The sequence below is a fragment of the Haliotis rufescens genome, unplaced genomic scaffold, assembly GCF_023055435.1.
Source record: "Haliotis rufescens isolate VD_foot unplaced genomic scaffold, xgHalRufe1.0.p SCAF_15, whole genome shotgun sequence".
Lineage (NCBI taxonomy): Eukaryota > Metazoa > Mollusca > Gastropoda > Lepetellida > Haliotidae > Haliotis > Haliotis rufescens.
Genome location: NW_025963835.1, coordinates 13,906,634 through 14,037,489, shown reverse-complemented (window position 1 = coordinate 14,037,489; position 130,856 = coordinate 13,906,634). Strand labels below are relative to the sequence as shown.

General features: G+C 43.3%; 5 protein-coding genes across 7 annotated transcripts; 4 read left to right on the top strand and 1 right to left on the bottom strand.

The window, feature by feature from the left end:
* Positions 1 to 1,749: 1,749 nt before the first annotated feature.
* LOC124118076 (zinc finger protein 728-like) lies at positions 1,750 to 12,013 on the top strand. Of its 3 annotated transcripts, none has more exons than XM_046480130.2 (2): positions 1,750 to 1,965; positions 4,397 to 12,013. In XM_046480130.2, the coding sequence occupies exon 2, from the start codon at positions 4,504 to 4,506 to the stop codon at positions 7,858 to 7,860; it is 3,357 nt and encodes a 1,118-aa protein (XP_046336086.2). In that variant the 5' UTR covers positions 1,750 to 1,965; positions 4,397 to 4,503; the 3' UTR covers positions 7,861 to 12,013. The 3 variants fall into 3 exon arrangements, with proteins under 3 accessions (XP_046336086.2, XP_046336087.2, XP_046336088.2); XM_046480131.2 differs by lacking the exon at positions 1,750 to 1,965 and adding an exon at positions 2,284 to 2,394; XM_046480132.2 differs by lacking the exon at positions 1,750 to 1,965 and adding an exon at positions 3,024 to 3,895.
* A 2,206-nt stretch (positions 12,014 to 14,219) lies between these two features.
* On the top strand, positions 14,220 to 31,635 carry LOC124118071 (sphingomyelin phosphodiesterase-like). The gene is made up of 13 exons (XM_046480124.2): positions 14,220 to 14,367; positions 18,359 to 18,610; positions 20,053 to 20,217; positions 21,379 to 21,502; positions 23,120 to 23,226; positions 24,077 to 24,246; positions 25,068 to 25,178; positions 26,953 to 27,121; positions 27,704 to 27,786; positions 28,587 to 28,779; positions 29,748 to 29,840; positions 30,622 to 30,716; positions 31,475 to 31,635. The coding sequence occupies exons 1-13, from the start codon at positions 14,281 to 14,283 to the stop codon at positions 31,587 to 31,589; spliced, it is 1,764 nt and encodes a 587-aa protein (XP_046336080.2). The 5' UTR covers positions 14,220 to 14,280; the 3' UTR covers positions 31,590 to 31,635.
* Positions 31,636 to 33,777: 2,142 nt separating this feature from the next.
* On the top strand, positions 33,778 to 54,741 carry LOC124118068 (sphingomyelin phosphodiesterase-like). Its single transcript, XM_046480120.2, has 12 exons — positions 33,778 to 34,276; positions 36,400 to 36,564; positions 43,677 to 43,800; positions 43,977 to 44,083; positions 45,542 to 45,711; positions 48,468 to 48,578; positions 49,682 to 49,850; positions 51,522 to 51,595; positions 52,197 to 52,389; positions 53,105 to 53,197; positions 53,694 to 53,788; positions 54,352 to 54,741. Exons 1-12 carry the CDS (start codon positions 33,950 to 33,952, stop codon positions 54,464 to 54,466), a joined length of 1,743 nt encoding a protein of 580 aa, XP_046336076.2. The 5' UTR covers positions 33,778 to 33,949; the 3' UTR covers positions 54,467 to 54,741.
* A 1,322-nt stretch (positions 54,742 to 56,063) lies between these two features.
* LOC124118067 (sphingomyelin phosphodiesterase-like) lies at positions 56,064 to 70,440 on the top strand. Its single transcript, XM_046480119.2, has 12 exons — positions 56,064 to 56,495; positions 59,897 to 60,061; positions 61,193 to 61,316; positions 61,628 to 61,734; positions 64,144 to 64,313; positions 64,792 to 64,902; positions 65,579 to 65,747; positions 66,348 to 66,421; positions 67,155 to 67,347; positions 68,452 to 68,541; positions 68,986 to 69,080; positions 69,942 to 70,440. Exons 1-12 carry the CDS (start codon positions 56,151 to 56,153, stop codon positions 70,066 to 70,068), a joined length of 1,770 nt encoding a protein of 589 aa, XP_046336075.2. The 5' UTR covers positions 56,064 to 56,150; the 3' UTR covers positions 70,069 to 70,440.
* An 8,187-nt stretch (positions 70,441 to 78,627) lies between these two features.
* Positions 78,628 to 103,042, bottom strand: LOC124118059 (ion channel TACAN-like). The gene is made up of 12 exons (XM_046480110.2): positions 102,905 to 103,042; positions 100,437 to 100,555; positions 97,674 to 97,790; positions 96,936 to 96,995; positions 95,990 to 96,085; positions 92,861 to 92,950; positions 92,278 to 92,343; positions 91,618 to 91,679; positions 89,556 to 89,648; positions 88,556 to 88,620; positions 86,135 to 86,203; positions 78,628 to 78,998 (listed from the first exon to the last, which is right to left on the bottom strand). The coding sequence occupies exons 1-12, from the start codon at positions 102,974 to 102,976 to the stop codon at positions 78,846 to 78,848; spliced, it is 1,062 nt and encodes a 353-aa protein (XP_046336066.2). The 5' UTR covers positions 102,977 to 103,042; the 3' UTR covers positions 78,628 to 78,845.
* Between the last annotated feature and the right edge of the window lie 27,814 nt (positions 103,043 to 130,856).

Sequence of the window (130,856 nt, the reverse complement as noted above, 5' to 3'; positions counted from 1 at the left end):
TATCTGTCTCAGCCATGTATCACTTCGGGCTTTCACATCAAATTGACACGCCGTGATGTTGCTGAAATACTGTTCAAGCCGGCGTTAAGCTCACTCAAGGGACTGTACTCTAAATCCCGGGAGTCGCTGCTTCCATTGTTTTTTCCCTCAAACAAAAGACGTTGTCCTCGTAGTCCAGAATGGCCTATAAAATCACAGAACAGTCGCTGAAAGTTGTTTAAATCCACAGTCAGCAATATTCCAGCGGCCAGGAGATAATCAGGTCTGGGCCGGGCAAACCAAGGAATGGAAATATGAGTAACAATCCATGCTGTGGTGTACGAAGATAATCAAACAGGCCCGGAGCCTGGGCACCTCATCCAGGTTATTCGCCTCGTGCTACAGGCAATAGAGTGGTTGGTGACCTATTCTAACCTGAGTCTCTGTTTATTTCACTGTTATTTTTATTTTATTTTATGTTAACAGTGTCTGTGGTCTATTGAATAGAGCGGAAGTTCGGTGGTTCGATCTCCAGCAGAGTCATACCAAACTCCGTCAAGAGATAGTATTTCTTGTAACCCTGACTGGTGCACGGCATTAAGCGAATACATAAGAGATGGACGTCGTCTCGGAGTCCGTACAATGCGTCTCAGAGGAGTATGTTAAACTGCAGCATGATATCTTGCTTATTGCACTTGTACGGTAATCAAACATGTGATCACAAAATCCACTTCTCCTTTTCTAAAAGGTTTTATACGCGCTTGATTGTATATATCCCGAACTGAGTGAATACCGTTGTATCAGTCGACATGTACACGTCATTGGATGACGTCACTAGAGGGTTATTCAGTAGTTGAAGGCACGCTTGTAGCGACGCAGTCACGTGACATTGTAGCTGTGCGCATGATCCTCCAGTATCAACCCGCTTCGTGTATTTTTTTTTAACAAGTAAACAGTAGCTATTAGACAACCCAGGTATAGTCAGGCATGAGTGAATTTGCTTGTTAGACGAAGTAGGCATGTGGATCGACCCATTTTACCGTGAACAGGCATGGGCGGATACAGCTTTTTTTAAAAGGAGGGGTGCACATGATGTCAATCACTGGATTGTCTGGTCCAGACTCGATTATTTACAGTTGAAATTGAAATTGCAATATTCAGCAATATTCAGTGATTGATACCATGAGCATCGATCCACGCAATTGGGATCGATGACATGCATCAACCAAGTCAGCAAGCCTTGACCACCCGATCCCGTTAGTCGCCTTTTACGACAAGCATAGTCACCTTTTACGGCAAGCATACGATTATTTACAGATTATTACCGTGTCCTCTTTTATCAAACTAAATATTTCAGTATACGGGGAGAAACCACCGAAACGTCGCCTTTACAGTAATTAAAGAAGTTGTTATCCATACATTGTGTCTACTTTGTTATCCGTCAACTTCTAAGTAATGCCTATCAAACAATTTAACTTGTTTATTGTTTCTGTGCCCCGTTTCCATGGCTATAAAACATGCAAATTAATTTTCATACAGAAAAAAACAAAAACATCCATTCATAAATATGTTCTTTATTAAACATCTTCGGTATAATACATTCTCCCGGGTATCATAAATTAATGCTGTATCATTGTTCATTGTATCTAACCGTACATCAGTAGAGCGCACGGTCATTGTCAAAGGGAGACAACAAATCACGAACGGCAATCGGAACAGCTCGGTTATTTGGAAGTTGGTTGCTCCGTGTTGCTGAAGTTACTCATCGTGATGTTCCGATTGCGCTTTGCTCCACACACATGCGAATAGTAGCGCGGAAAGGCTGATCGCCCCTGTGAACCAGTCAGCTTGCCGCACGCAAACAATGCCCCGAGCTCAGAGCGAGGGCGGAATCTGTCACGCATGCGTTGCTGAGAGCTTAGAAACAAATCGTACAGTTTACGTAGAAATATTCAAATTTAGCTTGAAATAATTACAAAAGCAGTGGTAAGTAGCAATATATTTGTTCAATCGTTCCTTATCAATGTCTAGGGCTGTAGCATGTTTCATGTGCCTCAGAAAATTATGTCGAAATATATCGGAAAGGACACTTTGCAAATGGCGGCCATCGCGTCGCGCGCCCGCCACCCTATTTTCTGATCTTAAAAGCTGCCTGTTTGACAATGTCGATGTAATATTCCAGTATTGTCAGTATGAGTTGGTCCGAGTAGTTTTCTGACTGCTCGCCACGCAACGTCTTGACGCGCGCTTATCCCAGAGAGGAGCTTTGAAAACTCCATCCACGGCTGAACTGGGAGCTCCCCACACGGCTCCCATGTCTTCCTCTTCTTGTGATAATGACTCGTAGGCAATGTTCAGACGAAGATGTAGTTTCTGCCAAATAATTCTAGATCCGAATATGACAGTAGTGGCACGGTGATAACAATGCCTCGTTCGAAGCGGGTTACTGGTTTCATCGAAAACGTTTTGACATCATTTATTGATAACTCAGAGATTCATTATTGATTTTGTATAGGTCTAGATGTGTTTTGTACTAGGCCTAGAATCTATATAGATCTACGTCGATTTAAAAATCAAAATTGTCTTTATTGATAGTACTACCTGAATTTCTATTTCTTTTTTATATGCGTTCTATACAAACAGGAGACTTACTAAGACTAAATTAGAATATAGTCATGGAATCCCAACTGACCCGAGCAATTTCCATCTGCTATAATGGTCCTTCCTACAGGCTCCCTGTACTGAGATAGGAACTGTAAACTGAAAGTGCTGATCAAAGTGTAGTTCGTTGAATTGATACACAATTTGATGAAATATTTTGAATACATGGTTTCCAATGATAAAAACTCACATTTTTACTTTAACAGTACTGTTCCTTGAAATGATAAAGACACGTGAAGATCCGGGTAGAGCATAGTCCTCGGCAACCTATGCTTGCCGTCAAAGGTGACTAGGTTTGTAGAAAGAGGCGACTAACGGGATCGGGTGGTCAGGTGCACTGACTTGGTTGATGCTTGTCATATCCCAATTGCGAAGATCAATGGTCATGATGTCAATCACTGGATTGTCTGGTCTAGACGCGATTATTTACAGACAAGTGTTATATGGCTGGAATATTTAGCATTTCTAATTACTGCATCCGTGAGCTTCCATTGTTCTTGTTGTCTGTTTGTTTAGGTTACAGAAATTAATTAGCAAGCAGATGCACCCTTTGTGATGTAAATTTTCGTAGATCACGGGTAACCAATCAGTGTTCAGAAATGTGTGTAGATATGGCCACAAAGTTTTTTCAGCGTTAGAAATTGGCGCTAGTCCTTGCCAAACTGCCCATAAAAAATGGTCCATTATTAAGGGTTTTGCTATATCTTATCATTATAAGGACTAGTGGACTAAAAATGTTTCTACCGCTTGTATATACAGTAGCCCAGTCTCGTGTCACGCTCAGTATCATTAGCGTGCAAATCAATTCCCGGCAGCTAGTGAGCCCTAGTTTGCAGAGTTACACAGCCGGGAAGAAGCCAGAGATTAGTGCCCCTTTAATATTGCTGACTGAGAACTGCATTGAACAGCAAACAAAATATTTTAATGGAGGTTTACCAAGTCTATGATATCAAATTTAATGAGAGACCCACTGAGATTAACTGACTTTCTGGTATGACTTGATCCAGGCTGCTAGTAATAGCAATAATAACCAACAAAGTGTTATATTTAAATGTTGGTGATCATATCAAAAGTCCTATAAAAAATATACATTAGACCTGTGAAGATCCAGGTTAGAATTTGTTTTCACAACCCATGCTTGTGGTAAGAAGTGACTATGTTCATCGTAAGAAGCGACTAAAGGTACCGGGTGGTCAGTCTGTGTCAAACGCTTTTGAGTGTACAGCCCAAAACATGGCTCTGAAAATCATTTTCAGTAAATTTTAGTGTTATTTCATATGGACTAATACTAGCTCAGCTTACTGGACCGAAGAAACTTTTACGAGACTCTGGTTTCGGTCAAAGTCACAGTCTGGATTATGCATACTATTTTCACAAATCTGCTGTCAAATATTGCTGTTTTTCAATCAATTGCGACCCGTGAAGATTCCGGGGTAGAATAGGTCTTCAGCAACCCATGCTTGCTGTAAAAGGTGACTATGCTTGTCATAAAAGGCGACTAACGGGATTGGGTGGTCAGGCTCGCTGACTTGGTTGATGCATGTCATCAATCCCAATTGCGTGGATCAATGCTCATGATGTCAATCACTGGATTGTCTGGTCCAGACTCGATTATTTACAGACCGCCGTCATATAGCTGGAATATTGCTGAGTGCGGCGTTAAACAACAAATCAATCAATTGCATGTATCACCATGATAATCTCAGGAGGAATGGGTGCCTTGAAATCGCTGATTAACTTTATTTTCTCTTCACAGATAGTGTCCTGGTGTGCTCATCCAAACAGGCAAGACTCCCATCTATAGGCTGCGCAGGACGGTTGATAATGATACACCTTTGAGGGTATAAACAGTGAACTGCAACGATGTCGACCGGACAAGTCTCCCTGGTGCAGATTGAGACCGGGGACCAGACAATCATCTACCAACTGGATGGAGGTATTCTCACAGTCTCCGAAAATGACATTGTTATCCAAAACGGCGGTAATGAGAACAAATGTGAAAAGTGTGATGCCACCTTTGAAAATGCGACTCAGCTGCAAGAACATATGGCTGAACATGAGGATGGTCATGTCTTTATGTGTGAACTCTGCAACAAGCTGTTTGAAGATCATGCCTCGTTTGAAGGTCACTTGAAACAGCATGAAGGTCAGACGCTGTACAAGTGTGAAGTGTGCAAGAAGGTTTTCTCACAACTAGAGCCGATGCATGCACATATGACCGAGCATGCAGGGGAAGTGCATTATGCATGTGAAACATGTGGGATTCTCTTTCCAAATATGGAGGTCTTGAACCTGCATAAAGTGTCCCACATGGACAATCCGGATGAGGACGGTAAACAGTTCCGGTGTGAAGTCTGTTTCCACAAGTTTAACCTCCAGACAGAGCTGGAGTCTCACTGTCGGAGCCACTCGCAACAGAAGAGCTTCACCTGTGTTGTCTGCAGGAAGAAATATTACAGGCTGATGGACCTGCAGAAGCATGCTCGTCTTCATGTTGGAAGCAATCCCTTCCAGTGTACGATTTGCGGAAAGTCCTTTATTGATAGCGGACGCCTTCAGTGGCATCAGAGGCTTCACACAGAAAGCAAGAACTACAAGTGTGGACAGTGTGGGAAGACGTTTGAAAGCGAACAAGCTCTAACCATACATCTCAAACTGCATTCTGACGACAAAGATTACCGTTGTGATAGTTGCGGAAAGAGTTTTGTGAAACTTGCCAACTTAAAACGTCATATCAAGATCCATACCGGTGAGAGACCTTTTGAATGTGAAATATGCGGGAAGGGATTTTCTGCTAAAGATACCCTTCAAAACCACATGCGCCTCCATAACAAGGAAGACTTGTTCAAGTGTGATAAGTGTGATAAAGGGTTCACAGTGGCGGGTAATCTGGAACGTCACATGCGCATCCACACTGGAGAAAAGCCGTACAAGTGTCGTGTTTGCAAACGGACATTTCTGTTGCCGTTCTATCTCCAAAGACACATGCGTACCCATACTGGGGAGAAGCCGTTTCAGTGTCACGTATGTGGGAAGCGGTTTTCTGAGTCGGGCCAGGTCCGTAAGCACATCAAAGTTCATAATGGGGAGAAGCCCTATAAATGTGAAGTGTGTGACATGAGGTTCACCGAGATGAGCAAGCTGAAGGGGCACAAGTCCACTCACAATCAAGATGAATGGGACAGGATTGCTGAGAGCGCCTCACAGGCCACAGAAGACTTCGATTTGGGAGATATTTATGATGAGGTGGATCCTAAGAATATCAAGACGGAGGTGTTTAAAAATGTGGAGTGTTTGGAGGAACTGTGTGACCTCTTGAACACTCGGGCTACTCCAGCTGAGAAGACCGAGCGGTGTGAGATCTGCAGCCAGATGTTTGCTGGGGTCGGTAGTCTGTTGGTGCATTTGAAGACCCACAAGAACCAAGCAAGGGAGAAGTCGCTCAAGTGTAGCGTTTGTGGCAAGCCTTTCTACCGACTTGGGGATCTCCGAAAGCATCTGGCCACTCATGAAGGAGAGAAGCCGTTACAATGTGAGCACTGCGGGAAGAGGTTCTTGGATGTTGGTCGTCTGTACCGTCACACCAAACTCCACACGGACAAGAAACATCACAAGTGTGACATCTGTAACAAAGCTTTTGAAAGTCCTGAAGAAGTTGTACTGCACATGAAAATACACATCGGAAAAGGATTCAAGTGTGATGTGTGCGAGAAGGAGTTTTCCAAACTAGCAAATCTGAAGCGTCACATGATTTCGCATAGTGAGCTGAAGCCCTTCAAATGTGAGGTGTGTGATAAAGACTACGCCTCCCTAGACAGTGTGCAGCGTCATGCCAGAAGCCACTGTACCAAGCCAACATATGCATGTGACGTCTGCTCCAAGAGTTTCAACGATCCTGGATCCCTTCTACGACATATGAAGATTCATACAGGCGAGAAACCGTATCAGTGTAAAATATGCAAGAAAACTTTCTTACTTTCCTTTTATCTAAAACGCCACATGCGAACGCATACTGGAGAACGTCCTTATAAGTGCCCGCATTGTGACAAGCTTTTCACAGAGGCGGGACACAGACAGCGACATATTCGTACACACACAGGCGAAAAGCCATACAAATGTGACTCATGTGATAAGTGTTTTGCAGATTCCGGTCAACTCCGTTTCCACAAAGTTACTCATATGAAAGAAAAACCTTTTTTCAAGTGTCGTAGATGCAGCAAGTGCTTCAAGGACATCCGGTTGTTCCGTCGCCATAAGAAGTTGCACGTTGATGGCTCGGGAAAGGCGACCAAACTGAAAGGTATTGGTGACTTGAAGCAAGTGACAGAGAGGAGAGAGATCCCGGAGAAGGAGAAGAAGTTTGCATGTGAGCGGTGCGACAAGCGGTTCACCGCTGCAGGGAGTCTGCAGGTGCACATGCGTACGCACACCGGTGAAAAACCTTTCAGATGTGATTTTTGTGCCAAGACATTCATTCGCTCAAATGATCGCCTAAAACACATGGCCACTCATACTAACAGTAGACCCTTTGGTTGCGAAATGTGCGGCAAGCGGTTCCGTGATTCTGGGGCTTTGACTCGCCATGTCAGGACACATTCCGGCGTCAAGCCCTTCTCCTGTGATAAGTGTGACCGGTCGTTTGGACGCAAGGATTATCTGCAGAAGCACATGAAAGTACACACGACGGAAGATGGAGACGGTAGTATTACATCGGTGCATCTGGACGAGGCTCTGCAAACAGTTGTTGACACTCCTGATGGTCCATGCATTATTAAAACTGAGCCAATATCCAGCACAACCTTCTTGGAGAATATTGAAGTTGTAGAGGCTTTGCCGATGCTGGAGCAAGCACCGAAGATAGAAGCCGAGATTGTTGAGACGGAGCACGAAGGGGAGACGGTGACGTACACCAACCTGCCAGCAGCTCAGCCACGGATGCAGTACCAGGACAGCCAGCCCACCCAGCAGTACGCACACAAGTACACCGTGGTCACTCCGCAGACCACCTACACGGTCATTCCAGAGTCCACCTCCTACACCACCTCCACTCAGACCACCACCTCCTCCTCGACAGGATCGGTGCAGCATACACTGGACTTTGCTGCCGATTCTGCCTACCCCGAAGCCATCGAGACACTCATGTCGCTAGCTGGCATCCCAACCATCAGCACCCCTGTGGAGGAACAACCAGAGGCGACTGTAGCCTTGGTGCCTTTGTAACTATGTGGGATAGGTAACCAAGGTAACCTGTATTAGGCGGTTTTGATCAGTATTGAGCAATAAGTGGTTAAGAATTGACAGTTGGTTTAACAACTGGTTGTTGGTAGTGTCTACAACATTGAGGAAGTTCCATGAATATTGATAATGAGGATGGTTATTGTTATGCAAGTAGACATGTCAGTGATTGCTACAATGTCTGCAGCAAACAGTCCAATTTTGAACCTTACGATATTTTCCTAATTTGCCAGCTAAGGGCATTTAGTTTAGAATTCTAGATAAATGCCTGGATGTTTGGTGGGCAGGCAGCAAGTGTTCATTATTCAGTCATACAGAGCAGTCATACATTGATACATGTCAATGCTAGTGCAGTGTGTGCACTGATTCCTGTAGTATGTATGTATGTCATGTAGTTTCAGAAAAAAGACCGAGATTAAAGTAGTTCAGTGGGCTATATTCGGCCCCAAGTCAGTAAAAATTCCAAAATTGGAACCTAAAGTTCCCCAATTCATCATGAGTTTCATATGTATATAGTTACAGACTGAGCTTATTATCTCTAAGTATCAGACATTGTCACACAGCATACAGCTTGTACAGTAAAGCAAAACTCTTAAAATAACTCCAAAATTTGGTTATCCATTGAACATGTTTAAGACGATACATATGCATCTTTTTATTTATCCATGTGTTCGTATTAGCTGTGAAAACATAACTTGACGGTTCAAAAGTTCTTTGAGCTGCTTTGTATGTTTTGCCAGGTAACCATGGTAATGCACAATTAACATTCCTTAAAAATAATGTGTGAGCCGATAAAGCTGACATTATGCAGGTGTTATCTATATTAAAATACAGGATCAAAGTAACAAAATACTGCGTAAACATATTTAAAATAAAGTGTGAAAATTAAATTAAATAATAAATATTTGATTATTAATACAACACAAAAAATGTTACATGGAAATTCCTTGCGGTACATTGTTCTTAATACATGAGAATCTTTAACTTCCTGCTTTACTATCTGTGCTGCATTTGAACTACCGGTAGCCTTCAATTTGTTCAGCACATGCCTTGTTTTCCTGTTTGATCATTTTAGCCAGTGCATTTGTAATGCACATGCATATAATAATGCATGAGCTTAAAATTTGCATTGCAGAAAATAAATCAGTAAACTGTCATTTTGGTATAGAGCTACAGACGAAACAATAGAGCGATGTCATAGGTGTATTTTTATTAGGAAGAAAAGTTACGATGCATCATGTAATCAAAACATGAAGCCTTGCAGGACTCTATGTATGTTTCAACTAACAAGCATCATGGAAAATGAAATAACTTCTGTTAAAATAGATTTGAAAATGCATGAAAAATATTCTTTATCATATGTTAATATTTTACATTCAAAATAATTATTTTGATTTCAACAATTACACGTTTTCCCTGTCTCAACTGTTCAAACAAAGCATAACGTCTTGACTATAAATATGTTACAGAGTGCTGTTAATCTAGTTTGTTGTGTGAACAGGAAAATTATTGCGGAAACAGAGTTATTGGCACCTCAACACATTATTTTCATCATGTCTTCATTTCATTAAAATGCTCAGAGAATGAATAACCACTTATATCCAGCGAAAATTAATCTGTTTACTGTCGTTGAGACAAGTTGTAAATCACTCGAGTGATGATTAATCTCTCTCCCCCCCCCCCCCCTGATGATGTGGGATGTTGTTCACCATTGTTCACAGCCCACTACAATATGGCTGGAGTATTGCTGACCCAGGCAATGATGGCTCTGTACAAAACCCACAGTCACTGACAGACCTGTGCAGGTTCTCATCATCATCTGAGCAGTAGTGATCACAGCCTAATGTAACAGAATACCGTAAGCGCCCACGACAATATTTGCTAATATATTGGTTAGTGAACGATCCCAATTACCACCCCTTTTGATTGATCAATGTACACAAGACTTATTTATTCGTGTATAATACGCACTCATGTGTTATATGCACCCTTAATTATTTGCAATCAAATTCTGGAAAATTATATCTGTCGTATAAAATCATTTCAGGCTGTCAGCATAAACCACAAAATTTACGATCTTTCAACCAAAATAATATTCTATTAAGAGCCCCCCGTTTCTAATTTTGAGAGTGCCCTGGGCGCTTATTACGTCGAATACGGTAGATTGAATGACTCTGGTGAATCATCTTCGTTTAGTGTCATGGTGACACAGTTATGTCCAGATCCTGTTTAGACTCTTATCACATCAACCAGACTTAAACTTGTTGTAATCAGACTACTGGTATTTCTAAGATCAATCTTCTAAAGAATACAGTATGTCAAGTTGTAGGGACACGGATAAAGGAAATTGTGTAAATTTATAAACCTTTAAGTTATGGATGTTTGTTTAAAGGAGTAGGACGATTGGGTAGCCTAGTGGTTAAAGCGTTCACTCGTCACACCAGGTTTGATTACCCACATGGGTACACTGGCTGAAGCCCATTTCTGGTGTACCCCATCATGATATTGCTGGAATATCGCTGGATTATCGCTAAAAGTGGTGTATAACCATATTCACGTGCTAACACACGTGAAAAGGGTCAGGGTTGGGGGGTCAAGCCTTTCTTTTATTTTTCTGAATAAGACTTCTGGAATAAAAACATATTTACATCTATCCACATGAACATACTGAAGTGGCTAAATGTATAAGCTTCTAATAAACCCCAGAGTGAGTTGATCAGGAGATATAATTTGGTGCAGCTGAGGAATATTTGTTTATTTGCCATGACATTTAACTTGTTTAGGTGTTGGTCAGATTTAGTGGGGAATTTGAATGTACTAATCTGCTAATTATGTTTGAGATGCAGCATGTTTGGTATTTTATCTCTCATGTTTATGTATTCCTGTTGGAAGGCTTTGTCCTGTGTTATGGTCAGAGATAACATACAATGCATTTGATCAGTTTTTATTTCTAAAATTAACTGTTACTTTGGTTTTCGTTTGGTATTTGTAGTTTTATCTTTTTTCTAATCAGTCTACCCATGAAGATTCGGGTTAGAATAGGTCTTCAGCAACCCATGCTTGCAGTAAAATGCGACTATGCTTGTCGTATGAGGCGACTAACGGGATTAGGTGGTCAGGCTTGCTGACTCGGTTGATGCATGTCAACATATCCAAATTGTGTAGATCGATGCTCAGTCACTTGATTATTTACATACAGACTGCCGTCATATAGCTGGAATATTTCTGAGTGAGGCGTTATACAACAAAACAAAGAATCAAAATCTAATCAGAGATGGATTAGCAATGATTAGTGGGGCAAATAATAAATGCAAATGCTCTTTTTTTCTGATCGCTGATTTAGCATGCTTTAGGCTCCATTTGGTCAAATCCCTGAACACCCCAAACAGACAACAATGTTGGCTGCATCCATGACTGGGGAATTCTTGTTACAGTCCTGGTTATACAGGGCTCGATTTAAGGAACTTGAATAACTTGTACCAGGTTGCACCCTGGACTCATGAATGTATCAAAATTGAAACCGGCCGGTCTGCTGTCAGTGTCATAAATTAGTGATGCATTACAGTTCAACGTCATAGGAACATGTGCACATTAATCTTGAAGCATCCACAGGTTGATGTCATGCCTAAGAAAGCATTACAAATTATACACATACAACACAGGGATTAGTGATGTAGTATGGTAAATTTAGAGATACTGAGTGTGTTCAAAGATCAATTTTGTGTGTGGACATGTAAGGGTTAGTCAGACACCGATTTGAATTTTCTTGACATACATTTGGTGCATGTAGAAAAATATTAGGTTACATTTTTCATTACAGGTTGCACTGGTGCATGTTTATGTAGCCAAATCAAGCCCTGTTATGTATGTAGTCCTATATAATATATGCTTATATTCCATATGTAAGATGATTGTGGCAATACAGATAACAACTGTTGGTACATAACTACCTGTAACACTGTTATGAGACTGCCTCCGTGGTGGTGTGGAGAGCTTCCAACCGGAGAGCCCCGGACGTGTCATACCAAAAGACAATAACTTGTTACCCTGCCTGGCGCTCGGCATTAAGGGTTTAAAACAAGGACTGGTCGGGTCGGGGTCAGTTTACTGTGTCTGAGGGGGGTATTTATGTTAAACTGTGACATGCTATTACAGTGGGCTAACACTATCAAATCAGCATTAGTCTGGACAAGTACAAGCAGCCACACACACATGCATGCACGTCACTATATAAGTGCAAAAGTCTCGAATGCGACATTAAACCCCATTTCACCTCACATGACTGTGATGAACTATTACAAGTGTATCACAGGTGTGAACTATTAAGAGTAACAACCTGGAACACTTGTGTGCAAGGTCTATTATCGCAGATGTTCACATTGCGGATTCACATGACCTGAGTGTCATGTACTGGGATGTATATAGTAAGGCTCTATGCTTGTATATATTCTTTTCACATTTATCAAGTTTCATGAATTAAGTATTGATGATTTGAACTTTGATGAACCTTGGGTTGTTATACAACTTAAACTTTATTCCATTACTTCTTTGAGATTGTATGCGGTTTAATTGAATATGGTTTCAAATCTCTACATCTTTTGATTTTTGTTGGATGATAGAATAAATAATTGCCATTTCAGACAGAGTTTGTTATCTTTACTCTTCGTACAGAGTGGCTGGGGAAACACAAGCCTGGTCCATCTGTGGATGTCCTTGGGTGAACAGTCAAAACCATACAGGACTTTGCGTAAAACTGTGTTTGTTGTTGACAAAACTCTTTAATTTTGATGTTCCCATTTATGCCAGCTCAACCTGTGGAATCTAGGTCAGGTTTGGTCCCCAGCACCTCATGCAAGCTGTAACTTGCCGAATTGGGGATTGGGTGGTCCGACTGAGTTACTTGCCTGCCATCATGACCAGACTGTAGGGCGTTTAATAATCCTGGATATGGCTTGAATAGTGAGACTTCTTTGTGAAAGAAAGGAGCTGTACAAACCAGCTAATACAGCTGACAACTTAGTTTGATTCCTGTGGTTTTGTGACCGCCTCCGTGCTCTAATGGTAGAGCGTCCGCCCGGAGAGCGGAAGGTCTGGGGTTCGATCCCCGTCCGCGTCATACCAAAAGACGTTAAAAGATGGTACTTGTTGTTACCCTGTCTGGCGCTCGGCATTAAGGGGCTAAAACAAGGACTGGTCGGCTCGGAGTCAGTATACTGTGTCTGAGTGGGGTATTCATGTTAAACTGCAGCATGGTATCTCAGTGAGCTAGCACTATAAATCAGTCCGGACTAGTACAAGCAGAAACACAAACACGTACATGCACGTCGCTATATAAGTGCAATAATCTTGGACGCGACATTAAACCCCATTTCACCTCACCTCCTGTAGTTTTGTAAGATGGCCTCCACTGCTGTGATCTAGTGGATGGAGTGTCTGCCCAGAGAGCAGAAGGTTGGTGGTGTGATCCCCCAACTGTGTCATATCAAAAGATGGTACTTGTTGTTATCCTGCCTGGTGCTCAGCATTAAGGGGATAAAGCAAGTATTAGTAAACTCGGAGTCAACATACTTTTTCTGAGTGGGGTATCCATGTTTAAAATGTGGCATGGTATCTTGGTAGGTTGGCACTATATAATTGCAAGTCGCAATATAAGTGCAGTAATTTTGAAAGCAATTTTAAACTCCATTTCACACCTAGATATTGTAAGGTCTCTGGCTGTGACTGGCTGAATGTGTTCTGGTTTGTTTGTTTGTTTGTTTTTGTTTAATGCAGCACTCAGGAATATTTCAGCTATATTAAGTAAGTCTGTAAATGATCAAGTCGACCAGACAATCCAGTGATTGATATCATGAGTATCGACCCACGAAACTGGGATACGATGACATGCATCAACCAAGTCGGCAGCCTGACCACCAAATCCTGTTGGGTCGTCTCTTACGACAAGCATGGGTTGCAGAAGACCATTCTAACCCAGATCTTCTTAGGTTAAATGTGTCATGGTACTTGCTTGGGGATCATGCTTCGTTTGCTGGCCAAACTCCATGATGATAACTGAAATATGCTGAAATTTCACTCACTATATATTTGTCAATGTTCAGACTTTCATTGCCGTTCAAAAGTTCAGGGCTCAGATGGTAACAATAGATCCCAAAGGTTTCTTACCTGTGTAGACAATTTTTATCTTAATATTTACAGTTTGGGATTTCACAAAACAATACTTTCAAGTGAATAACATAACCGCCCCTAACGTATATATAAGCCTCATTATTGATATGTATGTAGATACCGTGATGGAACGCTCACTGATCTGCTCCTAGAGGTCAGACAGATATGGTAGTATGTATCACTGCTGGTCTAGATAATCAGGGCCAGGTGTATCTGCCGAATTTCGGACAGTTCATCAGGATGACGTGGTCGTATCTGTTGAGTGTCGGGGTCGCTGTCTGTGTATGCTTGTGTTGGGGAGAGTCCTTGCATGGGGACAGTAGTCAGGTAAGGTCTGAGGCCAGGTCATATCACAACTTTCATGCATGGTTGTACTACATCATGTAGCTGTGAGTTGGGTTTAACGCTGCTGTGAAGTGTTTTAGTTAATTCACCGGGTGTCAGCTTGGGGGAGGAGATAGGTCTGTGGTCAAGTGGTTGAGCGTCTGTTCGGAGAGTGGAAGGTCTGGGTTTGATTCCCGGCCACGTCATACCAAAAGACATTAAAAGATGGTACTTGTTGTTACCCAGTTCCCTGTTACTCGGCATTAAGGGGCTAAAACAAGGACTTGTTAGCTCGGAGTCAGTATACTGTGTCTGAGTGGGGTATTCATGTTAAACAGTGGCATGGTATCTCAGTTGACTTGCACTATAAAATTGTCTTTAGTCCGGACTAGCGCGCGCACACCCACACACACACACACACACACACACACACACACACACACACACAGACAAATGGTTTGCCCCATCTTCCCGAGCTAAGGGTGGCCTATATGAAAGGAGAAACTAGGTTTTGATATAACCTAGTGGACACTCTTGCAATCGGAAGATGTAGTCACATGTGCCCCACAAGACCTTACCATTTTGCGATATCAGTACGTTCCCGATCTTGGACTGCGATAACAGCTCTATGTATGGTTGGAGTATGTTTGGGAAGTTAAAGCTTTACTGAACAAAACGGTCGTAATTGTATCAGAAATGAATTGTGGGGCATGATGCAATGACTAGCGAACGCATTAACCTCACCGCCCTAGGTGTATAAAACTGTATGTTTAGTCCATGTGCAGTCAATATTTCAAGTTAACACTAAGTTATATCCCTTGGTTCTTTGAACTAAAAAGTATTCCTCGTGACCTGTGCGTAGGTCGCGCTAAGGTGATCATTACCTTCATACTTTAACATGCACTTATACGACAGCGGTAGAGCTAAGGCTGTTTCGTACAACGGCACCCTGGTCAATAATGACTGCAGTGCAGCACCTTGATCAAGTTTAAACGAAATCAGCCTTGATTCGCATGGTGTCAAATACATTGTTTTATTACTTTTCGTTCGTCAAAAGAGCTACCATGTATGAAAGAAATTAGGAAAAACTGGAAAAATTATCGCCCTTTTTGTTACCTTTTTTATGTTCAAAAATATTTGAGAAAATAACGTATTTATTTCCAAAAAAACATAATCGAGGATGATGAAGAACCGTCCGTCATTATACGGTTATTTCTACTGACAACAACCGGGTTAGAATAGGTCTTCGGCAACCCACGCTTGCCGTCATCTTCCCGAGGCAAGAGAGTTAACTGACTATAAAAGTCCAGTATCCACCTTTGCCGAACTAGGCTGGAATTCCTGGGCTCGATCGTAGCGCCGCCAGTGGCTATGATGAGTAATGTCCCTTCTGAGCTTCTCCCATGGACCAATCAGATTCCATCACTTGCATCTGTTTTAAACAAAATGGCGCCGCCCAGAGAAGACGATCTGATCGATAATCAAGATCTATGTTGTTATAAAACGGGTCTTACTACGCGAAGTGCATCAAATCACGCGAGCACCTTGATTAGAAACATGAAAAGGTTTGAAAAATATCTGTTGACAATGAGTAGGCGGTGCACATGCTTTGCAAATCCTGCAATATGACCGAAATCTGCACGACAGTTTACGAACCGGATTTCGATTTTGTTGCGAGATTTTGATTGGACTATGCATAGACTCGATAGCCCAGACAAAATGTAACTCCATAATACCAGCCTAGCTCGGCAAGGGTGGAACTGGACTTTAAAGTCAGTTAACTCTCTTGCCTCGGGAAGATGGCGACTATGCTTGCCCATTCGTGACCAACTCGTGTTATTCCGGGACAAGTCGAATAGCGACTCGTGCCCCTCTCGTGGCCATTTTTGCGACCGGGTTCCGTCTTAGCGCAAACGGGCATAACTAAAACAATTGTCAATTCGTTGCGTAATGGTTCACATATATTTCCCCATATATTATATATATTTCAGATGCCTTTTAAAGCACATCGGGACGTGCGGAATTATACAATATGATTGAACACATTTAACTGTGTCTTTGGTATATTTTTAGATGCAAGACATATGTAAAATCAAAAATTATTTCTGAGGGATTCTTTGACGAAGTACTTGAAATCATACGCGCACTCTGATTGGTTTGTCGTATTTTCGCACATAACATTCATCGAGAGGGGGACGAGTCTTCTTGCAGGTTACGGAAAGGGGCGAGTGCTGACGAATGTATGCTTGCCGTACGAGGCGACTAACGGGATCGGGTGGTCAGGCTCGCTGATGTGGTTGATGCATGTCAACGTATCCAAATTGTGTAGATCGATGCTCAGTCAGTGGATTGTCTGGCCCAGACTCGATAATTTACAGACAGCTGGAATATTGCTAAGTGCGTCGTTAAAGAACAAACAAACAAATCTACTGACAACAACAACACAATATTGCAGCATGTCCACATGCTATGCCACACCCATGGCGCCGGGTTATTGCCGTGGCTAAAGGATCAGTGTGTGTTCCAATATCTTTGTCAGCTTTCGGAGGGGCACACACCTCAAGCTGCCTGCCAAGCGGCAGTGGATGCCTGGAACTGGATAAACGCTGAATTAGCCGTGGCATCCAAATCGGGCGTTATGTCGGTGCTCACATTATCGATCACAAGTTTACCTGCTCAATACTATTATGTGCCCTATAATTCGTCCGTGTATAGATGTCAGTGAGCAATATTACCGCTAAAATGATGAATCTAGTGGTATTGTTGGCGTGGTGTTGTCGGGGCGCTGTTGTTGGGGTGGCGTGGCATTGTTGGCGTGGTGTTGTCGGGGCGCTGTTGTTGGGGTGGCGTGGTATTGTTGGGGTGGTGTTGTCGGGGTGCTGTTGTTGTGGTGGCGTGTTATTGTTGGGGTGCTGTTGTTGGGGTGGCGTGCTATTGTTGGGGTGTTGTTGTCGGGGCGCTGTTGTAGGGGTGGCGTGGTATTGTTGGGGTGGTGATGTCGGGGCGCTGTTGTTGGGATGGCGTGGTATTGTTGGGGTGGTGTTGTTGGGGCGCTGTTGTGGTGGCGTGGTATTGTTGGGGTGGTGTTGCTTGGGCGCTGTTGTTGTGGTGGCGTGGTATTGTTGGGGTGTTGTTGTCGGGGCGCTGTTGTAGGGGTGGCGTGGTATTGTTGGGGTGGTGATGTCGGGGCGCTGTTGTTGGGATGGCGTGGTATTGTTGGGGTGGTGTTGTTGGGGCGCTGTTGTGGTGGCGTGGTATTGTTGGGGTGGTGTTGCTGGGGCGCTGTTGTTGTGGTGGCGTGGTATTGTTGGGGTGGTGTTGTCGGGGTGTTGTTGTTGTGGTGGCGTGTTATTGTCGGGGCGCTGTTGTAGGGTTGGCGTGGTATTGTTGGGGTGTTGTTATCGGGGTGCTGTTGTTGGGGTGGCGTGTTATTGTCGGGGCGCTGTTGTAGGTGTGGCGTGGTATTGTTGGGGTGGTGTTGTCTGGGTGCTGTTGTCGGGTTGGCGTGGTATTGTTGTGGTGGTGTTGTCGGGGCGCTGTTATTGGGATGGCGTGGTATTGTTGGGGTGGTGTTGTCGGGGCGCTGTTATTTGGATGGCGTGGTATTGTTGGGGTGGTGTTGTCGGGGTGGTGTTGTTGGGATGGCTTGGCATTGTTGGGGTGTTGTGTGCGTGGTATTGTTGGGGTGGTGTCGCCGGGGTACTGTTGTAGGGGTGGCGTGGTATTGTTGGGGTGTTGTGTGCGTGGTATTGTTGGGGTGGTGTCGTCGGGGCGCTGTTGTCGGGGTGGCGTGGTATTGTTGTGGTGGTGTCGTCGGGGTGCTGTTGTAGGGGTGGCGTGGTATTGTTGGGGTGGTGTTGTCAGGGTGTTGTTGTTGGGGAGGCGTGGTAGTGTTGGGTATTATTGCTGGGGTGTTATTGTTGGAGTGGTGGACTCACTCACTCACTATGATACGCCCACACTACGTTATCTCTACCCATCTGTTTCCACCCAGTACCCACCCCGGGAGCTTCTCGACAGGCTAGCGTCAAAGGTGACACCAGGTGTTCATCCGTTTGATGAAGACAACGATGGCGTCAACAGGAACATCGTGTGCGACATGTGCGAGGTCTACGTCACCTTCATACAGCTCTGGTTCCAGAAGGGCAAGACCCAGGACGAAATCGTGACCCTCGCCACCCATCTCTGCATCGACCTGAAGTCTGCGTCAGACAGAATCTGCAGACTCGCCACTCGGGAGTTCAAGGTAATGTGTTGTACCTTGGTATATATGAGATGTCACCTGACAGGTGCCGGTATCCACTCGAGGTCCGGTGTAGGGCACTGGACCAAACACTGTCACTGCTGATTACTTTAACAAACGTGTGCCTGAACTGCAATGTAACAACAGCAGATAATGACTACGTCTACAAAACTAGTACTGCTACTACTACCACTACATCTACAGTACTTTAACTACTACTACTACCACTACTACTACTACCACTACTACTACTACTACTACTACTACTACTACTACTACTACCACAACCGCTACTTCTACTACTACCACTATATCTACAGTACTTTAACTACTACTACTACCACTACCACTACTACTACTACTACTACTACTACTACTACTACTACTACCACAACCGCTACTTCTACAAATACCACTTTATCTACACTACTACTGCTACTTGTCCTGCTACTACTACTACTACTGCTACTGCTACTACTACAACTATATCTACAGTACTTCTACTACTACTACTACTACTACCACCGCAACTACTACTACTACTACTACTACTACTGCTACTGCTACTATTACTACTACTTCTGCTACTACAACTACTGCTACTACTATTACTACTACTACTACTACTACTACTACTACTACTACTACTATACTACTACCACGACTACTACTACTACTACAACTTTTACCACTACTACCACTGCTATTACTACTACCACTACTTCTACAACTACTACCACTATATCTACACTACTACACTTCTACTACTACTACTACTACTACTACTACCACTACTACTACTACTACTACAACCACTACTACTACTACTTCCACTACTTCTATATCTACACTACTACTGCTACTGCTACTTGTCCTGCTACTACTACTACTACTATTACTGCTACTGCTACTGCTACTACTACAACTATATCTACAGTACTTCTACTACTACTACTACTACTACTACCACCGCAACTACTACTACTACTACTACTACTGCTACTATTACTACTTCTGCTACTACCACTACTGCTACTACTACCACGACTACTACTACTACTACTACTATTACTACTACTACTATACTACTACCACGACTACTACTACTACAACTACTATTACTACTACTACTACTACTACTACTACTATACTACTGCCACGACTACTACTACTACCACTACATCTACACTACTACACTTCTACTACTACTACTACGACCACTACTACTACTACAACCACTACTACTACTACTACTTCCACTACTACTATTACTACATTCTGTTACTACCACTACTGCTACTACTACGACTACTACTACTTTTACAACTGCTACAACAACTACTACCAAATGGAAGATACATATATAACGCCCTAGTCAATATTAATCATAGATCGGTAAACGCTGATGTTTGCTCAGTGACGATGCAAGTGATGTATCTATGCAGGATGAGGTGCTGGGTGTGGTGGGCCAGCTTGCACTGTCGCCGACAGAGGTGTGCGGCATCATCATGGGACCCTCCTGCGACATCCCCTACAACCCCGACCAGTGGTGGAACGTCTCCCTGCCCTCAACACCTAAACCCCCAGTAGTACCTCCACGACCACCCGCTGTAAGTTATAGCACGCTCAATACAATCAGATCGTCCCCCAGTACAATACTTTCTATAAATCGTTTGTCAGATCTGTACGCAGAGACCTTTCGTTTCTGATATCTGGTTTTAATAAAAATGTAATTAATATGGGACTCTTGGGTCTACAATCCCATAATACCAACCTGACCGCCATCTCTCAGCGGGGATAAGATATACAGATAAAGCAACTTGTTATCTGATGATTAAGAGATGATTATGAGTGAGTGAGTGAGTTTGGTTTAACGCCGCTTTTAACAGTATTCCAGTTATATCACGGCGTGTCAGCTTAATGTGGGAGGAAAGCCCAAAGTGATGCAGGTCTCAGACGTTTACCACTTCGGTGAAACCCACGGGCACGGGTATGGTGCTGACAAACCTAGAAACATATTCGGGGAGAACCGGGATTCGAACCCACAATCATAGGTTTCTAGCGTGCCCAAGGGTCGCAACTCTGCACAGCGATTCGCGGCGCCTTAGACGACTGGGCCACCCGTGGCCCCAAAAGAGGATTATGAAGCACTCGTTACACTAAATCACAATTTAATTTTCTTGCATGTCTGGTTAACTGAAGTTTACTATGTCAAACAATAAGACACACGACATATATTCCTGACATATGTGTAATATCAGGGTGTTTCTCCAGCCATCTCCCCCACGTGTAATATCAGGATGTTTCTTCATCCATCCCCCCCACGTGTAATATCAGGGTGTTTCTTCATCCATCTCCCCCACGTGTAATATCAGGATGTTTCTTCATCCATCCCCCCCACGCGTAATATCAGGGTGTTTCTTCATCCATCCCCCCCACGTGTAATATCAGGGTGTTTCTTCATCCATCTCCCCCACGTGTAATATCAGGGTGTTTCTTCATCCATCTCCCCCACGTGAAATATAAGGGTGTTTCTTCATCCATCTCCCCCACGTGTCATATCAGGGTGTTTCTTCATCCATCTCCCCCACGTGTAATATCAGGGTGTTTCTCCAGCCGTCTCCTCCACGTGTAATATCAGGGTGTTTCTTCATCCATCTCCCCCACGTGTCATATCAGGGTGTTTCTTCATCCATCTCCCCCACGTGTAATACCAGGGTGTTTCTCCAGCCGTCTCCTCCACGTGTCATACCAGTGTGTTTCCTCCGCAGCCATCTTCTCCCAAGTTGAGGATGCTCCACCTGACCGACATCCACATCGACCTCATGTACGAGGTGGGCTCCAACACCGACTGCGGGGAGCCCGTCTGCTGCCGCTCCAACGACGGCAAGCCAGGTACATACAGCCCATCCTCGACATCTTCCCGAGGCAAGCGTGTCCACTAGGCTATATCAAAGTCTAGTTTCTACCCTTGCCACATCAAGGCTACTTTCTTGGCTCGACCCTCGTGTAGATCATGAGTTGTGCCCCTTGTAATGAAAACGCAATATCCAATCAGATTGGTGTTATCTCGTATAGCTTTACAAAGATGACGACTACGTTGGTCGACGACCTTGTTGATCAGATGTCGAAAACATTCGCGATTTCACCACTGTCACGAAAAAACATAGGCAATCGTTTGGGGGTTTAAAAGATGAAAAAGACACCGATCGATCTACGCATTTACGATACGCTGACATGCATCAACCAAGTCAGCGAGCCTGACCACCCGATCCCGTTAGTCTTATGACAAGCATGTCAGGCTCGCTGACTTGGTTGATGCATGTCAGCGTATCGTAAATGCGTAGATCGATGCTCATGATGTCAGTCACTGGACAGTCTGGTCCAGACTTGATTATTTACAGACCGCCGTCATATAGCCGACGAGCACTGGTTGCTGAAGACCTATTCTCTACCCTGATCATCTGTGTAAATGAGATACTTGTGTGATCAGAGTCACGTGTGGCCCGTACCGCTATTCTCTGTGTGAGGGCAGTTTATCATGGGTAGAAATCCTTGAAGTAAGACAAGTTCTATGGAGGAACAACTTCTTTACTACACTTGCTTGATAAAGGTGTTAGGATCTACACCGAAACATCGTTGTAATTGCAATAAAGAAGTTGTTCATCCATAGAACTTGTCTTACTTCATCACAACTTCTAAATGCCACTTAAAGAAGTTAGAAACCCTTGATCAGTCCTGATAATGACCTTGTGTCTGTCAACACCATATCCGTGAGGACCACCTCTGTGGTCAATTGGGGACAGGCGTGGCATCTAAGGGACACGCCAGAAACCTATGGTGGTGGGTTCGAGTCCCGGTTCGCCCCCAGTATGTTTTTAGGTTTGTCCGCACCATACCCGTGGTCGTGCGTCAAGGAGGTCCCAGACTCGTGGGTTTCACCGAAGTGGTAAGCGTCTGAGACCTGCACCACTTCGGGCTTTCCTCCCACATTAAGCTGACACGCTGTGATATAACTGTAATACTGTTAAAAGGCGTTAAATCTAACTCACTTACTCACTCACTCGCTCACTCACTGTGGTCTAGTGGATAGAGACCCGGAGAGCGGAAGGTCGGTCGTTCAATCCCCGGCCGCGTTTTAAGTCGTTAAAAGATGGTAATTGTTATCCTGCAAGGCGCTCGGTATCGAGGGGATGAAACAAGGTTGTTTCGGAGTCAGCATACCTGAGTGGGCTAGAACTGTAAATGCAGCATTAGTCCGGACTAGTAAAACTGCATGCATGCACACACGTGCATTCACACGCACACACACGCGTACAAACACACACTCTTCGCTATATATGTGCAATAATCTTGAACGTGAGGTTTCACCTAATCTCAAATATCAGTGCGCGTGTAAAACATTATTACGACACTACGTCACTTCGAACTTTCCCCTACTACAAGCTGACACAACTGAAGTAGTGTTCAAAGCAGCGTCACTCCCTCCCTCACTCACTTGTGTATTTACAGCCCCGGGGGTGTCGGGCGCCGGCAGGTGGGGAGACTACAGAGAGTGTGACGTCTCCATGAGCCTCGTCAACACCCTCTTCCAACATCTCGCCACCATAAATGACCAGGTATATGCAGTCGTTATACTCGATCAGGGTAATAATGTGTATCGCATGAGCCCTGAACATGATTATACCTCATATCCATAACATGCCAGGTACATTCACTTGCGGGGCGGAGGCGTAGTCTAGAGGAGAAGCGTTTTCTTGTCACGCCACGCTCGGTTCTATTCCGAGCCTCAATATTGGTGTCCTCTGCCTTGATATTGCTAAAATATTGATAAAGGTGATATTAAACTGAAATAATTCCAGTTAACAGATGATATAATTGCGGTTACCATATCCCTTATCCGTTCCTCGTTTCATATCATTTTTTTTTTATTCCTGTTGGTCTATATTGTCATTCCAGTTGGTCTGTACTATCATTCCAGTTGGTCTATACTATCATTCCAGTTCGTCTGTACTACCATTCCAGTTGGTCTGTACTATCATTCCAGTTCATCTATACTATCATTCCAGTTTGTCTATACTATCATTCCAGTTTGTCTTATGGACTATTGCAGTTTGATTTTATGTCTATTCCATTTGAGATATATGACGTTACATTTTACCACATTTACAGCTCGACTATGCAATCATTCTATTTTGCTTATTCGGGTGCACTTTGTTACCATTCTAGTTCGACTGATCTAATTCCATTTCAACTTTATGACAATTCCAGTTCCATTTTGTTCTCATTCCAGTTTGAGTTTATCACCATACCAGTTTTACTGCTCTGGGACAAGTTCAACTTTATGACAATTCCAGTTCGACTATATGCCCTCATTCCAGTTTGAATTCATGACAATTCCAGTTGGACTATGCTCTCATTCCAGTTTGAGTTCATGACAATTCCAGTTCGACAATGTTCACATTCCAGTTTGACTTTGTTATCTTCACTGGAGATATCCCGGCGCATGATGTTTGGAACCAGACGCGCAGCCAACAGATCGCCGCCACACGGAGACTGACGAAGTTGTTCCTCCAGCACCTGCCGGGCAAACAGGTGTACTTCTGTGTCGGCAACCATGAGAGCGCACCTGTCAACAGGTACAGTAGCACCAGCATGCATGTACTCAATATTAGACCCGATGGCACTAGACCGATAATTACCACGCTACCAGAACTATATATCACTAATATCCATACTTACGTAAAACATAAGGTAGAACATAGCTTTAGTGTCTTTGGACCACCGGGCGAATGCTGATGTGTTCGGTGTAACCCGGTTTGAAAAATTACTCATTTTCATATAATTTTTTGACTGCGTGTTTATTTAAGGAGAACGAAAACGCAAAGCGATGTAGGTATTGTTTTCTTATCCATATTTGGAGCACGTGTGGCCCAGTGTTTCTTTGTTTGTTGTTTAACGCCGCAGTATTCCAGTTAAATGACGGCGGTCTGTAAATAATCAAGGGACAATCAGGTGATTGATATCATGAGCATCGGTCCACGCATTGGGATACGATGACATGCATCAACCAAGTCAGCGAGCCTGACCACCCGATCCCGTTAGTCGCCTCTTACGACAATGATGGGTTTGCTGAATACCTATTCTACCCCGGATCTTCGCGGATCGGGGTGGCCCAGTCGTCTTATTCTGTGTGCATCATATGATCGTGGTTTCGAATCCACGATTCGCTTTGATTATGATCTTCGTTTTGTCAGCACCTTACCCGTGCTCAAGGGTTTCACCTAAGTAGTGAATATCTAAGATTTTCCAGCATCACTCCGGGTCCCCCCACCCCCCACCCCCAATGAAACAGACACGCCATCATATATCTGAATCACCATTCAAAGCGGCGTTAAACCCAAGTCACTCACTCACCCATATCGATTCCCCGGCCCTTCATCAAGCAGATATGTTTCAGTTTCCCTCCACCGGAAGTGACGGGCAACAACTCCATCTCCTGGCTGTACACAGTGTTGGCGGAGTCGTGGGGTACGTGGCTCCCAGAAGATGCCAGACAGACAATTCTCAAGTGAGTCTCAAACACCCGAACCAGATTCAACAAACTGGCCCACTTGGCTCATTCTGTTAGCAACATATAAGTCGGGCCTTGGTATTGCATGATTTCTCTAAAAAAGACATTGAAACACTTATATAAGGGCCACGATTGCCGCCAGATTGTAAAATGTAACATGATAGTCACATGAATTAGTGAAACTAGTAAATCTTGGTATCTGATAACGAGGGTCAGTTGCTGAGGTATTTTGTATCCTTACTTGCTTCCAGTGACAGTTCAGGTTTTAAATCAACGGACAATGCGTGAAGGCAACTGCTCTTAATTTATTCATCCTTATGAATTTTAGGTCATCGGTTATATTTCTGGCTCATTCGTCTAAAGCGCTGCAATACACTGTATATATAGTAATCTCTGTATATTGCAACAAAAATCAACCATCAGGATGAATTACGATTTTCACGTATTTATGATATATCAGTGGATACAACATTTGTTTACTAGTTCATATTTCGGGAGGGCACCGCAATCGCTACGCAGAGTTGCATCGCTTATATGACCCCGGTTCCTACTATCATTGGATCCAATCCCATATTCACCTTGTGAATTCACAAAAGTGCTAAACGTGTAAGACCTGAAACGTTAACGTTCTCACGTTAAACACGGCGTAGTCTAACTGGAATATTGTTCAGGCGAGTAACTGTAATCAAGAGACACATTCATCCGGTGTAGGAATTAGATTGTAAATTCCTAAACCTGACCGACATTGTCGATGGCCGATGTAACCTCCGCCTTGTGTTGTGGGAAGTCTGGGGGTATACTCACAATGATTGTCTATTACCGATACCAATCTAATTGAAATCTGATCTAAGTTCTCGCTACCGCTAAACAAAGATCCGACCTTTGACGGACTAACGAAAAGACTAACCGGATGTCGATATTAGCCAATCAGAAAGCAGCTTTCTCGAACTGTTTCAAACTGGCGACTTCAATTCCTTACTACGCTTTGAAAACTATCGATTCAAAATTTGAAAACGTGCTATATGAATTCTGTTCCGTTTCAAACTATTATCCCATTGAAGCGAGAGATAGACGAACAGTCCGTAACTGTCGTTCGGAATACCCCGTATTAACCTTTTCAAGGTTGCATGATTGGAAATCACATTCTGACTGTCACTTTCTGGATCTGTCAAGGGACGCTCTGATTGGTCAGACGAAAGGTCGTTCTGACGTGACCCGAAATAGGATGTCCTCAGATGTTTGTTAAGCGGTAGCGGGAACTAAGATCTGATTATAATGAGATTGTTACCGATATATGCGCATGGCTCCGTAGGGATTCCGGGTTACAATAGGTCGACGCTGCCAACATGTATGCTGATCGTAAGAGGCGACCAACTGAATCGGGTGGTCATGCTCGTGTCCTCGTCCCTCACGGCGTAGATCGTTACACACAATATCGATCACTGGATTGTCTGATCCAGACACGATTATTCATAGGTCTCCGTCATATAGCTGGAATATTGCTAAATGTTGCATTAAAGAGCAAACAAACAAGCTAACATAATACACCATTTGTTTCATAATACATCGTGGCAATCTAGTGAGTGAGTGAGTATGGTTTAACGCCGCTTTTAGCAATATTCCAGCAATATCACGGCGGGGGACACCCGAAATGGGCTTCACACATTGTACCCATGTGGGGAATCGAACCCGGGTCTTCGGCGTGACGAGCTTACGCTTTAACCACCAGGCTACCCGACCGTTTTGTTTAAATTCAACTTCTGTTTTCTAGAGGCGCCTACTACAGCGTCTCCCCCTACCCCGGGTTCCGCATCGTCTCCATCAACACCAACTACTGCAACCAGGGCAACTGGTGGCTCCTTCTCAACAGGACGGACCCAGCAGATCAGCTGACATGGCTCACCCACGTGCTGCAGGAGGCGGAGGACGCCGGGGAAAAGGTTGTTCACGTGACATAACTTGACAATGCACTGGCTCTTGGAACCACACTCATTTATTCTTATAGAGTTTCTTGACCAGATAATTATCTTCGTGTAGTTATTTGCATTCATTTTGGATATTTATCAAGTCACTTAAAAATGAATTATTACCGTTAATTTTAAACATAAATATTATCAACAAATTGTCATTCTCCTAAACTGCAACAGCTTTTTTTATCGACAATATTTCCATGTTATAAGGTATAAGTATTTGATATGTGCTAAAGAGACAATGATATACTGATGCACAGTTGAATCACCTTAGCTTCACATTCGCGAGATTCTTATTTGAAGAAGAATAAGAATGTGTTAGATGTTGCATTCAGTATTTAGACTTCACATGATATCAAGTTTTGCAAACACCTTTGACGTATCTGCCTATGTTACAGTAGTTCAGATGCTTGCACAAAGTGATTTTTTGTCAAAGATTATTGTAGTTCCAATACCAAGAATGGCTTATTTGTGGATATAGATTTTAATTGCGATTTTAAATGTTTGGTCCCACGTTTTAGACGACGTTTTGATATAAATCTCCTCTTTCAGGTCTTCATTCTCACCCACATTCCCCCCGGTAAGGACAACTGTCTGAAGCCCTGGAGCTGGAACTACTACCGAATAGTCAACAGGTTACTGGTTCACCAATCAGAGCTTAGTGCTCGTTACCGCTAGACAGAAATCGGAGGACATCCCATTACAGTACTAGTTATTCGATCAACAAGAGCGCTTACGAGATCGCGAAAGTGAAAGTCCGAATGTGTTTTCTAAATGTATACACCCTCGAAAAGGTAAACACGATTCATTCCGAGCGACAGTTACTAGCTATACAACTGATCCCGTCAAAATCGTCGTCCATTTGTCGCTTCAATGGGATAAACAAAGCGAATTCGCCATTTTGAAACTTATGCTGTAAACCTCGAGAAAGCTGCATTTTGATTGGCTAATGCCGACTTCCTGTAAGCCATTTCATTAGTCAGTCAAAGTTTGCAAAAGGTCTTTCCGACGCAACCCGTAATGGGATGTCCCCAGGTCTTTGAGATGCGGTAACTATCTGATTTTAATGAAATTTGTGATTCACAACCTCGATTACGGGGACAAATAAGTCTTAGTACCCAGTGGACACTAGGAATTAAAGCGAGGACTGCTTGGTAACTATGTGTGACCTGGCTGACTGCATGTCATCGTACCGATATCAACCATGCAAACTAATCCATTTTTGAAGGCAAATAATCAATTTCTTAGAGAAAGAAACCAAATACAATATACGACACGTTTGTGTTACTATGACTAATTTCCGTTTGGGCTAGCATGTCACGTCGGAGACGTGGCTTCAGTTCAGATATGGGTACAGTATGTTCAACCACTCCGTGGTGTCCCGCCATGATGAAAGCGTTGTGAAGCCAGTCAGTGACCCATTGTGTCCATACAGGTACGAGAGCACCATCATGGCTCAGTTCTACGGACACACACACAAGGACCAGTTTGAGGTGTTCTATGATGACGTCAACTTCACTCGACCAACCAGCATCGGCTACGTCATGGGAGGCGTGACCACCCGCGGTGACATGAACCCTAGTTACAGGATTTATACCATGGACGGAAACTATAAGACAAGTTCCTGGGTGAGGTGCACGTTAATGATGACATAATTAACACAAAGCCCAGTATCTGGTTGTTTTGCAGAAGCAGGCAGGACGAACATTGATAGAATGATACCCTGTGGTACTTATTTCGCCCTGTGATAATCGGGCAAACTCCCTAAAGTATTGGTGTCGAAGCAACTGTTACAATAAGAGACTGTTTGGGACATTTTGTCACGGTATTGCTGATGTGACGTAAAATAGTAACTCACTCACTAGCTCCAATGGTATTTATCATTAAAGGAGCGAGATAATTTTTGAACATAACGAAATGTGCTTTGCCAGAGAACATTAATATGGTCTCTGGTTTTGCATATTCTAATATATGTGTGATAAAGACAATTTATTTTAACATCTTATGTCTATTAGACGTGCCAGAAACCTATGAACGTGGGTTCGAATCCGGTTGTGTAGACATATTCGTGGTTGGTGGGTTTGTTTGTTTTTTAACGCTGCACTCAGCAATATTCCAGCTGTATGGCGGCGGTCTTTAAATAATCGAGTCTGGACAGACAATCCATGAGCATTAATGTCATGAGCATCGATATACGCAATTGGGATACGATGAAGTGCATCAACCAAGTCAGCGAGCCTGATCATCTGACGTTAGTCGCCTCTTACACCAAGCATAGCCATCTCTTACGGCAAGTATAGTTGTCTGAAGACCTATTCTAACCCGGATCTTCAAGGGAACATATTTGTGGTAGTTTGTACAGTGAGCACTCTTGCCTCACACTCAGATGCATACTGCCGATATCTTCCATATGTTCACACGAGACGTAACTCATGTTTTGCGATTTGTTTTCTGATAATAAATTAAAATTCCTCGACAATGCAAAAACGGAACTTATGAATCTGGCATCACTGCAATCTAATACATATCACAAATTATGTTCTAAATAATGTAATGGCATATTTTGTAAAACTAACCATTGTTTATTTGAACAAAGGCGGTACTGGACTTTGAAACTTACTACACTGACATCGCGACTGCCAACAAAGGCGTGGCGGCACCTGTATGGCAGCTCGAGTATACAGCTAAGGTGAGCTGATATCTTCTTCCATTTGCTGGACATTTCCAGGAACTAACAATTCGTTTGTATATGGTAGTGATACAGTGATACCTCCATGATTCGACCATCTCACACATATCGAATACATTGAAATCCCATTGATCCGGACCGTATCTTTCTCTGAAATGTACGTATTAACGAGTTCTGGTTATGAGTTAATGTCACTATGTATACTGTAAGTGTTCCCAGCTGTGATCGTCCCGACAGTTTGGATTAACGGGGTCCGGATTAGCGAGGTGTCACTGTAACCTGTATTTCGAGACAATCAGTCCATAGTGGATAAGCTAATTCCGACTGGACCATGAAGATTATGGATAGTATTTGAGTTCCCGTCGGCATCGTCCGGATACACAGGGTCTGGACTAAAACAGTTTGGCTGTGTGTCATCATCCCAATGCTCCAACCATCGAACATCAATATATTGACAGTTTTCTAAACGAAATGATACACCTACTGCAAACCAGCATCCTCCTCCTCATCCTCTTCCTCCCCTCCTTCTTCTCCAACATTTTCTAGAACTACCACCCTTCTTCTTCTCCAACTACATCTACTACCACCATCACCACGACTACTACTACTACTACTACTACCACCACACACACCATCACTACTCCTGCTAATCCTACTCCTCCTACTCCATCTACTGCCGTATACCACTCTCTCTCCTCCTGTCACTTACATCTACTTACATCTTCCACTCCATCTCCTCCTTCTACTACATCTACTCCTCTTTTTCCTCCATCTCCTCCAGAGCGACTACAACATGACGGGGCTGTACCCCCGAGACTGGAGCGACCTCATCTACAGGATGAGGGATGACGACACGGTGTTCCAGAAGTTTTACAAGTACGGACCTCATACAAGTTTCGTTTAAAATTACTGCTAGACACAAGAGTGCTTCACATGTTAATCACCCCATTCTTTATCCGAGCTTCGTCCCTTATGTTCACCAGGGCTACCTCTCACAAAACGGTCAGGTAGCCTAGTGGTTAAAGCGTTAGCTCGTCACGCCGAAGACCCGGGTTCGATTCCCGACATAGGTACAATGTATGAAGCCCATTTCGGGTGTCCCCCGCCGTGATATTGCTGGAATATTGCTAAAAGCGGCTTAGCCATACTCACTCACTCACAAAGCGTACGTAGAGGGCTACTGCAACAGGTATGATTTACAGCCTCACAATAATCACAGTGCTAAGATCTCGGGCCAAGGTGATATTGTAGCGTCTAAAGAGGACCAAACGTGCATGTTCTTCGACTGTGTCGTCTGCTCATGAGATTAGGCTGGGGATACGGGATCGTTAAGCCCAGGGCGGAGTTCGAATCCGGACATTAGCATAATGTTTCAAGGCCATTCCCATCCTTATGTAGCTCTTTATTAGCCTTACTAATTTTATGGCTATTCTGAAGTAGCAGTATTATCAATGAAGATAGAACTGACGTGAATTTCAGCCTCTTTTATTCTTTCAACTATTTCGGCAAACATGCACAATACTCGTCATTTAACGTAGTCAAGTTGTCACCATAGAGTTGTTTTATCTTCCGCGTGAAGCATGTAACAGTCTTCCTTGCAGGAACGACATTAACAAGTTGTGTTTGTGTTGTAGGCTGTTTTACAAACTACGAGACAATGGCCCTTGTACTGGTGACTGCAAAACCAAGATGTTGTGCGAGCTGAAGACCGGGAGGTCACGCGACCCATCCCTCTGCAGTGACCTTTAATACCGGAAGCAGATAGTATGATACAACGAATAAATATTTTTTCGACGTTGTGCTTGTTGTTCTATTGTTTGCCCGGGACCGTCTCATGTTAAGGGAAATATGAATAAACAATAACATGATATGTATTGGAGCATCAAAGAAGATGACTATACCACTATTCAGACTATTCCATTATAAAATATATATAAAAAACGTTTTCAAACATTTTGTTCAGTTAAGACGTTATTGACCGCATCAATGGTCTAGTGGATAGAGCGTCTGCCCAGAGAGCGGAAGGTCGATGATTGATTCCCCGGCCGCGTCTTACCAAAAGACGTTAAAAGTCAGTACTTGTTGTTACCTTGCCTAGCGCTCGATATTAAGTGATAAAACAGGGACTGATCGGCACGGGGTCAGTATTATGTAGGGAGAGTGGGGTATTCATGGTAAACTGTGGTATCTCAGAGGTCTGGCGCTAGCACACGTGCATGCACGTCGCTATATAGGTGAAAAAATCTTCGACGTGACGTTACACTTGCCTTCCCAGACCTAAGAAATTATGTATGGAGTCCTTTAGTCTGCATCGCGTCATGGCGCAAGATTGGATGTCCAGTGTGGCTGCGTAAGTTGGATATAATATATAACACTTCCTGGCGGTTACAACCTGTGGTGGAGTGAGTGAATTGGGTTTGTCGAAACTATCGATTTTGTAGTTCGGTACAAGCTCATTAAAATCAGATCTAAGTTCTCGCTGCCGCTAAACAAAGATCTGAGGACGTCCAATTACGGGTCACGTCAGAACGGCCTTTCGCGAACTTTTACCGACCACTGAAACGGCTAACAAGTCGACATCAGCCAATTAGAAAGCAATTAGAAAGCAGCTTTCTCGAGCTTTACGGCACTCGTTTTATCTGGTGACTTCCATTTCAGACTACGCTTGAAAAATATGTTGACACAGTTCTCGATTAAAATTTTGAAAACTGAACAAACGATCATTCAGGAACGTCTAATATATGGTTGCGATTTATGGCAGTTCGTCCCACGTACTGTGCAACGCCTCCTCCGTTCAAATGTTTGTCCCATGGAAGCGCGAGGTAGACGATAATCAGTCGTACGGGCTGTTACTGTCGTTCGGAATACCCCGTGTTAATGTTTTCGAGGTTGCATGATTAGAAAACACATTCCGACTGTCACTTTCATGATCTGGTAAGCGACGTTTTGATTGGTCGGATGAAAGGTCGTTCTGACGTGACCCGTAATGGGATGTCCTCAGATGTTTGTTAAGCGGTAGCGGGAACTAAGATCTGATTATAATGAGATTGTAGTTGGGTACAGATGTACACTCAGGGTGTTGTTAACCTGTCCTCGATGTGTTCCACTTGGACCAGACAGTATTCCCCCTGTCGGGAATCCAGAGTGCATAGTTCCCCAGCAACCTATGTTTGTCGGGGGGGGGGGGGGGGGGGGGGGGGGGCACGGGTGGCCCAGTCGTCTAAGGCGCCGCGATTTGCTGTGCAGAGTTGCGTCCCTTGGGCACGCCAGAAACCTATGATTGATGGTTCGAATCCCGGTTCGCCCCGATAATGTTTCTAGGTTTGTCAGCACCATACCCGTGCTCGTGGGTTTCACCGAAGTGGCAAACGTCTGTGACCTGCACCACTTCGGGCTTTCCTCCCACATTAAGCTGACACGCCGTGATATAACTGGAATACTGTTAAAAGTGGCGTTAAACCCAACTCACTCACTCACTCAATATGTTTGTCGATAGAAGCGAGTCTATGGATCACGTGGTCATCCTCGTGTATAATGAAATCAATCACACGTTTGTCTTGTCTTGTCTTGACTCGATTATTTACACAGTATGTGACGTTAGCCACTTGTCCGTAACCCGAGTCAAGTAAAAAAAATCGGTTAAATTTTCGGATGAAGGTCTACACATTAGCACTAAGATCTACTGAGATATGATATCAAGGGACAAGTTCCAAGTAGACTCCGAAGCATTTGGTACAGACTGTTTCCAAGCTACTGTCATACTGCTAGAAGATGCTGACTGCGTAAACAACAAACAAACATGAAAAGGTCACTGCAGCTAAAAACGTGATCAACACTTGGTGTAAGTGGATGTGTACTGTCTGCTCGTGGAGATAAGATACACAGATATCCTACGTACAGATGTACCAAGCAGAGCCTGAGGCTAACCCTTTGTACGCTGGCGTCACATGCGCGATAACGACTGTCAGGACGACATATCCGTGTGTGACACATCTTCATATACACCGCTGTCTTCATGTACCCGATAATATAAATATCGGGACGTTGATCACAATAGGAGGGACAAATTATCTTCAAATTCATTGTAGATATATGTGTCTGTAATTACAATGTCGTTGAGGGCAGTGTTGTGTTTAACGGTACTGTGTACTGTTACCATGGTAACTGATTCTACCAGAACGAAGACAAAGAAGGTTGGTGAACACTTGCAATGGATAACGAGGAACGCGGCAAAGGACACGTTTCCTAAAGAACATGGAACAAACATCAGTGAAAGTGACCTGTGCATTGCGTGCAAGGTGCTTGCAGGCACTCTACAGAAAATGGTGGTGAAAATGCGACCCGAAGACGAAATTGTGAAAACGATGATCTCAACATGCAAATATTTCCACATTGAAACGGACAGAGTGTGCTCCTACGTCATACCTGAGTATAAGGTGAGTTCAGAGTGTGACCCTCGTCATACATGAGTATAAGGTGAGTTCAGAGTGTGACCTACGTCATACCTGAGTATAAGGTGAGTCCAGAGTGTGACCCTCGTCATACCTGAGTATAAGGTGAGTTCAGAGTGTGACCTACGTCATACCTGGGTATAAGGTGAGTTCAGAGTGTGACCTACGTCATACCTGAGTATAAGGTGAGTTCAGAGCGTGACCTACGTCATACCTGAGTATAAGGTGAGTCCAGAGTGTGACCCTCGTCATACCTGAGTATAAGGTGAGTTCAGAGTGTGACCTACGTCATACCTGGGTATAAGGTGAGTTCAGAGTGTGACCTACGTCATACCTGAGTATAAGGTGAGTTCAGAGCGTGACCTACGTCATACCTGGGTATAAGGTGAGTTCAGAGTGTGACCTACGTCATACCCGAGTATAAGGTGACTTGAGAGTGTGACCTACGTCATACCTGAGTATAAGGTGACCTCAGAGTGTGACGTACGTCATACCTGAGTATAAGGTGACTTCAGAGTGTGACGTACGTCATACCTGAGTATAAGGTGAGTTCAGAGCGTGCCTTAGTCATACCTGAGTATAAGGTGAGTTCAGAGCGTGACCTACGTCATACCTGAGTATAAGGTGACTTCAGAGTGTGACGTACGTCATACCTGAGTATAAGGTGACTTCAGAGAGTGACCTACGTCATACCTGAGTATAAGGTGAGTTCAGAGTGTGACGTACTTTATACCTTAGTATAAGGTGACCTCAGAGTGTGACGTACGTCATACCTGAGTATAAGGTGACTTCAGAGTGTGACGTACGTCATACCTGAGTATAAGGTGAGTTCAGAGCGTGACCTAAGTCATACCCGAGTATAAGGTGACTTCAGAGAGTGACCTACGTCATACCTGAGTATAAGGTGAGTTCAGAGTGTGGCCTACGTCATACCTGAGTATAAGGTGACTTCAGAGCGTTACCTACGTCATACCTGAGTATAATGTGACTTCAGAGTGTGACGCACGTCATACCTGAGCATAAGGTGACTTCAGAGAGCGATCTACGTCATACCTGAGTATAAGGTGACTTCAGAGTGTGACCTACGTCATACCTGAGTATAAGGTGAGTTCAAAGTGAGACGTACGTCATACCTGAGAATAAGGTGACTTCAGAGTGTGACGTACGTCATACCTGAGTATAACGTGGCTTCAGAGTGCGACCTACGTCATACCAGAGTATAATACGTCATACCCCACATACCTAGGTGGTCCTTTAATAATGACGCTGAGTATATAACGACTTCAATAACACTGTTTACTCACATCCACTTTGAGACACAACGACAACAACAACAACAACAACAACAACGACAACAACAACACTCACCTCCATGTCGAAGTAACAGAGGTAACGCCTTCTCTATTATAACGTCTATGTACGGGGAGTCACAATAATCCTTCAAGCCCGTAAAGATCCGGGTTAGAATATGTCTTCAGCAACCAATGCTTGCAGTATAAGGCGACTATGTTTGTCGTAAGAGGCTACGGGATCGAGGGGTCAGGCTCACTGACTTGGTTTATGCATGTCATCGTATCCCAATGGCGTAGATCGATGCTCGTGATGTCAATCACTGGATTGTCTGGTCCAGACTCGATTATTTACAGACCGCTGTCATAGAGCTGGAATATTGTTGCGGCGTAAACAACAAACAAACAAAACATACATTACTCCTTCCTCGTTATAACGCCCTGATTGCAGTTGAAATTCGTCTTGGCTTAGCCCCAGTCAATGGATCACACAGATACTGCAATTTTTGTATTGACGGGTATATCGGCCATACTGTGGCCCCGTAAAGATCCGGGTTACAATAAGTCTTCAGCAACTTATGCTTGTCAATCGAAGTGACTAACGGGATTCGTAGTCAGGCTCGCTGACTTCGTTGATGGCTGTCAATTGCGATGCTCATGATGACAATCACTGGATTGTCTTGCCCAGGCTCGATTATTTCAGGGCCGCTGTCATATAGCTGGAATATTGCTGAGTGCGACATTGAACAAAACCAAAACCAGAAGAAACCAATTTCGCCGAGGTTAAACAACAATCAAATAAAGGAAACTTTTCTTCAGGACATGGCTATGGCGGTAATTCAGCAGACTGCCCTCAGCCCGAATGACATCTGCGGGTTGCTCCTGGGGCCGGACTGTGCCACGCCCTATTTCCCCACAGAGATGTGGAACATCTCCCTCCCTGACACACCCAAACCACCGGTCAAACCTCCCCGACACCCTGCGGTGAGTTGACGATTCCTTGTGTCTCCAATGCCTTCTATTTAACAAGAAAACGTTGTCATATTTCGTCTTTGTATTGTCCGTTTAATTATCTATTATCATACAGCCAAGGCCAGACCACTCACTCATACTTAACTCAATTCTCTAACCATTCTTCTCAACCGAGTCCACTAAGGTCAGACCACTCGCTCACACATTACTCAGTTATCCGTACAGCCCGAGTCCCGAAGGTCAGACCACTCACTCACACATTACTCAATTCTCCATACAGCCTGGGTCTCCAAGACCAGATCACACACTCACACATAATTCAATTCTCCAACCAGCCCGGGTACTCCAAGGCCAGACAACTCGATCTTCATATAGCCCGGGTCCCCAAGATCAGACCACTCACTCACACATTACTCAATTCTCCATACAGCCTGGGTCTCCAAGACCAGATCACACACTCAATCTCCACACAGCCCGAGTCCCCCCAAGGTCAGACCACTCACCCACACATTACTCAATTCTCAATACAGTCGGGTTCCCTACGGTCAGACCACTCACTCGAACATTACTCAATTCTCCATACAGCCCGAGTCCCCCAAGGTCAGGCCACTCACTCACACATTACTCAATTCTCCATACAGTCGGGTTCCCTACGGTCAGACCACTCACCCACACATTACACAATTCTCCATACAGTGTCCAAGCTCAGACCACTCACTCACACATTACTCAATTCTCCATACAGCCCGAGTCCCCCAAGGTCAGACCAATCACTCACACATTACTCAATTGTCCATACCCCCGGGTCCCTCGAGGTCAGACCACTCACTCACACATTACTCAATTCCCCAAACAGTCGGGTTCCCTACGGTCAGACCACTCACTCACACATTACTCAATTCTCCATACAGCCCGAGTCCCCCAAGGTCAGACCAATCACTCACACATTACTCAATTGTCCATACCCCCGGGTCCCTCGAGGTCAGACCACTCACTCACACATTACTCAATTCCCCAAACAGTCGGGTTCCCTACGGTCAGACCACTCACTCACACATTACTCAATTGTCCATACAGCCCGAGTCCCCTAAGGTCAGACCACTCACTCACACATTACTCAATTCTCCATACAGCCCGGATCTCCTAATGTCAGACCACTCACTCACACATTACTCAATTCTCCATACAGCCCGAGTCCCCTAAGCTCAGACCACTCACTCACCGTTACTCAATTCTCCATACAGCCCGGGTCTCCTAAGGTCAGACCACTCACTCACACATTACTCAATTCTCAATACAGCCCGGGTCCCCCAAGGTCGGACCACTCACTCACACATTACTCAATTCTCCATACAGCCCGAGTCCCCTAGGTCAGATCACTCACTCACACATTACTCAATTCTCCATACAGCCCGGATCTCCTAATGTCAGACCACTCACTCACACATTACTCAATTCTCCATACAGCCCGAGTCCCCTAAGCTCAGACCACTCACTCACCGTTACTCAATTCTCCATACAGCCCGGGTCTCCTAAGGTCAGACCACTCACTCACACATTACTCAATTCTCCATACAGCCCGGGTATCCTAAGGTCAGACCACTCACTCACACATTACTCAATTCTCCATACAGCCCGAGTCTGCTAATGTCCGACCACTCCCCTAAGGTCAGACCACTCACTCACACATTACTCGATTCTCCATACAGCCCGGGTCTCCGAATGTCAGACCACTCACTCATACATTACTCAATTCTCCATACAGCCCGGGTCTCCTAAGGTCAGACCACTCACTCACACGTTACTCAATTCTCCATACAGCCCGGGTCTCCTAATGTCAGACCACTCACTCATACATTACTCAATTCTCCATACAGCCCGGGTCTCCTAATGTCAATACACTCCCCTAAGGTCAGACCACTCACTCACACATTACTCAATTCTCCATACAGCCCGGATCTCCTAATGTCAGACCACTCACTCACACATTACTCAATTCTCCATACAGCCCGAGTCCCCTAAGCTCAGACCACTCACTCACATATTTACTCAATTCTCCATACAGCCCGGGTCTCCTAATGTCAGACCACACCCCTAAGGTCAGACCACTCACTCACACATTACTCAATTCTCCATACAGCCTGGGTCTCCAAGACCAGATCACACACTCACACATAATTCAATTCTCCAACCAGCCCGGGTACTCCAAGGCCAGACAACTCGATCTTCATATAGCCCGGGTCCCCAAGATCAGACCACTCACTCACACATTACTCAATTCTCCATACAGCCTGGGTCTCCAAGACCAGATCACACACTCAATCTCCACACAGCCCGAGTCCCCCCAAGGTCAGACCACTCACCCACACATTACTCAATTCTCCATACAGTCGGGTTCCCTACGGTCAGACCACTCACTCGAACATTACTCAATTCTCCATACAGCCCGAGTCCCCCAAGGTCAGGCCACTCACTCACACATTACTCAATTCTCCATACAGTCGGGTTCCCTACGGTCAGACCACTCACCCACACATTACACAATTCTCCATACAGTGTCCAAGCTCAGACCACTCACTCACACATTACTCAATTCTCCATACAGCCCGAGTCCCCCAAGGTCAGACCAATCACTCACACATTACTCAATTGTCCATACCCCCGGGTCCCTCGAGGTCAGACCACTCACTCACACATTACTCAATTCCCCAAACAGTCGGGTTCCCTACGGTCAGACCACTCACTCACACATTACTCAATTCTCCATACAGCCCGAGTCCCCCAAGGTCAGACCAATCACTCACACATTACTCAATTGTCCATACCCCCGGGTCCCTCGAGGTCAGACCACTCACTCACACATTACTCAATTCCCCAAACAGTCGGGTTCCCTACGGTCAGACCACTCACTCACACATTACTCAATTGTCCATACAGCCCGAGTCCCCTAAGGTCAGACCACTCACTCACACATTACTCAATTCTCCATACAGCCCGGATCTCCTAATGTCAGACCACTCACTCACACATTACTCAATTCTCCATACAGCCCGAGTCCCCTAAGCTCAGACCACTCACTCACCGTTACTCAATTCTCCATACAGCCCGGGTCTCCTAAGGTCAGACCACTCACTCACACATTACTCAATTCTCAATACAGCCCGGGTCCCCCAAGGTCGGACCACTCACTCACACATTACTCAATTCTCCATACAGCCCGAGTCCCCTAGGTCAGATCACTCACTCACACATTACTCAATTCTCCATACAGCCCGGATCTCCTAATGTCAGACCACTCACTCACACATTACTCAATTCTCCATACAGCCCGAGTCCCCTAAGCTCAGACCACTCACTCACCGTTACTCAATTCTCCATACAGCCCGGGTCTCCTAAGGTCAGACCACTCACTCACACATTACTCAATTCTCCATACAGCCCGGGTATCCTAAGGTCAGACCACTCACTCACACATTACTCAATTCTCCATACAGCCCGAGTCTGCTAATGTCCGACCACTCCCCTAAGGTCAGACCACTCACTCACACATTACTCGATTCTCCATACAGCCCGGGTCTCCGAATGTCAGACCACTCACTCATACATTACTCAATTCTCCATACAGCCCGGGTCTCCTAAGGTCAGACCACTCACTCACACGTTACTCAATTCTCCATACAGCCCGGGTCTCCTAATGTCAGACCACTCACTCATACATTACTCAATTCTCCATACAGCCCGGGTCTCCTAATGTCAATACACTCCCCTAAGGTCAGACCACTCACTCACACATTACTCAATTCTCCATACAGCCCGGATCTCCTAATGTCAGACCACTCACTCACACATTACTCAATTCTCCATACAGCCCGAGTCCCCTAAGCTCAGACCACTCACTCACATATTTACTCAATTCTCCATACAGCCCGGGTCTCCTAATGTCAGACCACACCCCTAAGGTCAGACCAATTCACTCACACATTACTCAATTCTCCATAAAGCCTATGGTCTCCTAAGCTCAGACCACTCACTCACACATTACTCAATTCTCCATACAGCCCGGGTCCCCTAAGGTCAGACCACTCACTCACACATTACCCAATTCTCCATACAGCCCTGGTGTCCAAGGTCAGACCGCTCACTCACACATTACTCAATTCTCCATACAGCCCTTGTGTCCAAGCTCAGACCACTCACTAACACATTACTCAATTCTCCTTACAGCCCGAGTCCCCTAAGCTCAGACCACTCACTCACACATTACTCAATTCTCCATACAGCCCTGGTGTCCAAGCTCAGACCACTCACTCACACATTTCGCAATTCTCCATATAGCCCGAGTCCCCCAAGGTCAGGCCACTCACTAACACATTACTCAATTCTCCATACAGTCGGGTTCCCTACGGTCAGACCACTCACCCACACATTACTCAATTCTCCATACAGCCCTGGTGTCCAAGCTCAGACCACTCACTCACACATTACTAAATTCTCCATACAGCCCGAGTCCCCCAAGGTCAGACCAATCACTCACACATTACTCAGTTGTCCATACCCCCGGGTCCCTCGAGGTCAGACCACTCACTAACACATTACTCAATTCTGCGAACAGCCCGGGTTCCCTACGGTCAGACCACTCACCCACACATTACTCAATTCTCCATACAGCCCTGGTGTCCAAGCTCAGACCACTCACTCACACATTACTAAATTCTCCATACAGCCCGAGTCCCCCAAGGTCAGACCAATCACTCACACATTACTCAATTGTCCATACCCCCGGGTCCCTCGAGGTCAGACCACTCACTAACACATTACTCAATTCTGCGAACAGCCCGGGTGTCCAAGGTCAGACCACTCACTCACACATTACCCAATTCTCCATACAGTCCGAGTCCCCTAAGCTCAGATCACTCACTCACACATTACCCAATTCTCCATACAGCCCTGGTGTCCCCTAAGCTCAGACCACTCACTCACACATTACTCAATTCTCCAAACAGCCCTGGTGTCCCCTAAGCTCAGACCACTCACTCACACATTACTCAATTGTCCGTACAGCCCGAGTCCCCTAAGGTCAGACCACTTACTAACACATTACTCAATTCTCCATACAGCCCGAGTCCCCTAAGGTCAGACCACTCGCTCACACATTACTCAGTTATCCATACAGCCCGAGTTCCCCAAAGTCAGACCAATCACTCACACATTACTCAATTGTCCATACCCCCGGGTCTCTCGAGGTCAGACCACTCACTAACACATTACTCAATTCTCTATACAGCCCGGGTCTCCAAGGTCAGATCACTCACTCACACATTACTCAATTCTCCATACAGCCCTTGTGTCCAAGCTCAGACCACTCACTAACACATTACTCAATTCTCCTTACAGCCCGAGTCCCCTAAGCTCAGACCACTCACTCACACATTACTCAATTCTCCATACAGCCCTGGTGTCCAAGCTCAGACCACTCACTCACACATTTCGCAATTCTCCATATAGCCCGAGTCCCCCAAGGTCAGGCCACTCACTAACACATTACTCAATTCTCCATACAGTCGGGTTCCCTACGGTCAGACCACTCACCCACACATTACTCAATTCTCCATACAGCCCTGGTGTCCAAGCTCAGACCACTCACTCACACATTACTAAATTCTCCATACAGCCCGAGTCCCCCAAGGTCAGACCAATCACTCACACATTACTCAGTTGTCCATACCCCCGGGTCCCTCGAGGTCAGACCACTCACTAACACATTACTCAATTCTGCGAACAGCCCGGGTTCCCTACGGTCAGACCACTCACCCACACATTACTCAATTCTCCATACAGCCCTGGTGTCCAAGCTCAGACCACTCACTCACACATTACTAAATTCTCCATACAGCCCGAGTCCCCCAAGGTCAGACCAATCACTCACACATTACTCAATTGTCCATACCCCCGGGTCCCTCGAGGTCAGACCACTCACTAACACATTACTCAATTCTGCGAACAGCCCGGGTGTCCAAGGTCAGACCACTCACTCACACATTACCCAATTCTCCATACAGTCCGAGTCCCCTAAGCTCAGATCACTCACTCACACATTACCCAATTCTCCATACAGCCCTGGTGTCCCCTAAGCTCAGACCACTCACTCACACATTACTCAATTCTCCAAACAGCCCTGGTGTCCCCTAAGCTCAGACCACTCACTCACACATTACTCAATTGTCCGTACAGCCCGAGTCCCCTAAGGTCAGACCACTCACTCACACATTACTCAATTCTCCATACAGCCCGAGTCCCCTAAGGTCAGACCACTCACTAACACATTACTCAGTTATCCATACAGCCCGAGTTCCCCAAGGTCAGACCAATCACTCACACATTTCTCAATTGTCCATACCCCCGGGTCTCTCGAGGTCAGACCACTCACTAACACATTACTCAATTCTCTATACAGCCCGGGTCTCCAAGGTCAGATCACTCACTCACACATTACCCAATTCTCCATACAGCCCGAGTCCCCTAAGGTCAGACCACTCGCTCACACATTACTCAATTGTCCGTACAGCCCGAGTCCCCTAAGGTCAGACCACTTACTAACACATTACTCAATTCTGCATACAGCCCGGGTGCCTTATGGTCAGACCACTCACACACACATTACTCAATTCTCCATACAGCCCGGGTCCCCTAAGATCAGACCACTCACTCACACATTACACAATTCTCCATATAGCCCGGGTCCCAAGATCAGACCACTCACTCAAACATTACCCAATTCTCCATACAGCCCGGGTCCCCTAAGGTCAGACCACTCACTCACACAATACACAATTCTCCATACAGCCCGGGTCCCCTAAGATCAGACCACTCACTCACACAATACTCAATTCTCCATACAGCCCGGGTACCCTCAAGGTCAGACCACTCACCCACACAGTACTCAATTCTCCATACAGCCCGGGTCCCATAAGGTCAGACCACTCACTCACACATAACTCAATTCTCCAAACAGCCCGGGTCCCCTAAGGTCAGACCACTCACTCACACATTACTCAATTCTCCATACAGCCCGGGTCCCCCAAGGTCAGACCACTCACTCACACATTACTCAATTCTCCATACAGCCGGGGTCCCCCAAGGTCAGGTTCCTCCAGCTGACAGACATTCATATTGACCTGATGTACCAAGAGGGATCTAACGCCATCTGCCACGAGCCCCTGTGTTGCCGTAGCAACGACGGCAAACCAGGTACGTCACAACCGTCACGTGAACTATTTACACGTAATCCATCATAATCATACATTGAAGTAATTTAACGCGTACTGCAGCAATAATTCATCCAATTAGAAATTCTGGGGCGGGGGTAACCAGCGATCGATACAAGGGGAGTTCATCTGTTTGTCTTTTAACCCCCGATGATGCAGCGGCGGGTGTCCCAGGAGCGGGAAGATGGGGTGACTCTCGCTCGTGTGACTCCCCACTCATCCTTGTGGACAACCTGTTTCAGCACCTTGCCTCCAAGACAGACGAGGTGAGTACAGGAGTAATTCTGAAGGTATCCTCACAGGCAGACATGTATATTCAGTATTATGGGCCCTTTGACCTAAAGTACAATTGATACTTAAACAGAATATATTGTTACGGGAATATACATTTTCCCGAGTCAGCGGCGTTAACTGACTATAAAAGTCCAGTTTCCATCGTTGCCGAACAAGGCCGGAATTCCGGGGTTACATTTTGGCTGGAATAACGAGTCTATGCATAGTCCAATCAAAATCGCGTCACGAAATATACATCCGGTTTGTAAACAGCATGGATTTCAACGTGCAGATTTCGGTCGACTGCTGGATTTGCAAACCATGCGTACAGTTAACTGGTCGTCGACAGATATTTTCCAAATCTTTTCATGTTTTTAATCAAGGTGCTCAAGTGATTTGATTACAATATAGACCTTATCGATCCATTATCAACCAGATTGTCTTGACTGGGCGCCGCAATTTAGTTTGAAGTAAATCCAAATGGAATCTGATTGGTCAATAGGAGGGCCATAGAAGGGCCATAACTCGTAATTGCCACTGTCAGTTAACGTCATTGCCTTGGGAAAACGGTGATTATACAGAGATGACATCTTCTTGAATCTGATAATAAAACATGTTTTAGATAAGCAGCCACTGAAAGGATAACATGTACGTTCTGTGAGTTGATAACATTTATCATTAACATTTCAGATCTAGACATTATTTAAGAAAGAAAGATATGTAGATCTTAAACTGGAATACTTGTTACACTTAAATAAGACGTCGAATTCATCTCCAAGTTTTACTTCTGTCACAGTTGATAGATGTATTATAACTACACCAGTATCTTCAGATTTACGATACATATTTACATATATTGTGAAAATGAAACAGTTTCATGCCGGATTATACTGATATATCTTTCTTAAGGAAGAGAATTTATTGATGGCAACTTCTTTATTATGAGGAACAAAACGTTTAGGAGTATATGCTTACTCCTTCATCAGGTGAAAGGATGATGAAGGATTGTTCACCTGATGAAGGAGTAAGCATCTACTCCGAAATGTTGTGTTTCTGATAATAAAGAAGCTGACATCCATAAATTCTCTTCCTAATGTGTATCACTAAATGCCTTTCAAAGACTATATCTTTCTTACTTAAATATTAACACCAAAATGTTACCAATAGCCTGTGCAATCTAAACAAAAGGAGATGCCATTGTGAAGTCTAAACACCCTTCCTTAAGTTTCCCTGAATACTTGTCCTGATTGCCGTTTACAGATACTAAGTGAATTGGCTACATTATTACATTTACAGATTAACGAATCGTTGTTACTGGCCTTCGTAAATTTTACGATGTTCATAGCAGGAATCGCCCGGTAAGTGGGGTTTCCGGATTAAACGGGGGTTGCTGTTATAACATTAAGGGATCCTTGATTATAACTTGAACGGCAATAACTGGTTATATGCAGTTTGACTTCGTGATATTCACGGGGGACATCGCCGCTCATGATGTGTGGAATCAAACCCGTAGCGAACAGATAACAGCTCTAGAGCGACTGGTGTCCTACTTCGACAAGTACCTGCCGGGGAAACAGGTGTACTTCTGTGCCGGTAACCATGACAGCGCCCCGTGTAACAGGTACTGATAGTGTGCATAGTTATATCACACCAAAACCACACCCTAAAGCGTGATCAAAGCGCTACATTATTACCCCGGTCAGTGTTTGTTTGTTTGTTTGTTTACGGGGCTGAAGATAAGTAAACTGGACACAGTATGGCCGATATACCCGTCTATACAGAAATTGCAGTGTCTGTGTGATCCATTGACTGGGGCTAAGCAAGACGAATTTCAGTTGCAAACGGGGCGTTATAACGAGGAAGGAGTAATGTATGTTTTGTTTGTTTGTTGTTTACGCCGCACTCAACAATATTCCAGCTATATGACGGCGGTCTGTAAATACTCGAGTCTGGACCAGACAATCCAGTGATTGATATCATGAGCATTGATCCACGCAATTGGGGAACGATGATATGCATCAACCAAGTCAGCGAGTCTGACCCCCCGAACCCGTTAGTCGCCTCTTACGACAAGCTTAGTCGCATTTTACTGCAAGCAGTGGCTGCTGAAGACATATTCTACCCCGGATCTTCACGGGTCACGCCGGTCAGTGAATCAGTGTGCACTCGATTTTCATTCTCAACTCCCTGGGGTGTATGCAACCCAAACTGCATTTAAGGCGCTAGAAGTCACATCTAATCTCATCTTACCGGGTACCCATTTTCTGCTGGTTGAACAGAGGCACATTTCGAACAAAGTCACTTGCCTAAAGAGACATCACGTGTGCTAGATGTGCTTCAGTGTGGGGCAGGAACGAAGCCCAAGAAACACTCAGGAGTCAAGCTGTCAAGCTGCGGTCACCCAACCAACTACTCTCCGAGATCGACGTAGCTAAACTGTATCTGATTTGTACCCATAACACTCGGATTTAGACAGAGCGAGAATTGAATATTTTACGAGCGCTTGCAGTACAGCAGATTGTGCACTCATTTGAAGATACTTCCCTTATTAGTGAGTGAATGAGTAGGGTTTTCGTCCATTTTATCGCAATTACAACACTAGTGAGAGGGGCACTAGGAATGTGCTTCAGAAACTGTACACATGTAGCGTAATAGAACCTGGGTCTCAGCGTGATGAGCGAACACTTTATCCAGAAGACTACCCCTCCAACCCTCCTAACATTGCTGAGTTAAACGTCACCTTTAAGATTATTGCACTTATATAGCGACACGCATGTGCGCTTGTACGCTTGTGCTAGTCCGGACTTAGGCCAGCCCACTAGGTTGTTGTTATATCACTTAATGCCGAGCGTCAGGCAGGGTAACAACAAGTACCATCTTTAACGTCTTTTCGTATGACGCAATCTCATTAAAATCTGACCTTAGTTTCCGCTACAAATAAGGCGACTACGATCTGATTGTAACGAGATTGTAACAGATATTCCCATTTTTTGATGAACAGAAAAAAGGAGCAAGAAGAAGCTGGAAAGCGAAAACAAAAGCAATCAAAAGTGCGACTTAATGTCAAATAAGATGTTATTTTGATGGATAATAGCAAAAATGTGCATTTGCAAAAAAAGAGCGACTTTATTCGCCAGCGACTACACGGACTGTCGTTGGGGATAAACAGAGGCAGTATCAAGTTTACAATCAAAAGAGCAGCATCCCCATACCATCGGTGAGCCGCCACCACATGCCACTGTTTCCTGGATGTTGCACTGATGATAAGATGTTCCCTTTTGCCTCCAGGCACGAGTCCTGCCATCAGTTTGGTGCAGTAAGAACCGATTCTCGTCACTGAATCCTCCTTCATGACCCCAGTGTGCTCGAGCCTGACTCAAGGCTACACGGTCCTGCGTGTATTGGGGCGATAGGAGAGGGCGTCTTACTGTTGTTCTGGTCCTTATCCTTCTGCCTTCAGTCAAAGCCTGATGATGCTACGCGACACTCTGTTGTGGGTATGTCAGTGATGACAAAGGACAGTGCAAGTTGAACTTGGCAGCTGTTTTGCCTGGCGTACAAGGACCTTGTCCTCTATGGCACTGGTCTTCCATGGGCGTCTTGATCTCAGCAAGTCACTCACATGTCCAGTCATTGTGTGTGTTATCATGAGTTGACGGTTTACAGTTTGAATGATTAATGTTTTACACGGTGGCAATAGCCAGACATGACATGCCAGTTTACGCCGCTTTTAGCATTATTCCAGCAATATCACGGCGGGGTACACCAGAAATGGGCTTCACACATTGTACCCATGTCGGCAATCGAACCCGGGTCTTCGGCGTGACGAGCTTTAACCACTAGGTTACCCGACCGCCCCATTTCAGTTCAGAAGATGGACTTTCAAAATTGGTAGCACATCCATTCAAATGTAATGGAGGTAACGCCGCATGAACTGTCTGTCATCAAACTTGAATTTATCTATGGTGAATAAACGCACCCACAAGGTTGGGCAGTTAAGGTAGCTACCATTCTACAGGCAGATGATCCATTGTACCATTTGAAAATCTCTACTCGCAATTACAATTTTAATGCATTTGGTAAATTTCATAAATTCGAAAGCTCATGTGAGCCTCTGGAATAGCACAGTTTCTTAACGTGCAGAAATCCCGTTTGGAGTCCGGGGTTATCAGTGGATCTAAAATGGATCGATTAAAATTGATCGGGTGATCAGGTTTTGTGAGATCGCTTATTGCGTATAATCGTGTATCTATTGATGATGTTGAAGATGCTCTTGCTATCAGTCACTAGGTTGCTTGATTATTTACTGCTGCCGTATCTGGATGGACTATTCCCGACACTCCCCTATTTGTTGATGTCTAGAGGTTATTTTAACAGTTTCCCTCCGGATTGGGTCACGGGCAATATGTCGCAGGAGTGGATGTATGCTTCTATGGCAACACAGTGGGGTCGGTGGCTACCATCTGACACGAAAGACACTATTATGAGGTGAGCTATCAAATTAAGTGATACAGCGCTGAGATGAGGCTAAATGAAGGACTAAATGTTTTGACGTAGACATAATGCAAGTGATCTGATGATATTGAATTTTCATAGTACTTCGTGCCCTGATTGATGCACGGGTATGGTGCTGACAAAACTAGATACATAAATAGGGAGAACTGGGATTCGAACCAACCGGGATCCGAACCAAAGGGACGTAACTCTGCACAGCGAATTGCGGCGCCTTAGACGCCTGGGCTGCCTGGGCTGTGCGTGCCCCCAACAACAATTCACACGAACAGTGATATTGCGAACAATGATCCACACGAACAGTGATATTGCGAACAAGGATCCACACGAACAGTGATATTGCGAGCAATGATCCACACGAACAAAGATATAGTGAACATTGATCGTCACGAACAGTGATATTGCGAACAAGGATCCACACGAACAAAGATAAAGTGAACATTGATCCACACGAACAGTGATCTTGCGAACAAGGATCCACACGAACAGTGATATTGCGAGCAAGGATCCACACGAACAAAGATATAGTGAACATTGATCGTCACGAACAGTGATATTGCGAACAAGGATCCACACAAACAATGATATTGCGAGCAATGATCCACACAAACAATGATATTGCGAGCAATGATCCACACAAACAATGATATTGCGAGCAATGATCCACACAAACAATGATATTGCGAGCACTGATCCACACAAACAATGATATTGCGAGCAAGGATCCACACAAACAATGATATTGCGAGCAAGGATCCACACAAACAATGATATTGCGAACAAGGATCCACACAAACAATGATATTGCGAGCAATGATCCACACAAACAATGATATTGCGAGCAATGATCCACACAAACAATGATATTGCGAGCAATGATCAACACAAACAATGATATTGCGAGCACTGATCCACACAAACAATGAGATTGCGAGCAATGATCAACACGAACAATGGTATTGTGAACAATGATCCACACGAACAAAGATATTGCGAAAATTGATCCCCACAAAGAATGATATTGCGAACAATGATCAACGTTGGAATCCAATCCAAATTGAGTATTTTCTGTGTTTCAGAGGGGGTTTCTACACTTTCTCCCCATTTCCCGGTTTCCGCATCATCTCAGTCAACAATATCTTCTGCTACATCAACAACTGGTGGCTCTTCATCAACACCACCGACCCGAACGGCGAATTGCAGTGGCTGGCGGAGACGCTGCAGAAGGCGGAGGACGCTCAGGAGAAGGTCAGTGAGGAATGTGGGTGATGTCGGCGTGTGTGTGCGTGCGTGCATGTGTGTGTGTGTGTGTGTGTGTGTGTGTGTGTGTGTGTGTGTGTGTATGTGTGAGAGGGGTGTGTGTGTGGGGGGGGTATAATAGAAGGGGGTGGTAGAGACGCGGGTGGAGGACACGGAGTGGGGCTGTGGATGTTGTTGTGACCAGTGATGGCCTGGATGGCCTGGATGTAGCGGCAGAAGTTAGTAGAGACGCGTCATGGGGTGGAGGACGGGGCAGAAGATCAGGGAAGAATGGAGATGAGGTTGTGTGTGGTGCGGGATGGGGCAGCGGGTGTTGTTGAAGACATTGCTTTTTTCTGCATTGATGTCAACCAGCTAAAAATACAAATAACACGTCCCATTTTAATTCTGGAAACCCAAAAGTCCAGAAACTCTACGGTCTTTGCCGACTCTCGGTTAAAGGTATTTACAAAATTAAACATGCCGTTTTCATGGGAACATACCAAGGAAGAAAAAATGAAAGAAAAATTGTTTAAAAACTCAATATTTAGACTATGTCGCCCGAAGTGTGGCCCATGGGCCTGCAGGCCCATGGGCGAGAATATGTTCCTTTACTTAAAACTCATGTTTTTGTTTCGCAAATACATTTAATGTATTCATTCAAGTATCATGACACAAAATTTATCTCATTTTAACTTAATTCAACGATTTTATAGCGATATTGAAATATTTCGCCCATGGGCGAGAAAAAGGTTTTGCCCATGGGCGAGAATATGTTCCTTTACTCAAAACTCATGTTTTTGTTTCGCAAATACATCAAATGTATTTATTGAAGTATCATGACACAAAATTTAACTCATTTTAACTTAATTCAACGATTTTATAGCGATATTGAAATATTTCGCCCATGGGCGAGAAAAGGGTTTGGCCCATGGGCGAGGATATTTTCCTTTACTTAAAACTTATGTTTTTGTTTCGCAAATACATGCAGGTGTTCTTACTATTTTCATGGCACATAATGTAACTCAATTTTACTCAATTCAGCTATTTTACAGATTTATTGAAATATTTCGCCCATGGGCGAGAAAAGGTTTTGCCTTCGAAATCCTTGATTATTATATCATGCCAGAGTTCTGAAATTCAGTGACAATGTTGCTGAACAGTAGAATCTGATGGACGTATTGTGCATAACCTGTTTGACACTTTGGGTTCCAGGACCACTAACACTCTGAGCTGAGAAAGTTTGGTCCTAACCGCACCAAACATCTTTAATGAACCCGGCCTTATCTCTCAAAACGTTTTGGCAGTTTATCATACGAATTCATGTGCGTGTACAACATTAAATTTTAGTTAGTTTCTATTTCATTTCCTATTTTATGACCCGTTGATACATCACACTGTGCAATTACGTGACAGGTACGCGTGCGCGTATTTTAATGGAAAGAAACTATTCGTCTTTTATTGCATAACGTTTGGCTGAATATCTTACATTCTAACGAAACCTCGAAATAATTATTTAATTACAAGCAGTGTCGAACTGACCAGTAGGAATTATGTTTCAATGCGATTGAGGAAAACGTGAGTGAATATTGTGACACTAAAGCAACTTTTAACTGCATTGTCACTTTTTGTATGAAAATGTGTATCTCCGATTGGCCAATGTTGTTCTAATCGTTGCAGGTGTTCATCCTGGGTCACATGCCCACCAACTGCATGAAGGCTTGGAGCTGGAACTACTACAACATAGTCAGCAGGTGAGGAATGACACTGAGGCGTCAGGAAATGATGTGCATCTAAAACATCTATCATTGAACGCAGCGTCAGGAAATGATGTGCATCTAAAACATCTATCATTGAACGCAGCCTCCCTCCCCAGCATTTCTGTATAATCAATTACAGTAAACTACGGTTATAACGAACACGCTTGTAACGAACTGACGGATATAACGAACTTACTTTTTAGGCCCCGACTATTTGCTGTGGTTATGCTGTATATATGCTTATAACGAACTACGGTTATAACGAACTAACATTAGTAGTCCCTTTGAGTTCGTTATAACCGTAGTTTACTGTATATCTTTATTCGTACATTAATTTCAATTGTTATTATGGAGTAACTCAACCTCGGATTTTTTTCTGGTTTTGCTGTTGTTTAGCGCCGCAGTCAGCAATACTCCAGCTATGCTATTTAACTGTCTGTAAATAATAGAATCTTGACAAGACAATCCTGTGATTGACACCATTAGCATCGATCCACGTAATTTGGATACGATAACATGCAAACTGAATCAACCAGGCCATCGAGACAAGTTGCTGGAGACATATATTCTTACACTGAGTCTTTTCCTATCACAGGTACGAGAGCACAATCGTGGGTCAGTTTAACGGCCACACCCACACAGACGAATTCCGCGTGTACTACGACGTCGCCAACCTCACCCGCCCTGTCAACGTGGCCTACGTGGGCGGGTCCGTGACGCCCAAGTCAAACAAAAACCCCAACTACAGGATCTACACCATGGATGGCTTCTACACCAACTCCTCCTTCGTAAGTCATTCCTTCAGCTAAACTGCCTACGTTAGGTACAGAAGCTCACCGTCATTGAATGATATAACATATGTTTTATCGAAACCTGGGTGCCAACACCAACACTTCCTTCGTTAGCGGTGTCCGAATACTGTTCTTATGACAATTGTCTGGGCGGTATAATGCTTAAAAAAATAATTCATTCCGATCATTCTTAAGATATCAGATTGAATACAACATGCTTTAAATAATATTTCGATTCGCTACAGGCTGTTATTTTGGCGTCAACATGTGCACATCCGTACACAAACTAATTGAAAAAGGATATCGATCATGTAACACAGTGTCTGGATACGAACGATCGTCTTTTAGTTGTAATCAATCTGTTTGATCAAGGTTTGCTCTGTTTGATCAAAAGTTTTAATCAGCTTTTATGGTCGATATGTGGAGAATATTTCCAAATCTGACGCATCAGTGACAAAGATGATGTCCAATGCAATGCCCTATTCTGACTTGTACCATACGTTCGCGTGTTTTTTCAGGAGAACAAGTGATTTACCTCTGTATAGGTTTTGGTTCCGAGTGCCACCGGTGGAGGAGGATACGCTCACCTTTTCGCGAACTATAGTTATAATCAATATTTGATTCATGAACATATGTTTAACACATAGCTAGAATCATACTTTTGACATTGATTTTAGTGGAGATTTCTTATGTTTTTATTTGTATTTTGTAGGCCGTGCTAGATTATGAGGATTACATCTTCGATCTAGTTGCTAACAACAACGTCAGCACGAGTCCATCATGGAAGTTGGAATATAGCCCCTTGGTAAGGGACGTCGTGCCAGAATCACACGAACTTCTATGTTATAAGAAAAAATACATTACAATTCATTCCGTGGCATTTAATCGTCTTTCCAAGAACATTTGCTTGCGTTTATGTTTCCATGAACAATAAAAATTAGACCACGCCCACTAACGGACTACTGATTGGCTGATAATAAAGTAGGCGGGGCTTGTGTTGCATTATTGTGCTGGACAATGTAACCGATTTCTTTTTGTTGCCTACACTTCTATGTGTGTTAATGATTAAATATGCAGTCTGTAAAATTATTGTTGTGTCCCTTAATGATGTATCAATTGATAAGACTTGACTTCAATATAGCTTAGCGTTTATGAAATTATTAACGTATAAACTGGAGTGTACGTCTGTTTATACCCTTACAGCTTTATTAGCGCAAAGAATATTGAAGTCATTTCTTAATTATCCCTTGCTTCCGGATGGTACATCATCTTCCCTACATTAGTTTGTTTCCTTCTGTTAGACTGACTACGGCATGAACGGCAGCAACCCCGTCGACTGGAGCGACCTCATCTACAGGATGAGAGACGACGACGAACTCTTCAACAAATTCCATCGGTACGCATGTCTCTAAAACAGCACTGGAGACCAAAAGGGAAGCATATTTAGTGAAATACCGGCGAGTATTCAGTTGTCCCTCTCAACTAAACCTTACTTGCCACAAAGGCATTCGCCAAATGTGGTTTGTTATGAATCACAATAACTGCATGGGCTACGGGAACTGTGTGTGATGAAGTCAGAAGAAACATACACGTTTATGATTGAGCTAACCAGCGTAGTGGCAACGCGGGCCGCAGTTTCCAAAGGGGGATTTAACATCGAGAAGTTTCTAAATCTGACTGTGCAACAATAGCAGTGTTGGAAGCACTCACACAATCTCAAATTATCCCTCTCTCATTGTTTTTTTCTCTCGCTCTCTATCTCCCTCTCCCATTCTTTCTCTCACTTCTCTCTCTCTCTCTCTCCCATTCTTTCTGTCGCTCTCTCTCTATCCTGTCACCCTCACCCCTCTATATCTCTACTATAAAATTACCGGATATCAAATACACAATAACGTTCGTTCGAAATTCTTCTGTCAGAACCAACTCACTCACAAAGGGTTGTATACCATTTCATTGCAGTCACAGATCCAAAGGGGGAGACACCACTCCCTGCACACACGACTGTAAGTTCGAAGAGCTGTGTCTACTGAAGTCTGGAAGATCGGAAGACCCGCGGCTGTGTGCCGACCTGTGAGGGGACGTTCCACGGGCGTGTAGCCGGCAGTGCCAGGTTCAACTCATGTGTGCAAATACCTGTACAATCAGACTATGCAAACTGTCCAAGAAGCGTCTTGTCCTAACTACCAACATCAGCAATAAGGATGCTGCAATAATTAGATTAACATTAACCCAAACGGAAGTATGATTCATATATTCATGTACAGCACAGCTGTGGGAGGACAAAGATTCTACACATTGTATGGTGAATTTTACGGTATAATAAATTGAAATACCGGTCGGGAAAAAGAATCCACCGCGTAAATTTTGGATTTGACCAAGAAGTAACAAACGTTATCAGAACGTTAATAGGCTGAAAACAGTCGCCGAAGCACTGCACAATTAAGGTGATGTGAGGTTAGGTGAGGTGAGGTGAAATTGAGTTTAACGTCGCGTCCAAGATTATTGCACTTATATAGCGACGTGCATGCACGTGTGTTTGTGTGGCTGCTTGTACTAGACCGGACTGATGCCGATTTATAGTGCTAGCTCACTGAGATAATATGCTGCAGTTTAACATGAATACCCCACTCAGACACAGTATACTGACTCCGAGCCGACCAGTCCTTGTTTTAGCCCCTTAATGCCGAGCGCCAGAAGGGTAACAACAAGTACCATCTTTTAACGTCTTTTGGTATGAAGCGGCCAGGGATCGAACTCCAGACCTTCCGCTCTTCGTGCGGACGCTCTACCACTAGACCACGGAGGCGGTCAGCAGTAAGAAGAGATCCATATGGAGTCAGTGAGTGAGTTGTGTTTAACACAATATGGATATGGTGCTAACAAATCTAAATACATAATCATGGCAAAAACCAACATTCGAACCCCTTGATCATCGATTTCTGGTGTGCCCAAGGGACGCAACTCTGCATAGTGAATTGTGGCACTTTGACGACTCTCTGTGTGTGTGTGTGTGCGTGTGTGCGTGTGTGTCTACTCGTACTAGTCCGGACTGATGCCGATTTATAGTGCTATAGGCGGTCTGCACACTTAAGGTCCAAAGCACAACCATGATAGTCGTATCAATTACTTCACCTTTGAAAAAAGATTTCTTGATTGTTTCATTTTCACCACCATCAAACATGGGAAGATGCTTTCGTTTGCCAGGCAGTGTATATCACATTACATGCAAGAAGTTGTGTTTTTCCTCAGGTTCCTCAGATGGTCAACATGTCATCACTCTTGTTTCTGATATGGATGTGATGCCATATTGACCATCTCACTTCCAAATGTTTGCGTTGGGTGTCCTGTGAAGAATGGGTCTTCAGCAACCCATTCTTACCGTCAAAGGTGACTGACTATGCTTGTTGTAAGAGGCGACTAACGGAATCGGGAGTTTAGGCTCGCTGACTTGGTTGATGCGTGCCATTGTATCCCAATTGCGTGCTCGATGCTCGTGATGTCATTCACTGGCTTGTCTGGTCCAGACACGATTATTTACAGACCGCCGTCATATAGCTGGAATATTGCTGAGTGCGGCGTTAAACAACAAACCAACCAAACCATCCCGAGACTTGTACTTTGTACACTGGTCAGCGATAAACCTATCTCTATGACACATAGTTTCTCCACTACAACAACCGAGCAGACTGTCATGGGGACGATCTGCTAATGAGCCGTGTTTGTCTTTCGTCGTTTGAGAACTGATTCAACTATTCGTGATGTTGTTGTTTGCGAAAATGAGCTGCATGTGTGCAGTTCTTGTTGCAATACAAGGCAGTGATAGGAATGTGGAACTGTTCGAACAGTCGGATTCCGATGCCGACTTCATCCAACAGAAAGTGGAATTGGCGAAGAAGCACCTGCTTCGTGAAGAGACTCGGCATGGCGGTGAACTCAGTGCCAACGAGAAGTGTTGGGCTTGCAAACTTTTGGCAACCACACTGTACACGTTAGTCGTGCAAAAACGCCCTGAGAATGACATAGTCGAGATATGTACGGCTATATGCATAAAGGGCAGGATTCAAGACGAAAGGGTGTGTCGATATATTACAAGAGAATATAAGGTATGTTCTTGGCATTAATTACATTTGAAGTGATGGGGTTGTTCGCGAGTGTAATGGAAACAGAAAAATAAGCGATCTGACAACGCGACAATGTCCCTTGTAGTATTCCATAAAAAGGGATGTTTTAGTCGAAACGATAACTCCCTGTGTTTAAACAGTGCGATAAAGAAGGAATAGGGTTTCTATGTGGGTTGAGTGAGTGAGTTGGGTTTAACGCCGCTTTTAACAGTAGTCCAGTCATATCACGGCGTGTCAGCTTAATGTGGGAGGAAAGCCCGAAGTGATGCAGGTCGCAGACGTTTACCACTTCGGTGAAACCCACGAGCACGGGTATGGTGCTGACAAACCTAGAAACATAATCGGGGCGAACCGGGATTCGAACCCACAATCATAGGTTTCTGGCGTGGGGAGATCACTCTCACGTGGGTATATAATACATCGTGGCTTTCATTTCACTGATATCTCGGTGGCTGCATAGTGTTGTGAGTTCAAATCCAAGATTCACGTCGATCATGAAGCTTTGTTAACGACCGGCCGCTTGATATCCTGAGGGACACCTGAGATTTCATAGAAAAAAAATATGTTGCCCCAGAAAATGATTAAAAATAATATTTAAGCGTCATATTGTCGAAAAACATACATTGTTGCAAGAGGCTTTTATGAAACGTATATTTCGTCTCACAGGTTTAATTTTAAATACAATTGGGGTAGCCTAGTGGTAAAAGCGTTCGCTCGTCACGCCGAAGGCCAGGGTTCCAAAAACAACCCACATGGATACAATGTGTGAATCCAATGGTGTTTCCCGCCGTGATATTTAGAATATAGCTAAAGGCGGCGTAAAACCATACTCACTCACTCACATTGAACACGCAGACACGTCTCACCTGATATAACTGACATACTACACAAGCGACGTTAAACTCACTCATTAAAACAAGTGGCAAAGTTCCAGGCTACAAGGGGCAGACGGGTAGCCTAGTGGTTAAAGCGTTAGCTCGTCTAGCCGAAGGCCCGGGTTCGATTCCCGATATGGGTACAATGTGTGAAGCCCATTTCTGGTGTCCCCCGCCGTGATATTGCTGGAATATTGCTAAAAGAGTCGTAACACCTCACTCACTCACTCCCAGGCTACAAACCCCAGTCAATTATATCTTATCGATTAACTTGGTATGTACGTTCTGAGATAAGGTTGAATTATGTGACCGAGTTCGTATTGAACGCTATAGATACAAAACCAGGCCAGTGACGTTTTAGATAGCTAAATCGAGCCTGCAGCTTATATTGTGACGTACTTGCACTGTCCTTATTATCTTGCCCACACGACCTAAAGTGACCCGTCAGTTAGATAATATAATAACGTAGTTAATGATGCACCACAGTTTATTCACTAAGTGAATGGTCATGGCGCTGCATTATTTTTACCCCGGTCAACGGATCAGAGTGCACTCCAATTCTCAACTCCATGATGAGTATACAACCCAAGCTGCCTGTGAGGCGATAGAAGGTTAACAATCACAATACCATCTCATCCTACCGGGTACCCATTCACTGCTGGATGAACACAAAAGTCACGTGCCTGATGTGTATTAGTAGACATAATTCCCTGTCTGCACACGACATCAGTGTTTTAATTACAACTTAGGAATTACATGTATATAAATTGAGAGACATTAAAAAATAGAACGATAATGTAGTGACCCTTCGATGATTACCCTTAATGATTGAATGTTTGTTGTTTTACGCCGCACTCAGCAATATTCCGGCTACATGACGCCGAGCTGTAAATAATCAAGTCTGGGCCAGAAAATCCAATGATTCACATCATGAGCATCGATCCACGCAATTGGGATACGATGACATGCATCAACCAAGTCAGCGAGCCTGACCACCCGATCCCGTTAGTCGCCTCTTACGACAAGCATGGGTTGCTTAAGATCAATTCTTACTCTTAATATTAAAATGTGAGCGTGAAAAGTTAATAATTCTTTGGACATTATTTCAGATAGATACCACGGCCTTTCAGTGATAGAAAAACATCAATTGAAGTTTATAACTTTGGCGAGTCCCATAAGCATGGAGAATGTGCTGATAATTTCAGATTCGAACTTACAACCAGTGGATCCATGAAGTGATAAGCGATGCACCTTTACACAGTAAATGGCAGTGCCTACAATGTAAAAAATGTGTTAAGATCCAAAACACAAACGGAAACACCTTCCTTGTCCCATAATTTTGACATGTGTGGGATTACGTATTAACAGCCATCTTCCGAGGCAAGGGAGATAACTGACTGGAAACTTGACTTTTAAAGCCAGTTAACTCCCTTGCTTCTGGAAGATGATTAACAACTGAACCTGTGTCTAAAAAAGGGAAAGTCCCGTACACCTCTTCCCCCTTGATACGTATACCTTCGTTGTAGGTGTCTTAAAAAGGGGTTAGGGGGTGGGGGACTAAAAAAGTGAAGGGTATGTCGTGGTAATCAGATATACTTTCAAAATCAGCTTTCGTCTCCTGTATGAGAGCACTATGATGAGTTACACAGCAACTACACATTTATTAAACATCGGCGAGATTGGTTTGTAGGTCCTTCTCTCTACCACCTGCGCAACGCAGGCTTGTCGTTACAGCTGTCAATGTTGCTAGTCACATAACCCAGCTTGGTTTATTTGTACATTTTAATGTTGATATTGTAGCAAGTTCGTTGTAACTCCTGGTGGTATATGTGTTATGCAAGTGTCTGCGAATCTGTTTTGCACATCTAATTTCAATATATATCATACATCTTATCCACATTTGTCTTATTGTCTAATGACAATATGATTATGGGGATGTAGTGTTTAGGTGGTGTTTAGGCGTTGGCTCTTTGCGTGTGTTACATAGAACACACCAAATGTGTATCCCGTTTTGAATTAAACACATTCCTAAACATGTTACATTTCAAACATATTTTTGACAGTGTTGAACAATGGTACAGGTGGTACCAACGGGTCCTGAGAGGGGACATGTTAGTTCAATCGGCGATTTGGGTATAAGGAAAAAAAATGTTTTAAAAAAAACAGCAACAGTTTTTGCATTTATGATCTCTTTAAGAAAAATGATATTAAAATATTAAATATTCGGTTGTTTATCATAGAAACGTGTCTAATATGGCCCAGTCGTCAAAGGAGCAATTCGACATGCACAGTTCCACCCCCTTAGGCGTCCCAGAAATGGGTTCGAATCCCGCCCTGTTTATGTTTCTAGTACTCCTGGATTTCACCAAAGTATAAAACGTCTGAGACCAGTATCAATTTGGGCATTGATCCACATCAAGCAGCGTTAACTCACTCGATCGTGACACATGTTAAGCTATGGATAATATTAGTGTGACATTACTGGAACTTCTCGCTGTTTCCTCACAGGACATGGCTATCACTGTCGTCCAGCAGGCGGTGCTCTCCCCTGACCAGATCTGTGGCACCATCCTGGGGCCGTCCTGTGCCACGCCCTACAACCCCTTGGACATGTGGAACATCACCCTCCCAAACACGCCGAAACCTCCTGTTAAACCCCCTCAACCCCCGGCGGTGAGGTCATGATCGCGTACGGTATCAACATATAAGTGTAATAACAGAACGATTATTCGTATTTTCTTTATTTTATCTTTATTCTTGGTACAAGGTAAATAGAAAGAAAAATGTAATAAAACACTACGGTAAATACTCAAACCGGTTTTCTAAACAGTCGGGCAAAAAAAAAGTATACACCCATGTTTCATAGTGTCTAAAATTGAAACGGTTACAAGAAATGGTTATTCAGCGGTCATGTAAATTGATACGGCTATCATAGTTGTGTTTTGGACCTTAAGTTTCGGTGTTTCGGCGACAGTTTTGTACAGGCATGTAACGTTTAACAAAGTGTCTACTTCCTTTTGCCCTTCAGTTTATATCGAGACATGTATCAATTAAAATTATCCTAAGCAGGTATATTTTAAATAAACATCCGTGACCTTGACCTCTACTCCCTGAGGTTACTGTTGTTTGTAACTGCCATGTTTCTGTGATGTTTGTGCGATGTTTCTGTGATGTTTGTGCGATGTTTCTGTGATGTTTGTGCGATGTGTGTGCGATGTTTCTGTGATGTTTGTGCGATGTTTCTGTGATGTTTGTGAGATGTTTCTGTGATGTTTCTGTGATGTTTGTGCGATGTTTCTGTGATGTTTCTGTGATGTTTGTGCGATGTTTGTGAGATGTTTCTGTGATGTTTGTGCGATGTTTCTGTGATGTTTGTGCGATGTTTCTGTGATGTTTGTGCGATGTTTGTGCGATGTTTGTGTGATGTTTCTGTGACGTTTGTGCGATGTTTCTGTGATGTTTCTGTGATGTTTGTGCGATGTTTGTGAGATGTTTCTGTGATGTTTGTGAGATGTTTGTGTGATGTTTGTGCGATGTTTCTGTGATGTTTGTGCGATGTTTCTGTGATGTTTGTGAGATGTTTCTGTGATGTTTGTGATATGTTTCTGTGATGTTTTTCGATGTTTCTGTGACGTTTGTGCGATGTTTCTGTGATGTTTGTGCGATGTTTGTGCGATGTTTGTGTGATGTTTCTGCGATGTTTGTGAGATGTTTCTGTAATGTTTCTGCGATGTTTCTGTAATGTTTGTGCGATGTTTCTGTGATGTTTCTGAGATGTTTCTGTGATGTTTCTGCTGTCTGTAGCCTGGCTCCCCCAAAGTCCGGTTCCTGCAGCTGACCGACATACACATCGACATGATGTACCAGCCTGGCAGAAGCGCCAACTGCAACGAACCCCTATGTTGTCGTAGCAACGACGGAAAACCAGGTAAACATTGATGCGGAGACGAGGTTGACATTTCACACTGACACACCCCCTCATAACAATCATCTAAACCGTATAGAAACTCCACACATTAAATTACCGAAAGGCCTTCACTTTGCTCGTGAAATGACGTTCATAATTCTGTGAATGAATGATCGAATGAATGCATGAATGAATGAGTGAATGAATGAATGAGTGAATGAATGAATGAATGAATGAATGAATGTCATATGAACAGAAAACATATTTAAAGAATCAGTATATTCCAACCTTCTGGGCTGAAAGACAACTATTTATATTGTTTCTCCCTTCAGGCGAGGGTGAGGCGGGAGCTGGCCGATGGGGTGACTACCGGAGCTGTGACGCGCCCCTCTCCCTGGTGGACAACCTCTTCCAAGACCTCGCCACCAAGGCCGATCAGGTGAGGCAGTTGCTTCTGCGCCGGTAGTTGCCTTTCCAATACCTTGTCGGTAGTCTGGGGTAGGACAACAGGTCACCATTATCAGTGCTCGACGCGGCGATTACAGGGTAGAATAAACAGGTCACTTGTAGCCATGTTTCACTCCCCATAGGTATTCCAGGGCAGAATAGATGGGCCCCCAGTAGCCATGTTTCTCTCCCCGTGGTAATTTCAGGGCAGAATAGATGGGTCCCCAGTAGCCATGTTTCTCTCCCCGTGGTAATTTCAGGGCAGAATAGATGGGTCCCCAGTAGCCATGTTTCTCTCTCAGTGGGGATTCCAGGGCAGAAAAGATGGGTCCCCAGTAGCCATGTTTCTCTCTCCGTGGGGATTCCAGGGCAGAATAGATGGGTCCCCAGTAGCCATGTTTCTCTCCCCTTGGGGATTACAGGGCAGAATAGATGGGTCCCCAGTAGCCATGTTTCTCTCTCAGTGGGGATTTCAGGGCAGAATAGATGGGTCCCCAGTAGCCATGTTTCTCAGCCCGTGGTAATTTCAGGGCAGAATAGATGGGTCCCCAGTAACCATGTTTCTCTCTCAGTGGGGATTTCAGGGCAGAATAGATGGGTCCCCAGTAGCCATGTTTCTCTCTCAGTGGGGATTTCAGGGCAGAATAGATGGGTCCCCAGTAGCCATGTTTCTCAGCCCGTGGTAATTTCAGGGCAGAATAGATGGGTCCCCAGTAGCCATGTTTCTCTCTCCGTGGTAATTTCAGGGCAGAATAGATGGGTCCCCAGTAGCCATGTTTCACGGCCCGTAGGGATTCCAGGGCAGAATAGATGGGTCCCCAGTAGCCATGTTTCTCTCTCCGTAGGGATTTCAGGGCAGAATAGATGGGTCCCCAGTAGCCATGTTTCTCTCTCAGTGGGGATTTCAGGGCAGAATAGATGGGTCCCCAGTAGCAATGTTTCTCTCCCCGTAGGGATTCCAGGGCAGAATAGATGGGTCCCCAGTAGCCATGTTTCTCTCTCAGTGGGGATTTCAGGGCAGAATAGATGGGTCCCCAGTAGCCATGTTTCTCTCTCAGTGGGGATTTCAGGGCAGAATAGATGGGTCCCCAGTAGCCATGTTTCTCTCCCCGTAGGGATTCCAGGGCAGAATAGATGGGTCCCCAGTAGCCATGTTTCTCTCCTCGTTGGGATTCTAGGGCAGAATAGATGAGTCCCCAGTAGCCATGTTTCTCTCCCCGTAGGGATTACAGGGCAGAATAGATGGGTCCCCAGTAGCCATGTTTCTCTCTCAGTGGGGATTTCAGGGCAGAATAGATGGGTCCCCAGTAGCCATGTTTCTCTCTCAGTGGGGATTTCAGGGCAGAATAGATGGGTCCCCAGTAGCCATGTTTCTCTCTCAGTGGGGATTACAGGGCAGAATAGATGGGTCCCCAGTAGCCATGTTTCTCTCTCAGTGGGGATTTCAGGGCAGAATAGATGGGTCCCCAGTAGCCATGTTTCTCTCTCAGTGGGGATTTCAGGGCAGAATAGATGGGTCCCCAGTAGCCATGTTTCTCTCCTCGTTGGGATTCTAGGGCAGAATAGATGGGTCCCCAGTAGCCATGTTTCTCTCCCCCTGGGGATTACAGGGCAGAATAGATGGGTCCCCAGTAGCCATGTTTCTCTCCTCGTTGGGATTCTAGGGCAGAATAGATGGGTCCCCAGTAGCCATGTTTCTCTCCCCCTGGGGATTCCAGGGCAGAATAGATGGGTCCCCAGTATCCATGTTTCTCTCCCCGTAGGGATTCCAGGGCAGAATAGATGGGTCCCCAGTAGCCATGTTTCTCTCCCCGTGGTGATTCCAGGGCAGAATAGATGGGTCCCCAGTAGCCATGTTTCTCTCTCCGTGGGGATTCCAGGGCAGAATAGATGGGTCCCCAGTAGCCATGTTTCTCTCTCCGTAGGGATTCCAGGGCAGAATAGATGGGTCCCCAGTAGCCATGTTTCTCTCTCCGTAGGGATTCCAGGGCAGAATAGATGGGTCCCCAGTAGCCATGTTTCTCTCCTCGTTGGGATTCTAGGGCATACTATATCCCTAGTACTGACTGCTTGTCTACCCGTGGGGATTCCATGGGCGAATAGGTCCTAAGAACTCCATGTGTGCCTTTCTGTCAGGATTCTGTTGTCTCAACAGGCCGCTGGGTTCCAGGGCAGACAGGTCCCCCAAACCTTTACTTGTAAAAATAGACCCAAAGCAAGATCCGAGGGCTATATGTTTGACCTGGTTTGTTGTGTATAATCGTAGCTCGACGGCGTTGATCGGTGTTTATGCTATCAACCTCTGGTTGCCTTTGGCTGTATGACATCACATGACACGGGTATGGAAATATAGTTGTTAATGACATATTCCTATCTTCACCACAACACTGATGTCTTTCAGATTGACTTCGTGATATTCACGGGAGACATCACCGCACATGACGTCTGGAACCAGTCAAGAAGTGACCAGGTTTCGGCTCTAGAGCGACTGGTGTCCTACTTCGACAAGTACCTGCCCCGAAAACAGGTGTACTTCTGTGCCGGTAACCATGACAGCGCACCATGTGATAGGTAGGAGTTCTCTCAATTGGTCAGTTTGACATTAGTTTATACTGTCATCGTATCCCAAGTGGATCGATGTTCATGATATCAATCACTGGATTGTCTGGTCCAAACTCGATTATTTACAGACCGTCGTCATATACCTGGAATATTGCTGTGTGTGGCGTTAAAAAACAAACAAACAAACAACATTAGTTTATACCCACTTATTTTATTATGCAATCTTTTTTATTTGCAATCTATTTTTGGCAAACATTTCTTGTATTTTGTTACGTTTCTGCCAATTTATTTGGAACAGAAACGTCTGTTTGTTGACATATTGTGAACATTTTACAATATTGCACCTAATTTCAAAGGATTGAGCGTTGAAGTCATACGAGGATTCGCTGAAGTGTCAACTAGGCAAATAAATGAATCCGACTGTCAACTGTCAGTGGCTTATAGATCTCTGCCGAATGAATATTCAGTTTTCAAAATGGTGTTTCAGTTTCCCGCCAAGTTTCATCACGGGGAATAACTCTGTAGCTTGGATGTACTCCGCCATGGCAGACAATTGGGGACGCTGGCTGCCTCAAGACACAAGGGAGACAATCATGAGGTGATGTGTGTGTGTGTGTGTGTGTGTGTGTGTGTGTGTGTGTGTGCGTGCGTGCGTGCCCATATGGGGAATAGAATCGAGCCTTTGTCCACCATTGAACACTTTACCAATAGGCTACCCTACCGCCCCTTCCTTTATCAAGCCATTATTATTATTTGAACTGAGTACTAAGGGTGAGGTGACGTGGTGTAATGGGGTTTAATGTCGCGTTCAAGATTATTGTACTTATGTTGCGACGTGTTCGTGCGTGCGTGCGTGTTTGTATCTCTGTGTGTCCCTGTGCTATTCCTGCCTAATGCCGGTTTCATGGTGCTAGTCCCCAGACACAGTATTCTGATTCCGAGCCAACCAGTCCTTTGTTTTATCCCCTCATTGCCGAGCACCAGGCAGAGAAACATCAAGTACCATATTTTAACATTTTTGGTATGACGCCCCCAGGGTATCGAACCACCCCCCTTCCGCTGCCCAGGCAGACACTCTATGCACTGGACAACGGAGGATGTCCGGAGACAGCAATGAGGTACAAGAGATTAGTCGTATAAGTATATACTACACACACTTGGGCTAAGTTCTCTTTGTGAAGCAGGGCCCAGGACAAGCAGTCTCGAAAGTTGAAACTTTCTGTCTGTCAAGCCGATCGCAAACTTCTCATCAATTGTTTCTGTCTCTCCAACAGAGGGGGGTTCTACACCATGTCCCCATTTCACGGCTTCCGCATCATCTCCGTCAACGACATCTTCTGCTACAGTGGCAACTGGTGGCTCATGATCAACAACACCGACCCCGCTGGCCAGTTGCAGTGGCTGGCGGAGACATTACAGAGCGCGGAGGACGCGGGGGAGAAGGTCAGAGAAGAATACGGGTGATGTTGGTGTGAGTGTGTGTGTGTGTGTGTGTGTGTGTGTGAGAGAGAGAGAGAGAGAGAGAGAGAGAGAGAGAGAGCGAGAGAGAGAGAGAGAGAGAGAGAATGGGGTTTAACGTCGCGTCCAAGATTATTGCACTTATATAGCGACGTGCATGCACGTGTATGTGTGTGTGTGTGTGTGTGTGTGTGTGTGTGTGTGTGTGTGTGTGTGTGTGTGCTTGTACTAGTCCGGACTGCTGCCGATCTATAGTGCTAGCACACTGAAATACCATGCCGCAGTTTAACATGAATACCCCACTCAGACACAGACACATTTTAACGTCTTTTGGTTTAACGCGGCCGGGGACCGCTGTCGGGGATCGAACCCCGGCGGACGCTCTACCTCTAGACCACGGAGGCGGTCTTGGGTCCTGTTACGACAAAGGGCCATGACTCCGAGGAATCTAAAACCAATCCCAAGATGTGGGATCTATCATGTCCCTTAGTTCTAGCCAGGCATTGGTGAATCACATTGGTCTCGTCTCCTTCTCCCACGAACCACCAACAGTAACATGGTCAACACGAACGTGTTTGTTCCCAGGTATTCATTCTAACACACACACCAACAGACTGCATGAAATCGTGGAGCTGGAACTACTACAACATTGTCAGCAGGTGAGTTGCTGTTCTGTCTAATGCAGTTCAGTACGGATATAACGAACTCAGTCAACCCTCGAGTAACCGCCAAGAAACAGGGGTCTAGCTATCGGAATTCACTCGGGTGATTCTAATGTCTTGTCTTGCATAGACTAGCTGACGCGCGTTTTACAGAAGATTCATAAAACAGGCTGCCACACCCCATTTTCTTTAGAGTCAGGCCCGTGTCTTAATATTTGTAAAACTTGCTGCTACACGTTTATGCAAAGGTGTGAGACCGTGAATATCCGGGGTAGAATAGGTCTTCACCAACCCATGCTTGCTGTAAAAGGCGACTATGCTTGTCGAAAGAGGCGACGAACGGTGGCCGGGCTCGCTGACTTGGTTGATGCATGTCATCGATCCCAATTGCGTGGATCCATACTCATGATATTAATCACTGGGTTCTCTGGTCCAGACTCGATTATTTACAGACCGCCGTCATATAGCTGGAATATTCATGAGATCGCCTTTAAGCAACAAACAAACAAACAGCAAAGGTGTGAGGTAAACATCCTCGTGTACCGTGAATATCCGGGTTACATGCACGCTTGTCCTAAGAGGTGACACACGGTATCGGGTGGTTCATGCATGCCATCGTATCCCCACCGCTAAGAACGATGCTTCAGATAGCTGAATTGTTGCTAAGTTCGACGTTTAACAACACACACACACACACAAAACATTTAGCCTTTCACACGACATTCTCTAGGTACGAGAGCACAATCGTGGGTCAGTTTAACGGCCACACCCACACAGACGAATTCCGCGTGTACTACGACGTCGCCAACCTCACCCGTCCTGTCAACGTGGCCTACGTGGGCGGGTCCGTGACGCCCTACTCAAACAACAACCCCAACTACAGGATCTACACCATGGACGGCTTCTACGCCAACTCCTCCTTCGTAAGTCATTCCCTCAACTAATGAGCCTACGACAGCTATGGCTGCTTGTGATAGTCTGGAATTGCTAGTGCATTGAGATAATATGCTGCAGTTCAATCTCATTAAAATCAGATCTATGTTCTCGCTGCCGCTAAACAAAGATCTGAGGACATCCCATTACGGGTCACGTCAGACCGACCTTTCGCGAACTTGGACCGACCACTGAAAGGGCTAACAAGAAGTCGACACCAGCCAATTAGAAAGCAGCTTTCTCGAGCTTTACGGCACTCGTTTCAACCTGGCGACTTCCATTTCAGACTACGCTTGAAAAATATGTTGACACAGTTCTCGATTAAAATTTTGAAAACTGACCAAACGAACATTCCGGAATGTTTCATATATGGTTGCGATTGTATGGCAGTGCTTCCCACGTACTGTGCAACGTCTCCTCCGTTCAAATCTTTATTCACGGAAGCGCGAGATGGACGGAATCAGTCGTACGGGCCGTTGCTGTCGTTCGGAATACCTCGTGTTAACGTTTTCAAGGTTGCATGATTAGAAAACACATTCAGACTGTCACTTTCCTGATCTGGTAAGCGATGAAAGGTCGTTCTGACGTTACCCGTAATGGATGTCCTCAGATCTTTGTTTAGCGATTAGATTGTGCTACAGTTTAACATACTCCACTGAGACGCATTATATGGAGCCGACCAGCCCTTATGTATTCGCTTAGTGCCGTGCGCTAGTCAGGGTAACAAGAAGTACCACGTCGTTTGGTATGACTGCCGGGGATCGAACCACCGACCTTCCACTCTGTCCACTAAACCACAGAGACTATTAACATAGAATAAAATAAAAATAACAATGAAGTAAACAGAGACTCAGGTTAGAATAGGTCACCAACCACTCTATTGCCTGTAGCACGAGGCGAATAACCTGGATGAGGTGCCCAGGCTCTGAGGCTGTTTGATTATCTTCGTACACACAGCATGGATCGTTGCTCATGTTTCCATTCCTTGGTTTGCCCGGTCCAGACCTGATTATCTCCTGGCCGCCGTCATAAAGCTGGAATATTACTGACTGTGGATTTAAACAATATTCAGCGACTGTTCTGTGATTTTATAGGCCATTCTGGACTACGAGGACTACGTCTTTGATTTGAGGAAAAACAACAATGGCAGCAGCGCCTCCTGGGATCTAGAGTACAGCCCCTTGGTAAGTGAGTGAGTGAGTTTAGAGCCGCTTTAAACAGTATTTCAGCTGTATCATGGCGTGTCAGTTTGATGTGGGAGGAAAGCCCGAAGTGATACAGGTCTGAGACAGACAGGTGAAACACAAGAAAACGGGTGTTGATCTGACAAATGATTATAATTAAAGTGCATCTGGGATTCGAACCTACGATTTGATCAGAACACGCCCAAGGGACGCAACTCTGTTGAGTTTTGGCGACAAGGCAACTAGCCCCAGGTGAGATCAGAAGTTGTGAGACAATATTAATGATCGAAAAGAAACATTGGCTAATATAAATACCTTAAAACATAGCAATTTTCTTGACATATCTTGGTAATTAGACCGGCTCTGAATGTTACTTTGGTGCAATAACATATTCTTTTCATACGTGTTTGAAATTCTTCTGAAAACATAACATGTCTGCTTCAGACAGAGTACGGTATGAAGGGCAGTTACCCCAGCGACTGGAACAACCTCATCTACAGGATGAAAGACGACGACGACCTCTTCAACAAATTCAACACGTAAGTAGGGTATATCAAATACTTTTTGATAGGGAGGTTTACATAATTCAGGCTCATAATTACAGTACAATCTGTTTATATTGCCACATTTCGTACACGGGAAAATATGGCATTATACCCAGGTTGGCATTATAGCCAGGTAGGTGAATGATGGGCCTCAATGACATGAAAAAGAATGTTTTGGTCATGTATGTCTTGTTGGCTGAGCACATGACAGTGTACCGGTGTGTCGCCATGTTTAAGCTATGGTACCAGGTGTCAATTATAAGATAGAAAGGATAGGCTATGAAAACAACAGAGCAATGCATCTAAAAGAAGGGTTGGCATTATAAAAAAGGTAATTTGAGTGGAAATCCGTTCCAAGGAAAACATGGCATTATAACCAGGTTGTACTGTAGTTGGTTGGTTGGTTTGTTGTTTTACGCCGCACTCAGAAATATTCCAGCTATATGACGGCGGTCTGTAAATAATCAAGTCTGGACCTGACAATCCAGTGATTAATACCACGAGCATCGATCCACGCAATTGGGATCGATGACATGCATCAACCAAGTCAGCGAGCCCGACCACCCGATCCCTTTAGTTGCCTCTCACGACAAGCATAGTCGCCTTTTACAGCAAGCATGGGTTGCTGAAGGCCTATATTCTACCCTGGATCTTCACGGGTGGGTTGCACTGTAGGTCAGTCTGGTATGTTAAACTGTTCACTTAATTAATGTTAACTAAATGCCTCAATTGGCTCTTCTTCTAGACGGTTAATTGTAAAGACACTTTCACGCTGCTGACCAGTATCGTAAACAATACTCGGAACACTGACTCTTGGACGTGTGTTTACTCTGCGTAACGATCCTTTACTTCCAGCCACAAATCTAGGGGAGGGGACTTGACGCCATGCACTCGAGGCTGTAAAACAGACATGTTGTGTCATCTCAAATCAGGCCGCTCTGATGACCCCGAGCTGTGTCGGGACCTATGGGAGGAGGAGTAGTGTATTTGTGTATCAAGAACTGGAAGCAGTCGTTCAAGCTCCAACATGTTAATTTATTTGTTTGTTGTTTAACGCCGCACAATATTCAAGTTATAGGACGACGGTCTGTAAATAATCGAGTTTCGACCAGACAATCCAGTGGTTGACATCATGAGCATCGATCGACGCAGATTGGATTCGATGACTTGCATCAAAAAGGCAGCGAGCCTGACTACCCGACCCGGTCAGTTGCCTCTTACAAGCATGGGTTGCTGCGGACCATTTCGAACCCAGAACGGGGCACATGTCAATTTGCCAACACCATTGATGTGGATCAGGAAGGATGTCGTACTTAAAGACAAGATAAATACATAAAAGTTATTGCATGATGAAGATTTATCTACCTTGTATGTTTTCATTATGTGCGAGTTCCTGTGTCCGTGTCATTCAAGGCCATTTAAGCCTGTTTGTTGTTTAAACGTCGCACTCATCAATATTCCAGCTATATGACGGCGGTCTGTAAATAATCGAGTCTGAACCAGACAATCTAGTGATTGACATTATGAGCATCGATCCACGCAATTAGGATACGTTGACATGCATCAACCAAGTCAGCGAGCCTGACCACCCGATCCTGTTAGTCGCCTCTTATGACACTCATAGTCGCCTTTTACAGCAAACATGGGTTGCTGAAGACCTATTCTGTTCAGGGGCTGGAAGTAAATGTCAGCCATGTTCCACCTCCATCACGCTGTTCTTGCAGGGGCTGGACAAGATCAACCAGAACCCACGAATGATCACACACATGACAAGTATATAACCATACAAGTTAAAGAACATCCAGCTGTTTCGTATGACTATAGCTAATCTATCACAACCTTGGAACAGTGGGTGTTAACTTGTTTTGGGGTGCATACATGAACAAACTACTACACTGGAGTGACCTGATTATAACGGGGATGTTCTGGGTTCAACGCTGTGTGTGTGGGCATGACAGACAAAACTGATGCAGGCCTTAGACATTTACCACTTCGGTGAAACGCCTGAACAAGCGTGTGGTGCTGACAGGTCTTAAAGCCGTCTTGTCGAATCTGATTCGCTGTGCAGAGTTGCGTCCCTTAGGCACGCCAGAAACCTATGATTGTTGGTTCGAATCCCGGTTAGCCCCGATTATGTTTCTAGGTTTGTCAGCACCATACCTGTGCTCGTGGGTTTCACCGAAGTGGTAAACGTCTGAGACCTGCATCACTTCGGGCTTTCCTCCCACATTAAGCTGACACGCCGCGATATGACTGCAATACTGTTAAAAGTGGCGTTAAACCCCATTCACTCACCTAGCGACACGCTCAACAATATTCCAGCTACATGTCGGCGGCATTTAAATAATCTTGTCTGGGCCAGACAATCCAGTGACTGTTATTGTGAGCAACTATCCACGCCATCGGGATAAGAGTGAGTGATTGAGTTTGGTTTAACGCCCTTTTAACAGTATTCCAGTTATATCGCGGCGTGTCAGCTTAATGTTGGAGGAAAGCCGCAAGTGATGCAGGTCTCAGGCGTTTACGACTTCGGTGAAACCCACGAGCACGGGTATGGTGCTGACAAACCTAGAAACATAATCGGGGCGAACCGGATTCGAACCCATAATCGTAGGTTTCTGGCGTGCCCAAGGGATGCAACTCAGACCACATAATCATTCATGATATAAACACAAACGCAAAATTAAACAAAACATCAACAGAATGTAACGCCTGTGATGAATATATAATTTATTTCAATGTGTATTCAACAATAATTAGCTGTAACATAATGTAAAATACAATAACTAGGACATATAATCTTCCTAAAACTGAGAGTGCACGAGACATAATTGGCACCAGCCACATGCAAGTAGTAGCCACAAAGAAACGGTGTTATCCTGGCAGTCCTCCCAGCGTGGGATTAGTTTCGCTAAGAACAGTATTTTAGTTACCGTATTTGCCATATTAAGTGCCCCTCATTCAGTCTGAATAATGCTTATAATCGCACCCCTACTAAAGCCTAAAATATACATGTCCGTATTTTCTTCTGTACATCACAGACCTTATAACTAAGTTTGTTTACTACTGACCGATCCTTGAAAATGTTTTTACTCATTGTGTACAGTTTTCATAAATACCCCTCTTTGTAAATTTTCTAAGCGACAACGGCCCTTATTACAGCAAATACGGCGACCATGGCATGTCAGCTTCAAGTGGGAAGCAGTGAGATGGTGTTGACAAACCAAGGATCATAATCAGAGCAAATTATGCATTCAAATCATTGATCCTGGTATGGCTAAGGGATGCAACTCAACATGAAACATCACTGTCTAGATAAGGAATATGTCATCCTTGTGGTGTAAACCAATATGTGCATGATACGAAATGAGCATTTTCGATTTGGTCACTGCTAGAAATAATTAGCAAAACAAATTTAACTGGACAAATCAACTGTTTTCAGTAAAACAAACACCAAGCAATGACCATGCTAAAAAATAATCATTGTCACTAACATAATTATAGTTCCACAGTGCATCTCTGTACAATAGACGTAAGTGTGTGAATTTGGTTTAATGGCTTTTAACAGTATTCCAGTTGTATCACCATGTGTCAACTTAATGTGGGAGGAAAGCTGTAGGTCTCAGACCTTTACCACTTTGGTGAAATCCTCAAGCACAAGTATGGTGCTGACAAACCAAGAAACATAATTGAATCGAACTGGGATTCGAAGCCACAATCATAGGTTTTATGGCAAGAACAAGGGACAACAACAGACATGATATATACTGTGGAATTTATATATATACAAAAACATATCCCTTTCCTTGTGCTTGCTGTTCTCAGGATCCTGCCATTAGGACCCTGTCATCATGACCAGAATCCTCTATTGCAAATATATTAAATAATCTATCACAGCGGTATTACATATACCTTTCATATGTAAAGTTGACCATCAGCTTTCTCATCCAAAGTATTAAAGTTTATTCTCCAATAACTGCATATCAACCTGTTGAGATCAATAATTATTAAAGAAAATAAATGTCATCATATATTTATTACAAGTTTGACAGATACTTCCATTCAAGAATATTTCTGTTTTTTACAATCTGTTTGAGGGACAGGTCCTGTACAATAAGAGGGCTACATTAGAGACAATTGGGATGCTTCACTGCAAATAGGAAAATATATACTACTCAAAAGAAGCTTGGTATAACAGATTAACAATAGCAATAAGAAAGAATCGGATGGTCCTCAACTTCTTTCGAGTAGTATAGTTATTCAAGTTTTGGAAGTAATGACTACATTATCAGTTGTTGCCATTAAAATGTTGATCTTTTAACTGCTTTCATATATGACTTTGACAACATATGTGGGAGTCTGTTTAGTTTTAGGTTGCTTTGAACATTATTTCCATAACATCACAGTGTGACAAGGCCCTGGGGACAGAACCCATAGTGACAGTACCACATTGTTGTAATGCACAGTCTCGGATATGGTGATCTCTATCCGAGACATTATTAAGGGCAAATCTGGGTTTGGAACCCATGATCACGGCATTCTGGAAATGTGTTATGGTGTTAACATTAGGGCTGGGACGAGTCCAAATTTACTACCTGGCTACCCACCCAAATACTACCCCACCCTACCCGGTACCCACTGTTGGTCTAAAGGGATAGGTACAAATGTCCGATTGGGAATAGTTTGAACGTAGCCCTGGCAAAATGTATTTAGATACTCAAATAAAACGATCTGGTCATGCATACACTGATGTTGACTGAAGTTTTATCTCTATTCAAACATATAAGTGAGTGAGTAAGGTTTTACGCCGCTTTTAGCAATATTCCAGCAATATCATGGTGGGAGACACCAGAAATGGGCTTCACACATTGTACCCATGTCGGAAATCGAACCCGGGTCTTCGACGTGACGAGCGAATGCTTTAACCACTAGGCTGCCTGACCGCCTCTTCAAACATATAAAGTCAGAAGGAATGCGTGCATAGTCAGAAAGAAATGCGAACATTAGTCACTTATAGTGCAACCGTGGAAGTTCTAGATAATCTTTGCTATTAAACAATATATCACTTGACTAACCACGGGTCCGGGTCGTACTGTGGGTACCCAGGTCCTACTCAGGAACCACCCGACCCGAGCACTCGTCCCAGCCCCAGGTAACAGCATTGCCTTCGACAACTAGGCCACCATCGCCCAACAAGGAGGTGACTACTTTTCGGATGGTGCCTCCAGAGATGGTTCATCCTTTTAATGCCAGTATACTCATGGGCAGGACTACCCCCTCCTTATATTACCTGACCAGTCCCACAGCAACAGAGGTATGCCCTATGTACAGAGGAAGGGCTAATACTAACACTACAGTACTAAAATACAATACTAGTACCACAAGTACTGAAATACCAACAGTGAAAAAATAAAACTATTCATAACAACCTTTCATACCTGATGACACCTGGAGGTATTTACTTGTCATTTCCTTAGCTGAAATCACCAGGTCACAGTCAGTTAGAAGTCCAAGGTACTTGAAAATATGGCAGAGCCATAACAAATGCCTCAGAAAATTGTTCAAAACCTTCCAACTACAGTTTGATTTAGGGATGTATGTTTGTTTGTTGTTTAACGCCGCACTCTGCAATATTCAAGCTATATGATGGCGGTCTGTAAATAATCGAGTCTGGACCAGACAATCTAGCGATTGACATCACGATCATTGATCTATGCTATTTGATTACGAGACATACATGTGGAAAACTAACAGGCATCTCTCATCTTTGAGCCTTGAAACATCAGCAAACATATCCCGGGTTTAAGCCAAAACGTGTTGACTCTGAGTGGGATATATTTACACCATCTTCTGTCTATCACTGTCGCTGCTGGAGAATCAATAGTTTTATTTACATACTTTTCATGGAGATTGATTAAGTTCTAAAACTGAGTTATCAACAAATTTACGCAGCTCTTTTCTTACTCTGCACTCACAAACTGTAATAATAATGCAATTATGAATACTGGTTATCAATTTCAGTAGTGACAACCTAATTTCAATTATTTGCTTCCCAAATTTACTCTCTTACTTTTAAGAGAAAAACACTAGTGGATTGTATCTGCAGGATTTCTAGCCAATATTTGAAATCCAGATGCACAAATTGGAACCAATATGTCTGGAATCTTTTAGGGACTTTTAACAGAGAAATGTATAGGATCCTGAAAAACTATCCCATAAACAGAGAGTTTGTTGATAATACATAAACTCAATTAAATAACAACTGGTTACTGGTCTACTGTGTACTAACCGCTCATACAATCAATCTTCAGGTTGGGTTAAATGGCGTCCTCAACTACTACCTGAAACTCTTGAGGATATCTACCACACATCAACATAAACACATCCATGTCTGTAACGCCTTCCTTACAAACATAAAAGGAAGTCTTATCTCCAATGCACATACTAGTATATATACTACTCAAAAGAAGTTAAGGATCACCTGATTCTTTCATATTACTATGGTTAATCTCATGACATGACAGATTAACTTTACCATTATTAAAGAATCGGGTGATCCTTAACTTCTTTTGAGTAGTATATATCCACTGATTTTAAGAGAGTATGGAAATGATAAACTGACTCAAAAACTCAAAACCTACCCGTGCTTGACATGCAGTCATTTAGAGCTATGAAACACATGCACAAACATAATTCTAACTCTCAAAACATCTGCTTATTCACAAAGGGACATAACTCTTCACCAATAAACCAGTAATCTGGCCCATAAACGATAACACCACCCCCACAACCAGTGCTCTGAAAGTTTTGTTCAAATGTAAAAGTTGTACCTGAATAGGCTTACTACAGATAGGTCTTGACAAGCAGTGAAATAGAACTTTCATGCTCATGAAAATATATTCCTCATTTCACATGTAATCCCAAAGTTTACTCAAACGTATCAACATTTATTTATATTTCACAGCAGCAGCTGTCTCGCAATTGTAGGTTGAATCTCATTTTTAAAGTTTTGTACAAAATATGACCCAATTACACATTCATTTAGCTTCATTTCCTTGTACATAATGCTGATCTTGATGGTTCTAATGCCCGTTGGGTGATCGACAATGCGTATCATGAAAATGGATTGTGATTCATTGGATGTATCTGTGCAAGATGTGTTATCACATCAGTTGAATGGCAAGTACCCTGTAGTCTGCACACAATCATCAAGCCATAGCATTCAAAATGTATTCTGACAAAATGCAAACAAAACAAAGGGGAATATTGCATGTGATTTGATTGTTGTAACTATGGCAACAGCTGCTCCAAACCCTCATGACAAAATGCCCACGTCTTAAATGTTTTGAGCATTGACGGTACTTAACATATTCACAACATTATTTACAGATGTACTTACATCCAGGGTATTTTCACAAATATCTCGGGAATCTTACAATATTTTTACAAATTGTGACAGCATGTAGCAGGCTAACTCTGAGGTCACACCAGTTGTATTTGTGCATGCTGACTGTATCTGTGTACCAAATTAATATGATTTCAAGTTGATCAAGTATCCTGCAACATTGGTGTGGATTGTGTGTCCTGTAACAATGGTGTGGATAGTGTATCCTGCAACACTGGTATGGATAGTGTATCCAACACAACAGGTAGGATAGTGTATCCTGCAACACTGGTATGGATAGTGTATCCAACACAACAGGTAGGATAGTGTATCCTGCAACCCTTGTGTGGATAGTGTATCCTGCAACACTGGTATGGATAGTGTATCCTGCAACCCTGGTGTGGATAGTGTATCCTGCAACACTGGTGTGGATAGTGTATCCTGCAACACTGGTATGGATAGTGTATCCAACACAACAGGTAGGATAGTGTATCCTGCAACACTGGTATGGATAGTGTATCCAACACAACAGGTAGGATAGTGTATCCTGCAACACTGGTATGGATAGTGTATCCAACACAGCAGGTAGGATAGTGTATCCTGCAACACTGGTATGGATAGTGTATCCAACACAACAGGTAGGATAGTGTATCCTGCAACCCTTGTGTGGATAGTGTATCCTGCAACACTGGTATGGATAGTGTATCCTGCAACCCTGGTGTGGATAGTGTATCCTGCAACACTGGTATGGATAGTGTATCCTGCAACACTGGTATGGATAGTGTATCCTGCAACACTGGTATGGATAGTGTATCCTGCAACACTGGTATGGATAGTGTCTCCAGGGATAGACAGATCCTATACCACTGGTGAGGACATATATCCTGATACACTGGTAAGGACATATATCCTGATACACCGGTAAGGACATATATCCTGAAACACTGGTAAGGACATATATCCTGAAACACTGGTGAGGACATATATCCTGATACACTGGTGAGGACACATATCCTGATACACTGGTAAGGACACATATCCTGATACACTGGTGAGGACATATATCCTGATACACTGGTGAGGACATATATCCTGATACACTGGTAAAGACATATATCCTGATGCACTGGTAAGGACATATATCCTGATACACTGGTGAGGACATATATCCTGATACACTGGTAAGGACATATATCCTGATACACTGGTAAGGACATATATCCTGATACACTGGTAAGGACATATATCCTGAAACACTGGTGAGGACATATATCCTGATACACTGGTAAGGACATATATCCTGATACACTGGTAAGGACATATATCCTGATACACTGGTGAGGACATATATCCTGAAACACTGGTGAGGACATATATCCTGATACACTGGTAAGGACATATATCCTGATACACTGGTAAGGACATATATCCTGAAACACTGGTGAGGACATATATCATGATACATTGGTAAGGACATATATCCTGATACACTGGTAAGGACATATATCCTGATACACTGGTAAGGACATATCCTGATAAACTGGTAAGGACATATATCCTGATACACTGGTAAGGACATATATCCTGATACACTGGTAAGGACATATATCCTGATACACTGGTAAGGACATAAATCCTGATACACTGTTATCGACATGTCTCATATAAATAACACTGATAAGTAGAGATTATTACCGTCTGGTTTCCATATCATGTCCTTTATCATCTGGAGGCTTTCAAAATGTCCTGCTCCCACCTTCTGTCATTAGCCAACTTTCAAAGATTTCACACGTGAATCAGTCTTCTTTTTTATGTTCATGTTTTTCATACTGTCCCGATATGTCATTATTTTGTCAGTGTCAGTTCTATTATTCTTTAGGACAGAAAAGAAAGTGTGCATTCACCTGACATTGTGGATTAAACAAGTTTCCGAAAACAACACGATGTCATATTCATGACATCATTGATTAAATGATTGTGAAGTCAAACTTTCCATGACGATGCGTACAAAACTCTGCGGACTGATATGGGGTATCAGGCCTGTGGACTGATATGGACCGTGACGTTTCGCTATGATCAGGGTGGCAAAAAAGATTCATATCAAGACTTAATACACTGTATTAAGTGATAAGTATATATATTCTATAACACTGGTCAAGATGATACCGCATGATCAGTCATACAAGACTCTGTGAAATCACATTATTACTGACTTCCAGACTGATAATCAGTTCAATATGGCGTGATCACTTTCACGCTACTACATACATCAACTGAGACACACTACAATGAGGATACAATGGACCAGGCTGCACGCAGCATGACACTGGCACAAACAGAAACACTCAATGTACTGGATTCCTAGTCAGTGACGTTCAGTTGCTCTTCAGGTGAGATGTGAAGCGATACTTGTTTTGTAAGAATGTGAGATTCAGTCCATCTTTCTTCACTTTCTGCCGTATGACCATCAGTGTTGTGATCGTGTTGCCAGCAAAGAGCAGGAAGTGAATGATGGACAGTACTATCACCTGAAGTAAAAACATAGTGCAATAACAGTGAAGCGCAAAAATATCCAATCACATTAAACTCAGATCTTAGTTCTTGCTACAGCTAAACAAAGGACATCTGACTACATGTGAGAATGACCTTTTGCGAACTTTGACCTAACAATGAAATGACTAAGAAGTCGACATTTAAGCCAATCAGCAGGCAGCTTTATCAAGCTATACGGCACCCGTTTCAAACTGGCGATTTCCATTCCAGACAATGCTTTGAACATTCTGAATGTCTAATAGATGGCCAAGATTGTATGGCAGTACTTCCCTCAGGCTATGGAAAGTCTTTTCCGTTCAAATGTTTGAGCAATATTCAAGCAATATCATGGCGGGGGACATCAAAAATGGAGTTCACACAGCGTACATTATGGGGAATCCAACCCAGGCCTTTGTCATGACAAGCGAACACTTTAACAAAAAGGCTACCCCACCACCCTAAGTTCAGTATCTTTGAGATTATTCCTGTATCTTCCACCACTCTGTGTGGAGCAAGTGAATGTTATATTACGCCAGTCATTGGTTGATACCAAATAACCATGTGTAGTAAGAATGATGAGTGATTTATTTAATGTCACAGCAATATTCCAGCAATGTAGTGCCATGAATAATGATCCATGTCATTAGGTACAATGACACACAATGAGCCAGGTGCATTATTGTAACCATTCAATTGGATACTGTAATAGCAAGGATGGGGCACTGGAGCCCTATTCTACCCTGAAAATCCCTCACAGGTCACAAAGATTGTTTGTTGTCTAACACCACACTCAGCAATATTCCAGCTATACGATGGAAGCCTTGGCTTAAGTAGTCAAGTGTGAAGCAGACAATCCAGTGATTGATATTATGAGCAATAAATATGACCACCTGATCCATAAAGCCGCCTTTCAAGACCAGCATGGTTTGTTGGGGACCAATTGTAACCCTGAATCCCATGGATGACGTGAAGATAATGGACTATAGACTAATAGCGATTATAGACTACAGAGGTGACGAGGATGGATAAAGGACTACGGAGATAAAGAGGATGGACAAAGGACTACAGAGGTGACGAGGATGGACAAAGGACTATGGAGGTGACAAGGATGGATAAAGGACTACAGAGGTGACAAGGATGGATAAAGGACTACAGAGGTGACGAGGATGGATAAAGGACTACGGAGATAAAGAGGATGGACAAAGGACTACGGAGGTGACGAGGATGGACAAAGGACTACGGAGGTGAAGAGGATGGATAAAGGACTACAAAGGTGACAAGGATGGACAATGGACTACGGAGATAAAGAGGATGGACAAAGGACTATAGAGGTGACGAGGATGGATAAAGGACTACGGAGGTGAAGAGGATGGATAAAGGACTACAGATGTGACAAGGATGGATAAAGGACTACAGAGGTGACGAGGATGGATAAAGGACTACGGAGATAAAGAGGATGGACAAAGGACTACAGAGGTGACAAGGATGGATAAAGGACTACAGAGGTGACAAGGATGGATAAAGGACTACAGAGGTGACGAGGATGGACAAAGGACTACGGAGATAAAGAGGATGGACAAAGGACTACAGAGGTGACAAGGATGGACAAAGGACTACAGAGGTGACAAGGATGGATAAAGGACTACAGAGGTGACAAGGATGGATAAAGGACTACAGAGGTGACAAGGATGGATAAAGGACTACAGAGGTGACGAGGATGGATAAAGGACTACGGAGATAAAGAGGATGGACAAAGGACTACAGAGGTGACAAGGATGGATAAAGGACTACAGAGGTGACAAGGATGGATAAAGGACTACAGAGGTGACAAGGATGGATAAAGGACTACAGAGGTGACAAGGATGGATAAAGGACTACAGAGGTGACAAGGATGGATAAAGGACTACAGAGGTGACGAGGATGGATAAAGGACTACGGAGATAAAGAGGATGGACAAAGGACTACAGAGGTGACAAGGATGGATAAAGGACTACAGAGGTGACAAGGATGGATAAAGGACTACAGAGGTGACGAGGATGGACAAAGGACTACGGAGATAAAGAGGATGGACAAAGGACTACAGAGGTGACGAGGATGGACAAAGGACTACAGAGGTGACAAGGATGGATAAAGGACTACAGAGGTGACAAGGATGGATAAAGGACTACAGAGGTGACGAGGATGGATAAAGGACTACGGAGATAAAGAGGATGGACAAAGGACTACAGAGGTGAGAAGGATGGATAAAGGACTACAGAGGTGACAAGGATGGATAAAGGACTACAGAGGTGACGAGGATGGACAAAGGACTACGGAGATAAAGAGGATGGACAAAGGACTACAGAGGTGACGAGGATGGACAAAGGACTACAGAGGTGAAGAGGATGGATAAAGGACTACGGAGGTGAAGAGGATGGATAAAGGACTACAGAGGTGACAAGGATGGATAAAGGACTACAGAGGTGACGAGGATGGATAAAGGACTACGGAGATAAAGAGGATGGACAAAGGACTACAGAGGTGACAAGGATGGACAAAGGACTACAGAGGTGACGAGGATGGATAAAGGACTACGGAGGTGAAGAGGATGGAAAAAGGACTACAGAGGTGACAAGGATGGATAAAGGACTACAGAGGTGAAGAGGATGGATAAAGGACTACGGAGGTGAAGAGGATGGATAAAGGACTACAGAGGTGACAAGGATGGATAAAGGACTACAGAGATAAAGAGGATGGACAAAGGACTACAGAGGTGACGAGGATGGATAAAGGACTACGGAGGTGAAGAGGATGGATAAAGGACTACAGAGGTGACAAGGATGGATAAAGGACTACAGAGGTGACGAGGATGGATAAAGGACTACGGAGATAAAGAGGATGGACAAAGGACTACAGAGGTGACAAGGATGGATAAAGGACTACAGAGGTGACAAGGATGGATAAAGGACTACAGAGGTGACGAGGATGGACAAAGGACTACGGAGATAAAGAGGATGGACAAAGGACTACAGAGGTGACGAGGATGGACAAAGGACTACAGAGGTGAAGAGGATGGATAAAGGACTACGGAGGTGAAGAGGATGGATAAAGGACTACAGAGGTGACGAGGATGGACAAAGGACTACGGAGATAAAGAGGATGGACAAAGGACTACAGAGGTGACGAGGATGGACAAAGGACTACAGAGGTGACAAGGATGGATAAAGGACTACAGAGGTGACAAGGATGGATAAAGGACTACAGAGGTGACGAGGATGGATAAAGGACTACGGAGATAAAGAGGATGGACAAAGGACTACAGAGGTGACAAGGATGGATAAAGGACTACAGAGGTGACAAGGATGGATAAAGGACTACAGAGGTGACGAGGATGGACAAAGGACTACGGAGATAAAGAGGATGGACAAAGGACTACAGAGGTGACGAGGATGGACAAAGGACTATGGAGGTGAAGAGGATGGATAAAGGACTACGGAGGTGAAGAGGATGGATAAAGGACTACAGAGGTGACAAGGATGGATAAAGGACTACAGAGGTGACAAGGATGGATAAAGGACTACAGAGGTGACGAGGATGGACAAAGGACTACAGAGGTGACAAGGATGGACAAAGGACTACAGAGGTGACGAGGATGGATAAAGGACTACGGAGGTGAAGAGGATGGAAAAAGGACTACAGAGGTGACAAGGATGGATAAAGGACTACAGAGGTGAAGAGGATGGATAAAGGACTACGGAGGTGAAGAGGATGGATAAAGGACTACAGAGGTGACAAGGATGGATAAAGGACTACAGAGATAAAGAGGATGGACAAAGGACTACAGAGGTGACGAGGATGGATAAAGGACTACGGAGGTGAAGAGGATGGATAAAGGACTACAGAGGTGACAAGGATGGATAAAGGACTACAGAGGTGACGAGGATGGATAAAGGACTACGGAGATAAAGAGGATGGACAAAGGACTACAGAGGTGACAAGGATGGATAAAGGACTACAGAGGTGACAAGGATGGATAAAGGACTACAGAGGTGACGAGGATGGACAAAGGACTATGGAGATAAAGAGGATGGACAAAGGACTACAGAGGTGACGAGGATGGACAAAGGACTACAGAGGTGAAGAGGATGGATAAAGGACTACGGAGGTGAAGAGGATGGATAAAGGACTACAGAGGTGACAAGGATGGATAAAGGACTACAGAGGTGACGAGGATGGATAAAGGACTACGGAGATAAAGAGGATGGACAAAGGACTACAGAGGTGACAAGGATGGATAAAGGACTACAGAGGTGACAAGGATGGATAAAGGACTACAGAGGTGACGAGGATGGACAAAGGACTACAGAGGTGAAGAGGATGGATAAAGGACTACAGAGGTGAAGGGGATGGATAAAGGACTACAGAGGTGACAAGGATGGATAAAGGACTACAGAGGTGACGAGGATGGATAAAGGACTACGGAGATAAAGAGGATGGACAAAGGACTACAGAGGTGACAAGGATGGATAAAGGACTACAGAGGTGACAAGGATGGATAAAGGACTACAGAGGTGACGAGGATGGACAAAGGACTACGGAGATAAAGAGGATGGATAAAGGACTACAGAGGTGACGAGGATAGACAATGGACTATGGAGGTGACAAGGATGGATAAAGGACTACGGAGATAAAGAGGATAGACAAAGGACTACGGAGGTGACGAGGATGGACAATGGACTATGGAGGTGACAAGGATGGATAAAGGACTGCGGAGATAAAGAGGATGGACAAAGGACTACAGAGGTGACGAGGATGGATAAAGGACTACGGAGGTGAAGAGGATGGACAAAGGACTGCAGAGGTGACAAGGATGGATAAAGGACTGCGGAGATAAAGAGGATGGACAAAGGACTATAGAGGTGACGAGGATGGATAAAGGACTACGGAGGTGAAGAGGATGGACAAAGGACTGCAGAGGTGACAAGGATGGATAAAGGACTACAGAGGCGAAGAGGACGGATAAAGGACTACGGAGGTGACAAGGATGGACAAAGGACTACGGAGGTGACAAGGATGGACAAAGGACTATGGATGTGAAGAGGATGGACAATGGACTATGGAGGTGACAAGGATGGACAAAGGACTACGGAGGTGAAGAGGATGGACAAAGGACTACAGAGGTGACAAGGATGGATAAAGGACTACGGAGGTGACAAGGATGGATAAAGGACTACAGAGGTGACAAGGATGGACAAAGGACTACAGAGGTGACAAGGACGGATAAAGGACTACGGAGGTGACAAGGATGGATAAAGGACTATGGATGTGAAGAGGATGGACAAAGGACTACAGAGGTGAAGAGGATGGACAATGGACTATGGAGGTGACAAGGATGGATAAAGGACTACGGAGGTGACAAGGATGGATAAAGGACTACAGAGGTGAAGAGGATGGACAATGGACTATGGAGGTGACAAGGATGGATAAAGGACTACAGAGGTGACAAGGACGGATAAAGGACTACGGAGGTGACAAGGATGGATAAAGGACTACAGAGGTGAAGAGGATGGACAATGGACTATGGAGGTGACAAGGATGGATAAAGGACTACGGAGGTGAAGAGGATGGACAAAGGACTACAGAGGTGACGAGGATGGATAAAGGACTACGGAGGTGACAAGGATGGATAAAGGACTACAGAGGTGACAAGGATGGACAAAGGACTACAGAGGTGACAAGGACGGATAAAGGACTACGGAGGTGACAAGGATGGATAAAGGACTACAGAGGTGACAAGGATGGATAAAGGACTATGGATGTGAAGAGGATTGATAAAGGACTACAGAGGTGACAAGGATGGACAAAGGACTATGGATGTGAAGAGGATTGATAAAGGACTATGGATGTGAAGAGGATTGATAAAGGACTACAGAGGTGAAGAGGATTGATAATGGACTATGGAGGTGACAAGGATGGACAAAGGACTATGGATGTGAAGAGGATTGATAAAGGACTATGGATGTGAAGAGGATTGATAAAGGACTACAGAGGTGAAGAGGATGGACAATGGACTATGGAGGTGACAAGGATGGATAAAGGACTACAGAGGTGAAGAGGATGGACAAAGGACTACAGAGGTGACAAGGATGGATAAAGGACTACGGAGGTGACAAGGATGGATAAAGGACTACAGAGGTGACAAGGATGGACAAAGGACTACAGAGGTGACAAGGACGGATAAAGGACTACGGAGGTGACAAGGATGGATAAAGGACTACAGAGGTGACAAGGATGGATAAAGGACTATGGATGTGAAGAGGATTGATAAAGGACTACGGAGGTGACAAGGATGGACAAAGGACTATGGATGTGAAGAGGATTGATAAAGGACTATGGATGTGAAGAGGATTGATAAAGGACTACAGAGGTGAAGAGGATTGATAATGGACTATGGAGGTGACAAGGATGGACAAAGGACTATGGATGTGAAGAGGATTGATAAAGGACTATGGATGTGAAGAGGATTGATAAAGGACTACAGAGGTGAAGAGGATTGATAAAGGACTACGGAGGTGACAAGGATGGATAAAGGACTACGGAGGTGACAAGGATGGATAAAGGACTACGGAGGTGAAGAGGACGGATAAAGGACTACGGAGGTGACAAGGATGGATAAAGGACTACGGAGGTGACAAGGATGGACAAAGAACTACAGAGGTGACAAGGATGGATAAAGGACTAGGGAGGTGACAAGGATGGATAAAGGACTACAGAGGTGACAAGGATGGATAAAGGACTATAGAGGTGACAAGAATGGATAAAGGACTACAGAGGTGACAAGGATGGACAAAGGACTACGGAGGTGACAAGGATGGACAAAGGACTACAGAGGTGACAAGGATGGATAAAGGACTATGGAGGTGACAAGGATGGACAAAGGACTACAGAGGTGACAAGGATGGATAAAGGACTATGTAGGTGACAAGGATGGACAAAGGACTACAGAGGTGAAGAGGGTGGACAATGGACTATGGAGGTGACAAGGATGGACAAAGGACTATGGATGTGAAGAGGATTGATAATGGACTATAGAGGTGAAGAGGATTGACCAAGGACTACAGGGGTGAAAAGGATGAATAACGGGTGTCAGTACCTGCCATTCTTTGCACTGAGGTTCTCGAGACAGCATAAAGAGAACAACAGCATTGTACAGCTGGAAGATCTGAAACAGAGGACCACTTGTGCTACATTGCATGCCATGGTATGAGTAACGGGCATGACCAGCATGAAAGTACCACCAAAACATTGTCTTATTGACGATTATGGCTTCTTTTGGTACTGAATTATACCCTGGTTACTAAACTTATTAGTAGCAACATGGCTAAAATAATGCCGATACAAAGTTAAATTCTAGTTCTAAACTAATTGTTAAAACTCCACAGTATCAATAGTAAATATCTCTGACTGATCATGTTTATATATATTCTATACAGGTCATTCTACAATGAAAGATAACATGGACTAGAAACAAGAGAAGATAGTCAACTAAGAACAAGTCAAAGCAGCTTACGGTTGCTCAGTGAGGGTGTGTCCTCGCGTTTGACCTTCACAATCATATCCTACCCGCTCTGCATATCAATCTAACTGATAGCTTGCCTTTTTCACACACAAAATATATTGTGCCCAGAAATGTCAGACACAAGTATTGCACATTGTACCCAGCGGTTGAAACTAACATTATTAGTCCTCTGGTCCTCATGATGATAACAAATAGCAAATACCTTAAAAATGGCAAATTTCTACCAGTCCTTATGATACGAGGGGTGTTCATTAAAGATTTCCCCTGACCCACTTCCGATGGACCTAGTGGAATGAAACTTGGCATAGGTATTAGTCTTTCTACACATAGGAACCACCAAGAGTTACACACTTCTCCCATCGTTTTATGCAACTATGGAGACCTCGCTTGTAAAAGCCCTCAATTTGCTTCTCAAACCAGGACTTGACTTCAGAAATCAGTGTTTCATCGTCTGTGAAACGTTTTCCCTTCAAAAATGACTTCATGGTTGGAAAGAGGTGGAAGTCAGATGGTGCAAGGTCAGGAGAGTAAGTAGGATGTGGAAGGATTTCACAGCCACAGGACCACGCTTCTGTCTGGGCAACATGAGAGTTGTGTACTGGAGCATTGTCTTGCAGGAGACGGACACTCTTGGTCAGCATGCCACGCCTCTTAAGCTTGATAGCGTCCCGCAATTTCCGCAACAGTGAAGCATAATAAGCTCTTGTAATTGTGGTACCCTTTTCCAAGAAATCCATTATCACAACACCGTGAGCATGACCTTGCCTGCAGAGGGTTGGAAACGTGCCTTCTTTGGGGGTGGTGACTCCACATGCTTCCATTGCATCAACTGAACTGTAGTCTCAGGATCATAGTGATGGACCCATGTTTCATCCTGTGTGATAAGTCTGTCAAAAACGTTTGCCTGTTTTTTTTGGCACATGTGCAAAAGATCCTTTGAGCAATTCCTGCTTTTGGAAAGGTGTGAGCAACCTGGGAATCCATCGTGCAGACACCTTATGCATGTTCAAATTGTCATGGATGATTTTTTCAACAGACCCTACACTGATCTTGAGATCTTGTGCTAACTGGCGAACAGTTATACGTTGGTCTGCAAAAATGGCGGTCTCCACTTGATGGATAGTGTCCTCATCAATGGCTGAATGGGGGCGACCAGGAATGGCAGCTGTTTCCACAGATGTCTGACCACACTTGGACTGGTGATGCCAGTGTTTAACAATGTCATATGATGGGGCATCTTCCCCATAAGTTGCTTTCATTTCATCGAAAGTTTCTTTTGTTGTGCGACCTTTCAAATATAAAAACCTAATCACTGCTCGGTATTCTACTGGCTCCATTGTCACACCCTACTCGATCATAACACCTGTAAAAGAGGTAAGATTAATAGCTCGGTGTTGCAAATTCAGACATAACCCATAGATACATGTATCATTACACATGTGAAATTTCAACCAAATATGATAACCCTAAGTGGTTTAGGGGAAATCTTTATTGAACACCCCTCGTACCTCAACTATTGGGCAGTTTGGCAGGGTCTACAGGACTAGTGCCAATTTCTAATGCTGGTATCCAGGTTGGAAACCAAACCCAGAACATTGGCTTGTGAGCCAAATTCATAGCCTCAAAACTAGACACAATTCATGGATAAAAACTTCTATATTTTACTGTAATAGCGATGTTTGGGTGTAGATCCTTATACCATTGTCAAGCTGACCTGCTTGGCTGCAGTATCGGTATCTATACCGCAACATCGCTATTACAGTGAAAATAGAAGTTGTCCAAAAATTGTGTCTTCTTTGTCACCTGTCCACTTCTAAGAAATGCTAAAACCAACAATTCATGACCATCAAGCTGTCAATAACTCTGAACAGGTTATTACTTTTGACATGTCAAGGTGATACTTTGTTGTGAAAACAGACAGTTGGGGCAGCGCTTTTACCAGCAAGCTACTCGTTACTCTGAACAAGTTAATCATTCTGGAAACTGAGGACTTACATAGCCACCAAACAGGAAGGGGAGGAGGAACGTCATGCCCTTCCACATCCAGGACATGAACCCCTCTGAAACACACAAATTAGGCACATATCAATCTCTTTCAAACATGGTGAGACAGGGCTATATAAAAAGAACTTGAAATAGCTTGCCCTCGGTGCAGTTGACATCACAACCTTGTTGCACCAGACTGTACCAGGTTGCACCAATAAAGAAATCTATTAACTATAGATGTACATCGGTGTTGTTAATATTCTGACGTTTACAGTTCACTGGCAAGATTGCTTCGAAAGGAATTACTTACACATATCATACATTCTCTTGCTTTTTGTCATTATAAGATTGACCTGGTAAGATTCATTTGATGACGTCAAGCCCAAAGGACAATGTCAATGTACACAAAACACTGGGAATATTGACGTCGGGGAAATGATGTGTACTGAGTAGAAAACGTTCTTAGGAAGTCAGTCACAAATTTGTAAACTTTTGACAAGCTCTGGGTACATGTAGACACTAATAACAGGTTGCATTTTTGAATATGAGGATGCACCTGTGCATGTTTAATACGCTGAAATCGAGCCCTGTGAGGTGAGGAGAAATGGGGTTTAACAGGTGAGAGAGAGAGTGAGTGAGTTGGGTTTAATGTGGTTTTAACAGTATTTCAGCTGTATCCAGGTGTTAGCATGATGCAGGAGGAAACCCCAAAGTGATGCAGGTTTTATATGGTTACCACCTGCTGAAACCCACAGCATGGCTTGGTTCTGACAAATCTGGAACCCCCAACCACACGTTTTTGACGAAGCAATACCCAATATTGCAGTGCTTTACAAGTGTAAACAAGCAAGTTCATTAATCCGCATTCACTGCAAGAGGACTCCTGTGGACACATATGTCCCAGATGTCCTAGGGCAGCATGTTGTGTCAATCTGTGTTTAAGTGTGGGGAGAACGTAGTAACACCGATATTGTTTCAGGAATCAGTTCCGCGTGTCCTGTGTACCCACCGACGGTGATGTCCATGTCGTGCCTCTGTCCCAGTGTCCTCAGACGGTACAAGCTGCCACTCTGGTAGTAATACTGCATCACATACACAAAACCTGGGGAGACACCAACAGTCAGTTACACACAGGTCTACCAGACAGTCTCACACATGGGAAAGTTTCAATATAAGCTCAAACTGCATGTAATACAATCAGAGTGAGTGAGTGAGTGAGTGAGTGAGTGAGTGAGTGAGTGAGTGAGTGAGTTGGGTTTAACGCTGCTTTAAACAGTATTCCAGTTATATCGCGGCGTGTCAGCTTAATGTGGGAGGAAAGCCCGAAGTGATGCAAGTCGTTTACCACTTCGGTGAAACCCACAAGCACGGGTATGGTGCTGACAAACCTAGAAACATAATCGGGGCGAACCGGGATTCGAACCCACAATCATAAGTTTCTGGCGTGCCTAAGGGACGCAACTCTGCACAGCGAATCGCGGCGCCTTAGAGGACTGGGCCACGGGTGCCCCCTAATACAATCAGAAGTCTTCGTCAGCTTCTTTCTAACAGCTATTCAAGAAACAGTTGTACATTTACAGAGTTGTTGTAATTGTTTTATGCTGCATTCAGCAACATTCCAGCTATATGACGAGCTTCTAAATAATCAAGTCTGGACCAGACAAACCAGTGATTGATATAATGAGCAATGATCCATGCTGCTGGGGTATGATGACACACATTCAACCAAGTCAGCAAGTTTGACCACATGAACCATTTTGGTCTCCTTGTTGCCTACAGATTGTACACTTGAAAACAAAACTGTCACCGCACAAGATATTGATAACAAACATCAGAGTATCTGGGTAATGGACATCTTCCCGTAGCAAGGGAGTTAACTGACTATAAAATTCCAGTTTCCACCCTTGCCGAACTAGGCTTGAATTCCTGGGCTCGACCGTAGCGCCAGCAGTGGTTATTACGAGTTATGTCCCTTCTAAGCCTCTCCTATGGACCAATCAGATTCCACCTCTCGTATCACTTGCATTTGTTTCAAACAAAATGGTGCCGCCCAGTCAAAATGACCTGATTGATAATCAAGATCTATATTGTGATAAGACGGGTCTTACATAGCGAAGTGCATCAAATCACGTGAGCACCTTGATTAAAAACATGAGGTGAGGTGAAATTGGGTTTAACGTCGCGTCCAAGATTATTGCACTTATATAGCGACGTGCATGCACATGTATGTGTGTGTGTGGCTGCTTGTACTAGTCCGGACTGATGCCGATTTATAGTGCTAGCTCACTGATATACCATGCCGCAGTTTAACATGAATACCCCACACAGACACAGTATACTGACTCCGAGCCGACCAGTCCTTGTTTTAGCCCCTTAATGCCGAGCGCCAGACAGGGTAACAACAAGTACAATCTTTTAACGTCTTTTTGTATGACGCGGCTCGGGATCGAACCCTGGACCTTCCGCTCTCCGGGCGGACGCTCTACCACAAGACCACGGAGGCGGTCGATTAAAAACATGAAAAGACTTGGAAAATATCTGTTGACAACGAGTTGGCGGTGCACATGCTTTGCAAATCCTGCAATCGACAGAAATCTGCATGACAGTTTACAAACTGGAATTTGATTTCGGTGCGCGATTTTGATTAGACACTGCATAGACTCATTAGCCCAGCCAAAACGTAACTCCATAATACCAGCCTAGTTCGGCAAGGGTGGAAACTGGACTTTTATAGTCAGTTAACTCACTTGCCTCGGGAAGATGGGGAATGGATTGATTAGCCCTGCTCAACACAGAAATAGTAAGCAGTAAGATGAGATTCATATGGAGTCAGTGAGTGAGTTGCGTTTAACACAGTATGGATATGGTGCTAACAAATCTAAATACATAATCATGGCAAAAACCAACATTCGAACCCCTTAATCGTCAATTTCTGGTGTGCCCAAGGGATGCAACACTGCATAGTGAATTGTGGCACTTTGACGACTGGGCCACTTGTTTCCCCGGATACATGTGGAGAATTGTCAAATTTTGACAAATCAAAACAGATAATAAATAAAGGAGCTACTTACTTATATACAAAGTGAAAATGATATATTGTCGTCTAAATTGTTGATATGTCCATCCCGTTGGCCTGCAATACAGATTGATGGAATTACATACATGACAGATTCAAGTGTATTGATTTATTCCAGGTAGTCATACATGTTTTTGCTGACAGTATCCTGCAAGAGGAATTTCTTGGAATTGATAAGAATTCATGGTGAACTACTTCAATTTGAACATCTGAGAGCAAACTGAAATATGTGTCACCAAAATGAATTTGCCGCCCCCGAGATCATGCAGACAGAATGTATAAAAAAATGAATGCAAGATGCCTCACCCTATCAAATAAGTTTGTGCATAGCATAATCTTTTTGAAACAATCATATCAAGACTAGTAGGTCGGTAATTGTGTGTGAAATGGTGCACAAGGTTAACCATGGTCACTCCAGAAGTTTCAGAAGACGTGTCACTTTTCTAGTGAGGAACACTGCCATATTTCACTTTCATTTCATTCATTTCCAAATACAATGTTTACAGCAGACTGGTACATGGTATACAAGACAGGTAAACACAAATACACATGAGCTTGGAATGATCTGACTTTATAACACATAGCTAAACACTGCAAGTGAACTGTGAATAACTTTCCTTATGAAAGGAGAAACTAAGAGTTGTCATAATCTTACCAAATTAAACTTATTCCTGCACAGACAGTTGACACGAAATGATGGGTGAGCCACCAGCCTTTTATTCTGAAACATTCAGAAATTGAAGCAGGATCAGAATACAAGTTGTTCAGAAAGGAAAACATGTCATGATTTCAGCACTACAATAACATCAACATTCAAGGTAAGACAAAGTACCATGTTTAAATTTTTTATCTGCAACCTTGGAATAACATCAATAAGTGTACCAGAAGATGGATTTGAGATGTTTAATGCTGAACTTTGAACTGTATTTCAGTCATATCATGGCAGCTGTGTAGCCTAGTGGTTAAAGCGTTTGCTCGTCACGCCGAAGACCCAGGTTCGATTCCCAACATGGGTACAATGTGTGAGCCCATTTCTGGTGTCCTCCGCCGTGATATTGCCAAAATACTCACTGACTCTTGTAAGCTTGATGTGGGTGAAGCCTAAATGAATCAGGTCTTGACATTTACCTGGTATAACTAAGGGAGAAAACTCTGCAGCGCTAACTGTGGTGTCTGAGACGACGAGGCCACCCATGCCCCCTGACACAACATGATGCATGGGAGACTTCACAACATACCTGGATCCATTGACGACAAGGATGCTCTCCCTGATGGTCAGTGTACAGTAGTACCACACCAACAGGAAGTTGAGGACTGCATCGATCCACCTGCAGCAGTAACACCTCATTCAGACATGTATACTCCTTACTGAATCCCACAATATGTCAGTTAAGAAGTTTACAATGACAGGTTAACAGCCAGCTTAGCAACACCTCATTCAGACATGTACACTCACTGAATCCCACAATATGTCAGTTAAGAAGTTTACAATGACAGGCTAACAGCCAGCTTAGCAACACCTCATTCAGACATGTCTGCTCCTCAATGAATCCCACAATATGTCAGTTAAGAAGTTTACAATGACAGGCTAACAGCCAGCTTAGCAACACCTCATTCAGACATGTCTTCTCCTCAATGAATCCCACAATATGTCAGTTAAGAAGTTTACAATGACAGGCTAACAGCCAGCTTAGCAACACCTCATTCAGACATGTCTTCTCCTCAATGAATCCCACAATATGTCAGTTAAGAAGTTTACAATGACAGGCTAACAGCCAGCTTAGCAACAACACCTCATTCAGACATGTCTTCTCCTTACTGAATCCCACGATATGTCAGTTAAGAAGTTTACAATGACAGGCTAACAGCCAGCTTAGCAACACCTCATTCAGACATGTCTTCTCCTCAATGAATCCCACGATATGTCAGTTAAGAAGTTTACAATGACAGGCTAACAGCCAGCTTAGCAACACCTCATTCAGACATGTCTTCTCCTCAATGAATCCCACAATATGTCAGTTAAGAAGTTTACAATGACAGGCTAACAGCCAGCTTAGCAACAACACCTCATTCAGACATGTCTTCTCCTTACTGAATCCCACGATATGTCAGTTAAGAAGTTTACAATGACAGGCTAACAGCCAGCTTAGCAACAACACCTCATTCAGACATGTCTTCTCCTCAATGAATCCCACAATATGTCAGTTAAGAAGTTTACAATGACAGGCTAACAGCCAGCTTAGCAACAACACCTCATTCAGACATGTCTTCTCCTTACTGAATCCCACAATATGTCAGTTAAGAAGTTTACAATGACAGGCTAACAGCCAGCTTAGCAACAACACCTCATTCAGACATGTCTTCTCCTCAATGAATCCCACAATATGTCAGTTAAGAAGTTTACAATGACAGGCTAACAGCCAGCTTAGCAACAACACCTCATTCAGACATGTATACTCCTTACTGAATCCCACAATATGTCAGTTAAGAAGTTTACAATGACAGGTTAACAGCCAGCTTAGCAACACCTCATTCAGACATGTACACTCACTGAATCCCACAATATGTCAGTTAAGAAGTTTACAATGACAGGCTAACAGCCAGCTTAGCAACACCTCATTCAGACATGTCTGCTCCTCAATGAATCCCACAATATGTCAGTTAAGAAGTTTACAATGACAGGCTAACAGCCAGCTTAGCAACACCTCATTCAGACATGTCTTCTCCTCAATGAATCCCACAATATGTCAGTTAAGAAGTTTACAATGACAGGCTAACAGCCAGCTTAGCAACACCTCATTCAGACATGTCTTCTCCTCAATGAATCCCACAATATGTCAGTTAAGAAGTTTACAATGACAGGCTAACAGCCAGCTTAGCAACAACACCTCATTCAGACATGTCTTCTCCTTACTGAATCCCACGATATGTCAGTTAAGAAGTTTACAATGACAGGCTAACAGCCAGCTTAGCAACACCTCATTCAGACATGTCTTCTCCTCAATGAATCCCACGATATGTCAGTTAAGAAGTTTACAATGACAGGCTAACAGCCAGCTTAGCAACACCTCATTCAGACATGTCTTCTCCTCAATGAATCCCACAATATGTCAGTTAAGAAGTTTACAATGACAGGCTAACAGCCAGCTTAGCAACAACACCTCATTCAGACATGTCTTCTCCTTACTGAATCCCACGATATGTCAGTTAAGAAGTTTACAATGACAGGCTAACAGCCAGCTTAGCAACAACACCTCATTCAGACATGTCTTCTCCTCAATGAATCCCACAATATGTCAGTTAAGAAGTTTACAATGACAGGCTAACAGCCAGCTTAGCAACAACACCTCATTCAGACATGTCTTCTCCTCACTAAATCCCACAATATGTCAGTTAAGAAGTTTACAATGACAGGCTAACAGCCAGCTTAGCAACAACACCTCATTCAGATATGTCCCTCCTCTAGAAACTAATTTCTGGAAAATTTCAGCCAGACCTACAAAGTGCTCTAAATTAAGGAGGATTTCTGGGTCCTTGAGGTTTTCTGCTATTGCATCGTAATCTCCGGGCCACATCAATGAAATTAAAGTGACGTTGTCGACTTCCATGCTTAATTTCAAAAACTAAATTCACCAAGGTACAAGTACAATGATGTATATAAATTATCACTTTCAATGGTATTCGCATGATGTTTTATTGCAGCAGGTGAAATTTCTAGTTACTTTAACATGTTCAATGTTAAAAGTACACCTTAACCTGAACTATACATGGCATGTTCAATTTTCAAGGTGGTTTACTATTTCTCAAATTGTGCTCAGATGTTGTAAAAGGCAAGAATGATTGCAATCTGCAACTCAAAGCCTGAGTCTAGTAAAGTTCTGTTTGGTCTAGTTAGCTCAGCTAACAAGAGTAAAAATGAGAACACAAATGTAAACAAATGATGCTAAGCACCAAGTTCAAGGTAGTAACATGAAAGCTGTCAGCACACACTGTTTACAACAACATAATTCTAATTTGAGTGGAATACATAAGCCTCTGGCTTGCAGGATTTGAACGTGCGAGGACAATCAAGGGAGGTTGGTTGGTTTGTTGTTTAAAGCTGCACTCAGCAATATCCAAGCTATATGACGGCGGTCTGTAAATAATCAAGTCTGGACCAGATAATCCAGTGATTAATATCATGAGCATCGATCCACGCAATTGGACATGCATCAACCAAGTCAGCGAGCCTGACCACCCAATCCCGTTAGTCGGCTTTTACGACAAGCATAGTCTCTTTTACGGCAAGCATGGGTTGCTGAAGACCTATTCTACCCCGGAATCTTCACAGGTCATCAAGGGAGGTAATTCAACACAACAAAGCATACCTGTACTCTGTGACGAATGTCATGGCCAGTGCGAGGATCATTATCACGTAGCTGACTGTGAGTTTGAACCTCTCATATTCATGCTTGTAGTCGTATCTGTAGCACAAAGTGGACTGATATCAGATGAGAGGCGAACCAAGGCAATCACAGATAGATATAAGAGCAAAGCTGGCACCAACAGGAGTGCAAGGTGAGTACAAGTCCACATCTACAATCTCCATAGTGGCCATGTTGGCAATTCAATTCTCATTTGGGCACAGAAGAGGACAGTCTTGTGACTTGTAACTTTAAGGCCTAATAAATACAATGCTTTGGTTCTGAACAGTGTTCAATGTAGCTTCCTGCCACCCAGTGTTTGAAATGAAATATATTGCCAGACTTCCATCAGGACCCACAGATTTTAGAAGCTGCAGGCCCTGAATAACATTTTCAGCCCCTCATTTAAAATGACACTTGTTGTGACAGATAAATTGACACATAACTTTAATGCAGGCCAAAACAAAGCATACAAATTAGAAACTACCTGCCCACCACAAGATCTACCTGCCATGGGCCTACAGGCAGGCGCTTATTTCTGGTGACATTTCTGTCAGATAGGTGACTACCTGCCCGACTATCCATTCAAAAGGGCAATAGATCAGCAAGGGTCACAACCAATGATCAATTACCCAATCCACATTTAAACACAGTAGACAGTACATGGGCCTTGTGACTTTATCCATCGCAAACCGTGTCTGTGGTCTTGTGGATAGAGTGTCTGATAGAGGAAGGTCAGTGGTTCGATTTCTTGACGCATCATAACAACAGAACGCACGCACGCACGCACACAGAAACAACTTCTTCTCAACATACCATTGCAAACTCTCAAAGATTCATGTTTCAAAAATACATGAATACAAAATACATAAAATAAATGAAATCCTGCAAGTATGATCCTGTCGCTTACTTGTCGTTCTTGTTGAGCAGGGAGACGTTCACCTGACCAAGGATGATGCTCAAGTAGAACCTGGAATCAAGGAAAAACAGTTGTTGTTTGTTTGTTGTTCAACGCTGCACTCAGCAATATGACGACAGTCTGTAAATAATTAAGTCTGGACCAGACAATCCAGTGACTGACATCATGAACATCGATCTATGCAATTGGGATACAATGACATGCATCAACCAAGTCAGTACTCCTGACCACCCGATCCTGTTAGTCGCCTCTTACGACATGTATATATAGTCGCCTTTTACGGCAAGGAAAACTGATCATCATGTTAATCAACTGCACAAGAAACACATCTAATTGTCAGCTCTTCATAATTAAAACAAATACTTTCCAAGATCCTTGCAAACACAATATATACAACTCAAAAGTTGATTATTTCATGTTACCACAGTTAAACTAGTAGTACATCAGTACAAGTATCACATTTTGTTTGTTGTCTAACACAGTACACAGTAACAATCTAGTGACATGACAGTGACATGTAATAATCAAATATGGACCAGACAATCCAGTGATTAATAGTGTGCAATGATCCATGCCATTGAGGTATCATGACATGAAATCAAAGTCACTGAGACTGACCCCCTGATCTTTTAAGTCAATTCTAGCCCGGAATCACCATGGGGGAAAAACACCTAGCTCTATGACACTTCGCATTGATGCCAACATTGTTGAGAATGGGCGTCAGTTTACCCATTCTTGTGGGGGAGCACCTCCTCCATCTCCCGGAAGGTAATCTTCCTCTCCTGCACTGATGCTTGGAGCTTCTGTAGGGACTCAACTTCCTCTTCCGAAAATTCTTTCCCAGCTCTTAAAAGAAAAGAAACCATGTTAACAGTCTAATATGGTATCACATCTTTTGTGATATGTGCTGAAGTTCGCAAACTCAGTAAAATTTCTCAAGAAATTAAAACTATGTTTTCGAAATTGTATCCTCAAAAGAATGAGTGAGTGAGTGGGGTTTTACGCTGCTTTTAGCAATATTCCAGCCATATCACTCCGGGAACACCAGAAATGGGCTCCACACATTGTACCCATGTCGGGAATAGAACCCGGGTCTTCGGCGTGAAGAGCGAACGCTTTAACCACTAGGCTACCCGACCGCCCCTCAAAAGAATGAACTTCCTCAATTTTGGACTGGATATCAAAACATGACTGGGGACGGGTTGCTGAGCAGGAATCAATCCACACTGATTCTTCCATAAGTCAGTGTCACGTTTCCAGTCTAAACCAGTTTTGACCCAAATTTGTCCCCAAAATGATACAAAAATATATTATCTTTAACAATATTGACAAGTGACGTTCAACATCAATTCTAATCCTAATCTCAGAATAAGACCATTTTCAAGAACATTGATCGAGTCGCCTAAAATGAAAGAAAGTTTTATTTACAAATTTAGTACTGATATAGAAGAATGTCCCATCCAAATAACACAATATCATAATTGTGCTAATGCCTTTTGTCTCAAGAAAAAATCGCTGCCAAATGAGTATCATTACATTACTGCATTAACATGTTAACATGCTTAAAGGGCAAGTACATCTTGGCAGAATTGGATAGGTCGTAACATCATTATTGCAAATATTATATTATGTTTGTTTGTTTATTTGTTGTTTAACGCCGCACTCCAGCAATATTCCAGCTATATGATGGTGGTCTGTAAATAATCAAGTCTGGACCAGACAATCCTGTGATTGACATCATGAGCATCGATCCACGCAATTGGGATATGATGACATGCATCAACCAAGTCAGCGAGCCTGACCACCCAATCCCGTTAGTCGCCTTTTACGACAAGCATAGTCGCCTTTTACGGGAAGCATGGGTAACTGAAGACCTATTCTACCCCGGATCTTCATAGGTCGTAAATATCATATTAAAAACATCCAAACACTGATATGAAAATACAGCGTTGAGGCAAGACTTTATATAGAGAGGCTCCATATATGGTCCTGTTGAAGGCCCTCCAAGAAAGATCCTCCTGCATCCGTTCACGGTCATAGTTGGCTGCACATGTTTGGTCGCAAACAAGCTTAACTTAGCAATTTTACAGATGTAATTACTTCAGGGAACACTAAATCACAAACGCTTGACAAAAAATGAAATTCGAAAAACAGAAATAGCATAAAAGAGATGATACAAAATGACAGGCGAAGTCGCCACTAGCGCCACAGGTTCCCAGTGTTTGATGCGTGCACAATTTCAACAATCGGGCCCGCTGTCTGCTTCCGCCTAGCAGTTTATAAAATTGACCGTGTCCACCGTAACCACAACTCATGTAAACTGGTGTCTTATTAATAACTAAGATCAGTTGTTTCACAGGGTTAATTCCTGACAGGCATTCATTCTGTGGAATAGCACAGAGGGCAGCAGGTGGTTTATGGTACCCCAACAGGATGTCTAACAAAGCTATATACAGATATTAATTGTTATTTTAATAATGCACAAAAATCAAATTATTTATCAGTTATGTGTCAAAATCAAAGTTTGTTTCACAAACTCAACAAAGTATGCAATGGTTTTTTTGTAGAACAGAAATAGCAACACTTTTACGTTGACTGCTTCCTGATGAATCCTGCAGTTGCTAAGCATCTCAAGATAGACTATACAGTAGAAAGATGGTGTAACCAAGTCTACACATCAGCCAATGAAAACCATCTTCCCGAGGTAAGAGTGTTAACTGACTATAAAAGTTCAGTTTCCACCCTTGCTGAAATAGGCTGGGATTATGGAGTTAGATTTTGGCTGGACTAACGAGTCTATGCATAGTCCAATCAAAATCGCGCACCGAAATCGAAATCTGGTGCGTAAACTGTCATGCAGAGTTCCGTTGATTGCAGGATTTGCAAAGCATGTGCATCGCCAACTCGTTGTCAACAGATATTTTCCAAATCTTTTCATGTTTTTAATCAAGGTGCTCACTTGATTTGAAGTACTTCGCGAAGTAAGAACCGTTTTTTCACAATCTAGATCTTAATGGTCGATCAGATTGTCTTGATAGCGCCACCATTTTCTTTGAAGTAAATGCATGTGAATCTGTGAGGTGGAATCTGATTGGTCCATAGATTGGACATAACTTGTAATAGCCACTGGTGGCGCTACGATCAAGCCCAGGAATTCTAGCCTAGTTCGGCAAGGATGGAAATGGATTTTTAAAGTCAGTTAACTCTCTTGCCTCGAGAAGATGATGAAAACACTTGTCACACAACGCTGCACATGAAGCTAAAGGCCATGCATAAAATATAGGAATAAGACTAATGAGCGTGAGAGTTCAGCACTTTTACTTGGACATTTAAATACTCTTCACGAATGTTATGAATTTTTCTCTCGGGAATTGACTTAACGTAGCTCAGGAAACTGATATTCACAACACAATCGCAATACTTTGTTCACGTTACTTCCACTTTAACATTACCCACACGACACAGCAGCCTTCGAGTCGGATGCTATCTCACCTCTTCACTGAATCCTGAATGCGCTTCATGCGATACCTGTGGTGGGCGATGCTGGCTAGACATTTTTTCTGCGTAGCAGTCATCTCCTCCAGCTGCTTCACATAGGTCTTGTGGTCAGTCTGCAATACACATGATTAGCGATGGTATTGGCCGGAATTTCATATCGCAAATTGTTCATGTATTGCGACATGCACAATATATTGCATGCATTCTTTCATCAATAATTAGGGATGAACCACCCTCCCTCCCCACCCCGCATGTTCTTTGTACTTGATTGGATGTTGCTATGGTCACAACAGATGTGTAATAGACACTATTGTATGGAAAACTGATCACAAATAGTTTTGCTTATTCGATCAGAGGAAACAGTTGCTAATTACATAGTTTCAACTCGACTTATCTATTGTTGTCACTTATGTAAACTTTGCCAAACGATGAAAATATGCATGATTTTGAAAAAAGCAAGATACTGATATTTTCCATATGTATCCATTATTATTTCAAACCATGGCACACATGATACAGAGGGTGATTCATTTATAGGGATGACTATCTTCACTGAAAATACTATTGCGATGCTGTTGAAATAGATGTACAGCCATTGCATTAGTATTGGGATAATATAATGAGTACCTTTAACCATTCAGTAATGTAGACTTCCTTGTGTTATTCCAATTCAAGACAGAGCCATGTAGTTTAGTTCTACATTATCCCCAGAAAACAACAGAAAGTGACTCTGCTTCCCTATAGTCGCGTGTCAGTCGTATCATGACTAGTTTTTATAATTTTCGCAATCTGAAATAGGTTTCAATTTTTCAAGTTCTTTTTTGACTTGGAAACATTGATGTCATGTTGGTGCAATGGTTTGTGATCATCAAGGTTTGAGATCAGTTCATTTTCTAGGAGTGATGGTCATAAAAAATGTCTTGAAGATTTTTCAAAATTAATGCCATTTGTCTCACTGGAATCACTGGAATGCGTTGGTCTGGTCGATGACATGCTAATCAAGCAAACCATTTCACAGATTTTTCTGCTCACCAGATGTTTAATATGGTGATAGGTGTGTTATTATTCCTAATGTTGACATTCCATAGAAATGGGGTAGATGAGATGGGGTTAATTGACCCAAGTTATTTCATACATTCTAACAAATGATCATGTCACTGATAGGAAGATTGTCACAAGATTATAGAACTCAAGAGAAAAAGGAAAAGTGTATCACAAAACAGATTACAGATGAAATCGATCATTCACATAAGGTTGGTTGGTTTGTTGTTTAACGCCACACTCAGCAATATTCCAGCTATATGACAGCGGTCTGTAAATAATCGAGTCTGGACCAGACAATCCAGTGATTGATATCATGAGCATCATTCCACGCAATTGGGATCGATGACAAGTATCAACCAAGTCAGCGAGCCTGACCACCCAATCGCCTTTTACGACAAGCATAGTCACCTTTTACAGCAAGCATGGGTTGCTGAAGACCTATTCTACCCCGGAATCTTCACGGGTCCATTCACATAAGGTAGGGTATTGACACCAGTTTGGAAAAAGGGGAATTACTATGTTTACTTGTTGTTTAATGCTGTACTCAAAAATATTCCCGTTATTTGTCTGTAAATAATCGAGTCTGGACCAGACAATCCAGTGATAGATAGCATGAGCATCAATCCGCGCAATTGGGATATGATGACATGCATCAACCATGTCAGCGAGCCTGAAGACCAGATCCTGTTAGTCACCTCTTAGGACAAGCAAGGATTGCGGAAGACATATCCTAACCAGGATCTTATGGATTGAATAACGATGACTTCACGCTTGTGTCAGTATCTGCCCTCACAGTGTTTCAGATATGTTCAGACCGTCTCCATGGTCCAGTGGATGGAGGGTCTGCCCAAAGAGACGAAGGTGGTTTTACCCCCGGATGCATCATACCAATAGACATTAATAGATGGTGCTTGTTGTTACCCTGTCCGGTGCTCGGCATTTAGTGGATGAAACAAGGATTGAAGGACTGTTCGGCTTTGGGTCAGTTTGTATTCAAATTACGTAATGCTACGGGAGAAAAATTAACAATAAAAAATTTGTATCAACCATGAAAATGTCCGAATGCCATCTGACTCTTGAAAAATTACTGCCCCGCTAGATCGTCACAGGTTTGTACGAATATCTATGGGTAGGCTGGAGGAGTCCCAAGTCTGAGGTAGGGGACATAACATCATTGGGCCTGGTATTAACCTCAGATTACAATTGGGCGTAAATATCTGTCACTGTTGCATTTCCCTTGCTCACTCACAATTGTGAATGTGAATGCCTGACCGAAACACACTAGTTCAGTGACAGTTTAATGCAGCAAACATTATTCACAATGTCCAAATAGGCTATCAAGATTACGTTCTAAACAACGTTCTCCATTGCCTAGGACTTCGGGAAATATTGAGAAAGACATCAATGCGACAGTATACCTCTAACTGTGCATATTCTTTCTCCAGGTCTTTCCAGTCATCAAGGCAGCTCATCAATGCCGCATTCGACATCTTACTTCTCTGTGAATAATAAACACTTGAACTCAAACGTCAATGTGCACTCAGGTTTATTCGCCTCATGTTATGTTGACAACTGTATACAGAGTCAAATAGGAAATCGTTTATAACTTATTTAACTACGATAAAATTAATAAGATATAACAGAAAATACTTATTTTGAAGCATGCATTATATTTATCTGATACTTAAAGGTGTAATGCGAAACTGTTGCTGATTTTTCGGGTATTGTCACTATTAAGGATATACGTTGTTACGAAAGTATTATCAAGCAGCAAGCTCCTCACAGCGATAGCCCGTTCGCGGAGCTCTCTCTACACAGCCTTCGTAATATGTTTTTAATAACATCTACACTTAAAGATTTGAATATAGACTGTGTGAAATAATTATTACACGTACTTCGCTTGACTTTTTATCAACAAGCAAGTGAATAATAAACATAACTTTTGAACATGCATTTGTAAATATCTGTGGAAACATAACAGGCTTGATCTCGACTGTAACATTTGACGATTAAATTGTTAAGTAAGGATAAGAATTTATTGATGAACAACTTCTTTATTACAATTAAGAGCGACGTTTCGGTGTAGGTTCTAACACCGTTATCAAGCAAGTGATATACAGAGTGTGGTTGACAAGTATGGTGTCTTCGCGTTACGCCGACCTTTAGTCATTTGGGGTCAAAATTAAGGTCGGAAAAAAGCGAATAGTAGCAGTTGGGTTGCAGAGCTCCAGATAAGCTTTTGGTGTTGTGGGTATTTTACCCATGCATTTTAAAATCACTGCGTATCAGCTATTCTATCTGGGTATTCAAATTTCTGTTACCCACTAGTTTTTACACATGTGGGTATTTAAGTTAAATATTTAAAAACACTATTCATCTAGTCCCTGCAAACTGGTGTTGTGTGGGTTCGAGAGCTTTATAGGACTCAAAAATACCACGATACTTCCACAAGAAAGTGTGATGGCAAATGATCATGATGTAACTGTCATCGTGGAGTTCGGCAAGGTTGACGGAATGCCCGTTTATAATTTCAAAATAAGTTGCTGATTTGCCAATCGAATACGCAGGGTTACTTCACAATATTTTGAATATACGCACAAGTTTTATTTTTGTAGCGTATCTGTAATGTTCGTTGCGTATTTGATACGCTTGGATATTATTTTACTGCGTATTTCTGCATTTCTGATGCGTTTTTTAAGCAGATACGCAGCTTATCTGGATCTCTGGGTTGTTTACTGGGGATTAAGAGAACAATGGGTTTAGACGTGTAATTTTAACTTTTTATCCGGATTGTCTTTATGGTAGGACGGAATTCGGGTTCAGGTGAACACTTGTGAGAAGAAAATGATTGAACATCTCACATTTGAGAAGAAAATGATTGAACATCTCAGCTGATTAAGATATAAACTGTGTTCACGTGTCATATACATGTGTATATATAATTGATCGAGTTAAAGATATCTTCTTGAAAACTTCAAGGCCTTACGCGTATTCTTAATCAAAACGGAACTAATAATTAAAACGCATCTTAAAACAAAATAAAGACTGCAAGGCTACATCATCTATGATTGATGACGTCGTCACCATGATGAGGGACAACCACACTCATCCACCAGTCATAGAACAAGTGAAGGTAAGTGAAGGAGAATATGAAATAGTATTATTCATTTGTTGGTAAATTCCATGAAACTAATTTAATATGATGACATTTTATTAGTAACTATACAATCTGACAAATCTTTATGTGCATATATGTATGTCACTGTATATCACCAATGAAAATTGTACATCACTGACCCAAAACCTTTGATATCTTAGGTTACCGAAACCCTCGTCCAGCTGAAACAGAAAGCAGTCTCCTCCTTGCAGCCTATGCCATCATTATTTGAGGAAGAGGTATCCAAACTTCGCGATGGAGAATGGACTGAAGAAAACAAGGCGGTGGTGTCTGCAATGCCAACTTTCCACTCGAAGAAGGACGCACTGGACCGAGCCAGACGCAGCATATTCCCCAAGCTTCCTAGCAACACCATCTTTGCTGTTGAAAGTCGGTTTAACTTGTTTTGAAATGACGACAGAGAACGAGTTTATCGACGCAGAGAGGTACGTTTGACTCCGGCGTGTATTCGAGAGGTCCATCCATTCGGCGGGGGAGGTGTCATGGTGTGGGGCGGTATTTGTGGAGATCAGAAGACTCATTTGGTGAATTACAGGGAAACCTGAACGCCGTGCAGTACAGAGACCAAGTGTTGCAGCCAGTTGTGCTTCCGTTCTTACAAAACCAGCAGCAGGGGACAGTGTTTCAACACGACAATGCCAGGCCCCATACTACAAGACTGACTCGGAGCTTTCTAAACCTGCAGAACGTTGACGTTTTGCCCTGGCCTGCCCACTCACCCGATATAAATCCTAATGAACATCTGTGGGATCATCTTGACAGACAGATTAGAGCACGCCACCAGCCTTCCAACAGACAAAAATTGCAGCAGGCCCCGAGAGACGAGTGGCAACGGATTCCAGTCCACGTAATCAGAAGACTGACGTCATCGATGAGGCGGCGTATCACAGCATGCATTGAGGCAGCTGGAGGTTATACACGCTTTTGAAGGCAACTGTGTCGACAATGAACTTGTAGTGTGTCTGACAATTTTTTGTTGACATTTCAGACAACGTTTGAAAATGAAATTTGTTACCCCGCCATCGTTTACCTTGAGCTTACATTACCTGTGATTGCACAATTTCATTCATACTGTGGTTGATCAATCAATCGCCCAGTTTATTTAAAATGTTATTCAAATGTTTTCAAAATGTTATTCAAGAACATTCATTCTGTAACATGGCCGAAACTATTTCATAACATATTATTACAATGTTTTCAACACGTTGCAGAAATGTTTTGCCTGAACATATTTCATGAAATGTTATCATGTTTTAAGTACATTGTGTACACATATGTCAGATCATACGAATAAGGTGTAGATGTTTTATAATTATGCAAAGTGTTATTGAAATGTTTTTAAAACGTTATTCAAGAACATCATGCCATAACATAGGCAAAACTATTTCAGAACACGTTTCGGAAATGTTATCCAAGAGTTTACGAATTGACATCACGTATTAAAAACATCGTGAACACACATGCCAAATGACACAAACAAGGTGTAAATTTTCGCATCTTCTCAAAATGTTCTCGTTATGTTTTTAAAATGTTATTTAAGGACATCACGGTGTAACATGGGCGAAACTGTGTCACAACATGTCATTACAATGTTTTCAAAACGTTGCTGAAATGTTATGCCAGAACATTTAATGAAATGTTAACATCATGTTTTAAAAACATGGTGAACACATATGCCAAATTATACGAATAAGGTGTATATGTTTACAAAACATATTATGTCATATAACTGGCGACATATGGTATGGGGTGTAATCACTGATTTGGCTCCTGAAAACAGCAAACTGAACAATACAAAAAGTTATAGAAATGCTTCCAACATTTTATGTCATCCCACAAAAAAACGTTTCTAAAGTATTCAACAACAACTGTAATTGTTACATTTTGAAAATGTTCCTGAAATGTTATGCCATGTCATATTGTTTATAAATATTGTGAACGCAGATATGCCAACCCATATGCACATGTATTAGGGTACATAAAAAAAAGTACTGTAACTTGCGTAAGCATTTCGATTGTTTTGTACAGCTAGAAGTATTTATATTACTTACAGTTGGTTTTCAGAGTATTAACTATGATAAAAAATTATAATCTTCTTAAAAATTCAGCATTTTTTGGTTTTACATTTTATCTTTGTAACGTTAACATCAGAGCTAGGTGCAGCTTTTAGAAATGTTTAGTTTTATGTACCCTAACACTACCCTTTGAAAAGTTCTATTGTGGAATCATTTACATGAAGTATTAAGATGAGATGTTGTCAGTAATGACTTCTGCAGGCAACTACTTTAGATGACATCAGCCTATTTTAGACAATGGCAGATGAAAAAAACTAATGAAGCGTTAAAAATTTAAGTTTGGATGTTTTCGACTATTTTGGAAGATATCGATAATTCTAAATGATTATTGCAAATTGTTAGCCATTTGTACTTTATGCATTTATTTTGAAGAAAATCAAGAACTGCCATCAAATATTATGAAAGGTAAAAATACTGAACATCCCAACTGCCATTGTAAATGAGCAAAGAAGAGAAAGGGTGATGAAGTCTGAATGACTAATGTGATAGGACTTGAGAGGTTGGACAAGGCTGATGCTAAACCTGTAATTACTGTCAGGCCAATGTAAACCCAATGCTGCGCCGATAATTATTGTCGACTTTGGGCCGATGTCCATCCGATGCTGATTCGATAACAGTTGCCTATGTCTGCCCGATGGCTGGCCAGATAGCTATTTACGACGTTGGGCCGATGTCGATCCGATGAGCAAATCTTCATCGGCCCGACGATGTTTGCCGACGCTGGGACAATGCTAGGCCGGTGCAGTGCCGATGCAGGGCCGATGACGTTTGCCGACGATGGGCCGATGTCGATCCGATGAGCAAAACTTCATCGGCCCGACGATGTTTGCCGACGCTGGGCCGATGATGTAGCCGACGTTGGGCCGATGCAGGGATCGGGTGGTCAGGCTCGCTGACTTGGTTAATGCATGTCATCGATGCCAGTTGCGTGGATCGATGCTCATGATATGAATCACTGGATTGTCTGGTCCAGACTCGATTATTTACAGACCGCCGTCATATAGCTGGAATATTGCTGAATGCGGCGGTTTACACTGGATACAGAGGACCAATGAAACATGTTCAGTGTCGTCAAATCACAGCCTTCGAGAAATCGGCCGCCGCCTGTCTACTAATTTAGGTAGACAGGAACCTAGTCGAGCTTGGCTGCGTAAATAGAGGTTATCACGCGAGTATATTTGGGGATGGTAAATATCCTGCATTGGGAATAAACATTGCATTTAGCGAGCTAGATACATAGTGTTTATTCCTAATACATCCTTTACCATCCCCAAACACACAAGCGTGATAACCTCTTTTATCATATAATCATATCCTCTCTCACAAACATTACTGAAACATTGTGAGTTTTCCTGGAATACGCGCATTAATATTTATTACGTCACATGGTAAGTGATGTGTCAGTCGCACACATTCGGGACCAACTCGTGTTATTCCGGGACAAGCCGGATAGCGACTCGTGCCTTTCTCGTGGCCATTTTTGCGACCGTGTTCCGTCTTAGCGCAAACGGGCATACCTAAAACAATTGTCAACTCGTTGCGCAATGGTTCACACATTTTCCCCATATATTATATATATTTCAGATGCAATTTAAAGCACATCGGGACGTGCGGAATTATACAGTATGATTGAACACATTTAACTGTGTCTTTGGTATATTTTTAGATGCAAGACATATGTAAAATCAAAATTATTTCCGAGGGATTCTTTGACGAAGAACTTGAAATCATACGCGCATTCTGATTGGTTTGTCGTATTTTCGCACATAACATTCATCGATAGGGGTCGAGTCTTCTTGCAGGTTACTGAAAGGGGCGAGTGGTGACGAATGAGTCGGACAGTGACAGTAGCCAAAATAGTTCCAACTAAAATCTGTTTCTTATACAGTGGCGAAGCAACATATACGCAAAACAACAATTGTTTTTAATTGCCTTTCGCGGCAATCCATCGGTCTGTCCGCTAGAGTAACTGCCCTTTGTCAAAGGGAAGCTACTCTAACCCTAGTCTATGACACGCCACGGTCAGACGTTGTTGGCAGTCGGTCTGTCCCGTCATAACGTTATGATGTGTAGTTAGATGTACACACAGCGACAAAACGAAACAAGGTAACAATTCAAACATATTTCGGACAAATCCAACTATTTTAATTTGTGGAGAAGGCTTCAAGCCGCAGAGGTCTACAAGCACAGATATGGCTACTGATCCCGCTTGGCTAGGCCTCGTTCCCTCGCAAAATTGTTTCGAAATTTATATCTCAAAAGTTCCCAAAACATATAAAAAGCTTTATCTACGTCACAGTTAGACACTGATTTTCAGTAATTAGACTGTTCTTTTGATAATGATAGCAATTATCCCTGTAGTTTATCCAGATTCCCTATGGTTAATTCTGACTCGATCGCCGAATGACGAGGGGAACGCCATGTTTGTTTTTTTAACAGTGAAAGTAGTCCCTACTCGACCTTTGATATTTGCATCTCTATCCGCATATGACCCCAACGGATATCGTTTTTATCCGTTGGCTTTATCCTGCCGAGAAACCTACCCATTATATGATAACAAATTATATTTAGCACAGGTTTTATCCGGTCTGAACTAGTTTACTGTGGGCCACATCCACACGTTTCTCCCTCACGCAACACAGTAAGTAAGTGTCGACAGATTTTTGTTTATTTGTAACAGAGACCATACACCGGTATATGGTCTCTGTTTGTAATCATCACTATGTAATGTCTATTTAATGTGATCCTATTTAATGTCGGGTTTTATCTATTTAATCTTTAATCTTTTATATTTATTATTTAATCTGCGAACGAATAGGAGTGTGAGTATTCTAATATAGACGCCAACTCGGTGGGGAGCAGGTCAAAACGGCCACACTGAAAAATAAGGACAACAAACAAAGTAATTTGAGATTGGTTAACAATAAGTGAAATTTTCTGGAACAGATTTACATTGTAATAGCATGCTGTTGGCATGCCGAGCCAACCTTGTATATGTACTTCTTTAATATTATTTTCATATCTTATCTTTTTAAGTTATGGCAGTCATGACTTGATAATAGGCCGTTTGGACTTTAACCCACTTGGTGTAGCTGAATGTGACACCCCCTCCTCTCAAGTATCAGTGGATTTTATCCTTTATATCTAAACAAAATGTCCTCGGTCAGGTTTATAGGAGAATCCTCACCTTAATCCAACCTTTCATTAATCCAATCCCACACCAAATAGCACCGCTTATTAGCACTGAGTAGAGTACTTCAGCTAAAACAATATGTGCGCGCTGGCCTTTGATGCAGTCGCAAAGACACCGTGTTGGGTGGCGTCTGTCTGGACTTGCAGGTGTGATCAGTGATGACATAAGTGAGTAGAACGCTTGTCTTGACCGCAGCAGTGACAATTCACAGGATGTAATTAGTGTTTGAATTACATTGTTTATATACTTGTTACAAGTGCTGCTCAATAAACATTGATGAGGAATACATAGTTGTTTGTTTTCAGCGTATGTCTAATTTGGTATTTCTGCTACACATCATTTTCTTGATTACGAATCATATACAAAGTATCATAGTGCTTGTGAATTTCCATAAAGATATGCAATACTGCTTCATAAGTTTCAAAGTTAATACCCCCAATTTTCATACTTTCCTGCTCAGTAGGGCTGGTACGAGTCCAAATTTACTACCTGGGTATCCAACCCCCTATTACCCGACCCTATCCGGGTATCCACCCCCCTATTACCCGACCCTATCCGGGTACCCACCCCCCTATTACCCGACCCTACCCGGGTACCCACTGTAGGTCTCAGGAGATGTCTCAAGTCCGATTGGGAACATTTTTAGCAAAACGTATTTAGATACTAAATAATTTTATTCAAAATTCATTTTAATATATTGTTTAATTAATTTCGGCGAAATCGTGTGTGATCGCACAACTCACCGTTATTAACAGCAACCATGGTCAGATTACCGCTATTGACGCCTTGAAACGAACTTAAGTTGACAGAGAATGGATACATATATCATTAATACCATACTTTGATTCGTTAAAAGTCATATTTGTTTTTGTTTGACGATTCTATGTCAACACGTACTTCTCGCGATCACGCGATCACGTGCACGGGAGCCTTGACGGTGACTGGTCAGACTGGTTCCATGTAAAAAATAATACTCGGCAATAGCGATCACCTGCTTCGCTTAGGGTTATTATTATTTTAAATATGTTTAGTAAAAGCTGCATCTAAATTAACAAGATATTGGAATATATTATTCCTGATAAAAAAATTGTTTCAGATACCACTTTTGCCGATCCTTGCATTAAAATACTGTAAAGTTATATCATTGGGTGTGTCTTGACCGAATCACCGGTAGATTCCAAGAAAACTTGTGTACAGCTGATTGCTGTGTCCGGCTTAGTTTTCGAGAAAATACAGAAGGTAATCGTAATCCCTGGATATAAAACAATGCCTAGCTGAACAAAAAATACAATTTAAACGGTAAATTAACATGTCTGGTGATTTTTTATCTAAAATTTCGAATTTGTCTTGACGAAGTTTCTCATCACCCGTTCGTTTGCCGGACTTCGCTGAAGGGGTACGGTGTAATTTTTTTCTGCGCATAATATTCAAATTTCTTTTTTTCCAAAATATTGAACCCGCTAGAGGGGGTGCGCATTTTACATGGGTGCGCACTATACTCAAGAAAATACGGTATTAAACAATCTGGTCATTCATACACTGAAGCTGAATTAAGTTATATTTTTATTCAACCATATGAGAAATCAGAAGGAATGGGTGCATAATCAGAAAGAAATGCGATCATTAGTGACTTGTAGTGTAGGCCCGTGAAGATCCGGGGTAGAATAGGTCTTCAGCAACCCATGCTTGCCGTTAAAGGCGACTAACGGGATCGGACGGTCAGGCTCGGTGACTTGGTTGATGCATGTCATCGGTCCCAGTTGCGTGGATTGATGCTCATGATATGAATCACTGGATTGTCTGGTCCAGACTCAATTATTTACAGACCGCCGTCATAAAGCTGGAATATTGCGGAGTGCGGCGTTAAACAACAAACCAAACCAAAAGACTTGTAGTGTAACAGTAGAGTTCCCCATAATTTTTGTCATTAAAACGGGTCCGGGTAGTCCTGTGGGTACCCGGGTCCTACTCATTACCAACCTGACCCGGATACCAGTTACCCGTCCCAGCCCTACTGCTTATGCAACTAAACTATATTTACCCACTTGCCCGAACTATATTTTCACGAGTGGGGTAAGTTGGGCATACTAATTAAACACCCTTGATGTGTAGTGGGTCTTGTTTCGCATATTTAAAAATAATAATTGACCTTTGTATTTCGACCATTCTGAAAGCAAACAACGATTTGACCTACATATCTAGGTGAGCAACATTACCGTGGCAGAGAGGTCCTGCACACAGATGTACACATTTAGATGTTTTTATTGTGGGATGATGATGATGAGTTTGATGGCAGCACGGATTAAAGACATTGATGAATGACAGGAAACAGTGACGAATATTCAAAGAAATGAATTAGAACGATATACGTAGCGGCTGACTATACATGCGATGGAGAACGATCAATTACAATCGGATGGAGATGACACAGAGCATGGAGGATGCACACCAGCAAAGTGCAGGAGGAAACACAATGACCGGTACACAGCATCAGATGGAGAAAACATGAAACTTGCAGGTATCGCCACAGACAATTCACAAAGAATGACAGAAGGAGGGGGAAGTACTAAGGAGGATGCAGAAGATGAATATGCTGATGAAGAGAGCGTTGACGAAAGTTTGTGTGGTGATATCACAGATGAGGAAGAAGGGGGATGGAATAGAAGATATGTCACAACTTGGATCAGGTGCCACAAAGGTCCAATTCCAAACTGTTCAACAACAGTCATACCAACTGGTAAATAAGGGTATGTATGTGTAAAGGAAATGAGGATACCGTAATCGATGTAATAAGCGCCCAGGGCGCTCTCAAAATTAGAAATAGGGGGCTCTTATTAGAATATTATTTTGGTGAAAAAAAACAGGGTTGAAAGATGAATTTTGTGGTTTATGCTGACAGCCTGAAATGTTTATATACGACAGATATATTTTTCCAGAATTTTATAGCTCTTACCTAAGGGTGCATATAACACACGAGTGCGTATTATACGAGTATAAATAAGTCTTGTGTACATTGATTAATTGGAAGGGGTGCTAATTGGGATTGTTCACTAGCCAATATATTAGCAAATATCGCCATGGGCGCTTATTAGAGCGGGGCGCTTATTACGTCAAATACGGTATTAATAGATGCATTGACAGCATGATATCACCTCTTCAGATATTGAGTCTTTCTTCAGTCACTTGGCTCCTAATTGTATTAATATTACACATATTTCAAAAGGAGCCAAAACAATTTCTAAAGGAGCCAATTAAAAAAAATGCAATGCCAGTCTGGCTACAGATTAATGTTCATGCATCTGAAATAACATTGTTACCAAGTCAAGTGAGAGCATTATGCATGCAGGCAATGAGTTTTTGTCTTTGTTTTTTCTCTCAAAGTGGAAAACATCACCCACATGGAAACCATGTCAGGTTGTCAGTTCAGCTGAGCGTGCTGAGGAGACAGGCAATTTGTAAAATGTTGGATTGAATGTTGTAATCTTATCATTTGTTCCAACTGCCACCAAATGTTTTCAACCTACATGTTTATGACTATTTACATTAAGTTTGGTAAGTAAATCATGAGCTTGACAATGTCACTGAAGCAGTCAGCATTCATTCATTGCTGTGACCAGCTGTGTTGCTATGTGGAGCGTGAACGGCAGACACTTTTGCACCAATGTCGTTTACTCTCTATACATGATGACTATACGTGACCACATTTGGGTTGAAAAGTAATAAAATTTGTCTTTACAATTCAGGTGAACTACTGAGCATTGCAGCTTTATTTTATTTTCCACTGCGTTTTAAAGAACTATGTATGGTAACGGGAAATACAATTGTAGTTAGCCATGTTAAGTAATTTTCTATCTCAAAATGTACAGTTACTTTGAGATTTTGACTCTTAATGGCTGCTATTGCTATTGCTATTGTGATTTTAAGTTGCCAAGCTTCACCATTGGCACTGAGGCTTTATCAATTTAATATGCTGAGTTGAATATTTGGGCTGAGACATTAAGAATGTTCCCCCCCTGTGTTGCAAAATGAGTCTATTTCATATATTTACAAAAGAAGCAGAATCTCTGAACTTGTAACCTGCAGCTGTAATACGATATAAGCATATAGTTTTCAACAAAATCAGAGTAAATGCACTATTGTGTCACTGGATTTTATGTCCTGTCCATCACTTGATTGTCTGGTTTGTTCACCAGCAGCCATCACTTGACAGTAGTACCGTTATGCAGTGTCAGGCAACAAACACTTGCTCATTTATTCAAATTATGTGAGTGGCGGGTGCTAACAGTAGGGCAGGACATGCTTTTTACTGTCACATTTATATACTTTGCATCACTATTTGCCTTTTACACCCAGTGGAATATGTTTCGATAGATAATCAAGACACTGGCTATTTTCTGGCATTGGTTTCTTATTTTTTCTCCAAAATATCTGAATTTAAAAGTGGGAGATGAAACTTTCACACAAATGTTTCGTTAACTCAACTAAAATGTTTGTTGCCACAGCTTAAATGTTTTAAAATATTTCATTATAATTCAACGGAGCTACAAAGTCTTGTGGCTTTGATATGTTGACCACTGTGTTTTCAAAAGATCTACGGCAACGGGAAATACAATAAGAGTGATGATAGCCATATCAAGTAATCATCTGGCTCTCACTGTACAGTTAAAGTTCTTGCCAAAATGTCTTCTGAACCGAAATGTTTGGATGCCAATGTACACATGTTGTGTTTGCCAAATTGGTAGTTCACATAAGAAACTAAACTCTAGTTACAACATGTGATGACGAGGGGTCTGTTGTATGGTGAGTGGTGGTGAAAAATAAATTCAGTAACTGACCATTATAGTTGTGAACAATTCTTTGCTGTTTTTATTTACAAACTATATTTTGTAGCTCTCTGTAACAATGTTAGTATTTATACATCCTTTGATTCCAACTGTAACCTGCTTGTTCCCTTTGTAGATACCACGACACTAGCACCACACAATGTGGGCACAGAGCAACACCAGGGGACACAACTCCAACCAGCTCCTGCTATTGATGTTCATCATATAGCAAGTCAGGTACAGCTGTCCACAACTACAGCTTGTGTAGTTCCTGAGACAAGTCTACAAGTTCCAAGCACATCAACCCTGACACCAGCGTCCACATCATCTCTTCTACCCAGAATCCCAGAAACTGTCGTATCAGAGATTCAGTCGTCGGGGCTACCTGAGGTACCAGTGACGGGTGGTTCTACTGTAGGTGAGTGCTGTTACGAGATTAAAATGAACATGACTAATGGTTCAGATATCTAATATCTACAATAGGATATTTTCAAATGACTTCGGTTTGTGGGGTAAAATGCATTATTACTTGCCCGTGAAGAGATCACCCGTTTAATAAACATACAGCTGTATTACAGATTGTTTAATACCATAACGCGTGCTTATGTACTCTCGGAACAAGATTCATGAACAAATATTGAAAGCTCTCAACATCCCTTGGCTTATTCAACGACATTGTGCGTGGAGTTGATAGAGCACTGAGAGGAGCTTATGCAGACTCGATGACCCCAGCAACCTTGTTGCTAGGCTAACGTCACATGGCATTGTTTCGCCGATAGATCTTGCAACAAAATTCCACGAATTACGTCATCGGGTATTGTGACGTTATTGTAAACTTGGAGATGCAAGGCCCGTTCCACAAGGCGATCGTATTGTAGCGCAACAACAGTCGATAGTCTAAGTTAATGTATATGAGTTGCGATAGTCTTAGCCCTACGATAAGTTTGTGAATTCTAAAGGTGGACCGTTGTATGGTATTAAATTCAAACGTTTCAACTTTTGACGTGTTTGAAGTATTATTCTGTTAAACTCAATTGGACTATGCCGTGGATCATGTAGGTGTCCGCCTATTCATACTCAACAGTATAATTAAAAAAAACCCTTTATAAATGGCAAGTAATAAATAAAATACTAAACTCGCTCCGTGTTAAACCAATTTTATGAAACTCGTGAAAAATTGTGGTATCTGACTCGCTTTCGCTTGTCAGAAACCACAACTATTCACTCGTTTCATAAAATTGGTATTACACGGGAGCTTGTTTAGTATTCTAAATATAGCGTCTGTGACTTCAAAATTGGGCAGGGGCGACCGTAACCTTACATAGGCTCCATGCAAGGTCATCAGAACTAAGCACAACTTTGCTCAATTTCAGGTTAGCCACTTTAGAACAAACGTAGTGATGCAGTAATAGCTGATATGAAGTAACTGCTTTTTTGTCTGTTTATATTAGTTTTCGGTATCACTAGAGATATTTGAGTTCAAATATGGAAATTTCCAATTCAAGAAAGCTTCAGTCATATGGTTCTTTCACAGTCAACCAGTACCAGTTTATCACACAACAGTTTGGAGATGTGACAGTCAAGGGTGCCAGGAATCTGAACATTGGAGGAACCCAAAACATTGGAGGAAGTCAGAACGTTGGTACATCTCAGGCTGACCAGAAGGAGGGGAAACCACTGACTACAGTACAGATCAGGAGTGAGTTATCTGCTGTACTTCTTCTCACATTGATTGTCCAGATGAGGTGAAGGTGAGGTGAAATGGGGTTTAACGTTGCGTCCTAGATTATTGCTTTATATAGCGACGTGCCTGTACGTGTGTGTGTATTTGTGTGGCTGCTTGTACAAGTCCGGACTGATGACGATTTATAGTGCTAGCCCACTGAGATAGTGATACCATGCTGCAGTTTAACATGAATACCACACTCAGACACAGTATACTGACTCCAAGCCAACCAGTCCTTGTTTTAGCCCCTTAGTAAGTAAGTTTAGCAAGGTCACTGAAGCTTTTAGCATTTATTAGTTGATATGCCCTGCGCATAATGCTAAGTTGTGTTTCACATTTTCTTGGGGAAAACCACAGGACCAAACAAAAATAGCAGTCTGTCAATATGTTTTTTGGACTGTATCACTCAGATATGTTGCGTGTATCTATGTGTGGTATTGTGACCTTCTATTCTTCTAGCAATATTATACAACACAACTACTGGTCGTAGATGTATTCACCGGGGTTCCATCCACTTTGAGTGCACGTCAATGTGCAACAAGAACATCTTCCCCATATATGGCTGTTTAGGCTAGTCACATGGGTGTCGCCTCACTTCAGCAGGTGTGGGCTTACATTGCTGGCATACTTGCAGTATAGTTTCAAAAGTTCATCAGATGGCATTTTGTCATGGAATCCACTCAAAACTAGTTTCTTGACCTCTGACAGTGTAGGTATTGCTTTCTGGGAGTAAAATGGCCCCATCAGTGGTTTGTGATCTGAAATCAATTGGAACCTGTGTCCGTAGATGTATTGATGAAATGATAAGAGAATCTTTGTCCGACTGTGAGTAATTTTTCTCTGGCCCGGACAGTGACCTTGATGAAAAAGCTATTGGTTTTTCTGTGCCATCCAGTATAAGGTGCAACAACACAAAATGGTTAAGTCGCCCACAAAAAACTTCGTCTTTTTAATTCTTACAAAAACAACAAAAAGTGGGGTGTGGGGAAAGGTGTCCTGTGACAATTACGGTTTACTCCCATATAAACCACAGCTTAAAACAACAAAAGTTAAGGCATAAGGAGATGCATCTCAAGCAAGCATCAGTTGCGGCTTGTGGTCATAGTGTACCAATGGCTTACATGAATACAAATGCAACTTTACCTTTTTGAAAAGGTTCTTGTTCCCTTTTGTGCCAGGACCAAAGCCTGTTTTTCTGTAGCACCAGTGTCTTAGGGAGGTTCAATAGGAATCTCTGGTAGTATCGAAACATTCCTAAGAATGATTTAAACTCACTGATGTTTGTTGGTGCTGGTGCAGCCACCACTGCTTTGACTTTGTCGTCTACAGGATGCAGACCTTCAGTATCTATCCTTTTACTAAGGTATTCCACTGAATTAGCACTCTGCCTCATCTTCCCCTGTGATCAGTATGTTGTCAAGATAGACAGGGACATAGGGGATGTCCTGCAGTAAACATTCCATGGTATGTTGGAAAATTGCGGGTGCCGCTGATATACCAAATGGTAGTCGTTTTTATTGGTATAATTCTCTGCTTGTATTGATGGTTGTTAGCTTCTTTGATGCATCATCAAGGGTTAAGTGCTGCAAAGCATTACTCACATGATTTAGCTTAGTGAAAGTCTTGCCACCAGATAGGGATATATCTTTGATTCTTGGAATAGGGTAGGTATCTGGCTTTGCAACTTGGTTAATAGTCAGCTTGTAATCTCTGCAATTTCGGACCGAAGAGTCAGATTTTACTATTAACACACTTGATGCAGCCCAGTTGGAGCCTAGGACAGCTTCATTCTCTCCAGCTTTAAAAAGCCCGTCAAGTTCGTTTTCCACATTTTCCATTTAGGCGTATGCAACATTTCGATGCTTAAAAATCTGTGGCATGGCTGGCACTAATACGTTGATTGCCATCATTGTATCCTTCATTTCTCCCAGATCTTTCTGAAAACATCTGAGTATTTGTTCACATTGTCCACTAGCCATGTTGCTACTGTCAAACAAGTTCGACAGGCGAATAGCAAAGGACACCCATAAACAAAACTAGCCATATCTATTTACCAAGAAGGCTTTGCGTAACATAAAAATTATGTATGACATGCATAAATGCTCAGCTTGTTCAATATTAAAACTTTCAATAGTTAATTTACCTCAAAAAGAAAATATCGTGAGTATAAAAAGTTTCGGCCAAACTTCTCGGCACACAACTACCAGAAACGGCCATTGTTGACTTTTGGCACTTCATGTTGAGTGGCATGCATTCCGATATTTTCTTTATAATGTTATTCGGTCATAATTTATTGTTTGCTGACAAAAGGAAAATACTAAAGTTCCTTAATTTCTAAAAATTAGCAAATTTCGATGTATAGAGGTTTTCACGCGAGTGTGTTTGGGGATGGTAAATATCCTGCATTAGGAATAAACATTGTATTTAGCGAGTCTTGGCGAGCTAAATACATAGTGTTTATTCCTAATACAGGATATTTACCATCCCCAAACACACAAGCGTGATAACCTCTTTATCATATAATGTCATTCTTTAATTCTGTGCTTCAAAATCGCTTTCCCTCTCTCACATACATAACCGAAACATTGCGATTTTTTTCTGGAATGCGCGCATTATATTTATTACGTCACAGGGTAAGTGATGTGTTAGTCGGACAGTGACAGTAGCCAATATAGTTCCAACTGAAATCTGTTTCTTATACAGTGGCGAAGCAACATATACGCAAAACAACAATTGTTTTTATTTGCCTTTTGCGGCAATCCATCTGTCTCTCCGCTAGAGTAACTGCCCTTTGTCAAAGGGAAGCTACTCTAACCCTAGTCTATGAGACGTCACGGCCACGTTGACAGTCGGTCTGTCCTGTCATAACGTTAAGAAGTGTAGTCAGATGTACACACAGCGACAAAACTAAACAAGGTAACAATTCAAACATATTTCAGACAAATCCAACTATTTTAATTTGTGGAGAAGGTTTCAAGCCGCAGAGGTCTACAAGCACAGATATGGCTACTGATCCCGCTTGGCTAGGCCTAGTGCCCTCGCAAAATTGTTTCGAAATTTATATCTCTTAAGTTGCCCAAACTCACAAAATGCCTTAGCTATGTCACAGTTAGAGACTGATTTTCAGTATATTAGACTGTTCTTTTGATAATGATATCAATTATCCCTGTAGTTTATCCAGATTCCTGATGGTTAATTCTGACTCGATCGCCGAATGATGAGGGCGACGCCATGTTTGTTTATAAACAGTGAAAGTACCGTAGTCCCTACTTGACCTTTGATATTTGCATCTCTATCCGCATATGACCCCAACGGATATCGTTTTTATCCGTTGGCTTTATCCTGCCGAGAAACCTACCCATTATATGATAAAATTAATTATCAATCTGAATCGTAACATCATCGATTGGTTAGAACTTGTACGATCATGGCAACGGCGGTAAACAAACAACTCCACATCAAAGTTATCCCGTTAGACTATTACAATCATTTTGTTACAGCTAACTTAATTTTCTAGAATTATTGACACGCATGTATAAATCTTTGTAATAAAAAATCATTTTTCAAGAGTTTGCAAATGATTTCGTTGGATAAACTTTCGGACACATTGACAAGCTGACAAACGTCAATGACACGTTTGGACGTGGCCTAACTTGCGATATGTTGAGTTGAACAAAGTCAACAAACACTGCGAAAAATGACAAATATTGGATGATAGGCGAAATCTGAACTGATATACATTCTAGGTAAACCATTCAATAGCTAAATAGTGCAGTTTACGAGAAATAATCAAAATACTTGCAATTTTAGCTATCATTTCTGAAGCCGGAAGCACATACCTCATGTGACACATGGAAGCAAAATATGCAAAAGTTGGTAAGCTATCATAAAGAAATTCTGAAATAGTTTCAAATTCAAAAGAAAATACATAATGTACTTTTTTTCGTCAACTATTTACTATTTATTGATCTCGAGAGCAGTCTTCACTCCTATTTGTTTCATATTTCTTCGTGATTGTCGCCATCAAATGTGTCAGTCTATATCCGAAACCGTAATGGATTTCACGCTTGATGATTTTAATTTGAAATTATTTTCTGAAAACGAACGCAAGGGAGAGCGATATAACGTATTGATATGTCATAATAATAACAACATAATATTGTTATTGGTCTAACATTACAAAAAGAACAATTTAGAGTATCAATGATGTTGTTGAAAACTTTATGAGAACCTCCCGTCCTCTGAACCAATTAAAATATTGGTACACGACGACTGTATGGAGGTCGCGCAAATATATATAGGCTCTTATATGTGATTTTGTACCCAAAACAAATTAAATTGTTCCCAAAATACTTTGTGAATTTGTACCAAAGAAAATGAGAATAGATCTAAAATTATATTTATGTTTTCATGTAGATGAACAGAACACACAAAAAAATATTTCATCAAGTTCATAATATGATTATGACTGTGATCCTTTAAATTGATTGTTTAGTTTTGATAGAAAATTCACGTCTTGTCACTGAAGAAGAGGCCAGTTAAGTTGGTTAAGTTTAAGACACCAAAATTAATGCATATCTTTGAAATAATTCAAGGTAGATCTACAAAATCACATACCCATAAATCACTAGAAATTTTGGGTACAAAAGTCACTAGATCTATTGTACATTTAAACTGGTTTTCTTGAATCAATGGGATACAAGACTTTTCGTCTGAATGATTCCTTTTCTCATTTTAAGACAAGAATTTGGTTTACGTAACAAAACAGGCAGATCTACACGTCTCACATTTTGTCCTAAAAATATATAAAAATGTGAAAAATATGGACACCTCAGAAATGAGGGCATTTAAAGTTATAATTCTACCTAACATGGCTTGACTATCTAAGAAAAGTCCTTATGAAAATCTTTTTTTTCAAATTTTTAATGACACGGCCAATTTCTGGCACTTAGACAAGGAGTATTCAAGGAAAGACAGATATGGTTTTTATTGTAAATATGACATTCCTTTATAATTCTTGTTTCATGATGATGGGGGAACTTTTACACACACCAGCTGAGGAAGTTGTGATACTGTGATTGCATACAAAGGAAAAACAGGTTTGCAGCAGTACCTGTATATGCAAAATAGACCACATAAGGTGAACTAAAGTCATGGGACTTGGCTGACCAGAACAAAATACATCTGGCATGGGTAAAGATGTATACAGGCACATTCCTTTTCACTCCAACCAGAAGACTGAGATATAGCATTTTCTTAGAAACATGGCTAACTCACCAGCTTATGTGCCACCATGGTTCTTGTGATTAAACAAACAAAATTTTCATGTACTGTAAGAAGTAAGTAATGTATCATATTCCTATTACAAGTATATTTTAGAATTGTTTTATTTGGAAACAAACCACTTAATGCACAAGATGAATGTCCATATGAGTTTAATATGTATATGTTATGGATCTGATCAATTTATTCATTATGTATGGAATACTAAAATTAAATGACATCAAATAGTTACTTATTCACATAATTGATGTTCAGAGTGAAAGATAATAATTGTTGAATAAAATATCTTTAAACTAAAGATAATAATTGAAGTTTGATCAGTAACACTGTGCTGATGCATGACCAATATTTAGTGTCCATACACACAATCATTGTGGAAAAAAATAGCTACTAAATATAAAAATATAACATAAATTCTCTTTCAGATTAAATCCTCCTTGGGGCACTTATTGCATTTTCCTTGCTCAAGAAAATCTACATGACATAGTTGTAACCATTTTCCTTAAAAAATGTTACCACACCAAAAACTTTGTTTTTGTATGATATACGACCACCCTTACGGGGCCTCACCCACCATGGCACCTCACGCCAGGGGGAGCAACTCTCACTCAAAGCACTGTCCTTATGTCATCTGTAAGAGACAGAAGTGCTGATTTTTCACACAAGACAATATAAGAGAATCTATCGTTCGACAAGAACCATGGCTGACCAAACTGTATGTATGGTACATTTCTTTCATTGCAAAGGCGTAATACCTCGCATTGTAAAGTTATAGAGTTGTAATTATACGCCACGTGCACGGTACCTTTGAATTCAAATGGCCGTAATGGCGTCCATATTGTAGTTCCACGGGCTGATACATGTAACACCAAGGCCATTGGAAAAACGGCTTGGGGTTTTGTTATATCATACAGCATTGCTCTACAATTTTTTCCTTTACAAAAACCCAAGGTGGTGTTTTAACTTATAAACTAAACTTACCTTTTTTACGGGTTTTTACACCTTCGCGCGTAACATGCCCCCTTTGGTGTTATAATTATAATACGACATTGGCTATTAGTATCGCGTTACAAATCGCATTATACATTACGCCTTTGCTTCTAGTTTCACAATTTATGCATGTATCTTTCCGATCTTTATATTGCACTGATACACTTTAATACCCTTCCACGCCCACCTCAGAAATTACGGTCTTTTTTACAAAGACCTTTAAACTGTATACGATTTGTGCTAAGACAAACCCCTCCCCATCTAAAAAAGCTGCTGAGACTGTCTCCCCCGCTCACTCCATGGGGGCCGGGGGAGAAGGCTCGCGGGTCCCCGTAGTAAGCACTGCACTGTCTTTGGCAGACTTTTCTGCGTTACTTAAGTCGCAGATGGCGTCGATGATGGAGGAGGTGAAGTCTCGGCTCCGACAGGAGTGCGGGCTGAGCCTTCTCTGTTGTCGGTGCCGGACGCGGCTTCGAGACCCTGAATTATGCCCGGCCTCGGCCGAGGCAGACCACTTGGTCTCGGGGACGATCCGAGACCGGGCCTCGGCTCCGGCTTGAGGTCGCTCCCCAGCGGAGGGGTGGCGGGTGCCGGCCCGTGCACTACCGACACACAATTTTCCCTAGCGGAGCCCAACTCCTCTTCCGAGGCCGAGGCTTCCACTAGTGGATACCTAGCCCGGAGCCAGGCGGGTTCCCTTGGTATCGGGGACGATCCGAGACCGGGCTTCGGCTCCGGCTCAAGGTCGCTCCCCAGCAGGGGGTGGCAGGCGCCTGCCCCGGCCCCGGCCCGCTCACTGCCGACGCACATTTTTCCTTAGCGGAGCCAGATGCCTCTTCAGAGGCCGAGGCTTCCACTAGTGGATACCTAGACCAGTGCCAGGTGGGTTCCCTTGAACCCCCGGCACCTCGGCACCGGGACTCGGCTTCGGGCCTGGTGCAGAGGCACGTGCGGGACAGGATTGTCCAGGTACTGCCTCAGGTGGCTGCGCCCATGCCAGAGTCAGAGACCCCGAACTTGACTAAGGACAAGCAGGGCCGTCGGTTGAAGGCTGGTTACATATGCTTCGAGGAGCAATATCATAATGCATGCCAACAGCTCCGTGTGTCCGTACACTCCACGTATCTGTCGGCTGTACAGAGGAAGTTAGCGGGAGAGGGGCCGGCCGACTCTTCGGAGTTGGCCGCACAACTAACGGAGGTTCAGTCATCTTGCGCGGGACGCTATTCATAGCTGTGCCTCGCAGATGATGTGCGCTGTTATGGGCATGCACAGGCTGTGGATGTCGGTATCTAAATACTCGACTTCCACACGCCAAGACCTACTTGCTTTGCCGTATAAGATGGGTGCCACCCTCTTCCCTGGGGCTCAGCAGGTGGTCCGAGAGGCCGCTCAATTGTATACTTCCATCAAAGACTCTAAGGCCTTGTTGGAGGTACCAAGCGTTAAAACCGCGTAAGCGGGCCTCTCCACTTGACCCCTCCTATGCTGACGCACCGGGTCAGAAGTCCCCACCCGCTTGGATGCAGCCCCTTCCTTCAGGTAAGGACGCCGGGAGGAGCAAGAGAGGCAGGGGCCGGGACAAGGCAGCTGGTCGAGGCCAGCAGCTTTTTTCGCGGGGCTGGGAACCATCGGGTTCCCATTAGCGCCCGAAGAGCCCCGGGTGGGCCCACAGTCACAAGTTATCGAACTGCAGACAGCCAGGGTCCACTGCCTCAAGTCGGATGTCCCAGTAGGTGGCCGACTGGCTCTATTCCTGAAGGAATGGGAGACAGTTACATCACATTCCCTGGACCCTGTCCACTCTAAGGGATGGCCATTTGCCTCAGTGGAAACATCATCTGCTCCCCTTTTCCGGGATAAAGCACACTCCGGTGCCTGCTACCTGAGAGAAGGCGGAATTCCTCCATGCCGAGGTTGACGCACTTCTTATGAAAGCTGTGATCGAACTGGGTCCCGAGGGACAGGAAAGCGAGGGCTTCTACTCGACTTATTTCCTAGTCACGAAACAGTGATCAGCTGTCGAGACAGGAGAATGGCTAACGTCAATAGACCTAAAATACGCCTATCTCCACATACCCATACATCCCGAGTTCAAGAAATACCTGAGGTTTTCTTTCGACGGGAGGTGTTATCAGTTCAGGGTTCTACCATTCGGGATCTTCACGGCCCCGAGGGTGTTCACCAAGCTGATGTTGATTCCTGCCCAAGTGGCCAGGTCGAAAGGTCGGTTCTGCCATCCGTACCTTGACGACTGGTTACTAAGAGCTCTATCGCAATCCCTGAGTCAGATAGCTACACAAGATCACTCTAGGGTGGATAGTCAGTCTCAAGAAGTCAGATCTGAGCCCCACTCAGAATCTAGTCTTCCTAGAGGCGAATTTCACCACGGTGAGAGGACGTGTATCTCTGTCACAAGATATCAAGTTCCTTATGCGCAAGTCACACTGCTTGTACATGGCTCCAGTTACTGGGCAACATGGCGGCGACAGTGGATGTGGTCTGGCGGGCGCGCTTGAGAATGGGTCCCATTCAACAAGCACTCAGTCAACTTTGGGCGAACTCGGAAGATCACAAGACTGTGCTTGAGACTCTGTAGTAGCTCATTACACACCTTCAGTGGTGGACCGAGGTCGGGAATCTGTCCTGGGGCCTCCCCCTCGACACTCCCGTTCTGTCTCTCACAGTTCAAACAGACGCGTCACTCACCGGCTGGGGAGGTGTTCAGAATGATCACACTGCCTCGGGACTATGGTCCCAGCAGGAGATCAAACTGCATATCAGTGTGCTAGAACTGAGAGCGGTCAGTTTGGGCCAAGTGGTTCGACTAGAGATGGACAACCAAACGGCGATGACTTACATATGGAAGCAGGGAGGAACGGCATCTCCGTCGCTTCGCCAAGAGACGTGCCAGTTCCTACTATGGTGCGATTCTCACGATATCAGGGTGCTACCTGTTTATCTCCCGGGGTGGACAACGTCCGTGCAGACGCTCTGTCTCGCCAGATCCTCGCTCCTCACGAGTGGAGGCTTGACCCGGGGATATTCGGGATTTTCTCCCTGTTATACAGGTCGTTACAGGTGGATCTGTTTGCGTCTGGGGTGAATCACCAGACACCAACGTTCTGCTCCCGAGTCCCCGACCCGAGGTTGGTGGCACCGGACGCCTTCCAGCTAGACTGGACGGACAGAGTTCTGTGGGCATTCCCCCCAGTACCTCTGATTTCCAAGGTCCTGTCTCAGCCAGGCACTCAGCCTGTGGTTTCCAGTAATACTCAGGTTTCTGGCTCAGCCTCCTGTTATATTACCTTTACGACCGGACCTCCTATCCCAGAACGGGGCCCTCCACCCGAATCCCAGGATTCAATGGGTGGCTTGGCCACTGTCAGGAATCGCCTCCAGAAGAGCGGTATTCCTGCATGAGTTGCAGACACAATACAGGCTTCGCGGAGGGATTCGACAAACGTTCAGTCTGAGGATAGATAGGCCTGCTATGCGCGCTGGTGTGTCGATAGAGGGATTGCAGATCTTTTTTCTGCAGATCTCGTAGCCGTGCTTGAGTTCCTCCAGTCCAGCTAGATGACGGCCTGGTCGCATCAACAGTCCAAGGGTACTCTACAGCTATCGCAGCTTTTCCCGTCCCTGTCGACAGGGCACTTCTGGGTACACACCCATTAGTGCAGCGCTTTTTAGCAGGTGTGGACAGGATCCGACCGCCAGTCTGGCGGATCAGTCCCCCTTTGGACTTGTCAATCGTTGATTGGCCGTCCGGTCCTTCCTTTCGGGATCTGTCGTCTCTCTCTCTTCAGCTGTTTAGCTAGAAGACGGCACTCCTTGTGGTGGTAACATCCGGCAGACGGGTAGGCGACATTCGTGTTATGTCAGCCGATCCCGAAATAACTGTCTTCCACCGGGACAGAGTCAGTTTTCGACTACCAGACTATTACCGTCCTAAGGTCGCACACGCCTTCCACGTGAACGGCTCCTATTGAGCTACTTGCTCTTTCACAGCCTTCCTCGTCGGGGACCACTGCAAGACATGCTCATGTCTTGGATGTCCGCAGGACCCTCAAGGCCTATATCAGCAGAACTATGGGTGTCCTTAAGGATAACCAACTATTTTGCTGTTACGGCGGTAGAAGGCTGGCTCACCTGCGAGCAAACAATCTATCTCGAGGTGGATAGTTTCAACCATTTGTACAGGGTATACGCTTACAGGCAGGGACCCCCCTACCAGGTTGAAGGCTCATTCGGTTAGAGCAGTAGCTACGTCACAAGCGTACCCCGCGGCTCTGCCCATTGAGGAGATCTGCTCCGTGGCTATTTGGAGCCAGCCTAGCACGTTCATCAAACATTACCAACTCGACAAGCACTCAAGCCAGCGTGCTCGGTTTGGTCAGTCAGTTCTCCGAACTGGGCAAAGTTCTAATCTCAAGCCGATTGAGCATTCGAGGTTTTAGACAGTCCTCCGGTTATACTGCTCAGTAATGGTCCGGATTTTATCTTCTGCGGTCGATAAATATCAGTCCTTACTACTTGATAATACTCGTGTTTTGCATACACACTCCTTCGATCCTCGGGGACCCTCTGGCCTAGCTCTCTGGTTAAAGTCTCTCGTGATCTATGCCCCTATATCACTTGTTCAAAAAAAGTGTGGCGGGGTGGGGGGTGTTTCGAGTTCTCAACTTATGACAAGCCACAAAAACAGGCTTTATCATAATATATGGTCGCCCTGTCTCTAGCCCTTGCCTTTCGACGGTGGTGCCTCACGATAAGGTTGGTTCCATATGTTGAACTCAATATTTTATTCTGTTGAATAATCAAATACGATGTATTTATTTACGCCTGTTGCTGACGGATGCCACATCCTAGATTATCTTTGGGAGTCTGTCTTGATGCATTAAATCCCCAAGGAGAATTTAATCTGAAAGAGAATTTTACAAACCTGTAGAGGTTATGAATTCTCTGATGAAATCCTCCTAGGGGCACGGCCACCCACCTCCCCACATTCCGTCAGCATTTGACATATAGAAAGTGATTTGGGTGAGAGTTGCTCCCCCTGGCATGAGGCGCCGCAAGCTCCTTCCCAGCGCGTGACACCTTCGTTACACTCTCGGTAACATTGCTGCCACCAGTGTGGGCACTGCCATTTCAAGAATCTTGACCCATACTAACCCATATGTAATTAACGTTTATACTTTTGTTTCTGTCTTTGGGAATGCCATCATATTTCAATTTGAAAAGGTTTACGACTGACCATGTTTTCCAGATGAATTTACTTTGTTGTTTTGATAATCAGATTGGTTCGAGATTGCAGACTAACGGAAAATCAACCAACTTCTCCCTGACATTATTTCTTTATCAATAACACGATAGTTTTGATGAAACAGAAATTCAAATTGACAAACGAAGAAAGTAATTTAGCAGCGATAAGTGTATTCGGCGTCACGACAGTCGTCGCTTGTTTGTAAACATAACGGTCATTCGGTTGCGAGTTCAACTCCAAGCATGGTTGTGGCCACCTATTCACAGTGGGGAGTTTTGACTGGTGGCAACGATAGTATAGAGAGCTCCGCGAACGAGCTATCGCTGTGAGGAGCTTGGAGGCGCGTGGTGAGTGAGGCCCCGTAAGGGTGGTCGTATATCATACAAAAACAAAGTTTTTTGTGTGGTAACATTTTTTATTAAGGAAAATGGTTACAACTATGTCATGTAGATTTTCTTGAGCAAGGAAAATGCAATAAGTGCCCCAAGGAGGATTTCATCAGAGAATTCATAACCTCTACAGGTTTGTAAAAATTTTAAAACCTGTAAAAAGCTGTAAATAATTAAACAATTACAAGTGTATAATCAATATGCAATCATGTTAGTCTTCATATTTTTGGAAAGGTTCCTAGCATGAAACGCAAACCACCTTCAATAATGCAATTCAGGTAAGTTCAAGAAAATTTACAAATTTTGTGTTCCCATTGGTCTTAACCTTGGTATGATAGAAAATATTGAGATATTTTTAAATAGTACTGTGTAGTTTTCTATCATGATTAAATATGCAAAATATTTCTTCAATTGGCCCTTGCTTAATGAGGCACCGACTGTTTGAAATCACCCACCCTCTTATGCTAAAATTAATCCAGCAGGAAGGGGTAAGAAGTGTGAAAATTATTCATCAGGCTAAAGGTTAATGCATTCACTGCTTATCTTACGACATCTAGAAGGACAGCGCAAGAAATAGAGTTGTTGTTCTGAAGTCCCTTTATTGACGCTTGTAAGGTCATCTTCACGTCACTGCTTGTCGCGCTCTCCTTTTGGATTAATTCAGACCTTCAGTTTTCTATCACAATCCTAAAATTTGATCTGCGATGGGTGATGTATTCTTTTTGTAGTGTAGTTTTTTGTGAATTAATTAGGCCTGAAAAGACTCTTTGTCTTTTTTCCTGCCACATATTTGTTGTTTGCCGCCATTTTGAATTGTGTTACAATCGCTTGCCTGCCAAGGTAGTCAAATTGTTTACAATTCTCAGTTATGTATGTAAAACATATTCTACACTTCTTAAATACTACTAGCTTTGGCGTAACAGTGAGTTGCATATATATTAATTATTGTATACACTTTCAACTCGTTAAAAATATGTTTGCCGATGAATTAATATCAATTCTACGGCTTTCTTCCATTCCCTCTTCATCAACAATCCTATAATTGCGTACCTATGTTTGCGTGATTATACTAATTGTCTTAGAAAAAATCTTACCAAGATTATCATCCACGTTGGTTGGCTTGCACGTATGCTTTGTGGGTCTGTTACCTGCGCCGAGCGCAGCGCCTGACTACTACCCAAGCGCCTCTATTGGTCTGGTCTGGTCTATTCGGAGATTTAACGTGCGCTTTCCACATGTAATAAATTACATATAGCGTATCTGGCACACGGGGAAGCACTTATACTATTGGGGTAAAAAAAGCGTAATGAATAAATAAAGAAGTGCGACCCAGAAAATTATAAATTAAGAAAACCTAATCTAGTAAATCTAAGGGGGTGGGGTTCACTGGGTGGGAGTGGGTGATAAAAGAACATTTAATAATATGGAAAAGTTTGGGCTTGGGCGTGTGTGTGTGTGTGTGTGGGGGGGTGTCAAGCGTGGGAAGGCACGGCGTCGGCTGGCGAGCTGGTGTGTCGACTTGTCCTGATGGTTTACCTCCTGGCTAGGCCTAGCTCTCCTGGAGGGAGAGCCTGAAACAGTGCTGACCTGGAAGTCACAGTCGACCAGGAAATCCGAGAGATCCTGGTAACTGTGGATTTCGTGTTCAAATCTCTCCTCTAACCAGGTCTGCACCATGACCAAGGGGGGCCATGGGCGGGTACTGGGGTAGACCTTGCCATGCTTGTTCTGGTAGCAGGGGTTCGGGTGAATCTTGTGCTGCTCCAGGATGAGGCTGACCTGCTGGGCAAATTCCTTACGGACATCCTCCTCAACAACTGGTTCCGGGACCGGGTCGGTCTGGACTTGGCTGGTGTTGAGGGAGGGGCCTGGTGTTGAAGCGGTCTGGGTTTCCGTGGACTTGGTGGTTGTTGGTGTCGGGCGTGGAGAAGAGTCGGGGGAGAAGATCTCTCTCCCATTTCTCTTCTTTCTCCTGTGTCCGGTGCCTACTGGTGAGCAAAAGGGCTCCTCCCCTCTGGATTCGAGGGGAGCAAGTTCCAGTGCTGCTGCCGGGGGAGAAGGGGTAGTGGGAAGGCTTTCCTCAATCTCCATGGTGGTGACTGGAGGGGTCTTCTTCACTTTGGGATGCCTAATCTTCTGTACCCGGCATGGCGCAGCAAGGGTAGGGGCCGGGGTGGGTTTCTCCTGCGGCTTGGTCTTGGCCTTATCTTTGACCAGAGGCCTTTTCCTTCGACCGAGGTCAAAGGAGATGGAGAGGGTGGAAGTGCTGGACTTGTAGGAAGTCCTGAGGGAGTAGTCGCCAACCCTGTAAGCCAGCAGGGGCTCCAGGATGGCAACTAGTTCCCTCAGAAGTGACTTGGAGAAGTCTCTCATGGTTGAGCGTTGGTTGACGAGCTTGGGAGGACACGTCTGCACAGGGCGAGTGTCCAAGCCGGGTGTGAGCGCCT

What these genes read in the sequence shown, in the direction of transcription:
- LOC124118067 (XM_046480119.2), top strand. Translation starts at nt 56,151, where the DNA reads ATGTTGTTGTTTGCGAAAATGAGCTGCATGTGTGCAGTTCTTGTTGCA. An exon ending in AACCCCCTCAACCCCCGGCG is followed by an intron (nt 60,062 to 61,192) that starts GTGAGGTCATGA and finishes TGCTGTCTGTAG; the next exon opens with CCTGGCTCCCCCAAAGTCCG. An exon ending in ACAAGGGAGACAATCATGAG is followed by an intron (nt 64,903 to 65,578) that starts GTGATGTGTGTG and finishes TCTCTCCAACAG; the next exon opens with AGGGGGGTTCTACACCATGT.
- LOC124118068 (XM_046480120.2), top strand. Translation starts at nt 33,950, where the DNA reads ATGTCGTTGAGGGCAGTGTTGTGTTTAACGGTACTGTGTACTGTTACC. An exon ending in ACGAAAGACACTATTATGAG is followed by an intron (nt 48,579 to 49,681) that starts GTGAGCTATCAA and finishes TCTGTGTTTCAG; the next exon opens with AGGGGGTTTCTACACTTTCT. An exon ending in CGGAGGACGCTCAGGAGAAG is followed by an intron (nt 49,851 to 51,521) that starts GTCAGTGAGGAA and finishes TAATCGTTGCAG; the next exon opens with GTGTTCATCCTGGGTCACAT.
- LOC124118059 (XM_046480110.2), bottom strand. Translation starts at nt 102,976, where the DNA reads ATGTCGAATGCGGCATTGATGAGCTGCCTTGATGACTGGAAAGACCTG. An exon ending in GTGCTCCCCCACAAGAATGG is followed by an intron (nt 96,996 to 97,673) that starts GTAAACTGACGC and finishes CCTTGATTCCAG; the next exon opens with GTTCTACTTGAGCATCATCC. An exon ending in CATTTTCACTTTGTATATAA is followed by an intron (nt 89,649 to 91,617) that starts GTAAGTAGCTCC and finishes GTGTCTCCCCAG; the next exon opens with GTTTTGTGTATGTGATGCAG.
- LOC124118076 (XM_046480130.2), top strand. Translation starts at nt 4,504, where the DNA reads ATGTCGACCGGACAAGTCTCCCTGGTGCAGATTGAGACCGGGGACCAG.
- LOC124118071 (XM_046480124.2), top strand. Translation starts at nt 14,281, where the DNA reads ATGACGTGGTCGTATCTGTTGAGTGTCGGGGTCGCTGTCTGTGTATGC. An exon ending in CTCCAACGACGGCAAGCCAG is followed by an intron (nt 21,503 to 23,119) that starts GTACATACAGCC and finishes GTGTATTTACAG; the next exon opens with CCCCGGGGGTGTCGGGCGCC. An exon ending in CGGAGGACGCCGGGGAAAAG is followed by an intron (nt 27,122 to 27,703) that starts GTTGTTCACGTG and finishes CTCCTCTTTCAG; the next exon opens with GTCTTCATTCTCACCCACAT.